Source organism: Lepisma saccharinum, chromosome 10, assembly GCF_977018435.1.
Source record: "Lepisma saccharinum chromosome 10, izLepSacc3.1, whole genome shotgun sequence".
Classification (NCBI taxonomy): domain Eukaryota; kingdom Metazoa; phylum Arthropoda; class Insecta; order Zygentoma; family Lepismatidae; genus Lepisma; species Lepisma saccharinum.
Window position 1 is genome coordinate 8,622,182 of NC_139238.1, and position 144,179 is coordinate 8,766,360.

Below are 144,179 nucleotides of genomic sequence, written 5' to 3' on the forward strand. Positions count from 1 at the left end.
TCACAGTGAATTATTGTAATAAAAATGGAAAATAAAGGATGAATCAAAGAAAAGCGGGGGAATCCGTAAAAATTCGCGGAACTGACGCCCTGGGTTCATTTTCAGGTACCAGGGCATAAGCGCATACCTCAGAAAGTAGTTTGACTACTTTTTTTTATCCATCCGTATACATAAAAATAATAATCTTTCTATGTAACCATATCTTGTATACTGTTTAGGAAAATAAAATTCTTGTCTCGTTGTTTCTTAAGCTTACGAAACTCATTTGATGTTTTGTTGAAATAACTGGAAGTATTAAATTTAAGAATTGATCATTTAGGTATTTTACCCTCCAACTTCCAAATGGAAATATACAATTAGCCTATATTTATTTGCTTAAAGAGAATGAATCGTAGGCCTATATTTTATCAAAATGTAATGCCCGCCCTGGATATGGGTGTTCTTTGTGAGGGCCCCTTCATCATTCCACCACTTATCCTCATATTCGCGATTAGCCAAAAGTGGCAGAAAAGCGAGGTAAAATAAACCGAATCAACCAATCAAAATGTAATGTGATAAATATGGTCAGGGATTTTAAGTAAATGAATATATTTTTCTATACATATATATAAGCTTCCAAAAAATGTATAAATTCTATCATGGTGACTAGAGCCTAAATTGCGATATTTATGTCACATGAAAACACATATTTTCCAGTTTTTTTTAAAAAATATAATTAAATCCATGTTTCATAATACTTACAAATGCATAAAACAGACTTTAATTTTATAATATTTTCATCATTTCTCTCAAGGTTTACAAGAATGGAACTGAATCATTGCAATTTTAATATCCTGACGTACACTCCTGTGCAGATAAAGTGGCACACATTTCAACTGTCCAATCTTATAAAATGTGCCACTTTATGCAAACGGGAGTGTACGCGTGTAAAGAAACTATCGCATCTGAAAAAATCAGATCAGTGAGAATAGCAAAAACTTGACTCTTATGAGTAAATTTGGACAGTTTTAGTTCATAAAAATATTTTCCTCAAAATCTGGTCCCTAATAATATATGAAAATACAAGTAGTGGTATTTTGAGAACACATATTTATTGAGCTACTTATCAGTAATAACATCTCCATTTGTTTTACTTTTGTTATTAATTTCCAATGATTTTCCGTTAGTTGTCGCCACTTGGGGTTCTTCCTTGACTGGAAATGAAAAGAAAAGTTTAAAATTTAACTTGGTAGTATGGTAGTAAGAACAAATTAAGAGATTGGATACAAAAAATACTTTCATGATTACGTTGTGTCAAGAAAACCGATGTTCTTCATAGAACGTCGTGTCAAGGGAGGCGATATTGTTTCTAGAACGTTGTGTCAAGTGAGACAATGGTTTTTCTAGAACGTTGTGTCAGGTTAGGTGAGATTGTTCCTAGAAAGTTGTGTCAAGGGTTCCGATGTTGTTCCTAGAACGTTGTGTCAAGAGAGCCGATGTTGTTCCTAGAATGTTGTGTCAAGGGAGCCGATGTTCTTCCTAGAGCGTTGTGTCAAAGGATCCGATGTTGTTTCTAGAATATTGCGTCAAGGGAGCCAATGTTGTTCCTAGAATGTTGTGTCAAGACAGGTCATGTTGTTCCTAGAATATTGTGTTAAGAGAGCCGATGTTGTTCATAGATTGTTGTCTCGAGAGAATCGGATGTTGTTTGTACAACGTTCGGTCTAGGGGGGATGTCGTTCCTAGAACGTTGTGTCAAGAGAGCCGATGATTTATCTAGAACTTTGTGTCTAGGGAGGTGATGTTGTTCCTGTAATGTTGTGTCAAGGGCGCCGATGTTGTTCCTAGTACGTTGTGTTAACAGAGCCGATGCTGTTCCTAGAATGTTGTGGCAACAGTGCCGATAGTGGTCCCAGATCATTGTCTCCACAGAGTCGATGTTGTTTCTACAACGTTGTTTCAAGTGGGGATGTCGTTCCTAGAATGTTGTGTCAAGAGAGCTGATGATTTCCCTAGAACGTTGTGTAAACAGAGCCGATAATTTCCATAGAACGTTGTGTCTTGGGATGGAATGTTGCTCCTATAACGTTGTGTCAACAGAGCCGATGTTCTTCCTAGAGCGTTGTGTCAACAGAGCCGATGTTGTTTCTAGATCATTGTCTCGAGAGAGTCGACGTTGTTCCTGGAACGTTGTGTCAAGAGAGCCGAGGTTGTTCCTAGAACATTGTGTCAAGGAGAGGGATGTTGTTTCCAGTTCGATATTTCGAGGAAGCCGATGTTGTTCCTAGAACGCTGTGTTAAGGGAGCCGATGTTTTTACTTGAACGTTGTGTCAAGAGAGCCGATGTTGTTCCTAGAACGTTGTGTTAAGGGAGCCTATGTTCTTCCTAGAGCGTTGTGTCAAGAGAGCCGATGTTGTTTCTAGATCATTGTCTCGAGAGAGTCGATGTTGTTCCTAGAACGTTATGTCAAGGGAGCCGAGATTGTTCCTAGAACATTGTGTCAAGGGACGGGATGTTGTTCCCAGTTCGATGTTTCCAGGAAGCCGATGTTGTTCCTAGAACGCTGAATGAAGAGAGCCGAGGTTTTCCTTCAACATTGTGTCAAGTGAGTCGAGGTTGTTCCTAGAACGCTGTGTGAAGGGAGCCGATGTTGTTCCTTGAACATTGTGTCAAGTGAGCCGAGGATGTTCCTAGAACGTTGTGTAGAGCCGATGTTGTTTCTAGATCATTGTCTCGAGAGAGTCGATATTGTTCCTGAAACGTTGTGTCTAGGGAGCCAAGGTTTTTCCTTGAACATTGTGTCAAGTGAGCCGAGGATGTTCCTAGAACATTGTGTAAAGGGAACCGAGGTTGTTCCTAGAACGTAGTGTCAAGGGAGTCGATGTTGTTCCTAAAACATTGTATCAGGTGAACCGATGTTGTTCCTAGAACGTTGTTTCAAGGGACGGGATGTTGTTCCTAGATCTTTGTCTCGAGGGAGTCGATGTTGTTCGTAGAGCGTTCACTTCGCAAATGAGATTGTCTCCCGCTCTTGCACACGCCCCTCGAAGACAATTGGCAGACATGCAAGGTCACCCTCAGAAGATCAGCTAGAAATGTGGCACTGAGGAAACAACAAACTTTTGTGTTAGTTCATGTAAGTAGAGCAGTTTTCAATATGCCCGGCGTCAGCGTGAGAGATCCTTGAGAAACATAAAACAGTTTAATCACAGAGCATTGTTGTTTACCGTGCACTAGACTCCCTGGATGTATGACTTGACGTCATATACGAGTACTCGCGATCCATTCTCCTTATGGAGAGCTGAGATTTACCTACAATATAGCGTCGTCCACAAATAGCTGATTCTTGTAGTGCAAGAAAAGAATTATTGTAAGTTTTCCTTATTTCCAAATAAGTATATTAATTATCGTCGCAAATTTAAAAGAATGGTAATTATGCGATATAGCCCGAACACCTCTCACTCGTTTATTTCGTCCATTTTAGCATTGATACTTACCTATTCTGCATTGCGGAAGATTCTTTGAGGTGAAGTTATGCCTTTTTTCATAAAATAGTGTCAACTTTTCATATTACGAGTCATTATTTGTCTTCCTTGCTCTGCTTGGGTAACAGACAATACATATGGCGTGCAGTCGTCATGGATCATTGCGCGTCGTGCTTGTGTTTTGTCGATTTGAAGTGGGTATGCAGTGTTTCAACCTTCTTAACCGAAAAATACCTACTTTCGTGTTCATTATGTCATCACAAACCATTGACGGATATCCCCAAAAAACCATTCACGATAGTCCCACAAACCATTGACGGATAGCCCCAAAAACCATTCACGATAGCCCCAAAAGTCATTCACGATAGCCCCAAAAACTATTCACGATAGCCCCAAAAACCATTCACGATAGCCCCACGGACCATTTCCGGCAAGGTTAGGTTAGGTAAGCATAGTTAAAAAAAAAATCTCGTAAAAGAGAAGGCACGTTTGGAAACACTGGCGAGACCGTGTGACTTTCGACGCTCGTGCCACCTGCAGGTACATAATGGAAACAACGGCAAAATGTTGTCGCTTTGCAGAAAATGCAAGTTCCTTACATAAAAAGTGATTATTTCTTGTTCTGCAGCATTCTATGGTGAAGTTTTCAGTTTCCGCGAAAGAATATACCTCGAAGAACAATGCTACAGAAACTAATTTCAGTAAGTAGTTTCTCTTGTAAATGTGAAGAAATCTGTTCGGGCTATATCGCATATTTACCAAAATAATTATGTTCTCATCAATTAAACATACATTTGTGCGTTTACTCAATTGCATATTAATACAAGATATGTTTGTATTCAACAAGCCCAAAGTACGACATTTAAGAATTTGTGAGCTTAATTGATTGGTAATGTTCATTACATATTAAACTTATAACTCCAATAATATTCCTGTATTTAACAAGAAAGAATGTTGACCGTGATTTGTGCGTCAATATTATTGTGTGAACGTAGTCGAAAACTGTATAGTTCGAGGTTTAAAGGTTACATATTTACTTTTTAGTCACAGTACAGACATTCAGTTATCACGAATATATTATGTTCCAGTTTAAAAGCATTATGTGCACGATGATAAACGTGACATCCATCAATGAAATTTACGACTTCGTTCTATTCTCAAACTATTTCACAAATATATTGGGATATTTTTGTATCTTTGCACTCAGCGTGAACAATGGATGTCATATTCTTCCTCTGTAAAATATTTCTGTCAAAACAGCAAGATCTCCATGATTATTGCGATGGAATTAATGAACTAAATAAAAAATAATATGTATTCGTGTCAAATATCATCATTTAACATGTCTGAAAATATAAAACAAAATAATAAACCAATTCCTAAAGTGAAAATTGACTATTTATGTCATTCACCCTTGTACAATCAGTGAATATGATTGCCATATAATCTATTGGCTACATTTTAATCTATAGCCCGCGTGGAAGTGTAGGAGAGCGGTATATTATCTAAACCTGTTCAAAATGTTACAAGTACAAAGGGAGACTTTAATTATTAACTTGCATGTTAATGAATGAAAAGTTATAATATTGGGTTGGTGCGAACGAAATGTCCGCTTTGACGTCTGGTGGGAAACTCACCTCAACAACACAACACAGGGATTGACTGAGGTCAGGCGTCTAACGTCATAAACTCTGTATACGTCCAGCAAACAAACTGGAGGACCCAGACAGTCAGCAGGAAGTGTGTTGCTGAACAGGGTCATCTGAAAGTGCACCATGGAGAACACACAATTGCGAGTGATATGTCTTTACGAATTCAAAGTGGGACATTCTGCTCGGCAAGCCGCCAAAAACACTAACAGTGCATTTGGGCCAGGAATGGTAAATGAACGCACCATTCGCCGCTGGTTTGTCAAATTTCGTTCCGGTGACACAGCATTACAAGATGACTCCCGTGGCCATCGACCAACATCATGTTTGGATGAGCTCCTCAGGAACGCCGTGCAAGCGGACCCTCGGAAAAGTGTTCGTGCCATTGCAGACGAGTTAGGCATACACCATACCACTATCGTTCGGCGGCTCCATGCGATCGGTAAAGTGAAAAAGTTCGACTCATGGGTACCACATGATTTGACACCGGTCAACAAGACTCGCCGACTGGAGGTGTGCAGTTCTCTGAGTGTAAGGAATAACCGGGATGGTTTCCTGCAGCGGATTGTCACTTCAGATAAAAAATGGATCTGCTATGACAATCATAAATGATCAGGACAATGGTTGGATCGTGATCAACGTCCTGGGCTGTTTCCAAAACCACCTCTCCACCCACGGAAGGTGTTGTTGCTGGTATGGTGGTCTATGGTGGGTGTGATCCATCATGTCTTTCTCAGGCGAGGTGAAACCATCAATGCAGATCGTTACAGTGCTGAACTCCATGAAATGCACCGCAAACTTCTCCGCAAGCATCCAGCAATGGTCAACAGACATGGTGTCCTCATGTTGCACGACAATGCTTGGCCACATGTCGCGCAAAGGATGGTGCAGGCTCTCCATGAGTTGGAATATGAAACCCTTCCTCATCCAGCATATTCTCCCGACCTCTCTCCCACTGACTACCATCTCTTCCGGCATCTCGATCACTTCCTGACAGGGAAGACCTTCGCTGATGATCGGGCGGTGCAACATGCCGTTGAGGAGTTCTTTGCAGACTCTAGACTTCTTTCGCCATGGAATCCAATTGTTGGCTGAGCGATGACAAAAGTGTGTGGCTGCAGACGGCGACTATTTTGATTAACCAGGTATTGTAGTTTTAATTTTTTTGGCCTTTGGCAATGAGGCACCTGGGCCGGACATTTCATTCGCACCAACCCAATATATGCTCAACGACTATCAATTTAAAAGCTTTCCATACTCTCGAATTCGTAATGTGGCTCAAGTTTAGATTGCAGGGTTTTATATTATACACACACCTATTTCACACGCCAGTTAACTGATACGATTTTGATACATGCCCTTGTACAGTTAGAATTAAATTGTCGTTTTTAGTAATTAATGTAACACACACTGATGTTATAACTTGGAATACATGAATTAGTAGGTTAGGTCATTTAAATTTAGAGTTCTTAGCATGTATGTGTTACGAGTTAGGTTAATTATGCTTGTTGCATTAGTATTTGTTCACTTTCACTTCTTTTGAATGTAGGTGAGTGACTAAAATAACACGAAAAATGTTTTTAAAAATCTGTAGCGTATGATCACGGTAACTTGTGCAGCCAAATATTTACAAGATTTCTGGAGAATTATAAATTAAAAAATTACACACGAGAATTGTGTTTCCAAAGTTTATTGAATACGAAATTCCAGTTTTACAAACACTTTCCTCATCACACTATAAGTAAAATTTCCAGAAAATTATCTTTCATACGGAACTCGGACTGGTAAGTTGTCATTACACAACATTTAAATAGAACTTTCATACGAAACCTGATATTTTTTTACGAATTCAGAGTATGTTTCATATGTAGGATACATTTTTTATCTAATCGATTTTTTTCATTTGGTAATTCGAAAAATAAAGGTAGATTATGTAGAACGGTAAAGATTGTATTTGCTTATTATCAATATTATTTACGTACTTTCTAATGTTACAAAAAATTGAAATGTTCCTGGAGGTGAAGGTAACATTCTGAATGAATAAGAAGAAACGATTTAGTCAAGAAACTAAATATTAAGCTTTTGCAGTTCGTTGCGTTAAATATTGTAAATGGATAATAAATGACTACCTTTGTGATGGCATGGAAGCTGGTGACACACACACACACACACACACAGATACACAGGTACAGCACATTAGGCCCAGTGGCGGCGATTGGGTTCCAAAACTAGGGGGGGGGGGGTAAGGTGCCAAAACTGAAGGTGGGGAGGGCAAGGACAGTTTATTGTCTCTTGGTAGATAAGGCAGGGTTGTTAAAGGTACAGGAACCGATAAATTATAATTGGTTATATTCGGTTCTGATGCAGAACGAGAACGTTTTTTTTTCGCACAATTTAAATTCGGTTCAAGTTACGTAACTATTGTTTCATTGAAAAAAGGTTCCTGGACCGTATTTAAATTGATTGATTTAAATTGATCCGGAAAAACATAACATTCAAGACAATTTTAAAAATTAAAGTTTCGTGATGTCCTGCGTTCCGTAAGAACCAATGCTGTTTGAAGCGCCAACCAAGGATTTTTACCTACAAAATGTCGGCCGCGAGTACTCGTATATAACGTCAACTTGACGTTCGCACTAATGATCATTTAGCACGATTACATATTACAACAAAACAAGCCTGCACATGTGGATAAGTTAATCAAGATGCCACACATCTCTTTTCACAATGTCCTAATTTCGACAGAGAACGAGATAAATTATGTAATGGTTTGCGTCGTCATGGAGTTCCATTCCCTCTCTAATTGCCTTACTCACGGATCCCATTCCTCCCACTATATGGCTTCTTTATGGATATGCAAGAAGATGTAATTTGACGATCTAACAAACAATATCAATATATATATATATATATATATATATATATATATATATATATATATACCGCGTGAGGCACCTAAAAGTACCACCTGAAATAGCGAAGAAACCAGAAACAGTAGCGATGTGAGGTTTGCGGGAAACAATAATATCAAATGGGGCTCGTAAATCGGAGGTATGGGGTGGGTCGAAAAATATCGACAAATGGGGCATCTGGAGCAAAGTCATATATTTTTTAATGGAATGATATACAATAACATGCATAATATAAAAGCGCACACGCAGAGAAACACAACGCCGTTGGTCTCATGCATCTACTGCACATAGGAACGAAGATATGGCCATGTGAAAATATGTAAACAAACTAACAAGTGGCCTACTTGACTGTCAGTACCACGGCATGTACAAGTATGAGATGTCGGAAGCCATTGAACAAGATGAAGACAGAACGTGTTAAAGGAAGAAAAAATACAGTAGACATCGTCAACACCATGTATTTGATAGTGTTACAGCATAATGAAAATGACCATGACAGTATGCCGAAGAACCACTGCGTAAGAAGCGAAAACCTGTCAAAGTGTGTGTTCAAAGTGGTGGCCGTCAGCTGCGATGCAGGCAACGAGGCGCCCACGCAAAGATCGTTGCACAGAATGTAGGATCTCGTAGGGAATGTCCCTACAGGCCGCAGTAATGCGGTGTTGCATATCCTCTGGAGTTGTTGGCACATCCCGGTAGACAATGTCCTTCAGCTTTCCCCACAGGAAAAAGTCTAACAGTGTCAAATCTTGGGAACGAGCCGGCCATTTGACAGGCCCTCCACGTCCAATCCAACGATTTGGAAATGTATTTTCCACACATGCTGTAGCGCGTCTTGCACTGTGAGCTGGGCACCCGTCATGTTGGTACCACATTTCCCTCCTTGTCTGAAGTGGTATGTCCTCCAATAGTACAGGCAGTTCATGTTGTAAAAACTGTATGTATCGGTCAGCATTCAGTGTCACTTGTATAAAAAAAGGGCCAATGATATGTTCACCCACTATACCACACCACACGTTCACACTCCATGGGCGCTGGCGTTCCACTTGGCGAAGCCAATGTGGATTTGTCACCGACCAATAGTGCATGTTCCTTAGGTTGACATTTCCATGATTGGTAAAAGTTGCCTCGTCAGTGAAGAGGATACGTGACAAATCGGGTATGTCGTGTCGTAGCATCCATGTGCAAAACCGAACACGGTCCACAAAATCATTCCCGTTAAGTTCCTGATGGAGGGAGATATGATATGGGTGAAACTTGTGTGTGTGCAGAATGCGCAATACACTTCGCTGACTCATCCCAGCATCCCTGGCAATTTCACGGGAGCTAACGTGCGGATTCACAGCAACAGCGGCGAGAACATTTGTTGCACCTGCCTCACCTGTAGTTGGCTTGTTCCGCACACGTGCTCGTGGTGTTACACTTCCGGTGTCTCTTAATTTAATAAATAACTTACCAAACAGACGTCGAGATGGCTGTCGTCTGTCCGGATATCTCTCTGCGTACACACGGTAGGCTTCTGAGGCATTCTTTCGGCATTCCCTATAAATCAGGATCATGTCCGCTTTTTTCTATGTTTGTGAACACCATAATCTTCGCTCTTACCACTACGACTGCTTGCTATGAACTAACACGATCTCGTGGACCTGCTATCAAAACTTGCTCTGCGTAAAGGCAGTTCTGTCAGGCACCTGAGAAGTCTTACATGCCGTGGTACTGACGGTCAAGTGGGCCACTTGTTAGTTTGTTTACATATTTTCACATGGCCATATCTTCGTTCCTATGTGCAGTAGATGCATGAGACCAACGGCGTTGTGTTTCTCTGCGTGTGCGCTTTTATATTATGCATGTTATTGTATATCGTTCCATTAAAAAATATATGACTTTGCTCCAGATGCCCCATTTGTCGATATTTTTCGACCCACCCCATACCTCCGATTTACGAGCCCCATTTGATATTATTGTTTCCCGCAAACCTCACATCGCTACTGTTTCTGGTTTCTTCGCTATTTCAGGTGGTACTTTTAGGTGCCTCACGCGGTATACATACATACATATATATATATATATATATATATATATATATATATATATATATATATATATATATAGGCCACGCATTTACTTTTTAGTCACAGTACAGTGGGATCCACTAGTATTACCCTGCAAATTGTCCATGACTATTTTCATTAATTATTCTCTTACACAGTATGCGTTTTTGAGCGATGGATTTTTATGTATGCTGGTACAGAAGTTGTCAACAGCTTGTTTTGAGTTTTCTTTAAATTCTTGAAGCTCTTATTGGGTCAAATAAAGTGCACGAACATGGTGATGGACAATTTGCAAGATAATACTAGTGGATCCCACTGTACAAGACATTCATTCACTACTTCAAGAATATGTTATGTTCTAGTTTAAAAGCATTATGTGCACAATGATGAACATGACGCGAAATACTTAAATATAACGTCCATCAATGGACTTTACGATTTCGTTCTATTCATGGACTATTTGACAAATATATTGTGGATAAATTTGTACCTTTGCACTCAGCGTGAACAATGAACGTTATATTCTTTCTCTGTAAATTATTTCTGTCAAAACACCAAGATCTCTATGATCATTGCAAGAGAATTAATGAACTAAATAAAAAAAAATGTACTCGTGTCAAGTATCAGCATTTAACATGTCTGGAAATGTAAAACAAACTCTAAACAAATTCCTAAAGTGAAAATGTGCTACTTAAATGTCGTGCATCCTTGCACAAGTCAGTGAAAATGATTCTCATGTAACCTATTGGCTTTATTTTAATCTATAATTAATGTAGGTGATCGATATATTATCTCAACCTATTCAAAATGTTCAAGGAGAGACTATAATTATTAACTTACATGTCAGTGACTGTAAAGTTAAATTTTAATATATGCTCAACGACTTTCACTTTAAAAGCTTTCTATACTCTCTAATTCGTAATCTGGTTCAAGTTTAGATTGATGGCTCATTATCTTTATATTATAAACACACCTATTCACACGTCAGTTAATTGATACGATTTCGATACATGTTCATGTACAGTTAGAAGTAAATTGTTGTTTTAGTGATTAACGAAACACACGCTGATGTTAAAACTTACGCCTTATACTGAAAAACAAGTTGCATCACATATTGCCCTTTGATGTTTGCCTTTACCTGGCCTGTCTACCGAAAAGGAATATAAATTGTATGAACTTTAGAACAAATAATTCCAGTGGTCAGTAACAATAGCAATATTTTCCTCATAGTACAGTGGGATCCATGAGTATTACCGTCCAAATTGTCCATGACTATTTTCATTAGTTTTTCTCTTACATCCTGTGTGTTTTTGAGCGATGGATTTTTATGTATGCTGGTGCAGAAGTTGTCGACAGCTTGCTTTGAGTTTTCTTTTAATTCTTGAAGCTCTTATTGGGTCAAATATAGTGAACGAACATGGTGATGGACAATTTGCATGGTAATACTCATGGATCCCACTGTACATGAGGTCTTGTGCGTTCTTTTGCTTTTTGCTTTGTATTTCTTAATGAAAGTAGCTTGCTTTCCCTATTATTCTTAATAAATTCCATTTTCCGGCTGAAGTAAATCCTTTTGAATATGTGAATTAGTGGGTTAGGTCATTCAAATTTAGTGTTCTTAGCATCTAGGTGTTTCGAGTAAGTTAGGCTAATTATGCTTGTTGCATTACTATTTGTACACTTTCACTTGTTTGCATGTACGTGTGTACCTCATCATCCTATACGTAAACTTTTCAGAACATTATCTTGAAACGGTGAACACTTAAGGGGAGTTGGGCGGAAAACACAAATCTTGCTGACACCGAGTTCGACGTCTTCAATCTTCTAATCCTCCTGTCGTTGGTTCATAATGAACATGTAGCCTCTCTTCTTTAGTAACATGTTCTGATAGAGATACTGCACAGACAGATAGTTCACTCACAGTTTATTCTATAGATACTATAGCTCTTTCCGGCTGAGATCATGGCCATTAATTCACTCACAGCTTGTTCTTTGCCGGCAAAACCAATAACCAACGTGATATGGGTCCTAACCGTATCAATGCTTGACTCGGCCTGTCTTCTCTGCAACGCACATCAAACGTTCCCTCGAAAAGACGTTAACGTCTCTTGCCGCCCTTTTTTCCTCAGCGATGGCGGGTCAACTTTTATAAGGGGTGCGTCAAGATCGGTTACAAGTTGATATTTTTTTAAGAATTGAGTATATTTCAAATGTAGCATAACATTTATATTTAATCGATTTTTTTCCTTTGGTTGATTATGCAGAACGGCAAAGAATGTATTTTATTACTATGAATATTATTTACGTACTTTCTAATGTTACATGAAAATTAAAATTTGAATGTTCCTGGAGGTGAAGGCAACATTCTGAATGAATAAGAAGGAACGATTAAGTGGTAGTTCGTTGTGTTAAATGTTGTAAATGGAAGACTCTAATTCTGTGATATCATGGAAGCTGGTGACATACACACACACGTGCGCGCGCTACCACCGTCAACATGTAATCAAGAGGTTTCGGTTCGATACCCGGTGGAAGCACATGGTGTATATCGGATCTCAATTTAAAATGTAGGTTAGGTCCCAATTAGCCTATTTGTGCATGAAGTGGACCTATACTTAAACACGCACGCAGGCATACACACACACACACACACACACAGACAGACAAGTACAGCACATTAGTCCCAGTGGCGGCGATTGGGTTCCAAAACTAAGGGGGCGAGATGCCGAAAATGTTCCTTGACTGTATTTAAATTGATCCGGAAAAGAGGTTCCTGAACCGAATTGAAATATTTTACAGACAAAAAGGTTCTTTACGGTCCAGAACCCATTTACGCTTGCTGATTTTCTCTCCTGGACCGGAATTAAATTCATTTAAAATTCCTGGACCTTTAACAACCCTGAGATATAGTTTAGCATAATGCTGAGGCAAAGGTGGCAAAAAGTGGGGGCAACTGCCCCCCATATTCTCCATAATCGCCGCCACTGATTACGCCTATGCCTTATTATAATATGTGTGAAACATCGAATTTCCAGGTTTCCGTACATGTAACTACGTGTAATGTGAATCAGAGAGCGAGTAGCTCCTTGCCTCACTTTACACATTTTTAACAAAGAATTTTGTAGGCATATTTTGTTAAATATTTACATGCTTATTAAGTTCGTTTCTTCATCTTTGAAGTAATACCTGAAATTGGGGCATTACATTCAAGACGATTTAAGAAAATAAAGTTTCGTGATGCTCTGCGTTCCATAAGAACCAATGCTATTTGAAGCGCCAACCAAGGATTTTCACCTACAAAATGTCGGTCGCGAGTATTCGTATATGACGTCAAGTCATACATCCAGGGACTCTACCGTGCACCGTATTTCAGCGCCAGATATCCACCTCGTGGTGAATATTTGAACTATTCTCTTTTCATCAACATTCGATTCCACATGGTCTCCATAACCTCTATATAAAGTTTCACCTTAATCCGATGATTCCTCGAACGGGCTCCAGAGGTCTCTGATAATATTGAGCTTCAATTGTGACCAGCAGGTATTACATTATATCTAATGTTAATTTGTCTTCAAATGTACAGGTATGGAAAATCCATTCTATGAGATGCCTACCTATACGTTTTCTGAAAAATCTCTTCTCCAATTCCATCACTGGAGACTCGATCATCACGTTCAGGATGAAAGCGAGTATCAAGGTGAGTATGAAGTCATTGATGGTCCATTTAAACTGAAAGCAGGAAAAGAAATACCCTATTATAATAGAGAAATGCGACTATTATAATTATTATATTTTCCATGTCAAGCCTTTCGAATGGAACAACAAAATACATAGAATTATGGACGATTTTATATATAGAGAACGAACGTTTAGCAAAATACTTTCCTCACCGGCTTGAGACATAACTAATATAAGAATCTCATCAAGTCGCTTCTAATTATAGTCACTGAACTAAGTAAAATATAAACACACGAAACATGGTAGCAATGTCTATCCCAGTAACACAAACGTTTCCATTTTTAACGCAGAATACTAGGATTAATATTCAATATCCAACTGATCAGAAAGTTCAGCCTTCTAATCAACACTTAGTTCAGCTACACAATCTTCTAATTAAAATTAAACATTACTTTTTAGAAACTGCAAAATACTTTACACATCAGTACAATAATACACATTTGTTAAATCAGGAATTATGCAGGAATAAAAGAAGAAGAAATGTACTTACTGCTCAATTGGCAGTTTCAGCGCACAATTGTGCTTCTTTTAACAACAGTCTTTCAGTTGAAAGAATAAACATATTAAATTATTTGATATAATTGGTTCGTCTCATGCTCTTTGAAACTATCAATATTTGTCTTAAAGCTTAATGCCTATGCTGCATAGAGTTATATTAAATTGTGCATTTAAGCAAAAATGATTACGAATGAATAATAAATGAACAACTATTAAATGTTTACTTTAATCATTACTTGTATACACAATTACTATCGTGAGAAACATTCTCAAGTCAAACCATTTAGAAGACTTGTATTTATATACACTAAGAGGACAAATAAAAGCAAGATTTGTAAATAACTTGTAATACTAAAAAGCGATTGATTGGGTTCAGTTATTATTTGTCATATTATATGACACTTGATCTGTTTGTTTTCACCCATTTAAAAGTACTTGATCTTCCATAGCCCAGTTTCATATAAAAGTATACAGTTTCCAAGACAACATTGCCATTTCACATAATTCGGAAGAAGTGGTCAGAACCAACCCTTCTGCCGGACCCTGTGGCTGAGTGATTAGCACATTGCGCTGCGACGGAAAAGGTCTCGGGTTTGAATCCCCCTCGAACATGGTTGTGTGTGAATGTCCATTTATCATTTTCATCATTTAATCACTCATCCCCATCTTCGTAAATTAGCCAAGAGGCACAAAACGCGAATTAAAATACAATAAATCAAATCCAAAAAAAATCCAAGAACCACACCTTCTACAAATGCCACCAATTCTAAAGTTTGTGTAATACGATATTGTGACAATGAAAAGAGGCGTTTTGGAGTTAGGAACAGCCCAATGTAAGTATTTTCCCCAAATTTTTCACTTTTAGTTGTGGTGGATTTGTTGTTTTAAGTCCACTTTATGCACAGTAAGGCTAATTGGGACTGGACCTACAGTTTAAAGTGGGATCTAAGCCACTTGTGCTTCCACCGGGTATCGAACCCGGGACCCCTTGATTACAAGGAGAAGACGCTACCACTGCGCCATCGGGGAGGCCCTATAACTTTTAGTGTTATTAGCTATATTATTAAATTTATTAACAGTATACCAACTGAAAAATTCACAGAAGCAATAACACCAAGGAAATAAAATACAACAACATCCTGTTCTATAGCCTGCATGTATAAATGAAATCATTAAAATACGATGTCATACTCTTTTCTTTTGAAAAATACCTCTCTGTTGTAATATGACTCTTTTATGCCAATTATGGTCAGATCATCATTATTCTAACATGAATGATATTTTTTGTGAAGTTAATTGATTACGCATACCTTGTGAAAATTTTACGACTACAGTACTGACGTAAAGTAGGGAACGGATTTTAAGGTGCAGCACATTTCCATAAATATAGCTGCTTTCATACCGATCATTTGAGATATGTATTTTAGGACATGAAATGAAGTAAAATGAAAATACTTTGTTGCACCTCATTGCACCTTTTCGTGATATTAGCACATGTATCCCCTTTTTTACCCCATCTTTGGGGTTTCAGTACATTTTCCCTTCCTTTTCTTTCATGTTTTGTTAAAAGATTAGACAGAAAAATAAACGATTTTCACTCTTCTTGAGCAGTTACATGAAACCCTATAGTCTCATTATGTAGAGCAGAACGAGAGCTATAGAATGGTACAATATAATCATTGCAGCCCTATTTGTTCCCAAGATAATGTAGCAAAACCCGTGAGAGAAAACACAAACTTCAACAAGACCTATTCGGCAGAAACATAGTTCTCTACGCGGTCCGCGCGCATTATATACACAGTTCTCTCTGCGGTCCGCGCGCATTATATACACAGTTCTCTCTGCGGTCCGCGCGCATTATAAACACAGTTCTCTCTGCGGTCCGCGCTCATTATATACAGAAGGCGCAGAAAAAGGGAGCATTGAGTAAACGCATTTTATCAGCACCTTTCTGAAAACATTTTCAGAACATTTTTTTTCCTTTCCCGACCATAATTTTGCACCTTAAAATCCTTTCCCTACTGATGTCACAAATGCTGTCTTTTACTCGTACGAAGAATTAGGAGGAGTTGTTAGAGGTAAAAAAAGTTCACTTACTATATTTAAACTCCTGTAATCTGCAATTGTCCTCTGACTCCCAAGCTCATGCGTAACATTTATGGTGTGTGTGAGGTAGATACAGTACGAGAGACGACTAAATGGTGTAAAAGCTTTCCAGGTAAGGATTCGGTATATGAACGCTAAGGAATGACAGAAAACAACAATTAAGAATCGACAACAATGAAAAATGATCTTTATAACTTGATTTCCCCCAGCAATTGTCAGACTTTATCGTAAAATTTACAATATTCTCATCCTTAAAATGTAACAGCCTGCAAATAGAAGTTGTGTACCATAAATCTATTCTTAAAAATAGATGCACTAAAATTACGTTCATTAGGTTGACTATTATGTAATGATTAATACAGGGTGTCCCTTAAAGTACTTTACAACTTTGATATAATGCAGCACAACTTGCAATTGACAAAACGAAACATACCATGCCCAATTGGATTTACCAACAAATGAAGTTTTATAGTGTATTAGTTCACTTCAACATGCACACCTCTTGTGGCGTGTACAACATCTATTCGAAATTCCCACTCTGTCTACACCCTCACTAGCATATTCCTGCCAACTGTGGCAGTCTTATTCTGGCCTTGAAATCATCAAAATCAATGACAGGAGTGCTGTCCACTGTGTCTTTGACATAGCCCCACAAAATGAGTCCAGGAGTGTAATTTCAGGCGATCTTAGAAGACCAGGCGATCTTAGAAGACCAGGCAATTGTACCATCTCTTCCAATCCAACGTGCTGCACACGTCTAAGGTCCAGTTTGGTGGGGGGGGATAAAGATAAAATAAAAACTTTACGCATTGGTGAATCACCTACAACAAAGAACAAAGTATATTCCTCTGTGTCAATTACAAGTTATGCGGTATGACACAAAAGTTGTAAAGTACCTTTTGGGACACGGTGTACTTTAAAACACGCTTGCTGCTTCGGGGTGAAATCTTCGTGTCGCTTGTGTCTGACAGGTACCTCAGATAGCTAGGCTGACAGGCGACAATCGACTCGGGGATTTTACACCAAAGCGACAAGCAACACGGGCCCCTTAAGCCTAAGGCGGTTTGTGGCGCCTTAGTGGGCGATATTCGTAGTAATGACGTCAGTAAATTATTTTATTTATTTATTGTTTTGGATGACGAATTTAAGGCATAAGCCTTTTCTTCCACTTACCCATTTCTACTTTAGATTTTACGAATTTATTATAATACATAAGAAAATTGAGATAAATATCAGAACTACTCGTAAAAATATAAAAAACTCAAGATAAAATTACACATATTATGTAGGAAAAGTAAAGAATATATGCAACCTGTCTTTCGTCTCACCCTGTATTCACATTTTTGACTGCACAGAGCGATGTTTGTCGCCTGAGTTCGTATCTAAAAATTCTCATTGTAGATACAGCACTATAGCATCATTTATATAAACAAAAAATTTAAAAAACACTTACGGAATTTATAGGCGTGCATTGTTAGCAACAAGGCAACAACTGGAATTGACAAACAAACGCGGAAAAGGGCTGCGTATGTTGCTCTAAGAAGTGTACTGCAAGGGTCATTCTCTTGAAAGAAAATGTACCCAGAAAGAAGGATGCCTATGATCATGACAAATGCTCCAGTCTGTATTAATGCCCCGGTCATCTGGAAAGTAAGGAATTTATTAAAAACGTGTTTTATATTGAAATTAAAATTGATGTTATATTTTCATTACACAGTGAACTCTTTTTAATTCGAACTCCAAGGTGACACGAAAAATCGAATTATCCAAAATTCTAATTAAGAATACATGCAAAAACACCTCTCTTAAAACCTGATAAAGCTCATAGTGTTCATGCTTTCATCATATTCCTCGGCTTTAGCACGAACCAATGGACCAATTATTGGTATGTTCCGCTCACGTGATTCCTTTTAACCACTTACAAACACATTCATTAAATAAAGAAACTAAAAGTATGTAAATTTACCACCAACTTAATTTTTTGTTAGAAGATAGATAGGAAATTAGTAAAGATTGTTCACAACAATACTGAACTAAGAAAAGTCCTACGTTCTAAAAATACTTGTATTTCATTTATCTTAAGTGAAGATCTCAGTTGAGTCTAATATGGTATCAAGTTTGCATACAAGAACTCAGTGTTGCCAACTTCCCAACATGTCAATACCGTACACAATGCCAAATGGACTTTTACTTTTGTCTTCTGGACCGTAGACTTGCAGTACAATTCGCTGTAGGAATTATATACCAGTCGCGTAGCCGTAGAGGGGGCTTGGGGGCTGAACCATTCCCCCCGAAGTCCCCAAAATTCAAATTTGAATATAGATTGATTTGGTTAAAACTCACCAAATCAATCAATCAAATTTGAATAGTGTATAGTGGTAATTAATTTTACCTTAGCAAGATTATAAACATCTTGTTTAATAAGCAGTCATGTACTGAGAAATTCATCTTCAAGGCTTCTAGCCCTCCCCTTTAGATTGGAGCTGCTTATAAGAAATGAGTTCCCAGAAATAAAATTCTGTCTAGGGGCCTGTTATATACCTGAAGTATATAGTGGCTGTTTTGCCTATTTTAGTGATGAGTGCCTATTTCGAAGGTAACCATTTCTTCAGTGCCTAAACCTGTAAAATGATGAAATGCCTGTTGAAGTTCGTCGCATTTAGTGCCTACTTTGCATTTTCGGTGCTTTTTTGCCTGCCTATTTTGAGTTTTTGTGTCTATCAATCCTCATCCTGGTTGTAAGTCCTTATCCTCACTTTTCTAATAACGATGTGACCACGGATAGTGCAAATAATATAGGACACTGAAAAGTAACATTGGAAATATAAAAAAAAATGAAATATTTTGATAAGCTAAATCGGTAATTAAGTTTTGAGAATACTTTAACAGGGTGTCTACAAGTCAAGAAAGTCATGAAAATCAAGAAAAAGTAAAGAAATCAACAGGTAGGTCATGAAATTCAAGAAAAAGTCAAGAAATCATACTTGGGGTCAAGACGTTTTGCTATCACAATGACTGGTTGATTGATTTAGTGTGTTTTGCTCAGTTCTTCTGCCAGTTTTGTCTAATCGCAAAGATGAGGATGATTGATGATTAAGATGAGATGGATAAATTGACGATCACAAACAAATGTGGACGATGCATGCCAGCAAAATGCAAAGTGATGATATTTTAAGCAGTTGACAGTGATAGCTTCTTTGCTTTACTATTTTTCAGGTCTACACCTATTCTGTCATATGCAAGCTTTCCCTGGCAGTTATTTTTGAATATTTGGAATTCAAAGATTGTATTGAGTTGTGGCTAAGATTTGTTTCTCTTAAGAATTACATTCGTGTATGTGTGATGATGCTTTGTAAAAATATTATGTGAAGTAATGTGGCCATTCCTCATCCGGGACGAAGTTTGAATTCTCTTGTAAAAGTATGGCTTCAGGTTTCATCTTAACCGGCCATTTGGTAGGAGTTCTTCATTAGCTTGTAATTTTCAACTTCATCTAACTAGGGGTCGATTAAATAAAGGTTAAGAAACACAAAAAGGGTGAAGAAAATGTCAAGAATTTTGGATCTCTGATATTGGTAGACACGCTGTTTAAGCGTACAATGAGGAAACATTTGTTTTGTTAAGCGTAGAGCCTTTATTCTAAAATAGAAAATAATAGGCAAATTATTGACTGGGCTTTGTTCGTGTTAGTGTTCATGTTAGGAGCATTATTTTTATTCGGTTTCGAAAACTTCGTGAATTACACGTACAGTCGGGGAAACAAATACTCCCCCATAAAACTACTTGTGTTAAGGCTTTGTGGGGGAAGTATTTTTTTTCATGACTGTACACACAACCCAAAACATGTCAATTGACAAATATATCTTGACTCCAATAACAGATTAACGTGCAAATGCACTTTTTGGTGTGTCAGAATACACATAGAAATGCATAAAAGGTTACTTTTGTGAGATTCTCTTCCGTGTGATGCACTAAAATGCATCAATTGAGAAGATCAGACAATATACAGAGTGAACCAAAAGTAGGTGGAGAGAAGGTGGAATAGGGTTTGTGTTAGGGTTATACTATAACAATGGTGTTCATTATAACTATTGGGTTGAAAGCTTATCGTCCACGCCTAATTCATGGCTTATTGGAGGGTGGCCCAGACAGGCGGATGCAATTTAGTGAGATCATGTTGAACGAAATTAGAGAAAATCCAATAATTTTGGATAACATTATGTGGACCGATGAAGCTTCTTTCAAATTATCCGGTCATATTAACATACATAATTGTGTTTACTAGTATAGTGAGAACATGCATTTAACGTTAAAGCAACAACTAAACCAGCCTGGTGTCACTGTTTGTATATTTCAAGTTCTGATGTTTCAGGACCAATTTTTTTTATGGAACATATCTCGAAATGCTAATGAATCAAGTTGTTCCACAGTTACAACAACTGGCTAATTCACATGGCCTGTACTTCCAACAAGATGGGGCCTCTCCACATTATATAAGAGCAGTCCGTGATATATATATATATATATATATAGTGTGTATATATATATAATATATATATATAATTGTATATGTAATCCTAAATACTTTTGGTTTACTCTGTAATTTCAAGGATAAGAAAATTTTACTTTTAATGCATCAATTGACACAACTAAATGTGTAATTTTGTTAGCTTTGAAATTATCTTGTCTGATCTTCCCAATTGATGCATTTTGAGTGCGTCACACGGAAGAGAATCTCATAAAAGAAACCTTTTATGCATTTTTGTGTTTATTTTGACACACCAAAAAGTACATCATTTCAGTTTATGCACGTTAATGTGTTATTGGAGTCAAAATTTGTGTAAATTGACACGTTTTGGGTTCTGTGTGTACTTACTATGAAAATCTACTACAATTGTCACATGGATTATATTATGTAGAAAATTTGTCTCCTACCTTGGAAATTTTAACTTTCTCCCAGTTTATAGATTGCGCAAGGTAACCACTTATAACTCCCACCAAAAAAGTGCTGGCCCTCGCATGAGTCTTTATGTACGAATCTTTCATTGTTGGATCTGACAATATCGCTTTCATATTTCTGTAAAGAAAGATCATAATTCAATTTAGAGCACTATATATTCAAGAGACGATTGAAATTTTGGACCGTGTTATAAATTTAGCATGTAATATCCTTAGTTTTGTAATTCATTGTGCAAAACAAAACGTTTTTGGACATGTTCAACAAGTGACCTTGAACTTATCTTGAAAATTTTGTAGATTTCCCACTCCGAAAGAATACACCATCTTGAAAAAAAAAAAAAAAAAGTCGTTCATGTTGAATTGCATGCATGGGTTTATTTTTTCGACCATATAGTCTGTCAGCATAGAGACTGTATCTCTTTTTAAAGGAAAATTAATTTCATGATGTCAAATACAACAGCACTTTCTCCACTCTTTACTCGTGCATCGATCTTATTCAGCATCTATGTGAGTTTCATCCAATTCACTCCATCATACTTTCTTCAGATCTACAAATAGTACTTCCTTTCTGTAGGTATCTATCGCCATATAACTTCTTAAATAAATTTCTGTATGTTTTAAAAAAATGATTGAGGTATACTTTGGCCGCGAACACCTGAAATTTCCAAGCGGAGGAAAAATTCCCTTCCTTCAAAATGTTCGGCGAATCAAAAATTTCCCTTTCCCCGAAAATTTTACTCACGTGGGAAATCTGATATAATGCGCCTTTGGGTGATTCTGCGAAACGGGAAGATACGGTGTATATGTATGCATATATATACACACAGGGTGCCCACAAATTAAGTTTACAACTTCAGAGTGTAATAAAAATAAAATAGTAATATATAGGAAAACATTTGTTATGGGAAAATAGTTGGTAACTATGGAATTTTCCTTGTAGACTGCAATATTGCGTTAGTTGAAGACTCTGGCGAGTGGCAGAGCTATTTGTATTGTCAACAGATACGATATATCCACAGTAAAGAGCAGTGTGTGTGTGTGTGGGTGTGGGTGTGTGTGTGTGTGTGTCGTGTGGTTTGCAAAGACAAAATCTTTAAGTCTAGTGCAGCGAAATTTAAAAAATTGCACAGCTTACAGCTCGCTGACTCAAAAGAGCATTAGTCAGTGGTTAAGATGTTCAAAGAGACAGGAATTATTTAAAGTGTACGACCAGTGGTAGACCTTTTTGGAAATGATATAGGGTAACTTCGGTGATTAACGCCACCAATTGGTCATTTTGTTCTAGAACTCATACATTTTTATTGTTAGGAACATGAAACTTACATGTATAGGAGAATGAACGTTCCTCTATTGTGTAATAATAAAATATTGATTGCACTTTTATAATGAAAGCAATAAAATACTAAATTCTGTGTTAATGCAAAATGGCGTTATTTCCAGACCTGTCGGGTAATAACGCCATGTTCTTAATTACAAGTAAAACATTCACATTATCTTAATTACAAGTAAAACATTCATATTTTCTTTACTAATCTGTACTAGGAAAAATAATTACTGTAGTAAGTTATTAGAAAAAGCATGTCGTTTTTTGTCTTTTCGCGATACCCAGTCCCTCAAAGTTCTGCGAGGAATTTGGAACAAACGTGCAGCTTATACTATCTTCATTCCTTGTTTGACGGCTGCCATAGCTTGCCTAAAGTCATCTACTGAACATTTGGCCTGTATATTTCTACATTTTCTCGCCATCTGAAAGAGGAAATTAACCGAGAATAAATATCTGTACGCCTCGAAAGTAACTGAGCAAGGATAAACCTATTTTCGAAATCAACATTTCCTTAAATTTGAGTTTAAATTGAGTGGCGTTATTCCCCGACACGATGATGGCGTTATTTCCCGAAACAACAGATTGCAGTTTAACCAACTGTTCTAAACTTACGACACCGACCATGAAAACCGTACACACATAATTCTCTTACGTAATAAACGTATTGTGTACGCACAGCATTGTTAACATTTAAAATCTAATCCTACAATAGAAAAACACTCACCATTGTCGGCGAGATGAAAATGTGGACCCTTTTTCCTCGAAACGCAACTCAAACGTCTACACTGTTCAAAGTGTTTCTCTTAAATTAAGGCTCGACAATGGCAACCGTTCTTATCAGCAATGCTACCAGGCACCATTGTTTATCTCAAAACTGTGAGTCACCCCTTAACTTTACATGCGTCCATGCTTTCAGAGTTGAAACTTTGAAATGGCGTTGTTTCCCGCCTGGCGTTATTCACCGAAGTTACCCTATCTAAACATGTTGCAACCAACAGAGCGCATGTGGAGGTCCATGTTATATAAAACGTTCTCAGTTGGTATGTATTGTATAAATATAATTTCTTGTGTCTTTTTTGTAGTTTTATATCTATGAGTATAACACTCCGAAATTGTATACTTTTTTGTGGACTTCCTGAATTTCGGTACATGTATTAAAAACTACTTTATTTGCTGTACTTACGAGAAATATGGCATTACAGTTACATCCAGGTCTCCTGCGTAAGTAACCACAAACGTTACGATGATTGAGGCCGCGAGAAGACATCCTGTGAATATTTTCCCATTCCTTGGCCATTTCCATAGGGACAACACGACCAGCGGTGAGATCAGATACAAGTGGAAATCACAGGCCAAGAACCAGGAATGTTCCAGACACTATAAAAGAACAGAATATTACGCATACTATTGCGATATGTCTTATTAAGTCACTAAATTAATTCAAATAATTCTACAGGGTGCCCCGTTAAAATCTCCTCCTTTTAAATTTATTACCAACTGAAAACTAGGGCGTTTTCAGTTAACCATTTCCGTCCCTATGTTTAGCAAAACAGGTAAATACTGAAACACATATTTTCTTTGAAGTTCATATATTTGTATATTATAGCTTTATTCTGTGTCTGTCTGCTCCTGTTCTCGTGCTGTTTTTATTGTAAAACGAAATGTACGAGGTCTGTCCGGGAAGTTCGCGACGCCGTGTGGTAATTGATTAAAACGCCGGATTTGTAGTAGAATGACGGGTCTGTCGTAGTTTCAATTCCCGTCACCTGCAAAATAAATTTCACCCGAAGACGAGAGATGAGGTGCTATCTTGAAACGTAGGATAAGTATACTTTAAAGCACTAGACAATGAATAATGTCCAATTAACATTACATGCTAATGTAGAACCATCGCCACTAACATTCAGAGAAGTGCTAATGATCTTCCTGAACGGGTATCATGTTCAAGAGAAGTACGGCCTTCCTTGTAACGTTTCCACCAGTTGTGCGTTGCAATCTTTCCAAAAGATAAATCTCAAAATGCTGTGTTCCCGTAAAACATTTTCCCAGTCTTACACAGAATTCACAAATCCACTGCTCCTCTGACTCGCTCATTTCTGCCCGAAAGAAAATCGCTAAATGCAGTCAACACGTGTTTACACAAATGAACGTAACACAACAACAAATGAGGATAGATCAAACTGCTTTCGGTAGTTAGTACACAAAGCATTCCGCTAGAGGGATGTCAAAGATGCATTCAGATTCAAGCAGTGGTTGGCGCGTAATTTTAAAAGTTCGCGAACATTCCGGACAGACCTCGTATATGAAAAATACAGGCTCAATCTGGCATACCGTGCTACAGTAAACCCTCGTTAACACAGACTCGCTTAAGACGAACACTCGGTTAACATGAACAAAATGTTGGTCTCGGCAGGGATATATTATATCTTATAGAAGTTTTATTGGTTAACGCGAATTTCGGTTACCAAGAATTACGAACTGTTTTTTAGTACATTGCGTCATTAGATCTCATTTAACACAAACTTTCAAAGTTTTCATAATTTTTTCTGTTGTTCCTCTCCTAGGTATGTAAGAAATCGCTCAACAATCTCTATCATCTTGTCAACAATCAACTTATACAGTATTGTAACCAACAGTTTCAGATCAACAATGTGTTCAAATGTGTTTTTCTATTCTTTAAAACATGGCCAGTACGAGTAACATCAAGATTAAAACTTGGGTGCAATTGCTCGATCAGCGCGTTAACAATGAGCTTATACGTATTTAACCAACAAATTCAGTTGTGTGTTCAGATGTCTTTTTCTATTCTTTAAAACGTAGCCAGTACGAGTAACATCAATTGCAAGCAGTAAGACGGAAGTACAGCGCCTTGAATAACGTAGTGTGGAAAACGGCACAGTTCTGCGCGTTCTGGCTGGTTCCACTCGAAAATGATCCGCTAGAGACGCTGGTGTTGAGCTCGGTGCTTGGTATTCGTCTGCTTATAATGGAACTAAATGGAGTTTTCGCTGCAACGTCTGATTCTTTTACATGAAGCATTTCTATGAATGTGATAATTGCTATGATATTTGGTACAGTGGTCGCGAAGATATTAACGAACATTCTAGACAGTCGACCACATCCTGTTATCGTCATACTTTCGTTAATAATACGGGAGAAAAAATACGCGTGGAATGCTCTTGGCAACTAAATTTTTGTGTATGAATTAGGTTCATTATTATTATCATCATCATCATTTCTTTGAAAGATATACACACTGAAGCATTTGTATTTTGGATATTTACTGTCTCTTTTCTTCCGGTTTAAACTAATCGCGGCGATGACGATAATGATGATTGCATGAAACGACAAGGGGAACCCCACAAAACTTTCTTAGTGCCATCGACATGAGTGTAAGAAAAACTTTCAAACCAATGGGACAAGCGACACGGGATGTTCACACTGTCACACTAGTGACACACACTTCCAGACTGTAAAATAGCATTCATTGCACATGAGGGTCCAAACAGCAAACGACACGTTCATATGGCGTATTCGCGTGCTACTTGTTACTTCGGTCGTAGTTGGTTGTTCGCGCATACGCGATGCAATGAGTGTCTTGCTTTAGTGAGATTGCGCACCAAAGCGACAAGCGGCACGCGACACTTATCGCTTGAGGATTTCACCAACCGAACGCTGGCCTGTGCTTCCCGTCATGCCGCTACGATGTGAAATGTTGCTCTTGATTGGCTCCTTTCCAAGCAACATGTGTCGCTTCGGTATGAAAGTTGCCTTGGACCGAATGACCCGTGTCGCTTTGGTGTAAAGTCCTCGTATCGTTTGTCGCGTGTCGCGTGGGTCTAAAATCTCCTTGAGGAAACGGTGCAGTCAGAGCTTGTGCCCCTACGGTTCGAAAGGCTGCATTGATTTCCGACTGCTCGCTTTCAAGCGACACTTGTGGTTTGTCGCCTCGGTATGAAATATCTGTCAGGATACTATTTATATTCTAATAACATAGAAAAATAAAACTCTAGTACACAATCCAACACCTGACGTCCGGAATCACATTGCGATGTTTCTTCTTGTGTTACGCATGCTATTTATTTATTAATTTTATTTTACTTTTCTTTCCAAATTAATGTCATTTCGTGACTGCAAATCACTCCACAAATATAACTGTTTCCATCAATTCAGTACCGCCTTTCAAGACAAACAAATCCACATAATATATTCCAAAAACTAACAAAGCCGCATTACTTTCATAAAAAAATTAGCACAGACATTGATCGCACTGCCATCTGTGTTTCTCATCCGTCTGGGGAACCAGTTTCTTGGGTCGTTTTCCACACTACGTTATTCAAGGCGCTGTAACGGAAGTCATGGCCAAGAGGAAGCAGACAGGTATAGATCTGCAAACAAAACTGATAATCCTAGAGGAAATAGACCATGGTGCATTGAACAAAACGACAATTGCTGGACAGTATGGAATTGCCAAATCTACATTATCTACAATACTTAAAGATCGTGAAAAAATTCTTAATCCTGCTGCATCAGGTTCCGCGAACAAATCTAAGCGACTTCGCAGTGCTAAGTACGAAGATGTCGAAACGTTACTTCTAGAATGGTTCAACCATACGCGCGCTTCAAATGTACCTTTAAGTAGACCTATAATTCAGTCAAAAGCAAGTGAGATTGCCAAAAATTTAGACATTCAAGGTTTTAGTTGTTCCGCTGGTTGGCTGTACTGGTCCCAAAAATGACACTCAATTTCATCATTAGTGATTTGTGGTGAAGCAAATAAAGTTGAAGAAGGTTAATTTGAGTCCTCGGTTAGCACGAATTTTTTTAACACGAACTCTTGATTCTTCGGTCCCTTGGGATTCGTGTTAACCGAGGGTTTACTGTATTACCCTGGTCCCCGGGTTCGAGTCTTCAATTATTAGATATTACCTATGTGTGACAAATAATGACTATTAATTAATTCTACCAATCGTGTATTTCCGGACCTTGGTGATTTACTGAACTAGTTGAACTAGGTCATAACGCTGTGAATAAAGTCTCTATTAGTTACTAGAAGAAACACGCAACACGCGACATGCAACATGCGACATGCAACACACGACACGAGTGTTTCACACCGAAGAAACAAGATGCACGCGGCAAGCGACACTTGGTTTCTTTGCTCAGTTTGCATGATGGTACTGATATAATTGCATTAATCAGTTTATTAGTCACCCGAAAATAACGTAACAAGAGACATTGTTACATGTAAACTTCGTTGTAAAATTTGTGCAAGTTATTGAAACTTGGGAGAGGCATGTTGTGCATGAGAAACTGAGAAATAATATGCACTGACCTCAAACTGTATACGCTAGACTCTTCAGCCTGAATAAAGCAAATACCTAAACACTAGAGAAATGGCTCTCAACCTTCGTGAAACCATGTCACGGTATTTTTGTTTAAGTCAATGACCTTAGCCGAAGAATTTTCCTCGTAAATCTTTACAATATTTAAGATTTTATGCATGAATTAACATGTACCTATGAAATTAAATATTGATAAATAAATTCTAGCATAATCATAAGAGTAATAATAGTTTGATTACGTGTGTAGGATTGTTGACAAATATAAACATATGGATGACAGAATGGTAACGTCGTCTTTTTGTAATTAAGTGATCCCGGGTTCGATAACAGGGGAGGCACCGGGCAGATCCAGTTCTGATTAGTCTATTTGTGCATAAAATGGACTTAAAAACGAAAACTCACAACTCAAATATGATATTGGGATTATGATAGTTGTCAACCAGTTTTAGCAGATCATTTCGGTGCTCAGTATAGTTGATATGAGGGCACGGTATCGGGTCGCGGCCTGGTGGTTGAGAAACAATGCACTAGAGTACTTTACCATGTTGACTAATATAGTTTGGACTAAAGTGCCTCCATAAGCTGACTTTTTCAAATAAAAGCAGTCAGGTAAATGGCCAAAACACGGCCTCTTTTCACGATGTTGAAGGCAAATTACAGCCGATAGATAACTGCATCAAAAAACTTGATAAAGTGAAATGAACGTTGTGTTTAAATCTTAAAACATTGTTAAAACATTGTACATATCGATATTTTATTATATCAACAAATTAGAGGTTCAAACATAAAGCCGGTTGGGCTCTCTTCTAGAGTCTAAATACAGCTCGTTGGAATGAAGCATTCGCTGCGCATGCGCGAACAACAAACTGAAGCAACACGATGCACGGTATTGAGAAAACGGCACAGTCCGAGAGGCAGGTAAGCGACACGCGACACGTGCATCTTGCCGTGTCTCTTCGGTTCGAAATGTTGCATTGATTACTGAGTGTTGGCTTCCAAGCGACACGTGTTGCGTGTCGCGTGTTTCTTCGGTGTGAATTCTCCCTAAGCGGAGTCGTCTGTTACAAATTGTAAGTGTTACATCTGCGTGATCTGTGGAATTTTCTAATTTATTCCACAATGTCTTTAAAAGTACAGGTTACATAGCATCAGGCTTGATAGTAAATAAATAAAAATACCTTGAATATAACCAACCAATTTCTGTCTAAGAATTCTAATTCTGCGTAGTAAAACAATATACGTATTTCCCATTATTTAGGGCTGTATGGAGTATGGTAGAACATTGAATAAAAAAACGTACTCACCATATTTTCAACGTCGAAATAATTATTTAGGAACAATGCATTTAGCCACCAATTTCTGGCACAAGTATTGGCCTTTTTTATTACTTTCTTATTCCAAAGTGGACCGTTATCAACACGAGTGAAGACAGTAGCATAAAATGCTATTGTAAATAAGTAGGTAGGCCACAATCTGGAAAATATAATATGTTATAAAATAATAAGGAAAGAAATGGAAAGGAAAATTTAAAGTAAAAACTTTGCAAATATGTGAAGGATATCAAATCTCATGATTTACATTTTAACCAAGTTTGCTTTGGAATTGCTGATAGATTTTATCACATTTTCACAAACCTTCCTCTCAAAATTCTCATCAACGCGTTCTCTAAAATTTTGTATATGTAATGTTACCACTGATATTGCGCGCTGTGTATTTCGAATGTCAAGAGTCCAGTGTATCTGAAATATTATATGTGTGTGTGTGTGTGTATGTATGTGTGTGTGACGTACAGCACACACACACAGGGTGTATCATTATTGACTAACCAACTTCTTTGGTTTTTACTTTTAAAAATCTCTGAAACACAACAATGAGGTTTGTTGCATAACAATGAGTCTTGCGCAAGACTTTCGTAAATACGGTCATTGTGGCGCTGGTGTAGTGTTACTTTCACAGGGACAGAGAAAGCAGACTGTGTCTTAAAGATCACAGACCTTACACCCCTAGACTTCTGCATTTGGGTCTTTGTGAAAGACAACGTCTATGTGCCACCTATGCCGCAGAATGTGCAACAGCTAAAGGACAGAATAAGAAACACCCTTGCTTTGTCGAACGAAGAGTTGGGAAAAGTGTGGCAAGAACTACAATTTCGATAGGATGTGTCGCATAACTGGTGGAAGCCACTTTGAACATTTATAGCCATTTGTAGACATTCGCAGAAAATTTAAGTGTTACTGATTGATACACAACAAATATCATTGTTGTATCCCATGTAGTTTAGTCGGAATAAATTCTTAAATATGTTTCCTCTATTATGATACACCCTGTACATATACAGGGTGTTTCCGGGCTGATGATACAAACTTTCAGGGATGATAGAGAAGGGCACATGTATCAATTTGAGATAAGGAACTCTTGTCCGGAAACGACTTAGTCGAAAGTTATAAGCGAAAATCTGTGTATGAAGATGTAATACTTTTATTACCTGCACAAGTTTCATAAGCTGCTACATTCACAACAGTGGTTCAAAGTGGCGTCCCCACTTGATTTCTTCTTGTGGGGTCATGTGAAAAGTCTTGTGTACGAGACACTTCTCGAGACTGAAGAGGATTTCCTGGCAAGAATTCTCGCTGCCTGTGACATTGTTCGAACGACCCCAGGGTTGTTCCAACCGGTACGCCAGAACTTTGGGCGACGATGTCGGGTCTGCAGCGAAGCTTGGGGACGCCACTTTGAACAACTGTTGTGAATGTAGAAGCTTGTGCAACTTGTGCTGGTAAAAAAGTATTTCATCTTCATACACCGATTTTCGCTTATAACTTTCGACTAAGTCGTTTCCGGAGCAGGGTTCCTTATCTGAAATTGATACATGAGCCCTTCTCCATCATCCCTGAAAGTTTGTATCATCAGCCTGGAAACACCCTGTATATCTTCGATTTACCCTTAAGAGAGACACCTAGAATGTTTAGGCAAATAATATTTTTCTGTATTTGGATATGAACTCACATTTATGGTATGATGTTATGATTATATATGATCTACAATACATAGGGTTTTAAATATTTTTAGATAAATATATATTTCTATATATTTTCTTGCAAATGCATAAACCTCCGACACGATGGTCGAGAGCGTTAAATTGTCGACTTCCGATCTCGCCAACGAAGTTCACGGGTTCAAATCCCAGCGTGGGAATTGAGTGTCGCTTCATCCTCATCGTCGCAAATAGCCAAAAGTGGAAGAAAAGCGACGGTAAATTTAGTAAATGGATAAAGCGTACTCCGGCAGTTTATTTCTTTATACAGCATATTTGCAGAAGATACAATTCAAAATTCAAGTGTGTCAATATACGCTGTATAAAACACAACTTATTACTAACTTCGTTGACCCTGTACAATCACAAACACACAGGTGCAGCACGCAACACAAGTCTCCCCTGGGGCTCTGGTTCGAATCTTGGCGAAGGCACATGGTGGTTCGGATCAAGGGTGCCCGCGGGGGGGTTTCATGACGCGCCTGCGTCATGAGAATTTTTGGAGGGGACAAAATTTTATACCAATTCCATATATCTTCACACAAAAATGGGGGGATCGTTTCTTTGACTGACTTGTTATTGTTATTTCGCTCACAGAATTTTCCTTTTGTTGCTAAAAAAAAATTTCTGTATTTTTCGTAAGTAAATTGGTCTCCTAAATGATATTATATATATTTTTTATACATTGTGTGTGTAACTATTGAAAAATCGGATGTTGGCAAATGACGTCACTGTGAGTCAAGGGAGCTCATCCTTTTGTAATCCTACTACATATGAATAACATTAATACACACTTCTGTTGCAATATTTGACACATTTATAATGTTTATTTAGTGCTTGTGGTACATTACATTATATAATAATATATAGGTAACAAATTATTAGAAATTGTATGAAGTACATTTTTTTGTAGATATTAGCAATGCATGATAAAATATATCAGCTCTACAGGAATACTGTTCTCCTGGTTTGGATGAACATAACATTCTATCTTCATTATTTCCCATGACAATCTCTAAAACAATTATTTTTCTTGTTAAAACATAGTCCATCACATTGTGAACATTGAATCCCGCATTACCATGAACAATCCCCCATTTTACAGTGTGCCTTTCAACCATGTGAATGTTTTGGCATATGTTGGAACTTATCGTAACGCACATATTTATTTTGCGTCACTTCAAATATATTATTCTTGGGAACTGTATTGTATGTATCTTTTATGTTGTTGCCCTCTTGAACTAAATCCTCATTTTCTGTATTTGATGACCTGGGCGTCCCATTCTCACAAGGGTACCCTGTTTTCTATTATCATTCCACATAATTAAAGCTTCTGAAATGCCTCGTCTGAAGTTCAACAGATCATTTATTTCTCTTGAAGATTATCTCCCACGTAGAATATCTCTCTCTCATATTCCAGCTAGGTTTTTTTATTATTTAGGTTCTTTTTTCCAACTGCAAATCACTAAGTCAACGAAATGAAATATTACTTCCAATGTTCACTTTCATGACTTGAAAAATATTCATTACAAAGAAAAAACGGAAGCCCATTATGTCAACACCTCCCGTTAAGGCGCTGTACTCCATTGTCATCCATGTTGTGTGGATAAATCACTGACTGTCATTCAGTTCTCGTGGCAATTTCATCACGTCAAAATTTAAAATCTTTAGAAGCTGAAATACAGGAGAAAATATATGTAATTCCTTACGTTCATAAATGATAAAAAAATAACATCTAATGAAAATTAGAAACAGATATGAATAGCACACACAAACGCCATGTTGTTCCCACTCGCACACATGCCATCCCCCCACACACCATGCCCCCCACACACGCCACGCCCCCTAACACACACGCCACGCCCCCTGATACACACGCCACGCTCCCTGATACACACCCCACGCTCCCTGACACACACGCCACGCTCCCTGACATACGCAATGGCCCCTGACACACACGCTATGCCCCCTGACACACACGCTATGTCCCCTGACACACACGCCAAGCCCCCTGACACACGCCACGCCCCCTGACACACACCATGCCCTCCTCACACACACCACGCCCTTACACACACACGCCTGTGTGGGCGCGCATGCACACAAACACATGCATAGAGCGACTTGCCAAAGAGTTCCATAGTTCGTCTTACGTTTTAGTTCCTATTAATATTGTTTTAAAGAAAATTTTGATTCAAAAGGGGAAGGGGGTATAAACCCTAGCACTAGTCCCTGTGAACGCCACTACATACATTTGGATAAAAAATAACTTAAAATACAGAAAAAATCCACTGAAAACCTTAGGTTGTGTACATTTACGTGTACCAAATAGCATCTTGTAACAACAATGGCTTACGAACACAATGGCTTATTTTAACACATAACTCAGGATGTTGGCAAGTTACGACAACAGATTTTTTAAAAATCTAGCTGCCCCAAAATACATGAATTTCACAAAATCATGCGTGGACACATTAAATTGAACATTAACAAGTATTAGTCACATCATCTATCTGAAAAAAAAAATCCTACTCCTAATAACAAATAAAAGCTTACTCACGTGAGTGGAGCAATGATCTGATCGTTCCACACACCTCATGAATGACGTCATCAAGCCTCCAATTCTGTTAGTTTTACAACGCCACCAGCGGCAATATCGAGAAACAACATGTCAACTGCCCGATTCGTGATTGAAAGGAGTCGACTCAACGGAAGACTTCTGAGCACATTCTAACATTGCCTTTGCAAATGACAACGTGGTGTGCGAAAGGGTTAAGTATAGTTTTTCTACCTCCCTGTGGGTGATCGCAGCGATGGGGTTGAAATGAAACACCACCTCTTATACCTTTAAAATCGGTTTGGAAGGAATGGGGGTGTTCTGTTCGCATTAATACAAGGTTACTCAAGCAGACGAACTGTTAAGAATAAGCAGAGATAAAATTGCAGTGAGCCGGAGCAGTTTTGTACGTTTTTATATTGCTTAAATATGTCTGTATTATATTGTTCCGCAAATTTTGTCTGGCCAAAATAATTTGAGTAAATAATTCAGCATAAGGGGGGGAGGAGCGAGGAAAATAATCTACCATTTTGGGTGGAGTGCGTCATAGGCCTTGGGGGGGGATGAGCACCTCTGGTTCGGATGCCACCTTAAACTGTAGGCCCAGTCTCGATTAGCCTATCTGTGCATAAAGTGGACTTTACACAAAAACTAAAAAACACCAACACGAGTCCCATGGAGGATTATACTGGTTGTGATTCCAGACGCCAGAGCCTCGCTAGTCTTCAAAATGCTGTCCACGGTGTACTACAGATCGTTCGAAAAGTTCCCGTACTCAAAGTTTGATAATCTTATGCTTGTAAAGTATTGAACTTGTCAACGTAATGCATACATACATTTGTTAATTATATCTTGAAATACACACACAAAGAAAAGATTTGTAAACTACAGTCCAGCAGAATTAACTTGAGAGAAATGGCCGCTCTGTGCGTGATGCAACTGCGCTCGAATTGGCTAGAGCGGGGGACTTCCCGGTGTAACGGGCCAATGGAAACTCTACTCTAGAGTTTCCATTGGCCCGTTACAGCGGGAAGTCCCCCGCTCTAGCCAATTCGAGCGCAGTTGCATCACTCACAGAGCGGCCGTTTCTCTCAAGTTAATTCTGCTGGACTGTAAATGTGAGTAACGCTGCAATCTCTGAGGTCAGTAACACACTGACAAGACGGCAAAGCACTTCATCGCGTTGAAATACACAGAAAGACTACTGAAACAAAATTTGAAAAAAATCATACACTGAGCTTTTACCTGGTGCCGGATCATCAGACTTCTCCATTTCTCCACACATGTTTCACATGACAAACTCAAAATATGCTTCCAACAAAGCGATTCGCTGTTCGCGCGTGTAACGCATTGTTGAAAAACTGTTATTGTACATCTCGCACCGAGGACTGTAAAACGGCACTGCTCTAAACATATAAACTCGTTCTTCAAGGTCATACCAATCCCTACTGACAGGGTTGTCAACTCATCCACATGAATGTCTTAGTAGCTCTTTTTAAAAGTATGAATGCGAAGACTTTTCGAACGCTCTGTACGTGGGAAGATCTAAAAAAACAAACATATGCGTTAAGTTCTTTATTGGCAGTTGACACATGTAGCAAACAACATTCCCTTTTCCTTTCTAGATCGCTTGAAAACTTTCTGCTCATTGTGATGATTTGTGCAAAGCGTTTGTTAAATAATTTTACATTTTTTAATGCCTAAATTCATTCCTAATGTTATTATATGAACGACAGACTTACCTAACGAGTCGATGTACCACGTACCGAAAGAAGTTGAAATTTTTCCCTTCCTTCAGCGACGACAAGATAAGGTACCCTGTTAGAAATCCACTCATGACAAAGAAAATTTCCACAACAGTTGATCCATTGAGAAGAATTTGAGTAGCGACCTTTTTGTATAACTGAAAAACATCAGTAACTCGTGAGAAGGTTCATATTAAAGATCAGGTTTTTTTTAGGCAATTCGTACCATGTGTTTTGAGAGAGAGATTAGTATAGTGGGATGCATAAGTATTACCAAGCAAATTCCTCATGGCCGTGCTTATTATCTTTGTTTTAGGCTTCAAGAATCTTTGTGTAAAGAAGACCCTGTTAGGTGATGACAACGTTACGTATAGAGTCTTATTTTACAATAAATTTGCCTTGGTCTTATGAAACATGTAAACATGGCTTAATAGCGTTGCCATCAAGGGCGCCGCAGGATTTTCTGAGGGGGGCAGAGCCATAGAAACTTTTCTTATTATTATTGCTATTATTACTATTATTGTTATTTTTATTATTATTTACTATTACTACTACTACTTGTTTCTTTAATTACATGCGTTTGCAATATCTATATTCTGTATATCTATATACAATTTGCATAACTGTATACTTAACATATTAATTCATGTATGACAAAAGCTGTTTTTTATGTTAGTAATCGGCGTAAGATAGACTATAACCCTACTTATTATTATAATAATGATAGTGTAACCGATCTTGACGCACCCCTTATAAAAGTTGACCCGTCCTCGCTGGGGAAAAAAGGGCGGCAAGAGACGTTAACGTCTTTTCTGGGGAACGGTTGATGTGCGTTGCAGAGAAGACAGTCCGAGTCAAGCATTGATACGGTTAGGATCCGTGTTACGTTGGTTATTGGTTTCGCGGGCTGTGAAAAACTGTAATTGAACTAACGGCCATGATCTCTGCCTGTAAGAGAGATAGTGTTTAAAGAATAAACTGTGAGTGAACTATCGGCCTGTGCAGTATCTCTACCAGAACCTGAGAAAAGGTAACTAAAGAAGAGAGGCTACATGTTTATTATGAACCAACGACAGGAGGATTAGAAGATTGAAGACGTCGAACTCGGTATCAGCAAGATTTGTGCTCTCCCCTAAACTCCCCCTTAGTGTTCAACGTTAGTGTTTTTCAGCATGTTTATCGCCAAGTGAAGTAAATACCTAAGAAGTTACATCGAAGACGTAAGTACTCTGTGAAATAACCTCTAAGAACTAAGTTTGGTCTATCTCAACAAATTCACACCGGAAGCTGACTAATCTGTGTATTCCGGAATCGTTTGTAAACCACAGACGCCAGGTGCCTGGGCCTGTAATAAATATTAATACTGTATTTTGTGGTGTATGAATACTCAGATACTTAAATGTAAAAATTCACTGCTAGTCTCCTTTTGTGTTATTGACGTTCTTCGACGGCAGAATAAAAAAATTGCACTAGCAAAACCAGAGAAAAAACGATATAATAGTAAGTGTAACTTACGGCCTGTAAGTGACAGAAACAATACATTTTGTTATAAAATATCACTATAATTTCACCATTCGAATTACATTAACTCTTTCCAGAAATCTCAGGGGGGCAAGTGCTCCCACTGGCCCCCTCCTGCGGGCGCCCTTGTTTACCATGAAACAAAAAGTAAAAGAAGCTGCTTGAAACCTCTACACCAGCATGCGACAATATTTTTACACAGATTAGCCCACAAGTGGAACATTGTACATTTAAATTAGTAATGGATAGCCAATAGAATAAGGAAGCTCAACATATCAGATACTTAAAAATTGATGGTAACACTGTTAAGCCTTGTTTCCATGTTAATAAAATATTTTAATGTTTTATTAAAAATTGAGCTTATGTTTGAGACAAAATAGCGCAAAAACTGATTGGGGTTGCATATTGCCTCCCTGTCCTCTTTTTTTTAACGCGGATATTATTCATTATTTTAATAACAGTTTCTACATTTTTTAAATTTTGAGGACACATTACGAGGTGCCCAGGCGCACAGCCTCCGTGCGCACGCCTATCCGTATAACCAGGGTTAGCAAAATTTGTGTTTTTTTTAAAGAAACAAAACAAACAGTTTTTTAAAACATGTTTTAAGTGTTTTAAACAGTGTTTAAACAGTGTTTTAAACAAGAACAAAAAACATGTTTTAAACAAATAAAACGTTTAAAACAAAATGATAAGAATTATTTTCTAAGAATAATTATTAATAAAAAATCTGTTAATCATCCAAGGATGTACTGTGTTCCTATTATAAAGTAAATACTTGACAAACTTCTTAAAATACACATTTGTGTTAGTCTTAAATCTCGCATGTAGGCTGTTCGAGACGCTTCAACTAGTCCTCAGTTGCCAGACCCCATTGAGTCCAAGTGGTAGCCACTCTGTTTTGTTTTTGTAATACATTTTATCATGAATGCAACTAAATATTGACATTAACAACTATGTGCACATTTTGCAGAGTGTTAAGTGAGGAACAAGACTGTTTCATTCATAGTATTAAATTTTTAAAATATTTTAAACACCTGTAAAAATAACAGCCAGGTGTTTTAAACGTGACCCACGGGTATTCATCACGATATGTTTCTTTGTTAAGTCAATATAACACAATTAAGCATTGTTTCCATGATATGAAAAACTCAATATGCTGACCAAGGCAGAAATTTATTTTATTATAAAACATAAACTAAACGTAACGTTTCAACCTTCTAGCAAGGTCTTCTTCAGACTGCACCAAGTACAAATGTAACAAGGTACAAAACAGGAGGTTTTAAGTGAGGGAGAAGCATCTTAAGAATAGCGAAGAATGCAAACAAGAAAAAGGAAAACAGAGAAGAGGAAGAGGAAGGGATTATCTACAAAGTGAAATGTAAAGAATGTCAGAGTGTGTACATAGGAGAAACGAAAAAGAGGCTGAAAGACAGGTTGAAACAACATAGGGATGATGTACGATTTAAGAGAGAGAAAAATGCGATATTTAAACACACGAGAGAGACAGGACATGACATAGAGTGGGATGAGGCTAAGCAGATAGGAAGGGAGAAGAGAATACTAGGGAGAAAATGGAAGGAGGCCAAGTAAATAGAGAAGAAAGGTGAAGAAGACACAATGAACTGCAATGGGGGACTGAAGATAAACAAAGAATGGAAGAAGGTGTTAAAAAGAGTGGAAAGAACAAATGAGAAAAAGGAGAGAAGAAGGAAGAAGAAGGAATGAAAAAGAGCGTGAGATAAAGAGTTCAACCACATTCCAGATGGAAGAAAATGTTTAGCCTTTCAGGTGAAAGTACAGTTGACAAGGGAAAGTCACCTGCTAGAATGTTCCAGAACAACTTTCTAATAGTCTGGTGTGGAGTAATTTTTGTGTATATATATATCGTCCTGTCTTGTACCTTGTTACAGTTGTACTTGGTGCAGAGTGAAGACCTTGCTAGAAGGTTGAAACGTTACGTTTAGTTTATGTTTTATAATAAAATAAATTTCTGCCTTGGTCAGCATATTGAGTTTTTAATTCAATATATACAGTTAGGTTATTTCAGTCGTTTACCGCCAGAGCGTCGGCCGCTCAGCGGCCCCTTCATGCAACAGGTCCCAGAAATTGCGTTGCAAGAAGTCCGTAACAGAAACAGCCTGTTTTGTAGTGTTTCCACTTTTTACAATTACAGTTACAATTACAATTGAAATAAGCACGTATCTTGTGGCAAGGATGCTAGAAAAGGTGTCCTCCCAAATACAAATATTTTTTGGCACCTTATTTCTGACATCTAATCTTAGATTAGACATCGCTACTTTATCCTCAGTCGTCGCGAGAGCGCCGGCAGCTTATCGGGGGAGTTGTCAGCCGCGAGAGGGCGCTTCATACTGCACGAATGCGACACCGTACGCGTAGGGACTTTTCACGCCCGCGTAGGGACGTAGGGACAGATTTTGCCAAATGAGGGAAAACGTAGGGACTTTTTCAATCTTGGAAAATAACATTTTATTGTGCAAAGGTGCAAAGCTTACTCGCCAGTCAGTTGCACTTTCTTCGTGCTCGGTTTGGAATGAATGGATTAGTTTATCTGGATACCTTTAGCGAGGAGGAGAAAAAAGAACTAACTAACAAATCTCCATCAGAATTTTGGAACATTTTATCTGTTACCAAAAACTTTCAAGGCAAGTTCTTTTTTAAAAACATTTCCACTCTCGCGAAAATAGTGCTAACATTCCCAGATTCTAACGTGGAAACGGATAGAATATTTTCAATGTTAAGTGATACAAAAACAAAAAAGAGAAATAAAATGGGACCAGAATTGTTCAAGACTGCAGAAAATACAGCATATATCACCAACCAACATCTATCTCTTCACAGCAGCAGCAGCATGTATGACTTCAAATAACATAATCAACAGTAAATGACTCAACGTTATTCATTAGGGGTGTGAGGATCCAGAAAAGTCGGGACCGGGATCGGGAGAAAAATTTCCCGTCCCGATCCCGATTTCGGGAAATGACTTCCCGACTTTTCGGGATCCCGAGCAGTCGGGAAATACCGAATGTTCACTTTAAAAAGTCGTTAATTCTCGACGTTTTCGGCATTGTAAGTTTCTAGAACATATCGGAAATTGTAAGTTTTTATTCTAGAAATGCAAAAACAATCACTTAAAGTGAAAATGAAGTATAGAATTCAAGATTTCCAGATCTTCGGGAAATTTCGAACATTTCCCGTCTCGAAAATTTCCCGACTTGGTCGGGAAATTGCAAATTTTTCCCGTCCCGAATGTCGGGATTTAAAAAAATTCTCGTCCCAACCCAAAAAATTCTGTCCCGCACACCCCTATTATTCATTAAGGCAAGAACTTACAATACCGGACCCTTCTGTAATTTCTATGCTACGTCTTATACTCACGAAATAATTAGTCGTGATGATTTATCTCAAGTTAACATGTTGGGGTGAGGTGAAAAAATTGTTCATTAACGTGTAGAAGTTGTAAAATAAGCTTTTCAATTCTCGCAATGATTCTCCGTATACAAGTATGGTAGCCATATTTGTTGATATGAACAATTGACGTTCGCAATTAGTTACGCTGTCTACAGCGTTGCCACACTGTTGATTTCATACTTGGAGAGCATGGATCGTGTAAGAATGGCGGAACAGAACAGTCAAAAAGTTGTTATGTTGTACAGATTATTAGGTGGAGTGTGCAGGAGGATGGCTGTGGGTTAATTAATAAACTTATGGATTTCGGCATATTGCCCAAAGAAGGTGCTTACATGTGACAGTGACAATCACGATGTAGAAGAAGAAGAACATGTGGAATGTGGGCTGATTTGATTACAGGTAAGTTTGGCAACAGTGTATCGATCGTAAAATTGCAGGATACGAAAATGGCATCTTCGATGATGAACGTTCGCCGTTAAAGTGCTACGAAAAGAAGATTTTTTATCGGTTCGTAATCTCAATTAGCGCAAAACCATTCACGGATAGCCCCACTGACCATTCTCGGAAAGGTTAGGTTAACTTAGGTTAGGCAAGGCAAGGCAAACATAGTTAAAATTTGGGATTGAAAAACCATGCACGGGTAGCCCCACAAACCATTGACGGATAGCCCCACAAACCATTCAGGTAAGGTTAGGTTAGGTTAGGATAGGCAAACATAGTTAAAATTTGGAGTCGTAGTAATACCAGGAATGTGTATTACGTTTTAAAGTATTGGAAACACAAAATCTTCCGGTAAATAATGAGGAATCGTGCCGACCGTGGACCACTCAATTTCACTTATTTTACAATTTCTACATGTGACCCCCAAATTTTAACTTCAAATTCGTGATTAGGAGGCCTCAATTAGTGAGTATGCGAAATATTACAAAAATCGGTGAGGGGTCCTGTATTGTAAATTCGCTCCTTCATTAATTGTGGAAGCACCGAGCATAAAGATTTGGTAAGTAAATGTATATATTTTATCTTCTGTTTTGCATGCTCATGAGGTGTTGTTTTTTTTAGTCCCTTTACTTGGCGTAGAGACATTTGGTCAGTTGTTGGGACATTTTGACTACCTCTGCAAGGAGATTGCCGAAAAATGGGTAGCAACACTGTCGGCTATAATACGTAGCGAGTGTACGCTCATGTTCACTTCTGTTTGCATTTATCAGTACGCGTGTTGTTTATACTGTGTTATTGAGTTCGTGTGCTATTCAGTGCTAGTGCTTTATTGTGTTTTAATTGTTATTCATTCATTAGTTATGCCTCTAAACAAATATAGTCTTGAACAAAGAGTTTTTATGTGCGATAATTACGTGAAAACGAATTCTTGCAGAAAAGTGGTCAGGCAATTACGAGAGACAGGATCTCTTGAACCTAAGAAACGTGTTGTATTGCTGTTGAAGGAGGTCATTTTCAACATCTCTTATAACACAGGAGGTTAGTGATCATCATTATTATCATTACTTTTAAATATCATTTCACGCTTTCGGTTGCTTTATGCGCTAGGATTCTGTCTTCCCTTTCCGTCAACTAGGATAAAGTACCGATTTCTAACCTAAGATTAGATGTCAGAAATAAGGCGCCAGAAATATTTGTATTTGGGAGGATACCTTTTCCAGCATCCTTGCGACAAGGTACTTGCTTATTTCAATTGTAATTGTAACTGTAATTGTGAAAAGTGGAAACGTTACAAAACAAGCTGTTTCTGTTACGGACTTCCTGTAACGCAATTTGCCGGGACCTGTTGCATGAAGGGGCCGCTGAGCGGCCGACGCTCTGGCGGTAAATGACTGAAATAACCTCCCGTTATATTTTCAGTCACTGAACAGATTTCCATGGACAATAGACAGAATAACACGCATTGAATGAAAGGCATAGTTACGAAACATGAAATAACCACAAACTATCAAACATCAAGTATAAAAATGTGTTTTAAACAAGTCTAAGACATGTTTAAAACACTTTGTTTTAAACATTTGCGAAAAAAAAACAAAGCCATGTGTTTTACACTTTTGTTTTAAACATGCCAACCCTGCGTCATTCCACATAAAATCAACACAGCCCACAACCTGACCATCTCCGATTTTCATGAAATTTGGGGAGTTGATACTATGCATGTAACTTAGTAACTCTGAAAATTTGGAGTCTGTAACACCGCCCTTATTTTGCCTAAGAAGCTCAAATAAAGCTTGACGAGTCAAATGTCCCTTACAACCCCAGCTGAAGTGGTATGGACATGTAAATAGAATGAATGAAGATAGGAAAGCCAAGCAAGTGATGGAGATGAGGGTTGAGGGTAGAGTAGGAAGAGGCAGGCCAAGAAATACATGGGAAGATAGAATAGAAAAGATAGGATTAAAATATGGAAAAACTAAGAACGAAATGAGAAGAATGAGTCGAGACCGGACGGAGTGGATGAGATGGACAGAACGAGGTACCCGACGCTTAACGGCATAAGGGAATGGAAGAGAAGAAGAAGAGTCAAATGTCCCTTAAAACCCCCTACAAAATGTATTGGAGTTATGCTGGGTATAATTGGTCATGAAAGAAATAGGTTAGGCACAGGTAGATCCCTAGCTGTGTCTGTCAGGCACAGGTCCGGCATATTGTTGACCGCCATATTGAATTCAACGCAACATTTTCAAAGGAAAGGGGGTGTTGGGATATATCAAATCAGGTTAGAATTTCACGAGAAATGAAGCGGCGAAGGGTTTCCCAACGTATCTTTAGTCAGCAAAAAGTTATACGCATATCTTTCACTTACGATATATGCACATTATAATATTGTCAATGTTCCTGTGAGCACACTTTTTGACGTCTCTCACACTCACATAGAACATTTGGCAATGTAGCAGGTGCAATATCATCGCAAGCAGCAACTATGACTTCTCTCAGATAGTCAATATCACAGACTTTTAGTGCATGCACCATTATCTTCAAATGTTTCTGAAGGTAAAAGTCCTCCTAAGATGTTAGATCTTCGGAATGTGCAGGCCTTTTAATAGATCCCTGTCTGCCCATCAATCTACCTAGAAATTTACCATGAAGAAATTGCCACAATGTCCACATAGTGTGGTCACACTCTGTCCTGTTTCAAAACTCTTGAAAAGTTCCATATCACGTAAGCAAGGATGAAAAACCTGTTCACTTAACAAATCCAAGAAGCACTCACCAATTAAGGTTCCCTTGTTGAATATGGACCAACCATTCCCGTTCTCCATACACTATACCACATCATTAGCTTACCAGCAACAACCATTCGGTTGGGATCTGTCTACTGTAGATTATCAAATCACAGGTATTGCATATTCTTCTTATTAACTTCACCGTAAACATAAAAATTAGCCTCGTCACTGAAGATTTTTTCATTCCAAAGGAAGTGTCACGTAATTGTTTGAGATACTTTTCCCAATATTCTTCACTTTTCAACTCTTTGGTGAATGTCGCTGATTAAAATCATATGCAATGGTGCGCTTACTTCATTCTCTTCCTAGATGTCAGCGTGATCTCGATGAGTTCTTTACACGTTAGGAGCATTCTAATGCTTTGTTTTTAACTCCTCGAAAAGGAGGAAATACTTACAAGCGTGCAGTAATAACCATTTGCTAGCTAAACCTTGGAAAACCTTCACCGCTTCATTTCTCGTGAAATTCTAGCCTGATTTGATGTTGTATCACTTCACCCCCTTCCCTTTGAAATTCTTGCGTTGAATTCAATATGGCAGTCAACAATATGTCGGACCTGCGCTTGACACACACACAGCTAGGGATCTCCCTGTGCCTAACCTATTTCTTTCATGACCAATTATACTCAGCATAACCCCTTTACATTTTGTAGGGGGTTTTAAGGAACATTTGATTCGTCATAGTTCATGTAATGGGGCTTTTTATCAGTCATATAGTTACACATATTATATTGTATCTTCTGATTCCATTGTTGTCCCAGAATGAATTTTTGATATGTTTTAGGGTATGGCATGAGGGACTAAATAAATTTTTTCCACGATTTTTGGTGATGGTATGTTTTGAGATATTCAAGGTTAGAAGCTAAGGTCACGTGACAAAATTTTATTTTTATCCAAAAGTAGGATTGTTATATACGTATCACCGGAAAGCTCGTTTAATTCCCTGTACAATAAGTTTTATTTGATCTTTCTAGGTGAAATAGGGGCGGAGTTACAGCACATTTAGTACAGCTAAGCGGGCTCAAAAATGGCAATTTATGCAAACTTTGACCTTGAATAATTTAACAATTACAAGACAAATGAAACTAAAAATTTTCATAGTTACTAAGTTCCATGCATAGTTTCAACTCCCCAAATTTCATGAAAATCGGAGATGGTCAGGTTGGAAATTGCACATATCTGTGTTGATTTGGCATGGAATGAGTCATCGTATAACAGAACCAAGAACAGTATTGAGGCAGTGGTCTTTGTCGGAACAGGATGGGACAGGGTTGTTTAAAAATAAAAATAAAACACTTACTTCTTCTGTGTGTTGGACGTCATACTTCGGTGCATTAAACCCAAACACAAGCCTGTGCCCTAAAACGACGCAGACTATGGTGATAAATCGCAGTCCGTGCATTACATCCAACGGACCTTCTTCGGAATTCTTTGAAGTCAACTTTGAAATGTTTCTACTTGCCGAAAAGGATATCAAAATTTTGTGGGCCACACCTGAAACGATTGGAAAAATAATAATATCTGAAAATTTGACCCGGTTTATCGCAACAATCCTTATTTATTGTATATTATAATACACCTCATCGTAGGTGGAAATAGAATGTGTGTTTTTTTTCTGGGAGGGGCACAAATATATTACGTATAAGCATATATAAGATGTAACACTGGAAAATAAATTCAGATTTTACGACAGGTTGCGATATACGGTATATATACAGGGTGGCTCAATGAGTCACTTAACACCCTCGGTACAAGGCCACTGCGGCATGAAATGTGAAAATGGCGATGACCAATCATTGCCTGGCCAAGGGGGAACCACATTGACGCCACCCGCACGGTCGGCGGCCATCTTGAATTCAACTTCAGAATTTTAAATGGGAAGGGGGTCGTGCGACATATCAAAATGGGCTAGAATTTCACGAGAAATGCAATGGTGAAGGTTTTTTCGACGTGTCTTTAACCAGTAAAAAGTTATGACTGAATTCTTGTACCAATTTGCTCCTTTTCGAGGTGTTAGAAAAATGCCTTAAAATTTGTTTAGCGCATCGGTAATGCATCGAGATCAAAGTGACGTCTAGGGAGATAAGTTCGCATGCCATTGCACACGATTTTAATCGGATACATCCATGAAGAGCTGCGCATTATAAATGGTTGTCCCGAACAATTCAGTGTGACGCTTCCATTGAATTAAAAGTCCTTCACAGTGACAAGGCTAATGTTTATGTTCATAAGGAAGTTCATAAACAGAATATTCGATGCTTTTTATCTGATAACCCATTTTCGACAGATCAAAGCTGAATGGTTAGTGTTGGTAAGTTAATGGTGTGGCGTGCTGTGTGGAACACGATTGGTTAGTCAATTTTCCATCAACGGAACCTTAAATGCTTAGGGATACTTGGATTTGTTAAATAAACAGTTTTTTTCATCCTTGCTTATGGAAGAAGGTACTTTTTACAGAGTTTTTTCAATAGGGAAGAACACCAGAACACTTATGGGAACGTTATGAACGTGTTTTTGTCCAAAGTTAGTTATCAGATGACAAGGGACGCATATTCTGTTTATGAACTTCCTTCTGAACATAAACATTAGCCTTGTCACTGTGAAGGACTTTTAATTCAATGGAAGCATCACACTGTAAATTTTTCGCGACAACCATTCATAATGCACAGCTCTTCATGGATGTATCCGATTAAAATCGTGTGCAATGGCATGCGAACTTCTCTCCCTACACGTCACTTTGATCTCGATGCATTACCGATACGCTAAACAAATTTTAAGTCATTTTTCTAATACCTCGAAAAGGAGCTAATTGGTACAAGAATTCAGTCATAACTTTTTACTGGTTAAAGATACGTCGAAAAAACCTTCACCATTGCATTTCTCGTGAAATTCTAGCCCATTTTGATATGTCGCACGACCCCGTTCCCATTTAAAATTCTGAAGTTGAATTCAAGATGGGCGCCGACCGTGCGGGTGGCGTCAATGTGGTTCCCCCTTGGCCAGGCAATGATTGGTCATCGCCATTTTCACATTCCATGCCACAGTGGCCTTGTACTGAGGGTGTTAAGTGACTTATTGAGCCACCCTGTGTGTATATATATATATATCAAGTCGTATAAAGTGGGTACCTGGAGGAAACTCTGGGGGGTAAAGGCGACCAGGGGCGTGGTGCTGATCACATCACCCCCACCTTCGGCCGTGATCAAGAAAGTGTGGGGCCCTAACTCCACACCTCGTATACGCCTTCATGGCGTGGTGCAAAGCACAGGGGAGCACTTTACCTTTTTTAACCTTTACGATATATATATATATATATATATATATATATATATATATATATATATATCGTAAAGGTTAAAAAAGGTAAAGTGTTACAGTCGCGACATGTAACTGTTAATCGGAGCCGGGATACTTTTCACGGGGACACCCTGTGTATATATATATATATATATATATATATATATATATATACACAGGGTGTCCCCGTGAAAAGTATCCCGGCTCCGATTAACAGTTACATGTCGCGACTGTGCGACGCCAGTGTCTGATTGTGTACCGATGATCTTGAGTAACTACCACGGTTCACGTTACAATAAACTATTTCGTTTTATTGGTGTACATGAAATTTGAGTTTGGCTGAGTGATAACAAATTGTCATGAATTTGACAACGGTACAGCAATGTGGCTAGACGAGGAGCGTATGTGAAGAAGCTATGGATCTATAAAGTTAAGTCAAAGAACAAGAAAAATAGAAGAATAAAAAATTCAGCTTTGGTTTGAAACGCCATATGAGCAGTAAAACTAGCATTCCTCGAAACTAGAAAATATTTGTTTTTCGAGACTTTCTTTTTTTAAATTTCAAATTTAACATATTTCACAAGTCTAAATTACACATTTGTTTTGATGTAGATGTAGTTTCATACACATAAGCGTTTTGTAGAGTTTTAGATATTTATATTGCGTTAAAATCATAACCAGTTAATCCCAAATACTCACACACACACTCTCATGGGCGTATATCTAGTTCACGTAAGGAAGGGGTTCAACTTTTGGTACTATTAAGTTTCCTATATTTCATAAGTGAAAATCCAGGACACTGCTGACCGGAAGCTTGTTGGGGAGCGGGCGGTGGGGGGGGGGGGATGCTGGACGTGATAAAGTTGTATGTATGAACAAAATAATTATTATTTCCATTTGTACAGTCACATTAACATACTATTTACACTTCTTAATGAAAAGAACAGAAATTCACTTCGAAGTCAGTAACCTTGCATTCCTTTTCGGTGCCTTGATGAACTAAGCTGCTTTCTCACAATGTGGGAATTTTATTTGAAAACTTTTTACAGTAAGCAGGATACAATACAATGGAAAAGAATCGTAACTGAAATTCAGCCCTGCTAGCAGGAGTCAAATATATTTGCAGCATCTTCTTGTAACTCGATAACTCTTGTATATATTATTTAGAGGAAGCGGTTTAATGTACAATTAGATTGTTTTCTAAAATGAGCATTTTAAAATTACGTCCACGCATTTAAATATAAATGCAGTTCAGGAAAGTATAGTCTTAATAATTTCTTCTTTCCCACCCGATTGCAGGACATTTGTGCATCCCGAAGAAACTATTCGGGACACGTGATACCATTCTGGGATTGTTCCGGAAAATCCGGGACATATAGCACCCCTAAGTATGATCTGGCTATCAAAATCCAATCTGACACCATTTACGAACTTCTAACTTCTCTACATAAAATGATCAGAAAATGCTTTTAAAAAAGCTATTCCCACCCTCGCTTTCGAAGTGAATTACAATATTAGAATTAGTGTTTTCCTCCTTGCTACAAAATTGAAAATAACATCATCGGTGATATTTTATTATTCCTACGTACACTTAACAGTGCATGGTCCATAAGTCGAGAATCACACGTTGAATTGCGCAGACATTATTTCGACCTCTTTAATGTTGAAAACACCCTCTCGGGTGTTGCAGTTGAGACTGGCAGTGTAGTCAAGGTCACCAACAATTTGTGCATATTTGGGTAAAAGAGATTGTCACTGAAAATCATAATTTTGGAACAGGCTTTTTCATAAATAATAGAATTATCTCGGCTCTTAAAACAATAGAATTTATTAATGATAGGATATCATATGCAGTTTTACAGGGTAGGTGGTGTAAAATTATTTTAATAAACATACATGCACCAACGGAAGATAAAGATGATAATACTAAAGATGATTTTTATACAGAGTTAGAACAGGTCTTTGATAAATTTTCTCAGTATGATATGAAAATTCTGTTAGGTGACTGTAATGCACAGATTGGGAAAGAAGAGACATTTAAACCCACGATTGGTAAAGAAAGTCTTCATGAATTAAGTAATGATAATGGTATAAGATTGATTACTTTTGCAACCTCAAAGAATTTAATTGTGAAAAGTACCACTTTTAAACATAAAGATATCCATAAATATACCTGGTCTTCTCCAGATGGTAAAACTCATAATCAGATAGATCATATTCTCATTGATAAGAGAAGGCATACTAGTATAATTGACGTTCGTACACATAGAGGTGCTGACTGTGCCAGTGACCATTATTTAGTAATTGCTAAATTAAGAGAAAGACTCTCAGTGATAAATCATAAGCAACAAAATCTAAAAGTTCTAAAATTTGATACAGGAAAGTTTACTGATGAAAGAATTAAGAAAGATTACCAAATTAAACTGTCAAATAGATTTGATGTTTTGCAGGATTTAAATGATGATGAAAATATAAATGAAACAGACGTAAATAAGAATTGGGAGCACATACGTAATGCAATAGAATCAGCAGCTAAAGAAAGTATAGGATACCATAAACCGAGAAAAAGTAAGCCATGGTTTGATAATGAATGTCATAATCTAATAGAAATAAGAAATCAGGCTAGACTTAGGTGGTTAAATAACTCTGATGATACAAATCTAAACAATTATAATAGAATAAAGCGAGAAGTTAACCGCACGTTTAGAAGTAAAAAAAGAGATTACTTGAAAAGCAAAATTAACGAAATTGAAACAAACAGCAAAAATAAAAATATCAGAGATTTATATAAAGGTGTAAATGAGTTTAGAAAGGGGTGGCAACCTAAAGTAAACTTGATAAAAGATAAAGACGGTGATTTTCTAGCTGACCCAAGCGATATTCTAAATAGATGGAAGAACTACTTTAATGACCTTTTAAATGTCCATGTAGGAGATAAATCAGAAGTGAATGAAGTGCACACAGCAGAACCTTTAGTTCCAGAACCTAACTTGACTGAAGTTAAAGATGCTATTAAAAGGCTAAAGAATAACAAAGCACCTGGCATTGATTTAATACCAGCTGAGTTAATTAAATATGGTGGAAATTCATTAATTTGTCAAATTCATAAATTAATTTGTTTAATATGGAATAAAGAAGAAATCCCTCAACAGTGGAAAGAATCCATAATTGTTCCTGTGTTTAAAAAAGGTGATAAAATGAACTGCAATAATTACCGTGGAATTTCTCTACTCTCAACAACATATAAAATATTATCTAACATTCTTTTAACAAGACTAACCCCATATGCTAATGAAATTATAGGTGATTATCAATGTGGATTTAAACGCAACAGATCAACTACAGATCAAATTTTTCACATCAGACAGACACTTGAAAAAAAGTGGGAATATAATCAAAATGTCCATCAGCTATTCATTGATTTCAAAAAAGCATATGATTCGGTCAAAAGAGATAAATTATATAATATATTAGTAGAGTTTGGAATACCTAAGAAGCTTGTTAGTATGATAAAAATATGCACCAGTGAAACAGAAAGTAAAATTCGTGTGGGTATTAATATGTCTGACAAATTTACAATTCATGATGGGTTAAAACAAGGAGATGCATTATCTCCATTGCTCTTTAATTTTGCCTTAGAATATGCTGTTAGGAAGGTAAACGAAACTAAAGAAGGACTAAAATTAAATGGTGTGACTCAGTTGTTAGCATATGCAGATGATGTAGACTTACTCGGGGATGATGTGAATACAATTAAGAATAATGCTAAAATATTTTTGAAAACTGCTAAAGAGATAGGTTTGGAAGTTAACAAAGAGAAAACTAAATATATGCTTACAGGCCGAAACCAAGTGTTAGGTAATAATCAAAATCTAATTATTGATAACAACTCGTTTGAAACAGTTTCCAAATTCAAATACTTAGGAGTAATATTAACAAATGAAAATTATATTAAAGAGGAAATAAAAAGTAGGCTTAATTCAGGAAATGCATGTTACTTCTCTCTTCATAAACTTTTGTCTTCTCGTTTAATATCTAAGAATCTAAAAGTTAAAATATACAAAACCGTAATTTTGCCTGTAGTATTATATGGGTGCGAAACTTGGTCCCTTACATTGAAAGAGGAACATAAATTGAGAGTATTTGAAAATAGGATCCTTAGGAAAATATTTGGACCTAAAAGGGATGAGGAGACAGGTGAGTGGAGAAGGTTACATAATTTAGAACTACATAATTTGTATTCATGTCCAGACATTATTAGAATAATTAAATCAAGAAGACTTAGGTGGGCAGGCCATGTGGCACGAATGGGAGAGGAAAGAGGAGTTTTCAGGATTCTTGTTGGGAAACCTGATGGTAAGAGACCAGTAGGAAGGCCAAGACGAAGATGGAGGGACAACGTCGAGATGGACCTAAGGGAAATCGGTAGGGATGGAAAAGAGTATATAGATCTTGCTCAAGATAGGGACAGATGGAAGGCCTGTGTTGCTGCAGCCATGAACCTTCGGGTTTAAGAAGGCTAGAGAGTTAGTTAGTTAGTTAGTTAGTTAGAGATTGTCACAATTTTCTACTGCCTACAGTGCAGACCCTGGACGTGTCTTTCCAATTACTGTTTGCCACTTTTTTTTCCCACACTTGTCATTGAGATTTGAAAATATAAAAAATATCAACTAGGCCATCCAACATTTTAACCCACTGTTCCAATGAATGTGGAATAGTTATTTCACATGTTGGAATTTTGCAATGCGTTTACTGTGTTGTTCAGAAAAAAATGTGAGTTCGTTTCTACTACAAAAGGATCTAAAAATGGACGACAAAGCAGAGGGTTACCCTGCAATATTCTTTTGTTCTCTCAGCTGGTGCATTGTTCCCTCCGATTTGACGGCTGGGTGTTCTAGGTCTCTTAATTTCTTCATCATGCATTTGGTTAAAAATTTCACTAAGGTTCTCAGAACTTTATCATAGTTTTTTTTAATTGCAACGTCCACCCCGGTTGTGCAGAAGTCGTCACAAAGTTATTCCGCTACTCCTTTAGTCGGGAACATGAGAATCTTTGCAAATCATCAGGGCTTGCTGGGTAGAAAAGAAACACAACACTGTTTTCAAAGTTAAAACGCAGTTTTATAATCGCGTATATTTCATAATCACTTACCAATAAAACACTAGAACATTCAGTACTAACGTTGGGCAATTCCCTCACATATAGCGAAAGTCAAAGTACATAATTAATTGCTTACTTTCAACTTATCGGCAAGAAGAAAACTCGAAAACCCAAAATCTGTACTTCAATTCTCTCAGTTTCCAAGTTCTTATTATTCTTCACCTTCACCTGTTTTCCAACTCAGTCTGTCGTCGGGTGAGAAACATTCAGGTGGGTTCACTTCCTCTGCTGAGATGAGAAAGTGACGTCAACACGAACAGATTTTGACGTATTTATAAACATATAGCTATACAAGTTCCAACCACAACTGTATCAATCTAACTATAATTGTCTGTGACACTTGCACATTATTTGAAGCAACAAACATTTTAAAAATCTTAACTTCTTACAAATATAAAACATTAAACTCTCAGGTTCGTTACATAATATATCTAGAATACTGACATGTTCACAATACTGAACAGTCCATCTTTTGAGGTGCCCAAAATAATGTTGTACTGCACGTAAACAATTTGGTTAGAACAAGTGGAGATATTTCAAACTCCACACAGGTTACACAGTGAAGAAACTGAAGAGCTTGCTGAAATGTTTCTCTTAGAACTGGTAACCTGTAAAATCTGTAAAGTTTCTACAATTAGTGAATACAATTCCACAAGTCACGCTACTTAGTATTGATACTTTTCTGTCCATGTTGTGTCAAAACAACTTGAGAATGTTACCGTGTTTCCCTGGTTTTCTTGCACTGTGTTTTTAAAACCAAATTCCTTTGAGAAGACTCGAGGGGGAAAAAACAACTTCTAACTGATTTGACAGTCTAAATACAGTTTCTTATCGCAGGAATTTCACATGAATGGGCAACAGCTGGAGTTCAAATATGTGCTGAACAATGTACAAAAATTGCTTTTGGACACTTCTCTGAAATTATCGATCTCACCCCTTAATTCTCCCACCAATAACATCAGCACCATCATATCCTTCACCAACCATTTTCTGTCTAAATCCACACCCACCCCGGAGAGAGTAGATGTATTGGCTGTAGCTAACTCATAGGGACAAATTGGAAAGAAAATTTCCCATTCCGATCTAGACTTTGGGAAATGATTTATCGACTTTCGGGATTATCAAACATTTGGGACATTTCAAATTGTCAAAAAAATGGAACCTGAGGAATGTTTAGTTCTTGAATGGTAGCACACCATATCAGGAACTTATAATGAAATGGTAATTTTCGCGCTATTAGTTCATAAGCAGCTGCTTCGGGCAGAAATTACAGTAACATTCTAGGATTTGCGAAATGTTAGGAACTTTCTGAGCATTTTCCAGAGAAATAAGGAAATTTGTGACATATGGTCTGCAATCCCATCTGAGTGAAATTAATTTTTTCCCCATTAGTATCCCGTCCTATACGTTTCTAATTTAGGAGAACAAAATAAATCCGAAGAAATTTTTACGAACAAGTCACTGCTCATAGTGGATAGAACAGGTAATCTGGTAACTTTACTGAGCCAAAGGGGGGGGGGGGGGTTGGACCCGTTCATCCTCCCCTTAAATACGCCCATGCACACTCTACATGCTTCACACCAGTGATATATCCACACCCAACCCCCACCACCCCCTCTAACAACCACCGACAAACTTTCCTAGACAAAGCCTAAAAATTCTTTGCAAAGGTCAAATATATGTCATTTTGACTCTAAATTTAAACATGCACCCCCTAAATACGAGTTTGCACTCCCTTCAGATGGAAAACTCTAGAAGATACATACCTTTTTCACACGAATTCACAATATTTCTGTGAGAAGAATACATATATCAATACCTACAAGTACATGTGCAAAGGAGTGAAAATAACAAAGATGTACAATATTGGGAAATAAATTTGCTTACCTTTACTATTTTCCTCTGCAGTGTTCTCCTTTGCGGTCACGTCATAAATAGTCCCTGCCAACACTATGGCAATGAGCGCGCCTAGAAGGTACCTGAAATATTAATAAATACAAGGTTCATATATTCCATTATACACAGTGTTTCACTCGACTCTCGGCCCCTGTTTTTCTCTTATAAAAATGAAACTATTGGTCATAAAGTAATGAAATTTTCTAACGACATACCTTGGTGTATGAGAAGCATGGTGACGTCACAGCGAGTGTTGAAAGCTGTTACCAGGTGCGCCATAACAGCAGGGCTCAGACTGAGCGCACACGTCCGTACGATTGACATTTAACGGCAGAATCGCCCAGACACAAGCGCATGCCCACGCAAGAAATAGAGAGACTATGGCGCCATCTCCAATGATGTCACCATGTTTCTCACACACCGAGGTATGTCCGTAGCAAATTTAATTACATTATGACCAATAATTTGATTTTTATAAGCGAAAATCAGGGACTGAGAGGGAGTGAAACACCCTATATGTACATAAGTATTGTATTGTATGCTTGTATTTATTCATTATCGTATTTTGCACAGCGAACAACACTTATAGCGTTATAAGCTAGAGAATTTGGGAAATTGGTTTCCTAGTAATTCAGAAAAAAATCTTATGATACAGAGAGGGCTTACACGAGATACTGGAGTAGGTATGGTACGTGCTATGTTATGGAATGTTATTTTTTTTTTAATATACATGCTGGAGGGAATTATATTTTAATGCATCTCAGGTATATATTTTCTTCGTTGTGGATATCCTTTAGTGTTATATTAATACTATGACTTTTACATTATTTGTTTTATTTGACCACTTTTCTGCCACTTTTGGTTAATTGCGTTGCGAATATGAGGATGAATGGTAATAAGATGAGATGGATGAACGGACACTCACAAACATATATTGACGAAACAACACGAGCCCCACAGAGAATTATACTGGCTGTGAGTCCAGACGCCAGAGCCTCGCTAGCCTACTAAAATGCCGTCCAGGATGTACTACCTGGAAGGGAGGTTTGTCATTTGGTTGTCTTCAGATAGTGACCCCTGACACCCCAAACAATATTTGAATATCAATATTGTAACGGATGGATTTTCAACCATTCCTTACAACAAACCAGATTGATATAAAATACAGTTTATATATATCATAAAATATCTGAACTCATGGTATTTGACTTGGTGCTAGTCTTAACAATACTGGAAGTCTAGCTTATTATGCGCAAATCAGAATGCCACCACGAAAGCATACAGTCTCTGTCTCTTGGCAAATCAACGGCATGGGAAGAGGATAAGTCCAATCCATTGGCCAAAGGCCATGGTTGGAATAAGGGGGAGTGGCTAACCCATAAAAGGGTGAACTATTAGTAAACAACTTCAAGGTTCTCTGAAACAAGGAAAACCGTGATCTCATGATTTCCAAATACGGATATGCTCGTAGAGCGGCCGCCGACGAGTTTATCTTATCTAACTTCCTGTTTATCAACTCCAGTTTTCAGCCTAATACACGCTTCTATCTCCACAAAATAATTACTATGGGAAAAAATCTTTTAACTTCGTAATGTATAATGGAATTATGTCTCTCCTTACAAGTCATATCCCTATTACCACCCTTGCATACTTGGAACAGGACATGCGTGTAACATAACACGGCAAGTTGTCTCATGATTTAAATTTTGCCTCAGCTTTACACAGCTTTTGATAATGGATATACTGACTCAGTCACTCCAAATCGCAGCGCTGTAGATAACTGGATCAGCCTTTGCATTTTATATATTTTTTCCTAGTTATACATCATTTTGGTTATTCCTCACTACCAGTGACGTTAATATATATATAGAAGAGCATAATCCAGAGTTGTTACTAACATTTTGTTCCTTCTACATGTGTATTTTAATTCCAATTACTTGTCCTAAATGTCCAAGGGTACAGTAGTTGTAGACGCAATTTCACTTGTGATTACAAAGGACGGTCCGCAATTTCAGTCAGTGGTAGACGAAATAGCGTCCTATTTGAACGTTCCCCAAGATAAAGTATTGGAAATTTCATAAAATTTGTGAACGCTTGTGACGCACCCCTACAAACAAAAGAGGATTTTTTGTTTGCGTCATTCGTCCAATTACATGACTTTATCCTAAAGTGCTACAACAAGTATCTACTCAATTGGAAGTTCGACTGTGAATTTCAGGTGACCAACCAGAAATTGAAATTCTACGCCTACTAATATGGATGTCAACATGGAACCTATGGATGGCGTTTTTGATGATATCAGTATCTCTAGTTTTTCTACAATCCTATTTCTTCGTTCACCAAGTCTTAGTCCTACTTCGGATATATCTACTTTTTGGGATGACGAAATATTGCACATTGCGTCCACTTGGGAATTTGAATCTGACCAGCTCCCTGAGGTCTTCCCTACCTCCCTAGCCGTTCAAATGACCGATGCGGTCGATATTCAACTTGCTACTCTACCAGCTGATTATGACGGTGAAATTGAAGCACTTATTTACAATTTTCTTGTGTTTGACCTATCGTCAGCTTTTATAGCACCCGATAATTTCTATATAAATGAAGGCCTCAATGTTATGGAACTAGTATTACCTAAAGGTCAACCCCTTTATTTTTTTGTACTCCTAGATCTTATTCATTTCCTACGAATTAGTTTTGGACGTCTTCGTACGCTCCAAACCAGAGAGGCATGGCTTCATTCCATGGACTTTTCGAACCTTGAAATGACTACCCCAAGGGAACTCTCATGATAGTAAGCCTTACAGTGTACATATTACTTTAATATTATATTTTTTTAAACTTAGTTTATACCTTAATTATTTTTATCTCAAGTTGAGAGACATTAGTTCTTATCATCTACTATTTAAAAACATGGATGGATTACAGGTTTATATTCCATTTGTGATGTAATGTCGATTCACTTTTCTTGCAATTTATTGCTATCTGTTTGTAGATATCCTGCATACGTATGAAACAGTGCTTCCTATTGTAGAGCCTCCTACGTTTAGTTTTATTATTTGTTTTATTCCTATTTTCATTATTATTATTATTTTAATATTTTATGGTTATTTACACATGTGTTCTTACGATTCAGCAACGTTGCAACTTTGCTTCGGGACGAAGCAACATCAGGTGAGGCGAATGTATCTGAACTCTTTCACTCAGACATTTTTCAGTTACAGAGGTAAAATGAAAATGTTCCTCATCCTACTACTGTTTGGATTGATTTCATCCACTCCTACAATCAAGCTTATGCCAGGGGCATATTGGAAACAACTCCCCAAAGTAACACTCTACGAAGGAAGCGTTCCACTTACCTATACAGAGGCATTACCACCCCCTGTGGCAGTGGATCAGGCTTTTCTAAAACCAGTACGAGATGATCTTACAAACAAAGTGGATGGATATCATGTACACCAGGTATTTAACAAACTGATGAATCTGGTAAGTAACTATCAACTTACATTTATGAAACATTTAAATAATAGTCAACTTGATTTTCCCCTTCCTGCAGAACATCTTAACAAGGGAAAAAGAAGTTTAGGATTACATTTCATCGGAGATTTCGCGAATTGGTGTTGCGAACAACAATTTCAGAAGTTACTCGTAAATGAACAGACTCTAAATGGAGAAATATATAAAATCACCACGAGTCTGAAAAATGAGCACCAACAAGTTCATCTACTAAGGTCTCAGGTTCAAGAAACAATTTCTCAAACAAATGAATCCTTAATCGCAACCCAGACTCAATTAATTTCTTTAAAGAGCAAAATTAAAGACATATCTCACGAACTGATACAAACTGAGAATGCCACAATATATAATCAATACTTGCTGGCGTTAAAAACATTGATTCTACATCAATTAATATTAAGAAACAACAGAGATATGGAACTGAGGGAATTAAGAACGAACTGTTTTTCACTTAAAATTCCTATAAGCTTAATTGGGCCTTAGATTTTGAAACGAGACTTAAAACAAATGCAATTCACACTGAACAAAAATGGTTATCAACTTGCGATTCCTATTTCTCATCTCATGCGATACTACACAATGCCTTTAGCTCATTGTTTATTCACTTCAAATCAAATTTCAGTAACACTCAAAATTCCAATAATTAGATCAGGCGATATGCCTATTTTAGAAGAATTTCTAACGGTACCATTCAAATGGGGAAACAGTACTTGCAATATTATCCATCCCCCCTTATTCTCAGCTACAAATCAAAAGTCTATCAGATTACTATCTGGTACATTTTTATCTACATGCGATCCTCACAACTCACCTATGTGTTATATTCCGAGATATGGACATGACGCCACCCTGGGAAGCTCGTGTGCCCAGAAGATACGACAGGGAGCCACAATACAAGAACTGGCGGGACACTGCATGTTTCAGTGCTATGCAGGAAACAATGTAATTATCACGGAAGTAGCTCCGGATCATTACGTCATCACAAACCTACCGTCCCAGATAACAGGCGAATGTTCTAAGGAACCTTTCCAACTTGAAACTCTAGAAAACGGACCTGGTGCTTTCGAAATAATATTACCTTGCCACTGTTCTTTATCTATCACTAAAGATACCTTCATACCCAGAACTTTCCCATGTTCAAGTAAGACCAGTGACCAACTAAAGTTTTATCACATTTTGCCAGCATCTTGGGGGAAAATACCCACTATGAAAATTGACGTGTTATTCAAAGGAGCCAAATCAGCAGAATTCAAACATTTCAACGACTGTTTAGATACATCTTGGCCTAAAAAGATCCCATTTTTAAAGATATCTACACAAACAGAAGACTTCCCCGACGAAGATGACAAATTAATTAATCTCAATGATTTACCTTTTCCTTCATACCCCGAGAATAATCGATTACTAACAACTATTATATTCTTCTGGAATATAGGTCTCACCTCGCTTATTACTTGGATGATCATATATAAATACCGGTTGTTAACCACTCAAGTCATAGCACTAACTCAAATTAAGAATGTAGAAGCTCTCAACTCAAATTCTAGTACTCTTGACGACGTACTTATTTATATAATCATTGTCCTAGTAATGTTGTTAACTTTATTAATACTTTACTGGATAACCAAGCACTTCAAATTGCGTTGTTGCAATACGACCACCCCTAATGAACAAACATGTCATGTCAGAAATAATCCAGTGTTCTTTATAAACGACGAAGTTCCAAGACTATCTCAACCTCCTATTAAACCACCTAGACCCTTACCCCGAAGACATACTTTAGGACGAAATCCTGTCCGACTTAATATGACCGCATGACTAGCCGTCATACTGATACTCTCCATGACTAACATTATCAATTCCAACGGATTATCCATGCAAACATTTATCTCCTCTGGTCTATATATAAACCAAATAGATCCTCCTATCTTATACGAAACTTCGATTCCCTTAATATATAAACTATATACACCCCTAACTTCAATTCACTTAGATTGGGAAAAATTACCCACGTCTCTTGGAAACACTTCCATATCTACAAATCAGCTCTTCAAGGGTGGAGTTATTATAGAGCTACGAAAACACACATCAGAACATTGTTGTTACAGGATAGTGACATAGATGAGATTGATCACAGAATTCAAGAATTCCCAGCAAAAAATTGGATAAATATCAATACCTTACCAATAAGAGATTCACTGCACTTATTCCCACTTATCGTATCTTCCTGCCAAACAAAAATTCCCCATCCTGCTCAACTTCCCTTCCCGTTATTACATCAACAACTAATGGAACTAAAACGTAAGATTAATGTTTACAATTATACCTTATCTGTTCCCTTAAATAACCTTGGTCAGTACTATAACTTGGCAATAATGGAATGCACCATTAGTTCTACTACTACCCTAATGGCTCTTAAGATTCCCCTAGTACGAAAATCTGCACACTTCACAACTTACCAAGTTAAAACCCTGCCATTTCAAAATTATGACCAAACTTGTAACCTACTCGTAACCTCTTCTAACGTCATATTTAATGCCAATGAAAACATGTTCTATAAAACTTCCTGCTCCCTTTCTCAGGATACTCTCTGTTTTATAACCCCTCAACGTAATATGTATTCCCCTGAAAATATATGCCTACTGGCCATATTCGAAAATAACGTCATGAGACTGGTGAAACATTGCCCTCTACAATGTAAGGAAACCCCAAAGACGGTTTATCCTATTCTTTTAAACGTCTCCACACACCTCTTGATAACCCCTCTTTACGAAGAAATGAAAGTAAAATGCGAAATCATCTTATTTAGTTTCCAACGCCAATCATCTTTTGGCACCCTCATAATTCAACTGGGTTGTCAATGTAATTTATGTGTACGAAAATCCTGTTTTCAAGCCCAATTTCCTTGTATCCTACCCAATCCAACGAAAGCACAAATATCTTTAATTCTGCCCATACATTGGATAGATTATACACGGGCGAATCGCTCAAACTTTCTATGCAACTCTGAACTTCATGAAGATTCCACATGCAAAATTAACCTTCACTCAGTTGATACAGAAATAAAGGATAGCACTTCCAACATTTATCTCATCATCTGGCTTTTATTCCTCTCGGGAATCACAACTACCTTTATATCATGGATCCTATACCGCATCTATTTCAGAAAACAACCTTCTCGACGCTCAGTAAATAAACCGGTTGCCATGAGGCAAACTCAACTAGAACCCCCTACATATGAAGCCCCGAAGGCACCGCACATATATGAATGTATCCTAGGCTAGGATTGACATATCGATGAACTCTAATAGATTTTTTTTGTTCCAGATCCCAAATATTTCTCTACAGGGAATCACTCATTCCTTCAGAAATCCAGTTCAAGGGATGAAGAAGATGATAACCTAAGATTGTTCACTCACCAATCCTCTGGTCCAAGTCAATCGGGACCAGATCCCAATCTATCTCTAATTTGAACTTCAACACACCTGTTTGATAACGTCCGGATAAATCACCTCAACTTTTGGAACCTCTCAACAAGTGCTTGGAACTTCCCCAAGCGAAACACCATAGATGTGCGACGTTAAAATTGTAAAGCAAGAACCTCCTCAATTGCTGTATAGAAATAACGATTTGTCTTGTGACAACAGAACTAACACCTATGTTTAGGTTGAATCATGTTTAACCAATGAATTGTAATTTACACCTTTGAAACAAATATTATATACAACATTTAGTTAGGAGTAGGAATTTATTTTTATTTTTTTTTATTTCAAATTTTTTGCTTTGAATTTTTCTAAATGTTTTACTTTTGTAATTTTAATTTACCCTCAACCTTTGTACAGGGAACACCCATGTCTATGTATAACAGTCACATACGCATATTATGGTGTACCATGTGCTTGTTCCCATTTTATTATTTTCATATTTTAATCTACTTTCATATATACGAGGGTACCTCATTTAAACATTAGCTTATATAGATGGAGACCATCTAAGATCAGGTGAGGCGAGTTGTAACGGATGGATTTTCAACCATTCCTTACAACAAACCAGATTGATATAAAATACAGTTTATATATATCATAAAATATCTGAACTCATGGTATTTACTTGGTGCTAGTCTTAACAATACTGGAAGTCTAGCTTATTATGCTCAAATCAGAATGCCACCACGAAAGCATACAGTCTCTGTCTCTTGGCAAATCAACGGCATGGGAAGAGGATAAGTCCAATTCATTGGCCAAAGGCCATGGTTGGAATAAGGGGGAGTGGCTAACCCATAAAAGGGTGAACTATTAGTAAACAACTTCAAAGTTCTCTGAAACAAGGAAAACCGTGATCTCATGATTTCCAAATATGGATAATTGCTCTAGGACTAAATATGGGAATCTGGTGATTACCCATCATGAGCTATTGAGGAAATGGACTTATGTACAAAGAGCCACTGAGATCGAAATGACTTTGAAAGGGTCATTGGTAAGCCAACGGACAGGAAGACACTTTGCTATAACCCCCCCCCCCCCAAATAAGGAACAGGAGGCCAGTCCAGAGAAGTTGCTGCTCGACGACAGACTGCACCAGAAATTACGTCTGAGTAAGGTAAATGGACTTCACTTTATTTTGAGTTAGCCTAAATCTTGGATAGTCTCCAGCAGAGATATTAGGGACTTAGCTAGTTTAGGATAGAAACATAGTAATACTCTAACAAATGTAAGAACTCTGTCTAATAAACCATAGGATACATGATAGTGTTTTATATTTTAAAGTCCTTAAGTGTTGTAGCTACATACCCCATGTAACGACCCTCACGCCCCAAGGGACCGTTACAATATATACAGGGTGAGGCAAAAAGATGTTAACAATAAATGGGTCTTTAATCACTTTCAATTACAAGCAGGGATTTGGTTACAGGGTTTCAATTTGGCACCCATCCCTATCAATGCACTCATTGAGTCTGTTCATTGTTGTTTGTAAGGTCCTCTGGGCCATTTGGGCAGGAATTCCAGCGATGACGTGAGTGATGCGGTGTTTCAGGTCGTCTAGGTTGCGAGGTTTGCTGGCGTAGACCCGATCCTTGACCATGCTCCACAGCCAAAATTCGCATGGCGTCAGGTCGGGTGAACGTGCTGGCCATGGGAGAGGACCACCTCTACCAATCCAGCGTTTACCGAACGTGCCGTTCAGGTAATCCCGAACCAGCAGACTGTAATGGGCAGGGGCGCCGTCTTGCTGAAAGTACCCTCGCTGGAGAATGGCAAGTCGTACGTCCTCCTCCATGAACGTGCTGAGCATGGCAAGGTAATTCTCTCCCCTGACGGTCTGTTCTTCAAAAAAGAACGGTCCAATCACTCCAAATTTGCTCAGGACACACCAAACGTTCACCTTAGGGGAATCCCGCACGTGCTCTCGAACTTCCTTCGGGTGCTCAGTTGCCCATATGATACAGTTGTGCTTGGTCACACGACCGATGATGTGGAATGTTGCTTCGTTAGAAAACATGAACAGAATGTCAGGCTCAATGTTCATCATTTCCAAGAGAATTTCTGCAGCCTTCACACGTGCTTGCTTGTCCGCGTTTGTGAGCTGCTGCACAATCTGCAAGTGGTATGGCTTCATTCCTAAGTCACGATGCAAAATTCTAATCAGTGACCTTTGCGAAATGTTAGTTTCTAGAGAGAGTCTGCGCGTGGACTTGGTTGGACTGGCTAACATTGCTTCCTGGACGCAGATGATATTCTCTTCCGTTCGGACAGATCTCTCTCTACCGCTGTTTCCCTTGCAATCGTCTTGAACGGACCCCTTCCGGACAAACTTCTCGTAGATCCTACCAATTGTCAGGCGCGATGATGCATCCTGTCCGGTCCAGGCCTTGAATTTTTCTTGTACGATGCGTGGGGACTGGAAGACCTCCATCCAGGCAGCTATCTTTCTTCGTTCCTCAATGGAATATCGGGCCGCCATGGTTTAATCTGCAAAAAACAAAAAAAATATTTAGTCTCTCATACAGTGTTAACATCTTTTTGCCTCACCCTGTATAATTATATCATTATTACTAGAGTCCGGATTTATAAGCACAATCTAACAGTAAAATAAGCACCAAAATAAGCATAAACAAATACAGGAAAATCTGAAAAAATATTTGTTTATTAGAACTCTTACCTTATTCAAAGCTGTTACAGTATGTAAAGAAGGTCATCCTGAGATTTTATTGTGTGAAGCTCCTGCGTCTGTCAGTAAAGAATGATTTGTACAGTGAAAATGTTCTTTCCACGTAGCATGACATCACAGGCGCATGTGAAAAACACCACAGTTCTTCGGTGAATTCCTCTTCAATGACTGATCTTCACCAGAAATCTTCTTATAAATTTGACACAGTGTTTTGTGACCGGGATTTTTCAGTAATACCTGACTGATCTTGTCGGACACAATTTTAGCAATACTGAGTTTCTGAAGACAATGTTATTGAAATTTCATCAATCAGAGAAAGTGTATGTTGCAATGCATTATTTGGATTTCAACTGTGTTATAATATCAGGTAATTTGGAAAAAATGATTATGGATGTACTGTATCTTTTATTGGATGCGGTTTCTCCCGTGCGGCTATTTAGAAGCATTGATCTCGTCGTCCCGATGCCATCGTGTGATTGAAATAGGATTGAAATATGACAGTTTGGGTAAAATATGCTATTTTAAACCAAAATCATAAAATAAGCAAACATAACAGTTTCCTGCAGAAATAAGCATTTATAGGCACTTTCAACTTTAGTTAAATAGCTCATCAAGGTATGTAATATGAAGTATAACCTTTCTTCTTACCATTAGAAGTCTGGAAAAGAATATGCATTTCGCTTATAAATCTAATTATTACCATATGTAACTTTAGGGTTTCTGGTGATTTTTTTACAGGATGTTACTTTGCTAAGTCCTGTCCTGATATTTCTTATAAAAAGCAATCTGCAGTCAATCTTCAGGACACATAGGTGATGATGATTATTCTCCATTTGTCTCTCTGGTCTTCCTTGTTACTCACGTAAAATTTTTCTGACTTCTCTACTTCTGACCTCTTCCGTTAAAAAAACGACATTTTTCTAAAAGATGCGCGTATAATTTTGAAATCCTAGCCAATTCGTATGATGTTAAGTTGCACCTATTATTTTTATTTCTTCTTATCTGTAGTCTAAGAGATGGGGAGCTGTAAACTGACAACTCTATGGGAACTTCATATTTTATATTTGGAGATGGTAATATGGCGTATGCTCAACATTTGGAAACCCCTTTAGCACTATGCGAATATAGCGTTTTGCTTTTGGGGCGATGCTCACTCAGTGGTATCTGAAAGAGGGCAAATTTCTTTACACAAACTATCTCGTCCCTTAACCGATAAAAATAATTCAAAGCTTCCGACACCAGTATGACAGTACTTACATGAAAGCAATTTCACCCTTGGTCCAAGGGGCTACAGAGTTGGTGGTACACATTTCCTCCCCCACCTCTACTTCGATATTGACTCCATACTTCGTCCCCAAAGAGTCCAGACCTTCCTGTAGAGACGTCTGGAAGTCCTCATGTGTGCATGAAGACGGGATGCAGAACGCCCAGAACAGGGTGTCTCTTCTTTCCCTGGACTTCTCTCCCCTGTACTGCGAATACATGAACATATGTGTATGATTTGGATGTCTTAATATATGCACATCAAAGCATCTGGACTTCTCTTCTTTGTACTGTGAATACACACGCACGCACACGCGAGAACAATTATAACGCTCTTGATCTTATTGACAATTGTTATTATCAGAAATTCGTGTTGTGGTTACTAAAGAACATGACCACAATTGCGCCACGGGTTGTTATTATTATTATATTATGAAAAATACTTAATCGCGTCTGTTCAGTTTCTTTGACCGCAACGACGGGATATCAGAGAAGTTTCAAATTGCCGAACAGTTAGTTTAAGTAAGGTTGGATTAGGGAGTTGTTACACGCGCCTCTCTCTCTCTCTCTCTCTCTCTCTCTCTCTCTCTCTCTTTCTTTCTTTTGTTACTTCTTTCTCTTTTACTACCTATCCTTGTCTCTCTTCCTCTCTATCTTCTCCACCTTTCTTGCTCTTCTTCTACCCGTTTTTCTTTGCTAATTCTTCCCTCTCTTTGTTATGTATGCATTTCAATCTCTCTCGCTCCCATTTTTTTTTTAAAAAATACAGTAAACCCTCGTTAACACGAATAGCACGGGACCGAAAAATCAAGAGTTCGTGTTAAAAAAATTCGTGCTAGCCGGGGAGGGGACTCAATTTTATTGTTGCAATACAGTTCTTTCTACACATTAACCATTTACAATACGTATTATGTATGTCATCATAGAAAACACTACTACAGTACTACAACACTCACATATCATTTTCTGTAAAAAATTCCTGTATATTGCGCTTGCAGACGGGAACGCAAATGCATGCTAACTTCACGGCCAACTGTACTCATAGCTTCCGTAAAACTAGCCGTCAATTCGGATGTTTCAGCAAGACGTTCTAAAGTGTCCAATACAATAGAAAAACACATCTGAACACACAAATGAATTTATTGGTTAAATACGAATAAGCTCATTGTTGACGAGATGATCGCGATTGTCGAGCAATTGCACCCAAGTTTTAATCTTGATGTTACTCGTACTGGCCATGTTTTAAAGATTAGAAAAACACATTTGAACACATTGTTGATCTGAAACTGTTGGTTACAATACTGTATAAGTTGATTGTTGACAAGATGATAGAGATTGTTGAGCGATTTCTTACATACCTAGCAAAGGAACAACAGGAAAAAAAATGAAAGACTTTGAAAGTTCGTGTTGAATGAGATATAATGACGCAACGGACTAAAAAACAGTTCGTAATTCCTGGTAACCGATAAAACTTTCTATAAAATATAATACAATCCCTGCCGGGACCAACATTTTGTTCATGTTAACCGAGTGTTCGTCTTAAGCGAGTTTGTGTTAACGAGGGTTTACTGTAGAACGGTATTTACGAGTAGAATTGTTCAGTTTTGGCCAACGACTTTTAGAAGAATAATATTTACCAGGCCGCAGTTTCACGAAGGTTGAGAACCACTGCCTTATCCTTAGCCAAACAAACCTTACCTTTATTTTATCCCACGCTGATCCTTTGGGGTCGTAGTCCAGCTGTAGAATCTGCGCCTCCTTCCTGTAGTACCTCGGGTAGGCGTCCCTCGTGGGCTTGTATCTGATCTGGGCCAAGCAGTACTGGCCTCGGATTCTGTCGTCGCCGTCCATGTCGACGGCCACCTGCAGGCACTCGTCGAAGTGGCCCAGCTGGTAGACGTGGCCGTTGAGGACCCCCTGGGGGGCCTTGGCCCACGAATCGTACACTGCAACAGACCGAACGTTGTTTATTCCATTTGAATTGTTTCAATCGCAAAAGATTCATAAAATTGTATTTACAAAAGAGCATTTTCGTGTTTATATATTCTGTTCCGGGAATCTTTGGAGCAACACAGCGCGTAACGGCAGAGAAGGGGAGAAACGTAGTAGGTGGAGCGAAGCAGTGCGCGCTGCTGGTAGCTGCAGTCGCGGTTTCCTCTCAAAGCCATCTCTCTCCCTCTTGCGCGTTGACTCGTCGAACCCCCTCGAGGCGGTTGTGGAATAACCGCGAAAGAGATAAAGCGCGAAAGGAATAACCGCGAAATGGATTAACCGCGAGTGGAATTAGAGCAAAGTGTATTAAGCGCGAAAGGAATAACCACGAGAGGAATTACAGCGAGACAGATTGCGCGAAAGGAATAACCACGAGAGGAATTAGAGCGTGACAGATTAAGCGCGAAAGGAATAACCGCAAACGGATTAAGCTCGAGAGGAATTAGAGCGAAATGGATTAAGCGCGAATGGAATAACCGCGAAATGAATTACGCGCGAAAGGAATAACCGCGAAACGGGTTAAGCTCGAAACGAATTAGAGCTAACCGATTTAAACGCGAGAGGAATTAGAGCGAAGTGGATTAAGCACGAAAGGATTGACCGCGATAGGTCTCGGGTTCGATACCCGGTGGAGGCACATGGTGCTTCGAATCCACTTTAAACTGTAGGTCCAGTCGCGATTAGCGTTAGTGTGCATAAAGCGGACTTAAAGCACAAACTCAATCAATCAATCAATAACCGCGAGAGAAATTAGAGCGAGACAGATTAAGCGAGTTACGGATTAAGCGTGAAAGGGATTTAGGACGAAATGGATTAAGCGCGAAAGGAATTTACGCGAAACGGATTAACCACGAAAATTGCACTTACGCACTTAATCTCTTTCGAGGTTGCTCTGGTGGCGCCTCTCGAGGCCTGCTATCGCAGAGGACTTGTTTTGGTTGGCGTACCCCAGAGATTATCGGGACAGAGTGTAGTGTTTGTGCAGTCTGTACATGCGTTGCAAACACCTCCACTATGTCACCGATACATCCAGTTACATAAGAAATAAATACCACCTTCTCGTTGCTTAGAATTTCCATCGCCCTGAAAATTCTTCATCTTTTTTTAAGAGAATGGCGATAGGTTCCCTCTGCACTATATATCTAAGAAAAAATATCGGGGGACAGCTGTCCCCTTGCTCATTCTTGCGCATGTCACAGAACACAAACACCAGGGAAGATTATATTGGTAGAAGGTATACTTCACGAACATATGCGTGCGCACGGGGAGGGGGCAAAAGGGGGTAGTTGTCCCCCAATACTCTAAGGAATTAAGTGTAGACAAATTTTATCGCCGTTATTAAACAATATTAAAATAATAATAATAAGTATTTTCAAGCCCATAAAGTTCCAAGCAACTACGGAGGGGGTAGATTTTATCCTTTGCGATTGAACTATCCAAATTCCTTCTCTAGCAAATTTCTTGTTATTAACACTCCTACACACTTTATTAATTATGTCACTTGTATTCCATGTATTTCCGGAATAAATTACCTATATTTGGAATCAGGTCTGCAATTGGGTGCCAAAAACTGAGGGGGGGTGGGGGGTAAGCTGTAATGTCAGTTTACTTTTCTTGCTAGATAAGGGCTTAGCATTAAGTGGCAAAAAGTAAGGGGTTAACCGCCGCCTTCCTAACGGCCGTCACTGTTGAAAATGAATAAATTACTTGTAGTTGTTTTGAATCTTCTGTATGAAACCATGTTTTAGTCTCTGAACCACAGAGAAGGAGGGGAGGAAGGAACGTTAGTCCCACGAAAGTTTGAATTCTTCTAATACAGTGATTTTCGACGCGTCCTGCCACATCCTATGTATGTCCTTGTTCCATGCCTATCAATCCTATCAATACAATTAACCAGTGAGATGAAATGAGATTTTTCTTTCTCGGATTGAACTTTCATCCCCAATGAGAGGATCCGCGAACGCCTATGTTCACGAAGGGTCACACCTTTCAGGAATAAATATGCCCGAAAGTAAGTAGTACAGTGGGATCCATGAGTATTACAAAATTCACCATGTCCATCAATTGTCCATCACCATGTTGATGCACTTTATTTGACCCAAAAAAGAGCTTGAAGAATTAAAAGAAAACTTAAAACAAGCTGTTGACAACTTCTGCACCAGCATACATAAAAATCCATCGCTTAAAAACACACAGGATGTAAGAGAAACATTATTGATAATAGTCATGGACAATTTGCACGGTAATACTCATGGATCCCACTGTGCCAGTAACCTTGACTCACTTTGAACTGCCCACAGGGTGAATTCCTGCAGCTCCTGCAGGAATATACGGCTGTGGTTCCTGCAGAGGCCATTGCTGACCGCGTCCGATGATGGAACGAACGCTGACGCTGATAGACTGAAGTTTATGGCTTCTTCTAGAACTTCCAGTCTCCCTGCCTTGGAGTCTGATGGTTCAGGAGAGACTTCACAGTAGAGATCAGCAGAGTTGCTTGAAAGCTGAGGATGGGTACAAGAGTCTGCTAATACCGTTCCGACGGCTACCATAAGATAGGCTATGGTAGTACCCGTCCACATCCACCGACCCTTGGCAGATCCTGAGGACACCGGCATATCCAACACTATCGAGCCAAGACAAACGACTCGATTCTCTCAGAATAAGCTTTTATATTAATTACATTCCGCGTCGTAGTTGGTTGTAATTTCACGTATGTAATCCATGAGTAATTATTTTTTTAATATCCGTACACATTGCGTGGGAAACTTATGGGACGTTTTCCTCTAATGTCACATCCTTGGGCCTTTGGCTAATTATCTGTTATCCTACACAGCCTATTCAAGCAGTTTCTCATGACGTTTAGAATTAAAACTTAGAAGTAAATGTCGTGGGTTCTTTTGTTCAATGCTATCACCTTTGTGGGAAGTATAAGTATGTTGAGATAAGGAAGAGACAAGTCCTGCTCACCCTTGTTATATAGGTGTGCCTCAATGACGTCAATGACGTAATATTATGGGATGGAGCCGCCATGTTTGCCAGTCTGTAAACAGCGACATAGCTTTGCAGTGGCGGAGATTTAAGCGGAATGGTCCATGTTGGTCAAATTAAGCTTCCACGTGTCGTTTAATGGCACTGTTCACTGCCAAACTTTTCCGGTGGCGGCGCCACCTTCGTTGTGTCCTTAGAGAATTTCGTTTCTCATTTGTTTAATCTTTACACCGGAGCGCTATGCAGTGTGCTATTCAAACGTTATTCATCGATGTACAGAAAAATATACAGGGTGTCTGAATTGAAACGACCTAATGGCAACTGTGTATCTTCACATGTATCCAAATGAATTATACATCAATGAATATACATAATTATAAAGTTTCTGTGGGCAAGGTAATAATTAGTACATTTAGTATACTTCTACCTGCGCCCCACGAGTCCCACGGAGGATGTCCAGCCGTCGATTTCCCGCCAGGTTGCCTGTAGCATGTGTGGTGTGACTATCCCATTGGCATCTGTAATCCTTTCACGAAGCAGTTCCATAGTTGTCACCAGTGTGCGAAATCCTGGGGGAGACGGTGGGAATTTTCCCCCACCAACAATCTTCGCCTCAAAAATCCCCCCTCACCAAAAGATTCCCTGGGGAGAGTTCTTTTATAACTAACAAAAGATAAGCAATTACTTTTAATTTCAAATATACTGTACTAAGAATAATATCGAAAAACGCACAAATTAGTTTATTTTGATTATTCAAGAGATCGTTAACAAATCAATACGCACATTAAAGTAAAGCAAGAATGTAAAACAATAATAACTATGAAATCTAATTGATTTAGGCCCCAAAGCACAAACTAAACAAAAACTTACACATAATAAAACCACTTGAACTATTTCATAATTTATTTAATACCTTTAACCAGTTTAGTAAAGAAATTAGCTTCTTTGCAAAATATGATATAAAAGTAAAAAATTAATTTCCTTTATGTAATTAATAATAATAGTATTATTATTATTAATATATTTTAAATGAGTAATTAATTTTTACTTTTAATAACATTACAAATATGTATACCGTACAATATACTCATATGTTTATGGGGGAGGGGGTTTGAAGATGAAGAACTTTCTCCCCCCACCAGTTTTCAATGATTTCGCACCCTGGTTGTCATTTAGTTGAATATATACTGCAATACTATACTAATATACTGTACTAAGTACTACTTTACTCACAGCAATTATGACTATGTGCATTAATTGATGTATAATTCATTTGGATACATGTGGAGTTACAGAGATTTGCCATTAGGACGTTTCAATTCGGACACACTGTGTTTTGTAAACCTCTCAGATAATGTAGCAAATCATGTGTTTCCGAAACCGACACCAAGAGACGGTGGCGGCGATGTGGTAAAAAGTGATAAAAAGTGGGGAAGAACTGTCCCCCAAGCCCCCCCCCCCAATCGCCGCCACTACCAAGAGACCACGGGAATCCTGATGGTTGTGTGTATAACACACACTTAAGTTACCAGACTGTTTCTCGCCATGCGATTTTGACTCACCTACGTCACTTAGCTCTATAGAGAGGCCCAACGTAAGAAAGACTTACCACCACGGTTGTTCAAGGTCCAGGAATCCATAAATTTTAAAGGGTTCTATATCTAATGGGTTCCGTAACTCGCATAATTTTCATTCGTTCCAAGTTGCATATTGTTTCATTTCAACACCTAACTTTGACTACATTTAAATTAATCCGGAGAAATTGTTTCAGGAACGGATTTGTAGTAAAATAATAGTTCTGTCGTAGGTTCTAATTGTGGCCAATTAACATTGAAAGCTAATAAAAAAAACATTGTTACTAATATTCGAAGAATTAAATAACTTGTGTCTACTTCCTACAAAAATGTTTGTTTTGCGAGCAGGGCAAGCGAGAGAATTTGCTAAATTTCTTAGCAAACCATGGATTTAATATAAACATTAGAACAAGACCCAGACATTTTAGACTGATTTATTAGTTCAAAATTAATTTGAAATTAAAAGGAATTATTATTAGAATTCTTCATTATAGAAGGCGGGAAAATTCTATCCCTGCTTCAGAATTAGATTGAGAGAGGAAACGTATAGAGGAGGGACCTCATTCGTTCAAACCGCTGGTATATTGTACAGTGGGATCCATGAGTATTAACGTGAAAATTGTCCATGACTATTATCATTACTTTTTCTTTTACATCCTGTGTGTTTTAAAGCAATGGATTGTTATATATACTGGTGCAGAAGTTGTCAACAGCTTGTTTTGAGTTTTCTTTTACTTCTTGAAGCTCTTATGGGGTCAAATAGAGTGCATGAACATGGTGATGGACAATTTGCACGGTAATACTCATGGATCTCACTGTACAGTGGGATCCATGAGTATTACCGTGCAAATTGTCCATCACCATGTTCGTGCACTTTATTTGACCAATGTTTTGACCCAAAACGGGACGTCTCAAGGAAATCAGTTTAACCCCTCCTGAAAATCGGTAATCATAAAATTATTATTATTAGTTAAAGAATGGATCACATAACTAACATTAAAAACAAACAAATAAAATGTAATCTTCCGTTATCACAAACATAATATAAATTCAGTATACTGTCATATATGACTTATATTTGATGTTAGGCCTACGCTGAACTCTAGTGGATGTAACATAATTTTCACCGCTTTCAGAAGGAAGTAATATCATAATGTGGTTCACTTAAAATCTGTACCCATTTATCCAACAAATATACCTTATTTTCTTTCCAGTTTTCTTTTTCTGGAGTTGTGTCACGATTTCTCTTACAAATTACCACTGATAGAACAAATTTGTTTCGTCTTCTGAAGTAGAAAATACATTAGCATTCACCAATTTATTAGGATTTGTCTTTCGAGTTTGTGTCAAGACGCAGGCATTTAAATGATTGTTGCAGACCTCCATTGAAATACAAGTACGCTTCTTGGCCGTGCTCATTCGATGTTCCAGAAATAGAGGAATCTGCATGAAACAATAAAAGACGCTACGCGAGCTAACTTAAAACAGTAAACTGCTGCCTTCTCGAATCTTCTTGACGATTTGTAGCATTTTGATTTTGATGAAGTACTTGAAATAGGGTTAGTTTAAAAATTTAATCGTCATTTTGTGTAGCATGAAATGTCTCAAATTTTGATTTGGTTTTAAAGCTAACTTTTAGACTTTTATACAACGGAACATATTGAGGATTTTTTAAATATGGACTATCCCGGTCAAAGCGGGACGTATGGTCACCCTACCCAATAAAATATTCAAGAATTAAAAGAAAACTCAAACATTGACAACTTCTGCACCAGTATACATAAAAATCCATCGCTTAAAAACATGGACAATGTGCACGGTAATACTCATGGAGCCCACCGCACGCCAGCAACCATCGAATTCTGTGTAAAGTTTTTAAATTTAAAATTTGGGGGAAATTTTAGTGAGATAGTTTCTAATTATAATCCAATTTAATACATTTTATATAATAATAAAAACCTCTCTTTATAATTTAAATTACATTAAAATGCTGACCGGGGCAAACTTTTATAGTATAAAAAATATACATAAAAACGTTTTTATGTATATTTTTTATACTATAAAAGTTTGTCTTGCTCAGCATTTTAATGTTTTATTAACATGGAAACAAGGCTTAACAGTGTTGTAAAGTTTTGTCTGACCACAAGGCGAGGGTCTCACAGTTAGGATTTAATTGATAGCAACTGCCGTGTCTTATGTTCATTTAGTAAGTCGGGGAGAGAATTGTTTTCTTCTTTCAAACCGAAATTTCACACACATGACGTCACTTACTCAGTTATGTAACAGAGATGGCTCTTAGATGTAAGATACATGCGTTCGTGACTTCTATCCGCATAGATAACAGGAAACCAGCACTAATTGCACATGACGTAAATTAACGTCGAGTCTTGAATATACGACTTAATGAAAGGTAATTGTTTTAATCCATTGTGCAACTTCAGTAGAACAAACAGTGGATATCTATAGCCCACCGTTTCCATTAGCAGAGATCACAGGCGCAACCACGAATTTTTGTCTGGGGGGGGGCAAGTACCAGGATAAACGTACCAACAATAATAATAATAATAATAATAATAGTTTATTTTAAGTGTTGAGCACAGTATGAAACCTAATGCAGAACTAAGTCAAATACAAAAGTACAAAGTTACACGAATAAAATACATAAGCTGTAGAATAACATAACATAACAAGTTAGCATATTTACACTTCAAGTTACAGTTTTCAACGAGATCTATTATATCTCTGATACTAATAATTGTTTATTGTTATATAATATTGTGCAATTAACTGTGTATTGTTCTAATAATAATAATAATCATATTTATTGAAGTGATGATAACGATTAAACAACCAGGTATATCGCTGTCAAAATTGGTTATACAAGATTAAAAAATTGAATACATAATTATAAAATAAAACAGTGGATCCTACAATCTTATACATCAACATAAATTCAAATTGTAGGTTTCAACAAGATCAGCTACTAAACCTCTGGCCTTGTTTTGGCATGTGAGAATTGAGATATACCTATGGGAATATCTGGAAATTTTATAAGCTATATTATTCAAAAAGTATTCACTGTCAACTTGGAAAGTTAAGATCTTCTCTACAAAATTTATCCTTTTCATTTTTCTTCTTTCTTCTAAGGAAAACATATTCAACTGTGATAACCATTCAGAGTAATGTTGGTCATAGTATTTTTTTTTTTTAACTTTGTGCGTAATAACCTGATAAAAAGTTTTTGAACTGATTCAACTTTTCGAAGGTGACTGGTTGCAGTCAGAAACCATAATTCATTTGCATATTCAAGAATAGGACGAACTATCGTTTTATACAGGAATATTAAGGTATTTTCTTTATTAAAAACTTTCCATGAGAAAATTATATAACCAAGCATTCTCTTTGCTCTTTTGCAAATTTCTGAAATGTGCTCATCAAATATGAGAGAGGGGTCTATTAATATTCCTAAGTCTTTATGACTGTCGCACACTTGGATTTTACGTATTTTGATAAATAAAATAGTTGGAGACTATGTAATGAACTTTCTTAGTACATCTTAAAACTTTCCACTTTTTCAAGTTAATTTCCATTTAATTAATCTTGCACCAATATGTCATTCTATCGAGATCAGCCTGAAGTTGAGCAACATCATGATTTGTTAAAACACTCTTAATTTTTTTTATATCATCTGCATATAGTAAACAAGTGCTAGATTTAAAACATAAGGTAACATCATTGATAAAAGCAGTGAACAGAATTGGGCCAAGTGGCGACCCTTTAGGTACTCCACAAATTATTTCTTTTTTTGAAGAAGTTGTTTCACCAATCTTAACAGAGAAACTTCTATTTACTAAAAAGTTGGAAAACCATTTCAGAAATCGTGGTGATAATCCCATTTGGTCGAGTTTGTAAATTAATAGCTGATGGCTGACACTATCAAAGGCTTTAGCCAAGTCAATAAATAAAATATCGGTCTGGATTGCTTCCTAATGTTAGATTTAAGAGAGTCTATTAAAACCAATAAATTTGTAATAGTAGACCTTTTTCTAAAAAAAACATGCTGATTTCCATCAATATATTGTTTAAAAGAAAATTAGGTATGCCATCAGGACCTATTGAAGACCTGCCTTTTAGTTTGTTAATTGTATCACTTACATTCTTTTCCAAGATAACAGGTACATCAATTAAGTTGGTGTATGAATAAAGATTAATATTTTTAAAATTTGCATGACTTCTTATTTAGAAAGATTTGTGAAAAAGCTCACTAAAAGCATTAGCAATATCATATTCATTGAACAGTACATCATTATCATAAATCATTTCAGTCATAGTATTTTCTCTCTTCTTTCTATTAACGTGAAACCAAAAAGTATTCTTGTCACCATTAACATTGTTTTCTAAGGAGGAGTAGTAATGCTCCTTTACATGAGAATATTCCTTTTTAACATCTTTCCTTAATTGGGAATAAGTACTGTAATATTCACACTTATTTGTAAGTTTAAATTTATCATGATACCTTCTCTTTTTATTGATCATTCTCTTTAGTTTAATTGTCATCCAAGGCAGTTCATTATTTGTTCTTTTAACTTTTGAAGGAATATTGTTCTTTAATATTGCATACACATTTCTGGTCAGTTCCATAACAGATTGTTGTACATTATTAGATATTTCAACCATATGTGGTAAATGCAACAATTCATTATAAACATTCACATAATCACCTCTGGCGAAATTAAGACATCTATAAATATTATTTTCCCTTGTATCTGTATTGTCTTCTTTAGACCTATCCAATTCAAAATAAAATGAGAACGGTGGATGAAACTTATCATTTTTTAGATAAAGGATATTCATTAAAACTAATGTTACAAGTGCAAATGTTAGTGAGTAGAAGATCTAAAACATTAAAAGGCAGTGAAGAGTCATACGATACATTGTGCTGAATTAGATTTGAAAGTGTTGCAATTTCAACCATTTTTTCAGCCTTCCTTTTAACATAATAATTAGAGCAATACAAATTTCCAGTAGCCCAGTCAATTCCACCAGCGTTAAAATCTCCAACTAAAATTATTTTATTGTGTTTCATTAACATCTCTTGAACTACCCAATCAAAGTTGTTTGCAAACAAGTCACAGTTTAAATCAGGTGGCAAGTAATGCAATCCTATTATGGTTGGATCAGAATTATTAGACAGTAATTTTACCCAAATTACATCCAATTCTGTAAAAGGTGATTCCAAGATCATAAACTGAACCTTGTTTTTAATAAATAAAAGACAACCACCACCACCAGATTTCTGTTTGTTTAAATCCAGATTTCTATCTTTTCTTATCACCCTGTACATTGGATCTAAATCTATAAAATAATCTCTATCTTGTTTACACCAACTTTCTGTAAGAAAAATTATATCATAATTTTCAATATTTGTATTGTTTACTAATGTTTCAAATTTGGTGTTAATTCCTCTAACATTCTGATAAAAACATTTAATCATATTATTACCAACGGAAGAACCACTTAGTTTTTTGAAGTTGAGTTTTCTCCAGACTTACTGTTACTATTTGTATCAGAAACACTTTTGTCTTTGTTGGCAACTATATTGACATTTGTCAATTCGCCAAAAAACCTTGTTACTAATACCCCTTTAGGCCATATATTTTCATCGAATAGTACATCATAGTCATCCTGGGAAACAGCTACATGAAAAGAAGAGTAAGAATCGTATTTAGTTTTCTTTACGGAAGAAGTTTCAGCAATATATTGCTGAAGGTCAGTATTTGAAACTTCAGGATGAAGTCGAGTCACAAATAGAGCTCTCTGAGAAAATGGATTGCGTTGCACTGCTAACCTAGTAGATGGATTCTGACCTTGCACTGATTTCTTCACGTCGTTCACCTGTTTGTTTACATGTTGCAAGGTCGAAACTTGACGAGTGTTTTTGGAACCAGATGTATTTAAAACCTGCTTGTTTTTTATCGACTGTACTGATTGACCTAGAAACTTATCAGATCCCTTATTTTCTGCACTGTCGAGATCAATGTTGACATAATGTCTTTAACATGGCAGCAACTGAAACAGTTTACATTACCTGGCTTTTGTCCTCCAAGTTGATGTTCTTGATCAATATAATCTTCATCACTATTATCACTATGTATTGCCATTTATTTATTATTTTCGGTACTATTTATGTCCATGTTTTCATTGGCACTATCGCGAGCAGCTACACGATTCACCGGAACGGGTCGTGGCGTCACTGGAGTCTCATCGCTACGCTGTTGTAAACATTTCGTACATTTACAGGTAGATATGTCGTTCACCATAAAAATTCAACTTCATGTTTAGAAAGCTTCAAACATGGTTTAACGTGAAACCTCGTATTACACAGACAGCATGCCAATACCTGTTGCTTTCCATAAATTCCTTTGGAGCAAATTCCACAGTGATCAGAGGCAGGCGCCGTGTTGAAAATAATAATAACAATAATGGCATTATTATTATTATTATTAGTGGTGGTAGTAGTAGTAGTAGTAGTATCAAAAACGTGATTGTCCTCTTAAATTACGCAAAGAGGGGGTAGAAGTCGGTACTAAAGCATTTGTTTAGAACAAACGATTTGAAATATTTTTTCAACACGTTCAATTTCACATTAGCTAATAATAGAAAACAAGCACACAAACTGTATTCTTGAATGGCAGAAAATGAATGATAATGCATTCCGAAGATAATTATTTTTGTACGTATAACATGTATAACTTTCATTTACAACATATGTTTTGCAATATGCAACATGGAGCGACATAAAATAAGAAAATACATATGTAACATGCTAACATTAATTGTGTACGTATTCAAAGTTTATTTAATACATATATACAACACACATTATTAAAATACATTACTTTACAGAAAACAAGGAAATTGCGAGCGAAGCGATCAAGAAAATTTTTAGATCCAATTTTTACAATTCAAAACAATATTGATTTAATTGGGAACAATTAATTTCACTGGACGGCATGGCATTCTCTCTTTTTCAACTATTTTCATTTAGATTATTCGACATCCATGGCCGACTAGCACCGCCACCTAGCTACGGCTCTGAACTTCACGAAACTGAGAAAAGCAGGTCTCGCGAGCGAAGCGAGGAACAAAATTTTACGAAATGTATCCCTTCTTTTATTTGCATAAAATTTGAAATCGAAGGGGGCAATTCTCCTCTGTGCCCCCCTGCAGGTGCCCTTGGCCGTCAATGTTTGCCCCTAAAATTGACTTCCGTCAAAGGTTGGGGGGCAATGTCCCCATGACCCCCCCCCCCTGTGGTTGAGTTACTTGCAGAGACCAGGTGTGCCAACTTTTGAAGAACATTGGGTGGGCTCAAATCACTTGACTTATAAGTTCACAAAAGAATATCATAATCCCCCCTTTCATGTATCAGGATATTAATTTTCATAATATTGATATGACTACGGATAATACACACACTCCTCACAAAAAGTTATATTAGACATTGGGTGATAGGCACAGCCTTGCAATACAACAACACATGGTATCTGTCTGTCTGCTGGACGTTCTCATGTTTTCGCCGTGCCTATTACCTACTGCCTAATATAACAATATACCAAAATTTTTGTGAGAAGTGCATATAATATAGCACAGGGACGTCGTTAGGGGGCGGCCGAGGGTGCACTGGCCCCCGCAAACGTCCACGTGTCCCCGGCAAATGTTTCTGTATTTTACTTGAAATTTTACTTTGATGGCAAATATTGCAAAATTGTTTTTCAGTAAATTTTTCTTGCAGTTTGAAACACTGCTCTTAAATTTTCCCGGCATGAACGCCAAAACAAGACTCCTTTTTCTAATCCTCATTTTCCTATTCGCTACTGCTTGCCTGTCGAAAACAAACATATGTAACGCAGGAGCTGCCTTTAATGACGTATTTTGAAACTGCACTTTTCCTCTCTGCCAGGTCAAAATTCGGGCGGATTGATAAGCGGTAACATATGTCCCTCGGGACAGAAATCACTCTTTCTGGAGCTCTTTGGAAACTATTTTCATTTCTGTCTCAAATTACGGAGACAGTCATAGTGTGGTGCGTTTGTTAGAAGTTGCAAGATAATACTTTATGGGGAGGGGGATTGCCGCTAACATATGGCTATAAGCCGGCCCTCATTTAAGGAAGAAAACGGGGTATGTAGTAAATTATTAACAATAATCTACACGCTTTAGATACATTAGCTTTTCAAATTCTGCACGACTTTCTTTCGCTTTCTTCATTTCCAGAGGCAAATGTGGTAGTTTCAGTTGGAGCATAGGTGGCAAAGTTGCAATTACTATTTAGACATACAAATATAATTAATCCTAAGTTATGTAGCGAATAATAGTTTCATAAGATATAGAGAGACAAATTACTTGTGAAGCGCTTTCTGTTATCATTTGTATAATTAGTCAAGGAAGATGGCGTAGTGGTTATCACATCGCGCTACGACGCCAGGGGTCCTGGGTTCGAATCCCGGCCTGGGCATGTATATTTGCGAGTGTCCATTCATCAATTTCATCATATCATCACTCATCCTCATCTTTGCAAATTAGCCAAAAGTGACACAAAAAGCGAGATAAAATAAAGCAAATCAATCAATCAGTACTCGCGGAAGCGGATATCTTCTTCCCGTGGGGCAGTGTATTCAACTTGTGCAATTTCGAGAGAACGTTTTCTAATTCCATTTCTAGGTTCGTTATTTTTCGTTGTTTTTCTATCTCATGCTTTAATCGCGGCGGTGGTGATGGGACAAGTATATATGATACACCCATGCCTGACCAGAGTTAGAGCCTGGGGCCTCTGGTTTCATAGCGTATTACGCTTACACATCCGTTGTAAAAACTGTAAAAGTGGGCTGAAGGAAAGTACCATCCCAGGGTGCATAAAAAGCCACGTTCCGCTCACGAATAAAAATAAAATTAGCCACTAGCTGTGCGAAATCTATTACATCCAGTGCCATCAGATATTTAGTTCTGCACTCTCAAACAATATTATTTTTTAAGAAATTGGGCGATAAATGTATGTAAAATTTGTTATCCAACGTATAACCCCTCGATCACATAATCTTGTTTTTTGATTTGTGTAAGTGTGCGATTATGAAGAAAAGGCTTGGCAACAGTGAATGTACGTCAACAGTGATGTCATTGAAGGGCGCTGATTGGTGGAAGAGTGGAGGAGTACGTGCAGGACGATAACTGCTCTTGTCTATCGGCAGCCATGGGAGAGAGAGAGTCGCCTTGTCTTCAATCCCCAGTCTAGTTTTCAGTTAAGTATTATTGGTTTGATCTTTATTTCCTTGTGCGTGCATAAGTGTATAAATTGGTAACTAACTGATTAAGTGATCATTCCAAAAGAAGTTTAATTTGATTTAACTTTCATATTACCATTTTGAAGAAAGGAACTACTGTCTCTCTCTCATGCACGCTCCCACTGAATGTGTGACCATGTGAAATAGTATATTCAGTAACTAAACCAACAATATGTAACTAAGCCACCGATTAATTTGAATAAATGTGTAGTTATCTTGAATTGTGTGTTACTCAAATTTTGACTACTGCAAATCTGGTTACTGTTCGACCGAGTATTGGGGACCTCTTATGGGCCCAGTTCTGGTAGGAGTTCAGCCCCGAAAGGCGGTTGTAAACGTCATCACATTCTTGAAGTCCACAACCAGTTGGTAAAACAGACAGGGATCTTCACGAAGGGTAGTAGGTAACACGATCGCCTCGAAATAAAAGGTGCTAGGTTCGATTCTGGTATAAACTATATACATGAGATGCCCAGCAGAGGATTTATTGGAGTTATATTCCCATATTACAGATACATCGCCGCATTTGAAACCCTAGCATGGACACGTCAGGGTGAAAGAAAGAGGAAGAGAAGTCTGTAGTTCCGATGTTTCAGTTATCTTGGCGCAAGTATACACCGCTCAAGGCTTATGTCGGCGTCTATGCTGCATTATGAATCCTGAAATAACAGGCAAGATCCATTTCTAGTTAAATTCTACTCTCCAAACCAACATGGTTGTAAATAATGCGTAACAATTACTTATTGTCACACACACACACACACACACACACACGTGCGCTTGCTGTATCACAGTAAACCACCAATATTATTTAAAATAGGGAGTTGTGTTTACGGAGGGCGCTCAAGTACCAACCTTTCTTCCACGTAGTTCATACCGCGGACTGCATTGCTGCAGATCAATGAGGTTCCGATATGTGGACCCACAGCCAGTGTAATCCTATGACGGGTTCTGTTTTGTTTAGTCCACGTTCCTTCGTGATTGTTCTTTCATTTTATCACCATCCGTCCTCAACGCCGCGATTAAAGCCAGAGTTTTGGAGAACTAGGAATAAAAGGGGAGGATAACAATGAAGCAAAGCAGTAAATGTATCCACAATTTGCAAGTTCTTCCCTGCAATATGCATAAATTCACATGTATTAATATTATTTCATTGAATAAAGCATTTTCCCTTTAATCAATTTCATCTAGCTGCTATTCATCATATTCGTTGCGATTAACCGAATGTAAATAAAGTGACGCAAAAATAAGAAAAAATCAATAAAATGCCAAAACAATGAAGTCAATACTTGTGCCATCAAGTGTCTACGTGTATTTTCATCATGTTGAGTGCATATTTGGCTTTCGTTTTAAACGTTTTTAGCGTCTATAAATCTGCACCCCTGCTCGTTACTCTAAGAAACAACAGCACTATGTGCTTTGTAGTACTGAACTATGACAGCTCGTTTCATCTTGAAGTCAGAGAAACCCTACCGCGGTTGTAAACACAAGAGGGTGAAAAAGAGCCCAGTGGACCTTCCTGATACCGACGGTCTGTCCGTTTCTTTTCATCTTTCCTCACGTCGGCTAAATCCTAAATGCAAGTGCGTGGGGCGGTAAACCCTCAAATTTGTCTCTGTCAGCCTCAACAAAAGAATCATGAATGTACTTTCTCCAGAAATAGTTTATGACAGGAAATCGGTAGAAAAGTTGTTTCACGAATACAATAAATATGCCTCTGTTCGGTGTCGGACTGTTCGGCGAATGTGAACTGGTAGCCTACGAAAGAAACAAAATTAGCAAATTTCGAATCCCGGTCTGAGCATGTGTGTTTGTGAGTGTCCATTCATCAATTTCATCATATCATCACTCATCCTCATCTTCGCAATTAGCCAAAACCCAAAAGTGGCAGAAAAGCAAAGTAAAATAAATCAAATCAATCAATCAATCAAGCAACCCCCGATCACTGGCCTCCCCGATGGCGCAGTGGTAGCGTCGTCGCTTGTAATCAAGAGTTCTTGGGTTCGATATCTGGCGGAGGCACAAGTGGTTCGGATCCCACTTTAAACTGTAGGTCCAGTCCCGATTAGCCTTACTGTGCATAAAGTTGACTTAAAACACCAACTCAACTCTTAATGATTTGATAGAGAAATTTCTGACAGGTGCCCCCCCCCCCCCCCACACTGATCAACCTAGCTACGTCCCTGATATAGCATAAAAATAATAAAATAACGATTTTGGATTGTACCGAGTGGCCAGAATTAAAGTTACCCAACTCAGAGCCCTCTGCAGCCTGTTTGAGGCATCGTAGAACTCTGAAATTTGGTGAATCCACTATGCAGACCATGGCGAAAAGGATGGCGATATATAAAAATAGTTCAATTTTCCGCCACCAGGTGGAAATGTGGCGCTGTACTTCCATGATGGGTTGTAATAATGACGTAATCTGCTCCAAATGGTTATGGATTTGCCTTTACCTTGCAATAAACGAGATATTATTTTCTTGCAAATTTCAGCCACTAACAAATGTCTCTCTAAAATAACTCAGCTAAATCACTTTAAGTGTACATGGTACAGCGCCACATTTCAACCTGATGGCGGAAAATTGAACTTTTTTATCGCCATCCTCTTCCCCATGGTCCGCACAGTGGATTCACCAAATTTCAGAGTTATACGATGCCTCAAACAGGCTACAAAGGGCTCTGAGTTGGATAACTTTAATTCTGGCTACCCGGTACGTGGTTAGTTCAAGATTCAGGGTCTATGTTCAAACTTACTTGTAGGTAACTTTCATTTGTACTTTTTTGTGAATACCATTTGTAACCGCCAAATAAAAACTTCTTCCCCATGCTATTAAGACATTCTAATACCTAGATATAAAAAAATATGTACTCCTCCCTCAGCTAGGGTTAACACACCAGATCCCTATAAGGAAAAAGTAGGAGAAGCTGTCCCAATATGTAGGACCCTTTATCAAAATGTAGGACACTAATTATTCTCAGTAAAGAATACCCAGTGCTGGAACAAGTCGGCGAGTAATATAAAATTGACACATTTTCACTTTTTTTTTTAAAAAAAAATAATGTCTTAAATATTAATTTCCCAAAATTCTTATCAATACTAAACAATAGTGACGGAGTGGTTAGCACATCGCACTACGAAGTCAGGGGTCCCATTTCGAATCCTGTCCTGGGCATGGATGTTTGTGAGTGTCCATTTATCAATTTCATCATATCATCACTCATCCCCATCTTCGCAAATTAGCCAATAGTGACACAAAAAGCGAAGTAAAATAAAGCAAATCAATAAATCAATACAAAGCATTATACTTCTTACTACACTTGTTTTAAGTCGTATTTCTCAAAGGACTAAACTTTTCTCAAAATTTCAGGTTTAGTCAAAATATACTTATGAAATTATGAAGAGCCAAACTCTTTAAAGCATGCTGAAACCAGTTCAAAACCTTGTACAGTGAGATCAATGAGTATTACCGTGCAAATTGACCATCACCTTGTTCGTGCACTTTATTTGACCGAATAATAGCTTCAAGAATTAAGAGAAAACTCAAAACAAGCTGTTGACAAGTTTTGCACCACAAACATAACATAACATAAAAATCCATTGCTTAAAAACACACAAGATGTAAGAGAAAAATTAATGGAAATTGTCATGGACAATTTGCCGAGCAATACTCATGGATCTCACTGCACAGACTCGATGATAAATGCATATCTTCGATCAGTTCATTGTGCTGATATTAATGAAAGTACTCTCAACATTTGTATTATGTCCTGAAATGGCCACAAAACTTTGTTGATTATGCTTCGGACTAGCACATCATGCTTGTTTTTGCAATCCCTGAATCAAAATAAATTTCACTATTGAGTTCGGTAGTGCAGCCCTGTAACGTTCATGGCTTCTCTTTGTTCCACTGAAACGCCAATTTCCTTAATTCAAATTATGTGAAGGTTAAAATGTAGAACATTTATGTTGTTTGTTTTTCAAATTCCTCCGGACGCCGGACATAAGGGCTCAAAGGGATTGAAAGGTGTAGTAAAGTTAATGTAAATTCTGGTGTGAAGAATAATAGATACTTGTATTTTTTAAACCTAATAGTTCCGGATTATTATACGATTTATGCAGCGGTGTTTCTCAGATTATTGCCTTGTGTTTACATGCATTTAGATTGTAAATAGAGAACGCGTGTATACATAAATAGGACATTCAGTTGAACTGAACAGGACTAAAAACGCATCTCCTGCGAGTTCCTCACTTCACCACAAGATGTCTCTGCAGCAAAGTAGCATTTTGCGTCACGTAGTGGCGAAATCTTGAACTACGTGCTGAAATTGTCGTTTGAGGTTTTGTCCTGATTGGGAAACGCTCCGTCCCGTTCTCTCCCGTTGCTTTCGTCGAAGCACGTCGAAGTTGACCGTATCTACATGTCCCCTTGCAGTCCGGTTGTCACTTCTATCGCCAGGTGTCAGCCCGAACGTTACCCACCGCGCTCTCGGGCGCAGGAGCACCGTACGGAAGCAGAAAGTAGACGCCAAACAAACATCACAATGATTTCCACCTATTTACTACTCATATTAAAAATGTAACATGGGATTTCTTCACTTACAATTTTTCTTCATTTCTACAAGTGCAGGGCTACAGCGAGTTCAAGCGTGCATCTGTCGCGACTTGGAGCTCTCCCCTCCGATTCCACATCTGCCGCCCACTCCGACAACGGAGGTTGGCTAAGTCCCCGGATGGAACGGTGCTCTAGGTGACATCTGTGCCGATTCGGACGAGGCCTGAGTAAGTAAGTTCTCAGAACAAGGCAATTCGCTATCATCGTTGGCCATTTCGTGATTGACAGGAGACAGTATTCAACTAACACTGGATTGTCATTTCCTGCTTGTGAATTGCAGCCGGCAGAAAAAAAAAAAATTTAAAGCTATAGCAGTATGGAGACACCAGTGCTGTCATGCACTGGCGTACGCAAGGGGGGGGGGGCTGAAGGAGCTACATTCTGTTCTGTAAAGGTTAGATTCATGGGACTGAACACGCGTAAAAATTCAGCTGTAGATATTGGTACAATTTGAATTGAATTCACATAATCCTTGAGTGAGGTGAAAAATGTGGTTTGCATTTCATTTCTAGATGTGAAAATCTTTAACTACTTACGCACACATGCTTTCGCTTACATTAGAGTTCACCTAACATGTCACTATAAAACACGCGTTCTTAATCATCTAAATGCCATGTTATGTGCATTTAATAGGACTACATTCGAAAAGATACAAGTCTTCTTCAAATCGGCTATTTATACTGTCCACCAAAGATTGGAAAAGTTGCTTCCGAGCGTATGGTTTAATCTAACTTCTGTCCTCCTACACGGTGAATTAATCGTTTTCAATGTTTCAAGAGTAACCATGTCAATAGCATTTGCATTGCTATAAGAACCGAAGGATTTGGTGTTGCGTATACAATGATAGTACATTCAGTACTTGTACACTAAAAAAAAGTATGGAAACTCACATTTTCGGGTGAGTTTAGCTTGTCACAAATAGACGTCCCTAAAGGTGAGTTTCCACATAGGGGTGAGTTTTTCTCACCCTACTATAGAGTGTGTTTTTCCTCCCATAGAGTAAGTTTTTCTCACCCTAATATAGTGTGTGTTTTTCCTCCCATAGGGTGAGTTTTTCTCACCCTAGTATAGTGTGTGTTTTTTGTCACCCTAATATAGTGTGTGTTTTTCCTCCCATAGGGTGAGTTTTTCTCACCCTAGTATAGTGTTTGTTTTTCCTTCCATAGGGTGAGTTTTTCTCACCCCTGTATAGAGTGTGTTTTTCCTTCCATAGGGTGAGTTTTTCTCACCCTAGGATAGTGAGTGTTTATCCGTCCATAGGGTGAGTTTTTCTCACCTTAGTATAGTGTGTGTTTTTCCTCCCATAGGGTGAGTTTTTCTCACCCTAGTACAGTGTGTGTTTTTCCTCCCACGCGGTGAGTTTTTCTCAGCCTAATATAGAGTGTGTTTTTCCTCCCATAGGTTGAGTTTTTCTCACCCTAGTATAGTGTGTGTTCTTCCTCCCATAGAGTGAGTTTTTCTCACCCTACTATAGTGTGTGTTTTCCTCCCATAGGGTGAGTTTTTGTCACCCTAATATAGAGTGTGTTTTTCCTCCCACACGCTGAGTTTTTCTCACATCTAGTATAGTGTGTGTTTTTCCTCCCATAGGGTGAGTTTTTCTCACCCTAGTATAGAGTGTGTTTTTCCTCCCATAGGGTGAGTTTTTCTCACCCTAGTACAGTGTGTGTTTTTCCTCCCACACGGTGAGTTTTTCTCACCCTGGTATAGAGTGTGTTTTTCCTCAAATAGGGTGAGTTTTTCTCACCCTAGTATAGAGTGTTTTTTTCCTCCCATAGGGTGAGTTTTTCTCACCCTAGTACAGTGTGTATTTTTCCTCCCGTAGGGTGAGTTTTTCTCACCCTAATATAGAGTGTGCTTTTCCTCCCATAGCCTGAGTTTTTCTCACCCTAGTAGAGAGTTTGTTTTTCCTCCCATAGGGTGAGTTATTCTCACCCTACTATAGAGTGTGTTTTTCCTCCCACACGGTGAGTTTTTCTCACACCTAGTATAGTGTGTGTTTTTCCTCCCATAGGGTGAGTATTTCTCACCTGAGTTTTTCTCACCCTAGTATAGAGTGTGTTTTTCCTCCATAGGGTGAGTTTTTCTCACCCGTATATAGTGTGTTTTTCCTTCCATAGGGTGATTTTTCTCACCCTAATATAGAGTGTGTTTTCCCTCCCATAGGGTGAGTTTTTCTCACCCTAGTATAGTGTGTGTTTTTCCTTCCATAGGGTGAGTTTTTCTCAATTTAATATAGTGTGTGTTTTTCCTCCCATAGGGTGAGCTTTTCTCACCCTAGTATAGAGTGTGTTTTTCCTCCTATAGGGTGAGTTTTTCTCACCCTAGTATAGAATGTGTTTTTCCTCCAATAGGGTGAGTTTTTGTCACCCTAGGATAGCGTGTGTATTTCCTCCCATAGGGTGAGTTTTTCTCACACCTAGTATAGAGTTTAATCTAACTTCTGACCTCCTGCACGGTGAATTAATCGTTTTGAATGTTTCAAGAGTAACCATGTCAATGCATTTGCTTTGCTATAAGAACGGAAGGTTTTGGTGTTGCGTATACAATAATAGTACATTCAGTACTTGTACACTGAGAAAAAAAGTGTTGAAACTCACATTTTCAGGTGAGTTTGGCTTGCCACAAATAGACGTCCCCAAAAGGTGAGTTTTCACATTGGGGTGAGTTTTTCTCACACTAGTATAGAGGGTGTATTTCCTCCCATAGGGTGAGTTTTTCTCACCCCAGTATAGAGTGTGTTTTTCCTCCCACACGGTGAGTTTTCCTCACCCTGGTATAGAGTGTGTTTTACCTCCCATAGGGTGAGTTTTTCTCACCCTAGTATAGTGTGTGTTCTTCCTCCCATAGGGTGAGTTTTTTCTCACCCTACTATAGAGTGTGTGTTTTCCTCCCATAGAGTCAGTTTTTCTCACCCTAGTATAGAGTGTGTTTTTCCTCCCATACGGTGAGTTTTTCTCACCCTAGTATAGAGTGTGTTTTTCCTCCCATAGGGTGAGTTTGAGGGGTTCGTGAGGAAGAGGTAAATGATCTTCGACTAGTATAATAATGCTTATCTTTAACTTTGAAGAATCAGTCAATGTTTTACAAATCCATCAAACCTGAACCTCCCACGAGCCGATCAGGGCCCATCTCGACTTGTTTAAGAAAACAAAACACTGCAGATCTCAACAAGCGCTCTAACAAGATTAAAAGCAGAAGCTACGCAACATACAGCATATGTCAAAAACACAGTCAATCGATAGAAAGTACTTGTGAAACCCCACAAGTCTGAAAAACACTGAGATACAGCCAGGGGCGACAACTTTTCAAAAACATTGGGTAGGCTTAAACACTTGAATTACAAGTTCACAAAAAATCACATAAATTATTGGATGTAATAAATGAAGACACGTGGCGTGATTTTTAAAAAAAACGAACGTTTATTGCAGGAAACAATGCACATGATGCTTGATTGATCTACTTATCCTTAATAAGTTCTCCATTTGTGTTGCTTTGGTTATTACTTTGCAACATATGTCCGTTGGTGGACTCCTCCTTGGGTTTGTCTTCATCTGAAAATAAGTTGTTAAAAAAATGATATTAACATTAGCTATTGCAAGTTTCGTAGTAAAGAAAAATTAAAACATACTGTTTGTTACTAAAAGTGAGTGAGTGGTTTTATTCTGTGTATATTAATACTGTGCATAATCTCAATTATGCATAGCTGTCTACAAATCACTTTTATTAATTATTACCCCATATAGAAAGGCAGATGGCGTAAGGAATATTAAAACAAAAACAAAATAGAAAAGGAAGTAGAGAGAAAGAGAAAAATTGAAAAAAGAGAGTAAATAGAAAATAAAAACAAATAGAAAAAGGAGGAGAAAATAAAACTAAAGAGTAGAAATGGAAAAGAAAAATAGGAAAAAGAAAGTAATAGCATGAAGAGCAAAAACAAAAATGAAAATAGAGAAGAGAGAGAAAGTCATGGACAAACAAATAGAAAAATAAAGAAGACAGGAAGAGAAATACGAAACGTGAAGCAAATAGAAAAAGGACAAAATAAGATAGAAAATAGAAATAGTAAAAGATAATATAGACAACAGAGAAAAAGAGGATACAGATGAAGAAATAGTATAATAGAAAAGGATAGAAAATAGAACAAAACATGCCTATGAAACTAGAGTTCACCTTTAAATATTTCTTTAACCCTTGAACCGACATCTAAAATTTACTTCTAGCGTCACTGACACGAACAAGGACGTATTTGGGGGGGGGCGAATTCAGGGGTCCTGACCCCCCTGAATGGCTTTCCAATTACAAGAATTTAATAATGAAAATGTACCTTTTTAGCATTAGTTGTAATCAATGGTTATTTCCGTGGATTGGAAGCCAACTATTATATTGGAATAATATGACCTTGAATGACAATGTCAAGCCACATTTATGCAGACTATTTACTAACGATAATATGTACAAAATATTAATCAAGAACTTTACTTTTCGATAACAGGATCTGTTTTTTATCTTTTTGGAATTAATTCCCTTGCCATGACAGTTGTTTTTATACATATTTTGGCGATCTTAACTACATGTAAGCTAAATAATGAATACCTTCTTAAATTCTTATTATTCTCACTATTATTACGCAGTCATTTTACCTATTCATATAATAATAAATATAAATTAATTTACACATATTAATATGTTAATTCGAACATTTATATTATTATTTCTGAGACACTTGGTTCGAACCCCCCCAGAAATACATTCCTAGATACGTGCCTGGACATAAACTAAAAATTATTTAGCACACAAGATACTTTACCCATATGCTTTCTTAAAAAAATCTTCTCCAGTTCCATCGCTGGAGCCTCGACGATCAAATTCAGGAGCAAAGCTAGAACCAGGGCGATTAAAACGTCATTCAAAGTCATCTTGATCTGCAAACAGAAAGAGAAATCGTGTTATTAAAAGTTGGACAATCTAGCCATTGCTCTACCAAGAAAAGAAAAACCATGTGACACTGTCCATCAAATTTTCAATCCTAAGAGAGAGCCTTGGTGATGCAATCGGCTGCTTGTTTGTAATCCTGTCCCTGCGTTGCCAAAATGTGCGACACATCGTCACCACTAGGGTTTTCCCATGGCCTTGAAGACAACGCTATAACCTGATGTTAGTTCATTTCCATTCAGTTAGAACAAGAAAAAATTGTTATGGTTTATATTTTGAATTTGATGGCCTTTTATTTTCTTACTTTCAGCGTCATTTTTTTGGTATTTTTTTCCGTATTTGTTGCATTTTTTAAACATTTTTCAGGGTTTTTTCCTCGCTCCTTCCCAGTTTCTGGAATTTTAAATTCATTTTCTACCAGTACTTCCTTACTAAAATTTGAAACTGAAATATTTGGCAACGGTTTAAATTATTATTTGTGGTAAATTTATTATTCCTCCAGGAAGCGTAAAATATTTGGGGTGTAGCCCACTTTGATTATTGATTGCTGATTTGATTTGCTTTATTTTACTTCGCTTCTTGTGCCACTTTTGGCTAATTTGCGAAGATGGGGATGAGTGATGATATGATTAATTTTAATTTGATAAATGGACACTCACAAACATCCATACTCAGGCAGGGATTCGAACCCGGGACCCCTGGCGTCGTAGCGCGATGTGCTAACCACTCTGCCACGGGGGGCGGCTAGCCTACTTTGAGGTCCCCCTTGCTGGCAAGTATTATCGTTTTAATCTCATGTAAGATAAAATTAGTTATGATATAAAAGAATTGTGATTTGATACACACGAAACACAATTGTTCAAATGCTGAGAGACTACTGTATCGTTCAAGGCCTTTCTGAAAGTGACATACAGAAAAACTTTTGGGTGTAATCTTGAAGTAAGAAATAAAACTACTTTAGCATTTAATTGCTATTTCTCCATTTGCTTTGGTAGTTTAAACGACATAAGAAAAGAAACAGATTTTATCGAACTATTCAAGTACTCTCTTGTAATTCATGAAAAATCAAGCTTTCATTTCAAGAGCGAAAATTATTTTTAGGTATTTTTAAGGAATATATAGAATGTGAGTTTATGTCGGTACAGCAGTGTTCAGTATGCGCCTTGTCAACAAGACTGACTGACCCCTTAGAAGCGTAAGACATTGGTCGCACGAAGCATTTCCCTGGATGCTGTGCACCAGATTTCAGCGCCACATTTTCACCCAGTGACGAAAATCGGAACTATTTTTTTCGTCAGCATTCGCTTCCACATGGTCTCCATAGTCTCTGTATCACGTTTCAGCGCATTCTTGAAAGAAGAGACAGCCAGCGCTCGTAGTGGCGTAAACGGAAACTAAACACACCAGCATCGAAACTCTATGACTGTACACAAGCAGTTGCAGTAGAAAAACTGAAGAAAGCACTGTGCGTTTTGGACCAACTCAGTGGCTTATGCAAATGTTACCAGTAAAAAGACTAGGGGGCGTTTCAAAAGTATTAACGAAACGAACGAAAGTAACTGGCCTCATTAACCTGGTGAAACCAGTTATTTTACAGACTTCTGGGACTCTCTAGACGAAAGCGTAGGCGCAGCGTATTGTTTATAGAAATAAACTCTGCTTCGAACACTGTTACTCACTTTAATCACGTTGTAGGACGAGTAAAAGCACCCTCATCTTGTGCATGTTGCTTCATATCGCTCTCTGGTAAAAATATAATACATTTTCCGATCAAGAGCAGTTTGAAGCCTTCATACACTCGCGTTGGCTGCGAGCAGCAGACGATTCTCACCGAACAAACCAGCCTCCTGGCCGGTGCGTTTGGTGAATCTCGTTCTTTCACGAGTCGCACGGAATGCGTTGGACAGCATAGTGAACCTCACGAAACGCACGGAAGCACTTATGGGACTTGGGACAGCCAGTTACCATAACGCGTTAAACTCGTGCGACTTTCGGAACGGGCCTCTGGTAACGTAATTGGTTCTAACCTACATCATATGATAACATTTACACGTAATTTAGAAACACTTTATTTAGATTCTAAGAAAACCCTAACTCATACACAAAACGAGCTGCCGATCTGTGGAACACCGAAAATTTGAACGAATTTCTATTTCCACGTTCAAACTGAATGCCCATCCTAACCTACCTACAAAATTCTTGTGAATACTTTAATACATGTAAAATCTGAGCGCACTTTAATCCACAAGGCTGCATACTTTTCGGCATGGAAATCTTTGGTGCCTGGTCCATCAATGGACATGAATGATTTTTCAATTGCGTTTGTTACATAGATTAGAAATGGTACACTACATGCTTTCAATATCATTTTCTTTGAGGGAGATAAAAACATCTCTGGCAGAAATAAAGAAAATTCCTTTGGCCGGGGATAATTTTTTGTGGGGGGGGAATCCCCGGTATCCCTCCCTCGTTAATTCACACAATGGAAGAAAGTGTCATACTTTAAAAAAAATAATAATAAAGTGTATTTCACGCTAAGTTTATTTACTTACACTACGTGGTAATTTGAAAAGTTGTTAAGAGAGAAATCCACTTACCCCATTTAATACTCTGTAATCTGTAACTGTCCTCCGACTTCCAACCCCATGGATGATCGGGATTAAGTGTACGATATAGATGCTGTACGTTAGTCGACTCAGCGGAATAAATTTTTTCCAGGTAAGGAATTTGTAGATGCTTGCTAAAGGATAGCAGGGAAAAGGAAATAAGTAGCGACATAAAAAATCATGACAAACATTTCGTCCATTGAGAATGTAAATGTTCTATCTTCAGATTGTAAACAAATCGAGATATTTTGACTGTCGTCTATTCGGGATGCAATTGTTTCATTTATGCTACATACAACCAATATTGGTATACTGAATGTGTTTTTGGTACATCTACAAAATTTGGCACCAGCCACGACAATGAACACATCAACAGCTAGTGAAACCTTAAGACAATTTCCCTCAACCAACCACAAGCATGTGGAGGTACATAGACTTTCGGATCCCACTTTAATCTGTAGGCTCAGTCCCGATTAGCCATACTGTGCATAAAGTGGACTTAGAAACAAAAATAAAATCAATTCAATTCAACCAGTTATCCTATATGTACATAAAACTGGGCTTAAAACACAAAACTAACTTTCATTCTAACCTGAGTTACTTGCGGTAGCTGCTTAGAAGTAACAGTTCTGATGCACTTCGGTTGTTACTTTTACTTTCACAGACAAAAAATTGGATAATAGTGGAATCAAAGTAGTTGATTAATTGAATTTATTTATTATTCTGTGCTACCGAATGACAAAGTTACAATGAAATGGTTTGATCTTCATTACAGAACAACTATCTAATCTCATATGGTAGACAGAACACTGACACTCTCAAATCAAAGTCAGTGTTGCGTGCAGTTGTCCTCACTTTCCCCCCTTCGAATGTCCATGATAACAACTTCTCTTTAAAAACCTCAAACCTACAGGAATGATAAATATACAATTAGATTATTAAAATCTACGTAAGAATTAACATTCGTGGGGTTCAAATTATGAAATAATTAAAGTTTAAAGTTTACAGTCTACAAATGTACTAGTTATTATGTAGAGAATTGTTGCAATATCTATGTATAATATTATATATTGCTAATATTACCGATAAGTTCCTTGTTTTGGAAAATCAAAGTATCATTTAGAAAGATTGTCAACACTGATACTATATTTAGTTCAATTTTCAAAATTATTGTTGGCTGCGTCTGATTTCGCCTGAGTTCAGATCTGAAATTCCCACTCTAGAAAAAATACTCTATATTATCACCTAAATAACTTCAGTTGTAAAAAAATAAGAAACAACACTTACGAAATTTGTAGACGTGCATTGTTAGTAACAAGACAACAATCGGAATTGACCAACAAAACCGATAAAAAGCGCCGTACGTTGCTTTGAGAAGTGCACTGCAGGGTTCGTTTTCTTGGAAGAAAACGTAACCACTTAAAAATAAAGTAAACATGGAAACAATTGCTGCAATGTTCATCCAAATCACAGACGTCTGAAAACAGAGAGAATGTTAATATGAATAATTTATGGACTTATGTCCAAATTTAAATTACTATTAAAGTTGTATGTTGCTTATATTTGTTGTATTTTAAGATTGAAACGGTATTTTTTATAGTTTCGTTAATGTTTAAGGTAAAAAAGTACTAAATTAAAGTATCGTCCATTTTTCACAACAGTCAATCCAGAATTTCACCGTACTAAGGACATTTCTGTGATGCAATGATAACTTCTCTAACATATTGTTCCGCCATTTGTAATATTCCCTTCAAAGTATCCTACAGTGGCAAAAACATTATTAACTGTTCATTCATACTTTATTGGTTTTAGCTGTTATACCAGCTCTACACCAAGTGTCCTGAAAATAAGGCATGCATGTAACATGATACTGTTACATCAAATTACAAATTTTGAATATGTGTGAGAGAGAGAGAGAGAGAATGGGGAAATAAATGAAGGGAGAGAGAACGGAGAGAAATAAAAAAGTGGGAAAGAGAAACAAAGTGAGACAGAGAGGGAGAGAGAGGTAAGAAAAATAACAAAATGAGGCAGAAAGGGAAGAGAGATTAAGTGAGACAGAAAGAGAGAGAAAGGAAATAAATAACGAATGGAGAGAGAAGGAAGAGAAATAAAGAAGTGAGGAGAGAGAAACAAAGTGAGACAGAGAGGGAGAGAGAGGTAAGAGAAATAACAAAGTGAGAGAGAGAGAGGATAGAAAGGGAAGAGAGGCTAAGTGAGACAAAGAGAGAGAGAAAGAAAATAAATAACGAATGGAGAGAGAAGGAAGGGAAATAAAGAAGTGGGGAAAGAGAAACTAGTGAGACATAGAGGGAGACAGAGGTAAGAAAAATAACAAAGTGACATAAAAAGGGAAGAGAGACTAAGTGAGACACAGAAAGAGAGAGAAAGGAAATAAATAACGAATGGAGAGAGAAGGAAGGGAAAAAAAGAAGTGAGAAAGAGAAACAGATTTAGGCAGAGAGGGAGAGAGAGGTTAGAGAAATAACGAAGTGAGGCAGAGAGGGGTAGAAAGGGAAGAGAGACTAAGTGAGACAGAGAAAGAGAGAAAAAGGGAAAAGAAATAACCAAGTGAGATAGAGAGGAGAGAGAAGGAAGAGAAATAACGAAATGAGACAGACAGAGGGAATAGTGGTAAAGAAGCTAGGCAGAGATTGAGAGAAAAGGAAGTGGGAAAACAGAAGATCGAAAGAGAGATTAAAGAGAAGAAATTAAGGCAGAAGATGGGAAGAGATAACACACACATGAAAATTATTGAAACCAAATGAAAAGATTAAAAAGTAAAGAGAAAATAAGAAAATTGAAAAATAGTTACAATCAAAAATGAGTGAGAAAAAATAGGTAGACAATTTGTCTCTATTCCCTTTGATTCTCTCTTGAATATGTCATATACTGTGTATATTATTGCAGACACAAAATGTGTTTCTTACCTTGGAAATTTTAACTTTCTCCCAGTTTATAGTTTGAGCAATGTAGCCACTTATAATTCCCATCAAAAATGGGCTGCCTCTCGTGTGAGTCTTTATGTACGTCGCTTGTACTGTTGGATCCAATAACGGTTCTTTCACTATGCTGCAAGGAGAACGTGTGGGTTCAGTAGATGATACAATACATTCCAAAGAATTTTAACACAATAAACATGTATCTGAGAAGACAGGCACAATGTGTTTGTATATTATTGTTTGGAAGTAGCTAGTTACAAGTAACAGTTACTTTTTCCTACAGAAGTAACGTTTCAACAGTTAATTTAGGACACTTAAATTACAAATATGGTTATTTGTGACGTAGGAGATGTGAAGACTTAATTAAGCCTAATTAAGACTTTCGAACTAACCAGTATCTTAATTCTACACATATCATTTTTAGTTAATGATCATCAGTTATACATACAATGTAATTGCTTGCAAGAAAATTTTCAGTAAGAAGTAACTGTAAAAGTAACTTAGTTACTTTTCAAACGAGTAACTGTAACTCAGTTACTTTTTGAGACAACTAGGTACTTTTAAAAAAATAACTTTCCGAACACTTTTGTATAAACATGGAACAAACAAATGTCAATGTTTACCCTGAATCTGTGTCAGTATACAGGATGAGTCTTTAAGTTTACCAACTAACTAGGTTTATAGTTTCGAAATACAGGGTGGCTCAATAAGTCACTTAACACCCCCAGTACAAGGCCACTGCGGCATGGGACGTGAAAATGGCGATGACCAATCGTTATCAGGCCAAGGGGGAACCACTTTGACGTCACCTGCATGGTCGGCAGCCATCTTGATGCCCGCCATCTTGAATTCTACTTCAGAAATTTAAATGGGAAGGGGGTCGTCCGACATATCAAAATGGGCTAAAATTTCGCCAGGAAAACAACTGTGACATTTGTTTTCACCTAACTTTAATTGTTGCAGAGTTAACAATACCACAAAGTTATAACACATGCTCAATATGACGTCCCTCTTGCGCAACACACACGTGTAATCGTCTCTCCCATGACCTTACCACATTCTGAAGAACCTCAGGAGTTATTGCAGTACAGGCATCCACAATGCGTGTGCGCAAGTGGGCTAGATCCCTGATTTTCGTAGCATACACCATGGCTTTCAGGTGTCCCCAGAGGTAAAAGTCCCATGGTGTCAGGTCAGGTGAGCGTGCAGGCCATTCCACAGTCCCTCGGCGACCAATCCAGTGGTGAGGGAATTGTTGATCCAGGTACTGACGGACTATCATCCCATAGTGCGGTGGAGCACCATCTTGCTGGAACCATTCAGGATAGCTCCCATCCTCGGACAGTAAGGATGGTAAGATCTGCTCCCGTAGCAGAAGCAAGTAGCCCTCTGCATTTAAGTTGCCCTCAATGAAAAATGGACCAACGAGTCGGGAACCACAAGTACCACACCACACCATTAGCTTCCCGTCACCTTGCTGGGATCTGTCCAATGTGGATTTTCGGGTGACCAGTACCGCAGATTTTGCTATTTCACCTCTCCCGACACATAAAAATTAGCCTCATCACTGAACAGAATCTTGCTACCTACGGCAGGGTCACGTTGCAGTTGTGCTATAGCCCACTCACAAAACTGCAAACGCCTGTCTGGATCGTCCTCACTAAGGTGCTGCTGCAGCTGTATCTTATACGGATGCCAGTGGTGGTCACGTACAATCCTTTGAATTGAACCCCTGCTGACACCGCTTTCCAGCGCCAGTCTCCGTGTGCTATGGGTTGGGGACTTTGCAAATGATGCCAACACCGCTACAGCAGTACCCTCATCCGTGGCTGTTTTCGGACGTCCATGTCGCGGCTTGTCATCCACAGATCCAGTATCTTGGAACTTTGCCAGCAACTGGCTGACGGCCACATGTGACACCGGTTGTCTTGCAGGATTGCGGTTATTGAAGTCTGCGGCAATGTCACGCGTACTTCTCTCCCCTGACATCAATATGATGGCAATCCGTTCCTCACGTGTTAGTGGCATTTTCGTTCAGATCAGTGAAAAAGGAAATATGCTACTCTTGACACGATCAATTCACATCATCACTCTTTTAAACTTTTATGTAAAGACAAAACACAATCGTAATTCCCATGCCAACCAATACTACAAGATATGTACATACCGATAAGTCAATATCCGGACATTTTCAGTGATTGGTCTAACAATAAATACCACATAATCACATACTAACGGTTATTTGAACAATAAACATTTAAGCAAAAAGGAAAGGACGTGTCACTCTCCCATGCGGAAATCGCCCTTAAATTTAAAGTTAGGTGAAAACAAATGTCACAGTTGTTTTCCTGGTGAAATTCTAGCCCATTTTGATATGTCGCACGATCCCCTTCCCATTTAAATTTCTGAAGTTGAATTCAAGATGGCGGCCATCAAGATGGCTGCCGACCATGCGGGTGACGTCAATGTGGTTCCCCCTTGGCCTGATAACGATTGGTCATCGCCATTTTCACGTTCCATGCTGCAGTGCCCTTGTACTGAGGGTGTTAAGTGACTTATTGAGCCACCCTGTAGTTAATAACTGAACAAACTCTCAAAATCATGGAGCGAGACAAGAAGTGCAATTTTTAACGTAACAACCTCGCTAGAAGTTCGAGTCAGTATTTTTCAGCCTCGGATTTTAGGTAATTTTTTAGTAATTTTCTTGTCGCTTTTGTTGCATTTCTCTTCATTTTTAAGGTTTATTTTCCTCCTCCCCTATTGTTTCGTGATTTTTAAATGCATTTGCTAGCACGACTTACAAATTTGAATTTCCTGGCTTGGTCTCTTTAGCAAATTTGCTATTCATCGAAAACACGTTCAATGTAAAAACACAATATTACTTTTAACTTAAATGTTTGGCAATGCATTAAATAATTATTTGTGGTACATTTATTTTTCCTACACCAAATTTAAAACAATTTTCTGTGGTTTTGAAGTAAAATTAGTCACGATATAAGAACATTATAATCTGGTGCACGCGATACGCAAGTGCTAACGACTCTCTTGTAATTTATGAAAAATCAAGCTTTCACTTTAAGAGCGAAAATTATTTTGAGATCACATTTTTCCATTTTAAATTATCTTTTAATAGTTGTAAGGTCATTCTACAGGTCATTTTTTGAGATTTTTTAGGTCAACTTTTGAGCCCAAATAACAAATCCATAGAGCGTTCCACGTACGCGTGAAGACGCGCAAGGACAAGTTGAATGGCGATTCGAAAGGATTTCGAAATTCATGATGTCTCCATAAACGGGTGCATGAAGGGGGAAGCAGAGGGACTTTGCCACTGTCACGGGTTGGACGTACAGACTACATTTTTTACCATTAAAGCAACTATTCTACTGATAGTGAAGCAACGTTTTTCGTACAGTTTCTGTGCAATGAAATATGAAACTAAACACTGTTGATTAAACACAACTACCCTTAAAATACTTTCCCAGTTTTGGAGCTACAGGTGAACAATTTTGTGGCACGGGTGGAACACTTCCTCTTTACCTAATAAGAAATTAATTTTAATTGCTGTGAATTTCTAAGTAATGAAAAATAAATCACTTAAGACAAAGATAGGAAGTAATTGACCTGTGAATATTCTAATGCAGTTGGAGGGGAAATGGAACAGTTAAAGAAGAAATTTAATCATTTTATGCATGAAAATACCGTAACGCAATGTTAAAACTGCGTTGGGATCGAACCAAGAACCTTGAATCTTCGATTGGGTGATTTAGTTATTAATCATTCATCTTTCAGATGGTTATCACTCGCTTGGCCTAAATGTGATATATGCGAAAGGTTACATTCAAAGGAAGAATTCACATGTGCAATAATTGGATTCCGTCCCCTCCCTGACTTAACCGATATGGATATTGATAAGAAGAGGATAATACTTGCCTCACAAATAGGTGAAGGATATTTCCACACTTGTCCTCTCAATTGTCACTTGTCTGATCTTCCTGTCAGAATTCAGTCTGTTCACGCCCCATTGTCCAATAATCGCTTCCCACATCCCTTCTCTCTCTCACACACAATCCGCAGCCCTTGCTCTCTCTCGTATTCTCGCTACTGATCTCGCTCCCTCACGATTCCAACGCTCATTCCATAGCCGGCTCTCAAGTCACTAACCTAACGTTTGCCTAATTGCTTATTCCGCAATTCTTTCTCTGCTTCCTGATATGTTTAGAATGACAGTAGTATAAAAGTATATACAACCAGGACCGGAAAGTATGAACCCCTCTCATGCAGATTTGCTACACTTAAAACTTGCTCAACATGCCCATATGAGATTTTTGCTCAAGTGTGGAACCCTGCCTAATCAAAGATTTTTGTAAAAATGCCCTCGGGAATTTCTCGGAAAGTATGAACCCCCTCAGATTGATTTGTCTACACTTACAAAAGGCACTTCTGTGAGATTGTTGTCCATAAACCTGTCAAAAATATGCCCCTCTTGATATTTTTTTAGCCATACTTAAAACTAGGCCAAGCTGCTTATAAGAGCCACCTACACACACACCCATACATATTTACTTCTGGTTTAAGTTCAATTGGATACCAGCTTCAATTTGTTTATTAAAAAAAATGCAATATGCAGAGACCCTCTAGAATTGCTCCCTGACTCTCTCATTTCTTACATCATAAACATATGATTTTTCACCTATGAGAATAACACTACATATAGTGTCATCAGGTAATGCCTCATGGAATTCACAGATAATTTTAATGTTTGTCCTGTCATTAACCACAACTTGTTTCCTTTTTGAAGTGTTGATTACAAACATGGGTCTCTGTGTTTTGAATTCATCTGGTGTGTAATACATGTCAGTATTGCCAGTAGTGACCCTTTTGAATGCCGAAAATGCCTCATATAATTTGAGGAAATCATCCTTGGACATGTCTAAATTGTAATTTTCTCTAGGAAATACCTCATTTCTGCCATTTTTAAGATATATGTTCTTGATGTTGCAGTTATCAAATTTACTTGAATTTTTTTCCTGATTGTTGTGTCTCCCAGTCTGAAACAGTACCACCACAAAATCAGGCATGTCATATTGAATACTGGAGAATGAATTTGTAGCATCAAACTCATAATAAGAACCAGTTGCGGGCTTCTGTACACATTGATATGTATAAAATTGCAGAGGAATCTGTGGATTTTTTATTATATCAGCTTTGTATTTAAGAGCATAACTGGCCTCATATTCAACAACAGGGATTCTTAGCTCCATAGTCTGAATAATGCATTTGCCTGCATCTGGTAAGGTATTAGGCAGAGCTTCTCCTGTAGGGTTTAATGTGCTGTACCTCATCAAAGCATTATTATCATTGGCAGCTCTTCTAAATGTAATTCTTAAACCACCCTTCCACATAATATCTTTGTAATCTGAGAAGAATCCTGGCAACAGGCGCATCGGGAACAGCACTGTGTGGTTTTTAGATAATATTTTATCACCAGCCTCAAATCCACCTATTTTGTAGTAAGAAGCCTCGGTTTTGGATAATTTTAGTGTGGCCAAAGCTGTGGAGGTAATGCCGGGATAATCCACTCTGTTTATAACAACGCCATGCTTTCTGATCTCAATTTCAGAGAACAGATGCGGCACAAAATTATCTACCAATCTTATATTTGAATTTGCCGGATAATCTGTTCCATCGAGCTTTACAACATCAAATTTGATGTATAGATCTGCTCTGTGGGGGTGTATAAAGCCATCCCCTACATCAAGATCAACCTCAATTTCTGTGTTGGGTTGATTTAAATTTGCAAATGTCCTCCTGTTTGGAGGGAATGATTGTAGCTCATAACTCTCAATATTTTCCATTGTATGTATTTTTATTTAAATGTTAATCTCTATGATAGCAGTTGTTGTGGCTCCAGCAAAATCAACTAATTATTCTTTTTCATTAGTGACCATCAATTCAATATAATCTATTCTATTATGGCACACAGGAAAATATAATGTTGGGGATGGAGTGTAGATGATTGGCTCCATAAATTCGGAATTAGGTTTGAATGTTGCAATGATGCCAGTTTGCTTGTGAGTGCCTATACCATTTGATTTGGTGATCATACCCTCAGCCACATTACAGTGAATATTCAGAGTCTCTATGGCTAAGAATTTGGGTATATTAATAGCAGTGTGTTTGATGGCCGGTTCAAGTTTTGTGTTGTTCTCAAATCCTAACAGCTCTCCTATAGTACCCAGATCTACTGTTTCTGTAGCAGATACAATCTCTACTCTGTGAGTGACAGAATTTTGACTTAACACTACACCTCTGGGTAATTGAGCATTTAGAGTGGACAGATTATATTGCCCTGGAGTGATGACAATTTTTTGATCCCCAACTGCAATTTTGTTGTTGTGGTGTGTAATATTAGGGATCAAGTACATGCCATAAAATGCTCTGAGAGCTATTGTTTTGGGATACACTATGTCATCATGTAATTTGTGTTTCAATATTGAATTTTGGCTGGTGAGATGGAATACTCCCATGATGTTTTAAATACCACAGGGCCTTTTGAAAATTTTCAATTGATGGTTTATTTATTTGAGACATATATCTAAGAACAGATAAACACAAATGTCCGCAATTAACATCTTTGAAGTTTTGAACACGGGCATTATTGTAATAAAGATTAGGTGATTTTAAATATTTTATTAAATTTTCAGGTGGAACACCTCCAAATGAATCAAACACAAATGCCTCATCTTTTAAATATTTAAGATAACAGATCCAGTGAGTGCCCTGATTTTTGTACTTATCCAAATTAACAATGCCACACTCTTTGTTGAGTGGTTGTTCTGGTAAAGAATCAGACATGTACACACCTCTAAAATTTTTGATGCCCAGTGGCTTGATTAAAGCTTCAATATCTTGGTTTGTAAGCGGCTCTTGTTTTTTTTAAACTTATTTATGGCTCTCTTAACACCTTTGCCTTTTTTCTCCATGGCCAGGTTATGGCGCCTCAGCTCATCTAATTCTGCCCTATTTTTCTTGGCATCTATTACTGTTTTTGCTATGGCAGCTGATCCCCCAGCCAAGCTCCCCACAGCCCCGAGAGCAGCTAAGATGGCCGGGATAGTAAATATGAAACCCCCTGTATGCAATTTTTTCCTGGATTGTTGTAATTTTTTTAATTGGGGGGTACTAAGCAACAATTTCATACCATGGCCCTTTGCAAGACAAGAGCTTTTTTTCTTGCGCTGCTTTTTGGTTAAAAGACTATCAATAGTTTTAAGAGATTTGAGACCTGCATAAGGTATTTGATACATAACACCCTTGGCCTTCATCCTAGGTTTATTATATACATATTCACAACCCCCACCCCAGTTTTTGTTTGGTGCTCATAGCTATGGTGGTTCCCAATGCTGCTATTTTTTCACTTAAAGAAGCATCTTTGCTTACAAATCTACCAAATGCAGCCTCTTCTAATTTCTTGTCTGCAACATGTCTCTTGTCAAGATCAGAATGTGTGTTGTATGCTATGTCATGGTCTCTACAAGCAGCATCTAGGGGATTTACACCAGGATCCCCTCTGTTTAATCTATGATCCAATTTTGTGCCTGGACCACAATACTGATAGCCTGGAATGTGTAGTTCAAATGGCAGCTTGTTTATAATGTCATTAACCAGGCCCCGACCCTCAGAAATATTCCAAAATTTAGGTGGTAGAGTATTAATAATTTTTATAAGATATCCAATCCCCTTAGTGTCATTCACTATAAAATTAGACAATTTGGTGCTTATCATGTCCATAATTCCAACCTTTTCATTGTAAAAATTGTGGTTCCCAGATTTTCCTCCCCAGCTATCACCAATAACCTATCTACAAGTTTCCTGACATCATCAACCCACACAAATTCTTTAGGCAGGGTGTTGTATTGTTTGATTCCACTGCCAGTCTTGATCTGTGACCATATGGGCTTGATTAAATTGTTGTATTTTGCCCCACTGCTAGACTTGACTTTTTTTGTGTGGGATCATTGTTCTGGTATAGAGCATCTGATTTTATTAATATTTCTTTGTAATATTCATAATCTTGATCTGTATAGCTGCCAGGCCTTTTCCTAGTCATCAGTTCCCACAACCCAGGTGTTCCGGGGTACTTAACAAAAGCACCTTTTTCTCCGAGACGAGATTCTGAATAAACAATCAGATCATCCTCCATAAATGTTACTCTGAAATTGCCAATTCTATGTATGATGCTACCATCAAGCTCTGTGTCAGCATATAAGCCAAAAACCTCATCTTTATTGTCTTTAGGTGTGGTTAAATATTTTTGAGCAAGAAGACCCAATTCAATAGGATCCTGAGTAGCTTCAATTCTTCTAGGAGCAATAGGACTAGGTGTATGAATACTGGAAAGTGGAGTGAATGGATAATCTAATATGTTTCTTGCAGCTACAGGTACAAGCTCTGTGATCAAATTTTGATTTTGCTCTGTAACAGTTTTGATATTCTTACCTAATTCACCAATAGCATCAATGATGGGCTGTTCTGTTTGTTTGTGTTTTTCATAAATTCCCCGGTTCTCTGATTTCCATCCTTTAAATCTTTTTACAAGATAATCTCTTAACTTAAGATCACCAATAATTGGCCTTTTCATGTTTATTTATTTATATTTCAATGTCTAGAAAATTGTTGATTTTATTTCTGTATTTGCCACTATTGGGTTTTCTTGTCATATCAATTGTGACAAACCCATAACTGTTTTGATTCCAGCACCTACTGCAAAATTTAGAAAAATCATTGTAGCTCAAGTCCCCGCCTACATATTCATCATGTATGTGTTTGAGGTTGGTATGATCTTGATGAAACACACATATAAAATTGCTGTTGTCTCGGATCAGCTGCTTCGGTATTTTAGAAAAAGTCTGTGCCAGTTGAAGCAATCAATGTTTTTGTGTCGGCCCTGTGTAAAGAAATTTCTAACCTTGTTTTGATTATCCAGTATAATGTCATCAAACACAACAACAGAATTATCGAGACATTCATGAAGTGGCTTAACATCTGGTTCAAAAGTGGCAATATCCAATCCATCATATAGCTTCATCAGCTGCTGATATTTTAATTGTTCCAAGCTCTTAGAGAAGATATACAAGTGCCTGTTTTTCCAGTCTAACCAGTTGGGTGCCAATAAAAAATTATCAACCATTAGTGTAGTTTTACCATAAGCAGATGGCCCAACAATAAGACACCTAATATTTTCAGGCAGCAATTTTCCATTTCTCTTATTTTGTTGTTCAGGTTCTGGCAGCCTTTTTATAACATCCCAGGTGTTCATATTATTATTTTGTTTGCATCGATCCAGCTGTGTTCTGGAAGTCCTAGCCATTTGACAAGTAACTTGTTGCCTTTTCTGCGGATGATTTTTTCTATGAGATATGTGTCAGGCTGTTTAGTTTTGCTGAGTTCTTGTTCATAGAATCTGCCTTTGAGAATTTCTCCTCGGTGATCTTTTATTATATATGTGTTAAGGGTCCCAGGTTTAACTTGAACCACTGTAAATAATTCAGTGCTCCAGTTTCTTGTAAAGCCTCTTTTGAATAAGTGCTTATATTTGCTGATTCTTACTTGATCACCCACCTTGTATTTGGCCTTTCCTGTTGTTGGCTGGTATCTAGGATAATAAACAGTCCTGATCAATTTTTGCTCATCAGATGAAGTTACTTCAGAGGGTTTCATGTTGATTGTGGAATGGACCGAGTTGTTATATTTATGTAGAAGTTCTGGAAGAATATTAATCCATTTATAATTACCTTGAAGTGTAAATTGTTTATACATAAGATTTTTTAGGGTTTTGTTGAATCTCTCTACAATTGAGGCTTTGAGATCACTGTAACTCGAGTAATGTTTTATTGCCTGGCTTTTAATAAATTGTTGAAACACTGAATTATAAAATTCTTTGCCATTATCTGTTTGCAAATAGCGCGGTGATCTTCCACTCTGATTGATGATTGTTCTGATGGCTTCTGTAACACATGTTCCAGTCTTGGATTTGAGTGGCACAGCCCATGCAAATTTTGAAAATGTGTCTATCACAGTGAGTAGATACTTGTAGCCCTTGTTGATTTTGTCTAAGTTTTTCAACTGTCCACTTGACATTTCAATCAAGTCGCTCTGCCATAAATCATCTATGCCTTTTGTGACTACTGGCAGTCTCTTAAAATTATGTCTGGCTTGTCTGTGTAGTTCATCAACAATAATTTGTCTAGACATAATATGAAAACAAGAATATTGCAACTATGGGGTGTTCAGCAGCTGATACTGCAGGATTTTCTAAATATAATTTGTCCCCTATTTGTATTTTAAATTCCAGAGAGCCATCATCTTCAGCATAGGCTGTTTCTAATGTATTGGGATCTGTAAAATCCTCTAATTCTACACTGGTGATTTTTACTTTGTTATCAGCATTTGTTATTGATAAGGTGGGGTAGTGGTGTGCCTGTGGTTGAAGCCAATATTTGATCTTGATTGGTCTCAATGTGCCCCCAACAAAAAATTGGTAATAAAATTGTGCAGGGGACAGCATATATATTTTGCCACCTGGTGTAAATGGTGAATCATATTCTTTGTTGAGGATGCTGTACAATTCAAGAATTACTGTATGTTTTGGATTCTCGATTATGCCTGTTATTTCTTTTTCTGCTGTAAGCAATCTGCTTGTTACAGATTCAAGGTGCTCATTGATGGTCCTAACAACATCATCATGGCCTGGCTTGATTTTTATGTCCACAACAAGTTTCTTGTATTGTTGCACAATCTCTTGAAGCTGGGTGGCAAAAACAGACAGAGCATTTGCTTGATTGGATTCCATGGTCCCTAGCTGTTGCTTGATATTGGCTACAATTTGTTGCAAATTTTCAATAACTGCCAATTTTGAATTTTGAGCAGTAAGATCATGGACCTGTCTTCTGATATCCTCAAACAGGGCATGCAGTTCATTAATATGTTGATTGGTTGGTAGAGTGGCCACTGTCTGAGTGAGATGTTTGATCTCTGCTTGGATATTCTTGATATCTTCTGATTTCAATATGCGATTCACTGCCCTCTTAATATTTTTAAGTTCCTGTGATGTCGGGAGATTTGATACTGTATTTTGCAAAGATTCAAGTGCCAATTTCACATTATTTAATTCAGAAGCATCAGCCACATTTTGCATAGCATTTTGGAGCAGGGCTATATCTGCCTGAGTGGGTGTGGATTGTTGTAAAATTTCAAGTTTTGTTTGAATATCATCAATCAAATGATGAAAATGAGATAGTTCAGATTCAGTGTTGAGGTTTTCAAGCTTTGTGATCTGTTCCTGGACACTGACAAGTGTGTCTACAATACCAGGCAGGCGGGATTCTAGAGATTCTTGTACATTTGTCAAATCACTTTGCACTGCTGCTATTGTACCCTCAAGATGGGTTATGGTACTTTGAATTTTTCCAAAATCTTCATATGTTTCAAGTTGCAGCTTAATATTTGCTACACTCCGAGTTATTGCACTCAAAGCATCAGAAGATGGCAATTTGTTCATAAAATTTTCAAGTGTCTCAATTTTTTCTTTAACCTCGGCTATGGCATTGTGTAGAGGATCCAGGTTAGGTATTTGGAGTGATTGAATCTGTTCTTTTAGAGTGGAAATCACTAGATCAAAATCTTCTTGTGATTTTATGCTTTTGACAATTGTTTGGAGCTGTGTCTGGACATTATTTATTTGCTCTTCCAATTGTTGTTTCAATTGCTCAGAATTGGTGGCCTGGGTCTTAAATTTGGCTTGAAGAGCTGCTACAGCTTCTTCTAAACTTTGAAAATTATCTAATGTTGCCAGATCAGTATATTTTTGAAGCAACAATTTGAGTTCAGAATCAATTTTAAGAAGAGGGTCCATGCATTGTGATTGCAAATTTGTAATTTCTAATTGAAGACTGGCATTGAGTGTGGTTTGTAAAGCTTGTAAATCACTTCTTAATTTCTTGACTCTGACATCAAGCATCAGAATCTCATCACTGTGATCTTCATGCCTTGTATGGCCAAATATATCATTAGGCATTTTTGTTTTAGTGGTTATTTATTATAGAGTATCTGATTCTTAATTCTATAAAAAAGGGTATAAGCTTGTCATAAGATCCAGGGACCTCAATATATAAGCAGTCACCAGCAGAAACAGTATAAACAGTGCCAGAAACCATGTTTGAGTGCTTAATTCTATAAATATTTCTCCCTATTGAAATTTTAACATCACCCTCAGGGGTTGTAATAAATTGCAATTGACCACCTACAGGTAATTGGTAATGATTTAAATTATTGTTAAATATGTACAATATTTTGCCTGTTTTATCATCAACATCTGTAAATATGCTGTTCAGATGAATAATTAACAAGCCACTCAGTTTAGACAGCATATCAGAAGAGGGTTGTGGTGTTGGCACCTCCATAATAGCCTGTTTTTTGAACCCAAATAAGTTCATAGGCATGTTTATTTATTTCAAATCATGCTCTGTAATTGGGCATTGATTGCCATTTTTCAAATCACAATGCCCCCATGGTAGAGTATGTATGCCACATGATAAAATGCATCTCTTATCATCATGTGGGTCCAGGGCCACTTTTCTTACAATATTTGAAGTCAATAAGTGATCCACACTCTGAATTCTGGATTCTGATGTTTTGATTAAATTCTGGGATTTGAGGCAATTTTTATAATCTTCAAATTCAAGCTTTTTTTCAACAGTTACTTTGCCAATACCCTTGGCCTTTTTGGCAGCAACACCACTACATGTTTTAAAAGTGTACATCTTGGCACTTAACCCAGCAAATTCCACAATAACATCACCAAGTGTCTCATCTTTTAACTTGCCAGGCACCTTTTTGTTGTGGGGTTGAATCTTTGTATGTTCACTGGTATCAAAATATTTAAACAATTCAGGCTGTGACATATCTTGATAAACATCTTCTGTTTGAATATCAAGAATAAAACTATCCGTGTCCATGTACATCAATTTTATATTATCACCATAAAAAGGTTTCAACACATCATAATACAATTTTAACATATGTAATTTGGCCAATTCCAATATCACAGCCCCTACATAAATAGGTTTATCAAACTTAATTTTTGTTTTTTTCATGTTGAAAAGTGCCATATTTTCATCATAAATTCTTCTGTAATTGAAATTAGGCTTTGCAACCAATTTTTTGCTCAGGCTGGGGTCAGTAATTATTTTAACATCGGTATGTTTTCTGACATTTTCAATAGTTTTGCCATATACAGAATTAACCATCAATTTAAACAAGCCCTTATCAAATTGGCTCTTTGCAGATGTTCGAAGCTCTGTATTTGTATCAATGTATGGTTTCAACCATTCTGAGTGCCTGAACCTCAAAACTTTTCCAATTTTGGTCACTTGGACACCATGTTTCATCAGGAACTGGAGGTTTTTGTAATATATGACATAGCCTTGTTTCGGCTCCAGAGTCATCATGAGCTTCTTCTGTTTAGAGCCAGGTGAGCACTGAACCTCGGGAATTGGGGGCAGATCAGAAAATTTATTGTGCAAATCATCAGGAATTGTCAGATCAACCTCTAAGAAGAGGCCATAGTCACTGTCATCAAAATCCTTAAGATCCTCAATATTGAAATCTTCAACCCATTCAAGCCCTGCATATGGCAGTTTTTGCATCATGACATGACCATAGAGGCTGTTTGCATCTACATACACTATATAATTTGATGGCCGTGCTGGATCATAATTGGGAATATGCTTGTTATTTGCTCTGGCATATCTCTGGGAACATTGCACCATCCCTCCTCTTATACATTTCTCCATAAACAGATACGTATCTTGATCTTGGATCAGATCCAATGGCTTTTTGGTGTTCAAAAACATTGCGGGCCATGCTAGACCTGGGGCACTGAAAAAATATATTGGATCCAGTTTATAATTTTGCATAGAAGATTTTCTGAATGCCTGCAATATATCAGCTAAGAGGGTCACATCAAGTTTCAAATATGCCATGTGATAATCACCAAATGTCTGGCAATTTAAATTGTTCCACATCAATTGGGCATGGTGATAATCTTCATCAGTGATTCCAGATCCTCTGATTTTGCTGTAAAACTCTTCTTGTGGTGGCAGAGAACACTTATCAAATTTAGAAAAATCTGTAACATAGTCATATGGATATACACCCTTCCGCCTAATTAATTTCAGGTCCTGATTTGGAAACAAGGCACGTGTGATTTTGAATTGATCATCAGATAATTGATTTGCCAGTGTAGCCAGGCTAGCAGATAAAATTCTGTAAGAATCAAGAAATCTTATGTGAATAGGAACACCATTAACTTTAATTATCTTGCTAATAGATATATATTTCTCATCATTTTCAGCTAAAATATTTAAATTCTGCTTGTCAAACCCCTCGTATCTGACCAGATGATGGAAATCATAATTGGATGCACCATGGCAAAATATGGGGACAAATCTTGGTCTCTTGATCTTAATATTACAGCTATTACACAGGGCCATTTTGTATTTACCATCTGTATGAGAATGGTGTTTCACCTTGATATTTGTATCTGAAAATTCAGAATCACATACCGGGCATTTTTCTGCATTGTTGAAATCTTCAATCTGTTTCTCTGTTAAAGGCAACATAGGCTTTGATTTTAATAAAATATTAGATGCTATGTCACGGCACTCATTTTCTATTCTATCTGCAAATTCTTTGATGGCATTTGGTCCCATGTATAAGTGTGGCTCACTAGCTACACCATCCCGTATAACTATATAACAAAAACTGGAAGGTTCATGTAGCTGGTATGGTGTAATTGAAGATTCTTCAGGATCTGGATTGCAGAATGCAAGAGGTTTGAGGTTTGATTCAAAATCACAGACAATATATGCTGGGTGTTCCAACAAGGCTTCAAACTTTTTGAATTTGCAATTTTCACTTGGATTGGGCATCACCATATGAACAGGTTTATGGTTGCCACAGTATTTCAGATGCTCAATTAACTTGTTTTTGGCAATTTCTGCATTCACTTTACAAACCCCTTTTATTATTTTTTTACCATCAAATACACATAAACATCTTCTGCACAACTTGAATATTGTATTGGATTTGTCTAGTTGTGTTCTCACCAAAGCTTCAAGACTGTGTATCAGAGTGTAATGATATGTGCCATCCCCTTCAATTAAGAGCAGATCAATCGGAACAGCAGAATCATCATCAATTATACTAATTCTGAGAGGTTCTATCAAGCAATTGCCACGGCCAGTGGAACAAATAAATACATTAATAGATAATTGTTTGCCATTGATATGCCTGGCCCTTTTTTCAAATTTATCAATATTCTGAACAGACATTGGATATTCTAAACCCTCCATTGCCTCATCAAAATCATGTTCATGTTGTTTATAATAAGTTATTCTCTCAGGATGCCTTGAAACTGGATACAAAGCAGCTAAAATACACCACAAAAAGCATTTCTCATCATTATTTTTTATATTAACCACGGCTTGTTTGTTTTTAATATTGGCAGGTAATGGCAAATATGTAGATCCTTGCAATGGGCTGAATTCAGAAATATTAACATATAACTTGTGTGATGAGCCGCATAGGCTCCATCCTGACTCTTTTGCTGCAAATTCAGAGTGTTTAATGTTCAATTGATCCATCAACCTGCTTATTATTTTGTCTGAATTTGCATTTGAATATACAGGTACAGTTTCTGTTATGTGGGGCTGTGTAAATTTTGTGCCATTTGGCTTCTTATATTGTGCAAACAATTTGAAGGACAGCTTATAAGAGCCATTTTGTGCATTTAGAATTGCCTGCACATCAGGATTTACACTGTTCAAAAAATTCTTAATACCACATCTTGGCTCTGATACAAACCGGTGATCTCTTAATTGGCCATTAAAACTGCTATGGATGGGTGCATAGCATGGCTGCTTTGCAGCTCCAGCATTAACAGGTGCTTCATGCTTCCTTTTCAGACCAGATGTAGATGGTTGTGTTGATGACTGTACAGAGCAAGTATCTTTATGTGTATATGTGAAGTATTGCATGCTGTATTTTCTATGGCATTTAGGGCATATTTTTGTGGGAGTTCTGTATTTGTCCGGGTTACAAATCTTTTGGTGCTTGGCCCAATTAGGGCTGGATATATTTTTATTGCATTGGTCACAATATTTTTGACTTGGCATTTTTGTTGTTGTTTATTATATACAATTTCCTGGGTTTCAAATCAAAACTCTATGCTGGATAAAAATATCAGTTGGGTTCAGCACTGTGCTTTGTGTGTGTGTATGTATATATGTGTGTGTGTGTGTATGTGTGTATGTGTGTGAATATTTTTGGCTTTGGTATTTATATAAAATTTCTTGGGAATCAAATCAAAATTCTATGCTTAATAAAAAATATCAGTTGGGTTCAGTGCAGACAAAAAAAACTGCATAGCTCTATGTCAATTAGTTCTTGAGATTTTGTATTTAGGAACCACTTTGGCCCCCCTGCCAAAAATTGGCTTTTATTGCATCAGTGTATATTGTCTCTATGACCTTACTTGGGTTATTCCGCCAAATTATATGCTTCAAGTCTCCTATACTTTGGTGGAGCCTGTTCAGGTTCTGCCCCCCACTTGTGGGTTCCACTGCCGATCCAGCAATGGTGAAGAATCTGCACTGTGCCCTGGCTTATATAGATTTACAGAGCCAATAGAAACACTGCTTATTTAAACCAATCAGAAAACACCACATCATCACATTATGTCATAACCATTTAATCAATTAATATTGCACAACATGATGCAATAGAAGTGGACCGGGAAGTAAATATGTATGGATGTAAGTGGGTGGGTTTGGGGGTGGGTAGGGGTGGGTGGGGGTATGTTGGGGGTGGGTAGGGGTGGGTTGGGGGTGCATTCAGAAACATGAGCTCTTCTCTAATATTTTTTGCTGAAGTATTTTCTTCTGGGCGTACATCCCGTTTTTCTGCTGAGCGTACACGCAATCCATACCGCAGCGCCATGTCCGCGGGACTCTCTGGAACTAATCGATCAGTCAATAAGACTGCTAATAAAACTGCAGGAGCCTTGCTAATAAGAATTGCTGAAGGCAATAGAACTGCTTCAAGTATTGATCCCACCGCCCCATCCTACAGCGCCGCGCTGCGGGAATCTGAGGAACTAATCGATCAGTCAATAAGACTGCTAATAAAACTGCAGGAGCTTTGCTAATAAGAATTGCTGAAGGCAATAGAACTGCTTCAAGTATTGATCCCACCGCCCCATCCTACAGCGCCGCGCTGCGGGAATCTGAGGAACTTGCTCAAGTATTAATCCCACCTCGGTGCTGCCAGCGCCGCGCCGCGGGAATCTGAGGAACTGCTCCAACAACTATTGATCCGGCAATAAAACTGCTAATAAGAATGCCGGAGTTGCTAATAAGAATTGCTGAAGGTAATAAAACTGTTTGTTTTCCCCCAGCAAGGTGGGAGTTGAGAATCAATATATTGATTTCCTAGGAGCTGTTGAGAACTTGGGTCATGATTCCCCCGGGCAGGCAGTTCTCAACGGGGGTACCTTGTAAGAATATGAGCTCTGGGACATCATATACACGACCTACCGGGTCCCCTGAACAACATACTGAAATTTTGGGATAATTTTATTTCTCTTATATCTTGAGAACCATAAATCCTAGAGACATGGGGTTTGTTGCTTTGGACTCAACATGGCAAGTTGGTCTCTATAATTTTTTCAAAATATCTTGTTGTTCTCTAGATCTTGAATAACTTACCTATTTTTCAAGGTAGAGGCATGGGAGTTGTTTATTTCAATTCTGGATGAGATTTAGAAGTTTTTGAAAAAATCGATAATTTCTTTAAATTTGAGATTTTTCAAAAACTATCACTACTGGAAACTTGAAATTTTGTATACATATTCTACTCGAGATTCTCTATATTTTATATCTCTATAATTTTTCTGATATATGCAATACTTAAGCTGTAAATGCATAATTTTTATAAATAGAATTTTCTGAAAAGTGCAATATTAACAAAATTGTTAATATTTTGAAATCTATACATGCTAGGGCACTATAACAGTTACTATACTTAAGATATCATACAATATCAAGAGGGGCATATTTTTGACAGGTTTATGGACAACAATCTCACAGAAGTGAGTAGTTGTATTGATACTACGGACAGTGCCACTTACAAGTGTAGAAAAGGCGAGGCTATTTGATTGAACAATCAGATTTGCTTATACTTAAAACAAAGCCAAGAGAGGCCTATACCCCAATTTTTCAGGTGTGATATGCTCTGATTTTTAAGAAATTCTGAATTTCTAGTGTAGAAAAGGCGAGGGCTCAACAGATAGATTTACCCGTACTTAAGACAAAGCCAAGAGGGGCCTATACCCCTATTCTTCCAGTGTGATATGCTCTTAATTTTAAGAATTTTGAATTCTAGTGTAGAAAGGGTGAAAGCCTCTCAGACAGATTTGCTTATACTTAAAATTATGCCAAGTTCCCGTATGATCTTATTGCTTATAGTGTGTTTTTCTGTCAAAATCCCAGGAATTGAATTCTAGTGTAGCTCAGATTGATTCTGCCATGTATATTAATATAAAGCTTATAGTTACTGGGTTCTGAGGCCCAGTGGAGTGTGGTGCATGGTTTTTATTGCCTTGCAATCAGGAGGCCTCTGGGTTTGAGTCCTGATAAAATGTGAAGCCTCTCCTGATGGCAAAATGTTAATATTGTTGCTTTGTAAGCAAAAGGCTCGGGTTTGAGTCCTGATAAAATGCAAAGCCTCTCCTGATGGCAAAATGTTAATATTGTTGTCTTGTAAACAAGGGGCTTTGGGTTCGAGTCCTGATAAATTGAAATATATACAACTGCCCACACATAAGATATTCACTGCTAGCTGATAATACAGTTGAGGTTTGTATGTTGTACAACAGGATAATAGAACAAATATCTTCTAGAATTGCTCCGTGACTCTCTCATTTCTTACATCATAAACATATGATTTTTCACCTATGAGAATAACACTACAAATGGTGTCATCTGGTAATGCCTCATGGAATTCACAGATAATTTTAATGTTTGTCCTGTCATTAACCACAACCTGTTTTCTTTTTGAAGTGTTGATTACAAACATGGGTCTCTGTGTCTTGAATTCATCTGGTGAATAATACATGTCAGTACTGCCTGTAGTGACTCTCTTGAAAGCCGAAAATGCCTCATATAATTTAAGAAAATCATCCTTGGACATGTCTAAATTATAATTTTCTCTAGGAAATACCTCATTTCTGCCATTTTTAAGATATATGTTCTTGATGTTGCAGTTATCAAATCTACTTGAATTTTTTTCCTGATTATTGTGTCTCCCGGTCTGAAACAGTACCACCACGAAATCGGGCATGTCGTATTGAATACTGGAGAATGAATTTGTAGCATCAAATTCATAATATGTACCAGATGCGGGCTTCTGTACACATTGATATGTGTAAAATTGCAGAGGAATCTGTGGATTTTTTACTATATCTGCTTTGTGTTTAAGAGCGTAACTGGCCTCATATTCAACAACAGGAATTCTTAGCTCCATAGTCTGAATAATGCATTTTCCTGCATCTGGTAAGGTATTAGGCAGAGCTTCCCCTGTAGGGTTTAATGTGCTGTACCTCATCAAAGCATTGTTATCATTTGCAGCTCTTCTAAATGTAATTCTTAACCCGCCCTTCCACATAATTTCTTTGTAATCCGAGAAGAATCCTGGCAACAGGCGCATGGGGAACAGCACAGTATGATTTTTAGATAATATCTTATCACCAGCTTCAAATCCCCCTATTTTGTAGTATGGAGCCTCGGTCTTGGATAATTTTAGAGTGGCCAAAGCTGTGGAGGTAATGCCGGGATAATCTATTCTGTTTATAACAACGCCATGTTTTCTGATCTCAATTTCAGAGAACAGATGCGGCACAAAATTATCAACCAGTCTTATATTTGAATTTGCCGGATAATCTGTTCCATCGAGCTTTACAACATCAAATTTGATGTATAGATCTGCTCTGTGGGGGTGTATAAAGCCATCCCCTACATCAAGATCAACCTCAATCTCTGTGTTGGGTTGATTTAAATTTGCAAATGTCCTCCTGTTTGGGGGGAATGATTGTAGCTCATAACTCTCAATATTTTCCATTGTATGTATTTTTATTTAAATGTTAATCTCTATGATAGCAGTTGTTGTGGCTCCAGCAAAATCAACTAATTCTTCTTTTTCATTAGTGACCATCAATTCAATGTAATCTATTCTATTATGACACACAGGAAAATATAATGTTGGGGATGGATTGTAGATGATTGGCTCCATGAATTCGGAATTAGGTTTGAATGTTGCAATGATGCCAGTTTGTTTGTGAGTGCCTATGCCATTTGATTTGGTAATCATACCCTCGGCCACATTACAGTGAATATTCAGAGTCTCTATGGCTAAGAATTTGGGTATATTCATAGCAGTGTGTTTGATGGCCGGTTCAAGTTTTGTGTTGTTCTCAAAGCCTAACAGTTCTCCTATAGTACCCAGATGCACCGTTTCTGTAGCAGATACAATCTCTACTCTGTGAGTGACAGAATTTTGAGTTAATACTATACCTCTGGGTAATTGAGCATTTAGAGTGGACAGATTATACTGCCCTGGAGTGATGACAATTTTTTGATCCCCTACTGCAATTGTGTTGTTGTGGTGTGTAATATTAGGTATCAAGTACATGCCATAAAATGCTCTGAGAGCTATTGTTTTGGGATACACTATGTCATCATGCAATTTGAGTTTCAATATTGAATTTTGGCTGGTGAGATGGAATACCCCCATGATGTTTCAGATACCACAAGGCTTTTTGAAAATTTTCAATTGATGGTTTATTTATTTGAGACATATATCTAAGAACAGATAAACACAAATGTCCGCAATTAACATCTTTGAAGTTCTGAACACGGGCATTATTGTAATAAAGATTAGCTGATTTTAGATATTTTATTAAATTTTCAGGTGGAACACCTCCAAATGAATCAAACACAAATGCCTCATTTTTTAAATATTTAAGATAACAGATCCAGTGAGTGCCCTGATTTTTGTACTCATCCAAATTAACAATGCCACACTCTTTGTTGAGTGGTTGCTCTGGTAAAGAATCAGACATGTACACACCTCTAAAATGTTTGATGCCCAGTGGCTTGATCAAAGCTTCAATATCTTGGTTTGTAAGCGGCTCTTGTTTTTTTTAAACTTATTCATGGCTCTCTTAACACCTTTGCCTTTTTTCTCCATTGCCAGGTTATGGCGCTTCTGCTCATCTAATTCTGCCCTATTTTTCTTGGCATCTATTACTGTTTTTGCTATGGCAGCTGATCCCCCAGCCAAGCTCCCAACAGCCCCGAGAGCAGCTAAGATGGCAGGGATGGTAAATATGAAACCCCCCACATGTGATTTTTTTCTTGATTGCTGTAATTTTTTTAATTGGGGGGTACTAAGCAACAATTTCATACCATGGCCCTTTGCAATACAAGATTTTTTTTTCTTGCGCTGCTTTTTGGTTAAAAGACTGTCAATAGTTTTAAGAGATTTGAGACCTGCATAAGGTATTTGATACATAACACCCTTGGCCTTCATTGTAGGTTTATTATATATATATTCACAGCCCCCACCCCAGTTTTTGTTTGGTGCTCATAGCTATGGTGGTTCCCAATGCTGATATTCTCTCACTTAAAGAAGCATCTTTGCTTACAAATCTACCAAATGCAGCCTCTTCTAATTTCTTGTCTGCAACATGTCTCTTGTCAAGATCAGAATGTGTGTTGTATGCTATGTCATGGTCTCTACAAGCAGCATCTAGGGGATTTACACCAGGATCACCTCTGTTTAATCTATGATCCAATTTTGTGCCTGGACCACAATACTGATAGCCTGGAATATGAAGTTCAAATGGCAGCTTGTTTATAATGTCATTAACCAAGCCCCGACCCTCAGAAATATTCCAAAATTTAGGGGGTAGAGTATTAATAATTTTTATGAGATATCCAATCCCCTTAGGGTCATTCACTATAAAATTAGACAATTTTGTGCTTATCATGTCCATAATTCCAACCTTTTCATTGTAAAAATTGTGGTTGCCAGCATTTTCCTCCCCAGCTATCACCAGCAACCTATCTACAAGTTTCCTGACATCATCAACCCACACAAATTCTTTAGGCAGGGTGTTGTATTGTTTGATTCCACTCCCTGTCTTGATCTGTGACCATATGGGCTTGATTAAATTATTGTATTTTGCTCCACTGCTCGACTTGACTCTTTTTTGTGTGGGATCATTGTTCTGGTATAGAGCATCTGATTTTATTAATATTTCTTTGTAATACTCATAATCTTGATCTGTATAGCTGCCAGGCCTTTTCCTAGTCATCAGTTCCCACAATCCAGGTGTGCCGGGATACTTAACAAAACCACCTTTTTCTCCGAGACGAGATTCTGAATAAACAATCAGATCATCTCCCATAAAAGTTACTCTGAAATTGCCAATTCTATGTATGATGCTCCCATCAAGCTCTGTGTCAGCATATAAGCCAAAGACCTCATCTTTGTTGTCTTTAGGTGTGGTTAAATATTTTTGAGCAAGAAGACCCAATTCAATTGGATCCTGTGTAGCTTCAATTCTTCTAGGAGCAACAGGACTAGGTGTATGAATACTGGAAAGTGGGGTGAATGGATAATCTAATATGTTCCTAGCAGCTACAGGTACAAGCTCCGTGATCAAATCTTGATTTTGCTCTGTAACAGTTTTGATATTCTTACCTAAATTATTAATAGCATCAATTACAGGCTGTTCTGTTTGTTTGTGTTTTTCATAAATTCCTCGGTTCTCTGATTTCCATCCCTTGAATCTTTTTACAAGATAATCTCTTAACTTAAGATCATCAATGACTGGTCGTTTCATGGTTATTTATATATGTCTCAACGTCTAGAAAATCGTTGATTTTATTCCTGTATTTTCCAGTATTAGGTGTTCTTGTCATATCAATTGTGACAAACCCATAACTGTCCTGGTTCCAGCACCTGCTGCAAAACTTGGAAAAATCATTGTAGCTCAAGTCCCCACCTACATATTCACCATGTATGTGTTTGAGGTTGGTATGATCTTGATGAAACACACATATAAAATTGCTGTTGTCTCGGATCAGTTGCTTCGGTATTTTAGAAAAAGTCTGTGCCAGGTAGAAGCAATCAATGTTTTTGTGCCGCCCCTGTGTAAAGAAATTTCTAACCTTGTTTTGATTATCCAGTATAACATCATCAAACACAACAACAGAATTATCGAGACATTCATCAAGTGGCTTAACATCTGGTTCAAAAGTGGCTATATCCAATCCATCATATAGCTTCATCAACTGCTGATATTTTAATTGTTCCAAGCTCTTAGAGAAAACATACAAGTGCCTGTTTTTCCAGTCTAACCAGTTGGGTGCCAATAAAAAATTATCAACCATTAGTGTAGTTTTGCCACAAGCAGATGGCCCAACAATAAGACACCTAATATTATCAGGCAGCAAGTTGCCATTTCTCTTATTCTGCTGTTCAGGTTCTGGCAGCCTTTTTATAACATCCCAGGTGCTCATATTATTATTTTGTCTGCATCGATCCAGCTGTTTTCTGGATGACCCAGCCATTTGACAAGTAACTTGTTGCCTTTTCTGCGGATAATTTTTTCTATGAGATATGTGTCAGGCTGTTTAGTTTTGCTGAGCTCTTGTTCATAAAACCTGCCTTTGAGAATTTCTCCTCGGTGATCTTTTATTATATATGTGTTAAGGGTCCCGGGTTTAACTTGAACCACTGTAAATAATTCGGTGCTCCAGTTTCTTGTAAAGCCTCTTTTGAATAAGTGCTTATATTTGCTGATTCTTACTTGATCACCCACCCTGTATTTGGCCTTTCTTGTTGTTGCCTGGTATCTAGGATAATAAACAGTGCTGATCAATTTTTGCTCATCAGATGAAGTTACTTCAGAGGGTTTCATGTTGATTGTGGAATGGACCGAGTTGTTATATTTATGTAGAAGTTCTGGAAGAATATTAAGCCATTTATAATTACCCTGCAGTGTAAATTGTTTATACATAAGATTTTTTAAGGTTCTGTTGAATCTCTCTACAATTGAGGCTTTGAGGTCACTGTAACTCGAATAATGTTTTATTGCCTGGCTTTTAATAAATTGTTGAAACACTGAATTATAAAATTCTTTGCCATTATCTGTTTGCAAATAGCGCGGGGATCTTCCTGAATGATTGATGATTGTCCTGAAGGCTTCTGTAACGCATTTTCCAGTCTTGGATTTGAGTGGCACAGCCCAGGCAAATTTTGAAAATGTGTCTATTACAGTGAGTAGATACTTGTAACCCTTGTTGATTTTGTCTAAGTTTTTCAACTGTCCAGTTGCCATTTCAATCAAGTCGCTCTGCCATAAATCATCTATACCCTTTGTGACTACTGGGAGTCTCTTAAAATTATGTCTGGCCTGTCTGTGTAATTCATCAACAATAATTTGTCTAGACATAATATGTAAACAAGAATATTGCAACTATGGGGTGTTCAGCAGCTGAGACTACAGGATTTTCTAAATATAATTTGTCCCCTATTTGTATTTTAAATTCCAAAGTGCCATCATCTTCAGTATAGGCTGTTTCTAATGTATTGGGATCTGTAAAATCCTCCAATTCTACACTGGTGATTTTCACTTTGTTGTCAGCATTTGTTATTGATAAAGTGGGGTAGTGGTGTGCCTGTGGCTGATGCCAATATTTGATCTTGATTGGTCTCAATGTGCCCCCAACAAAAAACTGGTAATAAAATTGTGCAGGGGACAGCATATATATTTTGCCACCTGGTGTAAATGGTGAATCATATTCTTTGTTGGGGATGCTGTACAATTCAAGAATTACTGTATGTTTTGGATTCTCGATTATGCCTGTTATTTCCTTTTCTGCTGTAAGCAATCTGCTTGTTACAGATTCAAGATGCTCATTGATGGTCCTAACAACATCATCGTGGCCTGGCTTGATCTTTATGTCCACAACAAGTTTCTTGTATTGTTGCACAATCTCTTGAAGCTGGGTGGCAAAAACAGACAGAGCATTTGCTTGATTGGATTCCATGGTCCCTAGCTGTTGCTTGATATTAGCTACAATTTGTTGCAAATTTTCAACAACTGCCAATTTTGAATTTTGAGCAGTAAGATCATGGACTTGTCTTCTGATATCCTCAAACAGGGCATGCAGTTCATTAATATGTTGATTGGTTGGTAGAGTGGCCACTGTCTGAGTGAGTTGTTTGATCTCTGTCTGGATATTCTTGATATCTTCTGATTTCAATATGCGATTCACTGCTCTCTTAATATTTTTAAGTTCCTGTGATGTAGGAAGATTTGATACTGTATTTTGCAAAGATTCAAGTGCCAATTTCACATTGTTTAATTCAGAAGCATCAGCCACATTTTGCATAGCATTTTGGAGCAGGGCTATATCTGCCTGAGTGGGTGTGGATTGTTGTAAAATTTCAAGTTTTGTTTGGATATCATCTATCAAGTGATGAAAATGTGACAGCTCAGATTCAGTGTTGAGGTTTTCAAGCTTTGTGATTTGTTGCTGGACACTGACAAGTGTATCTACAATCCCAGGCAGGCGAGTTTCTTGTACATTTGTCAAATCACTTTGCACTGCTGCTATTGTACCTTCAAGATGGGTTATGGTACTTTGAATTTTTCCAAAATCTTTATATGTTTCAAGTTGCAGCTTAATATTTGCTACACTCCGAGTTATTGAATTCAAAGTATCAGAAGATGGCAAATTGTTCATAAAATTTTCAAGTGTCTCAATTTTTTCTTTAACCTCGGCTATGGCATTGTGCAGAGGATCCAGATTAGGTATCTGGAGTGACTGAATCTGTTCTTTTAGAGTGGAAATGACTAGATCAAAATCTTCTTGTGATTTTATGCTTTTGACAATTGTTTGGAGCTGTGTCTGGACATTATTTATCTGCTCTTCCAATTGCTGTTTCAATTGCTCGGAATTGGTGGCCTGGGTCTTAAATTTGGCTTGAAGAGCTGCTACAGCTTCTTCTAAACTTTGAAAATTATCTAATGTTGCCAAATCAGTATATTTCTGAAGCAGCACTTTGAGTTCAGAATCAATTTTAAGAAGAGGGTCCATGCATTGTGATTGTAAATTTGTAATTTCTAATTGAAGACTGGCATTGAGTGTGGTTTGTAAAGCTTGTAAATCACTTCTTAATTTCTTGACTCTGACATCAAGCATCAGAATCTCATCACTGTGATCTTCATGTCTTGTATGGCCAAATATATCATTAGGCATTTTCTTTTAGTGGTTATTTATTATAGAGTATCTGATTCTTAATTCTATAAAAAAGGGTATAAGCTTGTCATAGGATCCAGGGACCTCAATATATAAGCAGTCACCAGCAGAAACAGTATATACAGTGCCAGAAACCATGTTTGAGTGCTTAATTCTATAAATATTTCTCCCTACTGAAATCTTGACATCACCCTCGGGAGTTGTAATAAATTGCAATTGCCCACCTACAGGTAATTGGTAATGATTTAAATTATTGTTAAATATGTACAATGTTTTGCCTGTTTCTTCATCAACATCTGTAAGTATGCTGTTCAGATGAATAATTAACAAGCCACTCAGTTTAGACATTACAGATTGTAAATCAGGAGAGGGTTGTGGTGTGGGCAGGTCCATAATAGCCTGTTTTTTGAACCCAAATAAGTTCATAGGCATGTTTATTTATTTCAAATCATGCTCTGGAATTGGGCATTGATTTCCACTTTTCAAATCACAATGCCCCCAAGGCAAAGTATGTGTGCCACATGATAAAATGCATCTCTTATCATCATGTGGGTCCAGGGCCACTTTTGTTACAATATTTGAAGTCAGCAAGTGATTCTCACTCTGAATTCTATTTTCTGATGTTCTAATTGAATTCTGTGATTTGATGCAATTTTTATAATCTTCAAATACAAGCTCTTTTTCCACAGTAACTCTGCCAATGCCCTTGGCCTTTTTGACAACAGCACTACATGTTTTAAAACTGTACATCTTGGCACTTAACCCAGCAAATTCCACAATAACATCGCCAAGTGTCTCATCTTTTAACTTGCCAGGCACCTTTTTGTTGTGGTGTTGTTGAATCTTTGTATGTTCAGTGGTATCAAAATATTTAAACAATTCAGGCTGTGACATATCTTGATAAACATCTTCTGTTTGAATTTCAAGAATAAAACTATCCGTGTCCATGTACAATAATTTTACACGATCACCGTAAAAAGGTTTCAGCACATCATAATACAATATTAACATATGTAATTTGGACAATTCCAATATCACAGCCCCTACATAAATAGGTTTATCAAACTTAATCTTTGTTTTCATCATGTTGAAAAGTGCCATGTGCTCATCATAAATTTTTCTGTAATTGAAGTTGGGCTTTGCAACCAATTTTTTGCTCCGGCTGGGGTCAGTAATTATTTTAACATCGGTATGTTTTCTGACATTTTCAATAGTTTTGCCATAGACAGAATTCACCATCAATTTAAACAAGCTCTTATCAAATTGGCTCTTTGCAGATGTTCGAAGCTCCGTGTTTGTATCAATGTATGGTTTCAACCATTCTGAGTGCCTGAACCTCAAGACTTTGCCAACTTTGGTTACTTGAACACCATGTTTCATCAGGAACTGGAGGGTTTTGTAATATATGACATAGCCTTGTTTCGGCTCCAGGGTCATCATGAGCTTCTTCTGTTTAGAACCAGGTGGGCACTGAACCTCGGGAATTGGGGGCAGATCAGAAAATTTGTTGTGCAAATGATCAGGAATTTTCTGATTAGTTTCTAAGAATAGGCCATATTCACTGTCATCAAAATTCTGAAGATCTTCAATTTTGAAATTATCAACCCACTCAAGCTCTGCATATGGCAGTTTTTGCATCATGGCGTGACCATAGAGGTTGTTTGCATCCACATAAAGTATATAATTTGATGGCCGTGCTGGATCATAATCAGGCATATGCTTGTTATTTGCTCTGGCATATCTCTGGGAACATTGCACCATCCCTCCTCTTATACCTTTCTCCATAAACAGATACTTATCTTGATCGTGGATTAGATCCAATTGCATTTTAGTTTTGAAAAACATTGCAGACCATGCTAGGCCCGGAGCACTGAAAAAATACACTGGGTCCAGTCCATAATTTTGCATGGAAGATTTTCTGAATGTCTGGATTATATCAGCTAAGAGGGTCACATCAAGTTTCAAATAAGCCATGTGATAATCACCAAATGTCTTGCATTTTAAACTCTTCCACATCAATTTGGCATGGTGATAATCTTCATCAGTGATTCCAGATCCTCTGATTTTGCTGTAAAATGCTTCTTGTGGTGGCAGGGAACACTCATCAAATTTAGAAAAACCTGTAACATAGTCATATGGATATACACCCTTCCGCCTAATTAATTTCAGGTCCTGATTTGGAAACAATGCACGTGTGATTTTCAAGTCATCATCAGATAATTGAGAGGCCAGTGTGGCCAGGCTAGCAGATAAAAATCTGTAAGAATCAAGAAATCTTATGTGAATAGGAACACCATCAACTTTAATTATCTTGCTAATAGATATATATTTCTCATCATTTTCAGCTAAAATATTTAAATTCTGCTTCTCAAACCCCTCGTACCTGATCAAATGATGGAAATCATAATTGGATGCTCCATGGCAAAATATGGGGACAAATCTTGGTCTCTTGATCTGAATATTACAGCTATTACACAGGGCCTGTTTATATCGACCATCTGTATGAGAATGGTGATGAACCTTGATATTTGTATCTGAAAATTCACAATCACATACCGGGCATTTTTCTGCATTGTTGAAATCCTCAATCTGTTCCTCTGTTAAAGGCAACATAGGCTTTGATATTATTAAGATGTTAGATGCTATGTCACGGCACTCATTTTCTATTCTATGTGCAAATTCTTTGATGGCATCTGGTCCCATGTATGAATATTCTTTAGTAACAACACCATCCTGTACAACCATATAACAAAAACTGGAAGGTTCATGTAGCTGGTATGGTGTACTTGAAGATTCTTCTGGATCTGGGCTACAGAATGCAAGAGATTTGAGGTTCGATTCGAAATCACAGACAATATATACAGGGTGTTCCAATAAGGCCTCATATTTTTTGAATTTGCAATTTTCACTTGGATTGGGCATCACCATATGAACAGGTTTATGGTTGCCACAATATTTCAGATGCTCAATTAACTTGTTTTTTGCAATTTCTGCATTTTTTTCACGAATCCCATTTACCATTTTTTGACCATCAAATACAGTTAAACATCTTCTGCACAACTTGAATATTGTATTGGATTTGTCTAGTTGTGTTCTCACTAAAGCTTGAAGATTATGTATTAGAGTGTAATGGTATGTATCATCCTCTTCAATTAAGAGCAGATCAATCGGAATTGCAGCTTCATCATCAATTGTACTGATTCTGAGAGGTGCTATCGGGCAATTGCCAGTGGAACAAATAAATACATTAATAGATAATTGTTTGCCGTTGATGTGCCTGGCCCTTTTTTCAAATTTATCAATATTCGGAATAGACATTGGATATTCCAAACCCTCCATTACATCATCAAAATCGTGCTCATGCTGTTTGTAATAAGTTATTCTCTCAGGATTCCTTGAAACTGGATACAAGGCAGCTAATATACACCACAAAAAGCATTTCTGGTCGGTGTTTTTTATATTGACCACGGCTCTTTTGTTTTTGATATTGGCAGGTAATGGCAAATATGTAGATCCTTGTAATGGGCTGAATTCAGAAATATGAACATATAACTTGTGTGATGAACCGCATAGGCTCCATCCTGACTCTTTTGCCGCAAATTCAGAGTGTTTGATATTTAATTGATCTATCAAATTGCCTATTATTGTGTCTGAATTTGAATTTGAATATACAGGTACAGTTTCTGTTATGTGGGGCTGTGTAAATTTTGTGCCGTTTGGTTTCTTATATTGTACAAACAATTTGAGAGAGAGCTTATAAGATCCATTTTGTGCATTAAGAATTGCCTGCAGATCAGAATTTATACTGTTCAAGAAATTCTCAATGCCACATCTTGGCTCTGATACAAACCGGTAATCCCTAAGTTGGGCATTAAAACTGCTATGTATGGGTGCATAGCGTGGCTGCTTTGCAGGTGAAGCATTAACAGGTGCTTCGTGTTTTCTTTTCAGACCAGAAGTAGATGGTTGCGGGGGCAATGCTGATGACTGTACATAAGAATTACACTTATGCCATTTGTAATATGCCTTGCTTAATATTTTATGGCATCTTGGACATATTTTCATGGCCTTTCTGCATTTCCTAGAGTTACAAATACGGCAATGCCTAGCCCAATGAGAACTAGATATATTTTTATTACACTGATTGCAATATTTTTGTTTTGGCATTTTTTTCTTGTTGTTTATTATATAAGATTTTCTGGGCTTCAATTCCAAACTTTATACTTAATAAAAATATCAGTTGGGTTCAGCAGTTAATGGCTGAGCTGGTGCTTTTATACCCAAACAACAGCAGTAACTAGGTTTTGGTGATAGTTTTGCTGATGTACAACACACTTCACCAGGTTTAAAACCTCATCTCTATATCAACTAAATACAATTCAAAATTGGATTTTGAACTGTGCAATAAATATTCTGTAAGTCTCACTTGTGTTTATATTAACAGAACAAGACAAAACCAGAATTGTATTCAGGATTGCATGTTTTCATACAAAAAAGCCATATTTTTGACAAGTTTATAAACAACAATCATACAGATATAACTTTTACACACATGGCCGAATCTGTCTGAGCAGAGGAGAAAGAAGTGTTATTCTCATAGGTGAAAAATCGTATGTTTATGATGTGAGAAATGAGAGGGTCACGGAGCAGTTCTAGAGACCCGATTCAAACACAGAAACCCCTTTGATTACAAAGCAATAATACCAACACTTTGCTGTCAGAGAGGTCCCAGACACTCTACCAGCTTTGAAACCTCAACTGTATTATCAGCTAACAGTGAATATCTCATGTGTGGACAGTTGTACATATTTCAATCTTTTATCAGGACTCGAACCCAAAGCCCCTTACAATGCAACAATATTAACACTTCTCAATATGGAATATGCCCACATTTTACTGGGTTCTGAGACCCTTATGCAGACAAAATTGGATTTTGAACTGCCATAATATTTTCTAAGTCTTTGCCTAGGCTCATATTATCAGAATAGAATTGCTTTTAGCACGAGGGGGGTACAGTTCATTGCCACTGTGTGAAAATATGTTTTTATCGATTTTATCTTTGTTACATTTTCCTTGTTACGGACATGTTACACGCACAGAAAGATTAATGACCTCTTCAGTGAATCACACAGAAAAATCATTATTATTCCCTTCTAGCGTGTCTCTTGCGTGCCGGCAAAGCATGCAAACAATTAACTATGCTTACCCGCTCTTCTCCTATTGTATGGTTGAGCGAGTGGTTATAAAACATGAAAAAATAGGAAAACTGAGAAATTCAGTTTTTATACAATATATTATTGTAAAACATTTTTACCAAGATTTCAGATTTGGGGGCTATCAACTAACAATAATTATTCAAAATCTCACTTGTGGACATATTATTTTGCCACATGTTTTCAATCTTTTATCAGGACTCGAACCCAAAGCCCCTTGTTTACAAGACAACAATATTAACATTTTGCCATCAGGAGAGGCTTTGCATTTTATCAGGACTCAAACCCGAGCCTTTTGCTTACAAAGCAACAATATTAACATTTTGCCATCAGGAGAGGCTTCACATTTTATCAGGACTCAAACCCAGAGGCCTCCTGATTGCAAGGCAATAAAAACCATGCACCACACTCCACTGGGCCTCAGAACCCAGTAACTATAAGCTTTATATTAATATACATGGCAGAATCAATCTGAGCTACACTAGAATTCAATTCCTGGGATTTTGACAGAAAAACACACTATAAGCAATAAGATCATACGGGAACTTGGCATAATTTTAAGTATAAGCAAATCTGTCTGAGAGGCTTTCACCCTTTCTACACTAGAATTCAAAATTCTTAAAATTAAGAGCATATCACACTGGAAGAATAGGGGTATAGGCCCCTCTTGGCTTTGTCTTAAGTACGGGTAAATCTATCTGTTGAGCCCTCGCCTTTTCTACACTAGAAATTCAGAATTTCTTAAAAATCAGAGCATATCACACCTGAAAAATTGGGGTATAGGCCTCTCTTGGCTTTGTTTTAAGTATAAGCAAATCTGATTGTTCAATCAAATAGCCTCGCCTTTTCTACACTTGTAAGTGGCACTGTCCGTAGTATCAATACAACTACTGAAGTGCCTTTTGTAAGTGTAGACAAATCAATCTGAGGGGGTTCATACTTTCCGAGAAATTCCCGAGGGCATTTTTACAAAAATCTTTGATTAGGCAGGGTTCCACACTTGAGCAAAAAGCTCATATGGGCATGTTGAGCAAGTTTTAAGTGTAGCAAATCTGCATGAGAGGGGTTCATACTTTCCGGTCCTGGTTGTATATACGTTTATACTACTAATGACATAAGACTTGTAACTTACTCAATACCTTGGGTACGATACGATACGTATATTCAAATTTATATTAAAAAAATGTTGCTTCTCCCGTTTTTGTAAATGAACAGGCAAACCGTTAAATTTTAACGGTAGAATATTGTATTTCTGCGGTAATTCCTAAGAGTGTAGTTAGGGAGATACTTGATCAAGTTTCGGGATAAGTGGCGAGTGCTTGAATCTATTAATATGGAGACAGTGCAGTAGGTGGGGAGGGGGATGTTTTATTACAATTTTAATAACTGGGAGCACTGATTGAATATATTTAAACAATTACGTTCTTCCCTGTACTTACGGGAAATATGGCATTGCAGTCATATCCAGGTCTCCTGCGTAAGTGATCATAAACGGTGCAATGATTGAGACCACGAAAAGAAACCCCGTCAATATCTTCCCTTTCTTTGGATATTTCCACAGGGACAACACGACAAGGGGTGAGATCAGGTAGTAGTGGAAATCAGAGGCCACGTACCATGTTTGCATCATGCACTGTGAAGAAAGAATACAACATAAAATTTATTGCACATTAACAAACAATTTAACAGCGTTTTCCACAGAACGCTATCATATTCTAAGTTGCTACTGTGGATATTAGTGTGTTGCATAGAGAGGATTTCGCTCCAGGGCCAAATAGTTCGCAAGGATGACGCTAGATAGCGTACGGTATGCGTATTTACAAACCCTAGAGTGCTGTAGAACCAGAGGAATAGTCCCTTATTGGCTGCGCTCCGGAAGTGTTTATGTTCTGCTTCCATTGTTCCTTGTTTGTTTGTTGTCAGGAAAAAAAAAAGAATGGAAACATCAGTATTATATTTATTTAGTAATAAAGTTTGTGATGAAGTTGTTGAAATTATGTGAACATATATATATATATTTGTGTGGGAAAATGCTATTCAACCTTTTTCTTGTGATAAAAATCAACATGAAGCCATCGAAAAATAACAATGTTGAATATTTCTGAAAGCGCTTGAAATATATGTGAAGTGATTAATTAGCCTACTGTATTATATGAGAAAAATTTTCATATCTTCAAATGCTAAAAACGTCATTTCTGTATAACTAACCATGTACGTGAGATAGTAAATATACAATAGGTGCGTAATGGCAACGGATGTTTATTCCTATGATAATATTTCTGAAATTTTACATTTAATTCTCGCAAATGGGACAGTTGGATTTATAATGCAGCTAATATATAACAGAGAATATGTTGAACGAACCCAAATGTACGGCAAATTTTGCAAAGCAAAGAATAAATCAAAAACTCAATATGCTGAGCAAGCCAGAATTTATATTATTTATTTTAAAACATAAAACTAAACAGCATATTGAGTTTTTGACTATAATGGAAACAAGGCTTAATGGTGTTATAAAAGAATAAATATCACAAAAATGCTGAATAATGTTGAAAATTGGAACATCATTCCTTTTCAAGAAGAGTTTTGCTGTTCTGTCTTTCAAAACATTAATTTTAAAAATGTGCTAAAATTTAACTTAATTTTAAAGGGTTTCTTAACTTGTTGTGATGGATCTATGAAATCTTCACTGAAAAATTTGAACCCTACCCTCTTAACATTTTCTCTATTTTCTTTGAAGGAACAATACATAATGAAAAGTTTCCGGAATGAAAGCCAATCAGAAGCCAGATATCGCTGGAGGTTCTGCAGCACTATAGGGTTTGTAAATACGCGTACGGTATTGACAGCTTCTTCGCCCAACCGAATATCGCACTAACAGGCAAAACGAGCGGTATACACTCGAAGCCCAGTAGTACACGTACAGAAGGTTGTTCGCTTTATATCCGACCATTTTTGACGGGTACTCACCTTAAGAGATACCGCGCCGCCACCACCGATCATGTTCTATTGGACCCCCAGCATTGTGGACTATCGCCCGGCATCGCAGTTTCCATTGCAGCAAGCTCCGGCGCAGGACAGTCATGGGAATTCTGTCCCACTCCTCCCTGCAAGCTTTCCATAGACCATCCAGGGTGCGCGGGCGGCGATGTTGAAGACGTCGATCCAACAGTCCATTGGACTGGCATCTGGACTTTTCACAGGAATGTCTTCAAACGGAATGACACGAATTCCTAATTCCTCTGCCATTTCCTGATAAAAACGTAGTGATGTTCTGGCGGTATTATTCGAACCCTTGTCCATATGGATCATCACCTGATTCGCGTCCATTCCATACAATTTTGGGATGTCTCTCCGATAGATAAGTGTCAGAATGGAGTCTTGGAAGTATCTGGCATTCACCTTGTCCACCTTGCGTATCATCAACTTACCCTCATATCCGAATCCCGTCACAACCATAAAGCCACGAGGGAAACTTTCCCTGCACTGACGAACAAAGTTGCTGCGCCCCTTGCCGTCAATGTCACGGTATGTGATCGCCTGAATGTGTGACCACCAGCAGTGAGATGGACATATGATTCATCCATTGTGACAACTTTCTTCCATTTGGAACCCGCCAGGTACTTTTCATACAGTTTCACAATGCGTACGTATGAAAACTTAGCATGGAAAACGGCCATTACGTAACCCTCCCAATACCGGTTGATTTTCGGCGCCATTTGATAACATTCACTACCAGCACTCACTCACCTACAAGGTCAGACACAACACTGCTCCCGACAGCAGACCCATAGTTCCAGCATGATACGCCAGGTGGCAGCACCGAATCGACAATGGTCTGATATAAAGCGAACAACCTCTGTATAACCGTAACTTGTCTGTAATAGTGGGCACTCAAATATGGATCGTGAAGTGAAAGACACAGTGAAATTAAAACTTAAGTGAATATAGGTATCATCTCCATGTTTAAAATGTAGTTTAGTCTATCTTATCAATACATAGTGCTATATGAAAATGAAACAGATGATTGTGGGCTGAAACTATCAATTCCATTGTATACGCCTGATAGTGAGACTTGCGAGCGAGTAGGAGCGAGCGAGATTGAATCCATATCCAATCTAATGGCGACAGTAGTGGCAGAAAATGGAAGTAAAACAAACCAAATCAATCAATCTATCTTACTTCTCTTTCTCTCCCTCTGCTTTACTTCTCCCTTCCTGTATTTTCTATATTTATTACCCTATAGGTCTCTTCCCCCTCTATCTTTTTCCTCTTTACTTTTGCCCTCTCGATGCCCCTCTCCCCTCTCTGTCTCTTTTTCTCTCACTCTGTCAGTGTTTCCAATCCCTCCATCTCTCTTTTTCTCATTCAATTTCGTTTTCTCTTTCTTTTTCACTCTCCCTCTCTTATCCTTTTCGTTTTCACTCTTTCCTTTGTCTCTTCCCCCTCTCTCCTCTCTTTTTAAATATGCATTCCTTCTCTCGCTTCCTCTTCCTTTGTTCTCTGTTTCTGCCTGCCCCCCCCCTTTGTTGTCGCCTTGAAATCAAGGAGTCCCGGGTTCTATACCTGGTGGAAGCACATAGTGGTTCGGATACCAGTTTAAACTGTAGATCCAGTCACGATTAGCCTTACTGTGCATAAAGTGAACTTAAACATCAATCAATCTCTTTCTCTGCCCGTTTCTCCCTCTCCCTCTCTCTCTTTCTTCCTACTCTGTCTCTCGGTCTTTTCCCATTTTTCTTATTCTTGCTCTCTCGCTACCTCCCCGCTTTTCTCCCTTACTTTTCCTATTTCCCCTCCCTGCCTTATCTCTTTCTCTCTTGTTCTATCAGTCTCTATCTCTGTCGTTCATTTTCTCTCGCTCGCTCTCTCTCCGTCTCTCTCGAATTCTTTCTGATTCCATCTCTGCCTATTATAAAATTTCATTAAATAGAATTCGAAGATTTTCCCACATAACCATAACACATTTTACCAACATATATAACACATATAATTATCCACAGTATCATGAAAATTAATAAAAATAAACTTTACTCGCCATGTTTTCTACGTCGAGGTAATTTTGCAAATAAAACACATTTATCCACCAATTCTTGACGCAAGCGTCAGTCATTTTTACGAATTCCCTATTCCAAAGTGGGCCATTATCGATACAAGGCAATATAGTAGCATATAGGGCTATCGTGAATAAGTATACGGGCCACAATCTGAAACAATATACAAATTAATAACACAAAAAAAGTGTAACAAAATTCAAAAATTTTAAAATTTTTAAAAATTTTAAAGTTCATGCTACAACGTCCCCCGGTTGTACACCTGTCGTCAGAAAGTTAGTCCGCTACTCATTTAGTCGAGAATATGAGAATCTTTGCATATCATCAGGGCTTGCTGGGTAGAAAAGAAACACAACACAGTATTCGAAGTTAGACGCAGTTTTATAATCACTTATATTTCCTATCGTATGTGGACTTACAAGCAAGGTACAGATTTGCTTACGTTTCTGCCTGAAGAGGAACAATTCTGTAGCATATTAAATCACATCACAATCACTAAACACACTTGCATATAGAATTAACGTTGGACAAGACAAACGTATATACACGAAAGTTTCTGTACTTAATTATTATTACCGAGTATAGCCAGAATGAAACGAAAATAATTACAAATTAAACTTTTCGGGCATTCCATTAACCGTTACCACGTTTCTGTTGATTTTTCACCTCCACCTGTTTTCTAACTGAGTCTGTCGTCAGGTGAAAAACTTTCAGGTGGGTTCACTTCCTCTGCTGAGATGAGAAAGTGACGTCAACACGAACAGATTATGACCTATTTCTAAACATACACACAAGTTCCAACCACAACTGTATCAATCTAACTATAGTTGTATGTTACAACTTGCACATTATTTGAAGTAACAAACCTTTTTAAAATCTTAATTCCTTACAAATATAAAACCTTAAACTCTCAGGTTCGTTACAATGCTCTGTTGATAACATATTCAAAACGTTTCATAGTAATGAGAGTATAAATGTTGTGCATGTAATCTGGAGTTGGTTGCATGTTATTTTATTCAGTGAAATTATTTCCAGTACAGCAGATTTTAAACCGGAACGAAACAATAGTAAAACCACAGATAAACGCCCAGAAGTGAAATCAGGCGCATCCTAGCGGACGATTCCATAACTCCTTGCAGACAGTAATGCATAGTGCAAAAGGTTTGCTGCCTGAGTTCAATATCTGCCTATAATACTTTCATTTGTTGTAAAACTGTAGACTAATGTTAACAAAGAAAACTAAACAAATGTATGCAAAGATTGAACAGTACTCAGTTTCACAATAGCATTACGTATGTACAGTGTTTTGTAAGTTGGTGATAAAAAGACGATTCAGAGCTGAAGATATGTATTTGGTTTGAGATGATGTTGAACTGATTAGGTAGTCTATGGAATAATGAACGTTGTATGAGAGTCAGGGAGTTGCAGTGTGGAAAGTTTCCTTGTTCTGTGTTTTATATCCAGGCACTTTGAGGGAAATTCGTTTAGTGGGATGCTAAACATTAACTTTCAACTAATGAGCTCTTGTAATAATTTGATATCTCTAATGTATCTACGAGATTCTGGGATATTGATGTGTAAGTTATCAAGCACATCTATCTTGGATAGGTGTGTCACGACCGGTACTCTATATCGAACGATGGAGAGGAAAAAGCTAGAACACTGTCGATCCGAGGTATGAGAATGGACAGCCATGTTGCAGATGTTTTCCGAGTATTGCAGAATGGGGGATACAAAAGTTTTGAAGTAATGGAAAATGTTTTCGGGTTATTGATTTCGATAGCATACGCATTGCCTTTTTAGTGCCGATTGAGATGTGAGTTTCGAAAGTGAGCTTTGAATCTATAAGGATACCAAGATCTTGATGATGTGCTTCTTTCCATTTAGGACAGTCATTAAATGTACGAGGATAAGTAAATAAGTAGGTCACAAACGTTTATTAAATAAATACTAAGTGAGATACTGACTTGAAAACCGTTTTTATTTTTCAACATAATCTCCACCCACATTGATAAACTTATCCCATTGCATTGTCAGTCCCCCAAAACGGTCTTTGGGCTGCTGTCCCAACCACAGTCGTACCTCACATTCAATATTTTTACCACCCACGAAACGTTTGCCACCATCGTGCGCACACTTTTCGGAAATTCAAACTATCATGCATTATGCTGTATCGCAAGAACACCCTATGGTAATTGCCATGCTGTTTATAGTTCCTGTAAGCTCGTCATAGGCGTGCGCAGACCCTCTGATAGGGGGAAGGGGGAGGTGACACTGTATATATATATATATATATATATATATACACACACACACACAGTATATAATGCAGCAACATAGAGGCACCATAACGAATTAATAAATTGTCTCTGAAATGTGCCGCGCTCCTTTCTCTACAAACAATTGTGTTCATGCATTTAAGACAAAACAGTTTATCAACAAGTGTCTGAATTACTTAGTAGCTATAAATTCTCTCTCTGGTAATTTAGAACGCATTACAGAAAACAATGAAATTGCAAGCGAAGCGAGAAAGAAAATTTTTAGATCCAAATTTTTGCACAAGATATTTCATGGGGCGCCATGGCATTCTGTTTTACAATTTCTTTCATTTAGATCGTTCGGCTCCCAGGGCCAACTACCACCGCCCCTTAGCTAAGGCTCTGAACTTGTAAGACTGTAAGAAAAGCAGAAACTGCGAGTGAAGCGAGCGTAAAAGTTTTACGAAATGTATTTTTATTTGTATAAAATTTGATATCGAGGGGGCAATTTCCCTTTGTGCCGCCCTGCAGGTGCTCTTGGCCGTCTGGAAGAAATAATGTAAGAGAGACGTGAAAAATAAATCCATCTTGAGTACCCTTTTGTCCTGCTATTCTTAGATTCTACTAGTCTTGCTTTCATTTACTTCAATGTTTGCCCCCCTTGCAACCCTAGAATTGATTTCCGTCCAAGGTTGGGGAGGGGAAATGCCGATTGCCCTCCCTGTGATTGCGCCATTACACCTCTTTCCCCTGTTGTTGCTTTGAACTTTAATCGGCTTGAAAATACTTTATATTCTTTAAGAGTATAATATCGTTTTATAACGGCTATAAGATTCCTCTACACTAAATTTATAGGTGAAAGTATAATAATGTAGGGACATGGACAGCTCGAAGAGGGAGCAAGGATGACCACACCTTGCAACGTGCCACCACTCGTAACTACAGGATATGGAGATCCGAATAGGCAACACACCGCTTCTTGCTCCAGCTGGTCAGTTGGGAGCACCAGTTCTCACCCAGGGATCGGGATTAAGACGATCCACCCTTCCTCCAGGAAGGAAATCACCGAATTGCCACACGTGACAGTAAATAAAATTCAAATACTTTATAATTAAAATGGCCAAAATCTATAATCACGAATCGCGCGCGTACATACTGATTCGCACAAGTTAAAAGTTAAAATTTGTTGGGTCATGCACGCTTTCAGGCAGTGATAAGCAATTTATTTAACACGAGAGTCCGCTCACCGCCTTCACAGTTAATAGCAAGTCCTCAACTGCTACCTCAAGCGCGAGGCGCAGCATAACAGATTGTTCTAACTTACAATACAAACTCATAACATAAAATAATACAAGAAAAACTGATAATTTATATAACATATTAATGTTAATTAGCGATAGTAAGTTAAAATTCAGGTTGGCAACAATTAAAAATGCCAACGTGGAAGTTTTTACATCGCCAGAAACACGAAGCGTGGTTCTCCCACTCCTAACATAAACAACCAATAGGAAAACGTTATTTTATTGAAAACGAGGGAGAAATACTTTGCTATAATATTACAAAATTAAACTATATAGAAATAACTAAACTGATTTTATCAAATAAATCATATTTGCCCTTGCACATAAAAATGATTAAATAAAGATTTAGTTAATAACGAAGATAAATTACTTCAATCTTGTACATTGTTGAACAAAAATCGACATTAAGAAGAAATGTATTTAACTTGTGCTTAAACAACAAAATTTGAGTGAAAGCTAGAAATAATCCTAGCCATTTTGGATTTCAAAAACAATGAAAACGTTGCATGTTTTATTGGGGATAATTATTAGCCTATAAATTCTGAATAAATGTTGCAAAAATACGCGAATAATATTATAACATAAGATAAAATTTAAATATATACATGAATTATGAAAACAATTAAGTATAAATAATTTATTCCAAGTTCATAACTTGAAAGTATACGAATAAAATAAATGCCACTATACACCTTAAATCTGCCTAACATGGCGGTCGTTACAACCTCCCCCTTAGAAATCGAGTGTCAACCTAAAAGTATATATTTCACACGTACAATTTGATTTCAGTCATAGTAATTTACATTAATGCTACAATTTCAAATTCAAGTGGTGTCTTTTGGAGGTGGCACCATATTATCAGGGTGATATAATACCCCTAGGAAAAATACCTTGTTTGTCCCTCCTTGGAAAAAATCTGAGGACGTCCATGATTAGAGGAGCAATTGCCCTTCCTTGCCCCCCCGCCATTACCCCCCCCCCCCCCCGGTGCGTACGCCTATGGCTCGAATCATCTCCACGCGTACCATCCCCACGTACATACAGTCCTCGAGCACGGTCGCCATTTTTAAACTGAGTTGCCCATGCGTGCATCTGCTATCTAGCGACTGCTAACTGCATCAAGCTGAATTGTGCTGCCACCTAATGACGCCTTTAGAAACTACTCACTCCTATCAGCCATCCCACATCAGTTTGTGACCTATTTACTGACTCCCCTCGTATATTTACCTTGAAGAATGTTTTCACGAGTAAGAAAAAACGAAATTATACTATCATATTTACACTTGTTGAAAAAATATATATAAAATATTACCAAATATTATCTCACTATTACTTCATAACTTGACTGTGTTTAGCACAGACTCTAAAACAGTTTAAACATTTTAGAACTATGTATTTGTGCCATGTTCATGTAAAAGTGAAACGTACCTGATGAGGCGATGTGCCACGAACAAGAAGAACTTGAATTTCTTCCCATTCTTCAAAGCTTCCATGATGTAGTATCCACATAGAAATCCACTCATCACAAAAAAAGTGTCCAAAATACACGTTGCATTCAAACCAAGTTGAGAAATGGGATACTGGTATACCTGAAAACATCCAGCCGAGGCTTAAGAATGGAGTTAAATGTTTTTCGAATGTTCTTGTTTGAATTCAATTTGTAAAGTTTGCTGTGTTCATAGAAGTTCGCAAGTATATCGTTATTGGTTTTGTTAAGTTGTTTACAAGTCGTCTGTGGCAACCTTGTCACGAGCCCCTGAAAGTTATGCAAGTTTTTCTATTCATTATTTGTTATGTTGGATTGCATATGTACAGGATATAATTTGGAGTAATGTTTATCAGGAAGAGTCACTCGTTTTCATATCTACCAGCACCCTTCTACTGTAGTTTTTGAACTACCTGTGTACATATATGTGTGTGTGTGTGTGGGGGGGTGTACATTACAACACATATATGTGCAAAACGTTCTAGTGACAAGCATAGGCGTAGCTACGGGGTGTGCCGGGTGTGCCTAGGCACACCCTAATGGGCTTCTTTATCAAAGAGAATTAAAGACAGATATTTCAACGAGAGAAAATAAGCGGCAGTTTGTAAGAAGTTGAAAATGTCATTACTTGGTACAAACATGTGCATTATCGCTGATGAAACGAGTGTCTATAGATTTTCGATTTTTTGATGTCATTGGAGAAAGATGATATTTACTGAATTATACTCTGTACTACAGCGCTTTTCTTCTATACCTGTCACAAGCTGCACGTGTGAGAGAGAGCTTTCTCCAAGCTTACCCAAGTTAAAACTAAATTAAGAGCAACTCAGAAGCAGGATAGATTGGAAGCCCTGCTCTTGCTATTTGTGGAACAGGAAAAAGCTGTCTATTGATGTAAATGAAGTTATTGATGAGTTTAAGAACATTGTACATTTTGACAGACGTCTCTTGTTATAGATGACGTGTATTTTGATGTATTTGTTTGCATTTATGAACATTTTGTGTGTGTGTAATTTCTATGGAATTTGATTTTTTCTACTACATATATTCAGAAATTTTCAACACTGTCAATTAGTGAATTTATATTCCTTTACAAACATCAGTGCAGTTAAAGAGCCAAGTGATTGTGTTGCAAAATATGCTATTAAAAATACTTCATTTATTTTCTTTGTGCACACCCAAATATAAAGTTCTAGCTACGCCTATGGTGACAAGTGTGTTGACCTATAAAGAGAGGCACTTAAAATTGTGATCGAGTAGACAGGTAGAAACAGTAACAGAAGACTTTATTGCTCAATGTAAGTAGTGCGGACTTCAAAGTACTTCTTATTCAAGCGATTCATTTTTAGTGTTCTTAACAGTATTATTAAAGTAACTAACAGTATACAAACTGACAAATCATAAAACAATATCTTCAAGAAAAGAAAATACAATAACAAGCTGTACTGTAGCCTTTACGTTCAAATCCAATCTTTAAAATAAGCTTTTCAAATTTGTTATTTTAAAAATATCTTGTGTATTGTAACATGTCATGTTAATGCCAAATAATTAGTATATCATTATCATCAGCATTCTACTTTCATTCTTTTCTTTTGCAAAAGTTAAATGATTTCATCCATAGATTTAATAGTAAAATAATCATAAGTTAATAGAAACATGGTCTTCATTTAACGTTCACGAAACTCCGCATGTACCATTGTTTTTTACTGCAATACTGTACCCCACTAGAGACGTTTGAGGCCTTCAGGGGATTGACCCCTCACTTCCTCCTAGAAATGAAATGAACTTTAACTTACGTTTTCTACATGAGATATTTAATGGTTTAAATTTAGGATAAGTCAAAATGATGTTCCCGATTTCAATAATTTTGAAATTTATATTGTTTGCATGAGAAGTAATCAGATTTGTATTTTCGAAAAGAAAGGTTTATCAAGTTTCTTGCAGTAAAACTATAAATTTACAGCATTCATAGAAAAGTTGCAAAATTACGAACTCTAGAAATGTTGAGTGTTCGCTCCGGGCGTACCTAAACACCCTTATATTACAAGTGTAGTTCAAGGTTGACAGAGACTTTTATTTCTAGGAAAAAAATGGAAAGTCCAACGAGCACCAAACTATGCAAGTTCTTCAAAGGACACCACCTGAGCTAGAAAACTAGATGTTTCTAATTTTGTTGGTGCGAGGACTGTAACTTTGTAATTTTGCTAGAAGAAACTTGTTGAGTTTTTCTTTTCAAAAGAATTTTAAAAAATACTGAAATCGGGAACATGTTTTTGACTTACCCTGTACATATACTTTGGATAAAACATCTTGTCTTACATACGTGTTCAGCGTTTTGAACGTCATAGTTCGGTTCCATGAACATCATAAGATATCTGTGGCCAGCAAGTACGCAGCACATGGAGATGCATCTCATTCCGTGAATAATATCCAAAGGGTGTTCCTCTGATTTCTTGGTAGTCAGCTTGGAAATATTTCTTCTTGCCGAAAAGGATACCAAAATTTTGTGGACCACACCTGCAACGTATGGAAATCGATAATGTACAGATCTCATCAACAAGTGCATAAATTATAGAGCGACCACAAGGAAAGTAACCTTCGGCGAAAAGTGTCCGCGCAGCTTTCTTTTCCTCCGTTCAGCTCGGGCCATAAGGAACCATGCTCCACTCTCGCTCTCCCCTCCACAAGGGCGTTTACAATCTAGAAGGATTGCCTTCCTTGAATTACTACAGTCTGTCCGATTTTTTACTACTACAAAAGTAATACTGTAAGTGCCAAATGTAAATTTGTGGTGAGTGATTGCATGCATACAAAACAGAAATATCTTTCTCTTTTGAATTCTGTCATTCTGTCCTGATCAAAATGATGATACTGGACAGCAGGCGAAACAATTTGCTTACCTTTCTCATCTTCATCTTCCTGGGTTTCCGCTTCTGCAGATCTATCATAAATAGATCCTGCCAAAAACAGCGCGATTAACGCGGCAAAAACACACCTGGTGAGGAAAAAAAGAAATACATTCATTATCCCCAGCAAATAGATATGTTTTTTCTGTGTCAAGATAAATGTATATATTTGTCTGCACCCACACAGCTACAACCCCTCCAGAAATTTTGAGAAAAATCAAAATGTTCAATTGAAAGCAGTGAAAAGCTCTGGAAAAACGAGAGGTAAATGCAAATCCCCCTTAAAATGGTCCCAATTACAATTTTTATCTTTGAACATTTTTTAAAGTAAAGGTTAAAAACGTAAATGTCTGTTATATCGGAGACACATTTCTTCATTTTTGCAGAAGAAACTACTTACGGAAATGAGTTTCTGTAGTATTTTGGAAGTTCTTGGAAGTACTTTCTTACCGTAGAATGCTGCACAACAAGGTATAAACACTTTTGATATAATAAACTTGCAGTTTGTGCAAAGCGACAACATTATGCCGTTGTTTCCATTATGTACCTGCAGATGGCGCGAGCGTCGAAAGTCATGCGGTCTCACCAGTCTTTCCAACCGTGCCTCTTTTTTTTTACCAGAATTGTATTTATTTTATTTTTTTAACTATGCTTACCTAACCTAACCTTGCCGGAAATGGTTTTTGGGGCTATCATAAATGGTTTTTGGGGCTATCCGTCAATTGTTTGTGATGACATAATGAACAAGGAAGTAGGTATTTTTCGGTTAAGGAGGTTGAAACACTGCATACCCCACTCCAAATGACAAAACACAAGCACAACGCTCGATGATCCACAGCTGTGCGCACCATATTGTATGTTCCGCAACGGAAGAAAGGACCCAAAAGAATTACTCGTAATGAGAGAAATCGAATTTATTTTCGTGTAAAAAGCATAATGGCACCTTCAACTATGTTCCGCAATACACAATTGGTAAGTACGAACCATTTAAAAGTGAAAATATCCGATAGAAATGTGTCTCCGATATAACAGACAATTACCGGTTAAAAATTGTAGTTACGAAATGTTTTGTAGTGTATAACGCCATCCCCTTAGAATGCAGCTATGAAATATCCACCTTTACCATTTGAGCTCCCTCCGGAAAAAAAAATCCTGTTTAAGTTATTGCGGCCCACTATATGTATTATACATTTTGATTGACTGAAAGATTTGTTTTATTTTACTTCGCTTTTTGTGCCACTTTTGGCTAATTTGCGAAGATGAGAATGAGTGATGATATCCGGGATTCGAATCCGGAACGCCTTGCGTCGTAGAGCGATGTGCTAACCACTCCGCCACGGGGGCCGACTGTATTATACATTTTGAAACCTCGTAATAATCGAAGGTGGAATTGTGAGTCATCAGGGCCGGATTAACCTATGGGCAACTGGGGTAATTGCCCCGGGGCCCCACCAGAAGGAAGCTGTGAAGGACCTCCACCAAAAAAAAATATTTTAACCAGCTGGCTATGCTTGTGAAAAATTACATAAGAAGTTGTATTTTGAAAATGAAATGTGTAGGTATATCATTCTCATCCGCCATTGTAATACACTCTGCAGTTCAACTTTTATACCGAGCAAACAAACAACAGCTGCGTCAGTCCCGTAACTAGAACTGACCTCCAGGGGGGCTCACAGGTTATCAGGGGGGGACTTTGTAAACCAAGCCCATTTTTAAAAAAAATAATAGTATTAAATGAAGGTAAATTATGAGTGTCGGGGGTCATTAAGTTAATTTAAAATATAAAATTTAGAAATATCATACAAAATACTACAGTTTTTTTCTATATCTTCTAAAACACCTCTTGAAGTGTTAATTGACTTCTACTGACACCATCCCTTAATACACACTCCATACTATTTTTGATGATACAGATATTTATATCATACATGTAGAAATGTACAATGTTAACTTCAATCATAGTGCCTACCATACATTCCAGTCCGGCCAAAGCAATAAAACTTGGGATCTGTTGACATTTGACATAGATGCGGAAGGAATGTGGATAATGACATCAAAATCACAGATTTCTGTCAAACGAAAGGCTGCAACAGGGGCAGTGAAGGTACAGATAAACAAGACTCCCTATGAAGGAACTTTCTAAAGTCTAGAGAATTCTCTAAACACTTGCCGCTGCTTAGACTTCTACTCATAAACAAGATGAACAACTTCTCTTCACCTCAAACAAATTAGAATACAAAATAGTTTTACCTAATGTCAAGGGGGCTGGCGGCAGTGCCAGGGGGGGCTGAGCCCTCCCTGGCCCCTGCCTGGCTACGGGCCTGAGCTGCTTGTTGGTTCACTCGTACATTAACAAAACACACCACGGGCTATCTTCACGTGCAACAATGGGCGCCTCCAGGACCACTCAGCAACCCAACATTGTTGAGTAGCAAGAACCCTGGAGGCGCTTGCTACCTGGTTGTTGAGAAGGAGCGACCGCGGCTTCACTCAACATAAAATTCTCTCGCTACCTGCGGTCAACTGTCGTGCTGTCGTCTGCAAGCCTGTTGTCTTCTGTTAGTTGCAACATGGCGAGGCGGAACTAAAAGATGCGTGGAGTAAAAAGTATTTGCAAGTTTGATTATGTAGCCCAAGCGCACCTTTAGGTCGCGCATCCAATAGCCTTAAATAGTAATAACTTTTTCGCCACTATATTCTCGGAGAATGAGTGATCTGTCAACGGATAATTATGCACTGGCTTCAACTGAAGTATATTTAAAAATACCAACAAAATAACGCAGTTAAAAAAAGTAATGAACCCAAATACTGTTCACAACATTTTTTTTTTTTGGCTAATACGGATGAGCATGCTCTTGCAAACATGTGTTCAGCTTGAGGTGGAGACCACTGTTTATCTCGCTACGTAAGTTTCGGGTTCGAGTTCCGGTATAGGCATGGATGTTATTTGATTGATTTAATTTATTTTACTTTTCATTTTTGCCACTTTTGGCTAATCGCGAAGATGAGGATGAGTGATGATATGGTGAAGGAAAACTCACAAGGAACAGCATGCCCAGGCCGGGATTCGAACTCGGGACCCGAAGTCGTAGCGCAATGTGTTAACCACTCCGGGATATTATTTGTGAATGTCCCTTCTTCAAGTACGTGTCCAGCTTCTTTTTGCAAGAAAAATTGGCATCAAGTATCGAGGCCATTTCTTGGGTGAAATACATATTTTTCAAGGGAGCGTGATATCAAGAAATGCACCGTGTGATATTTGAAAATCCATTGGAAGGAGGATTACAATAACTTAAACGATGATCATGCAGAGTTAATCATAAAGACAACTAAAAAATGTGGTATATTCATGTATAAACGCCAATTCGTACGTGTTTATTTATGTTGCTTTAAGTTACATTTTTTCGCAGCTACGAAAGCACAATCAGCAATTGATAATTTAAACTATATCAAACATTATTACGTGAAAACAACGTGAGAACACCGTTATACAATCTTGCACACTGTTTAACATTTCTGTTCGTAAGCTAACCTCCGTGGCTACGACGCCAGGGTCACGGGTTTGAATCCCAGCCTGGGCGTTCTTTGTTAGTGTCCTTTCGTCATATCATCAATCATCCTCATCTTCGCGATTAGCCAAAAGTGGCAGAAAAGCGATG

General features: G+C 37.7%; 2 protein-coding genes across 2 annotated transcripts in view; both read right to left on the reverse strand.

Moving 5' to 3' along the window:
* Nucleotides 1-793: 793 nt before the first annotated feature.
* LOC145993745 (nose resistant to fluoxetine protein 6-like) lies at nt 794-69,483 on the reverse strand. Its single transcript, XM_083129497.1, has 13 exons — nt 69,137-69,483; nt 66,559-66,806; nt 64,855-65,069; nt 53,908-53,999; nt 44,863-45,056; nt 35,381-35,541; nt 29,352-29,520; nt 23,886-24,079; nt 21,355-21,496; nt 17,873-18,062; nt 16,411-16,553; nt 13,692-13,806; nt 794-1,193 (listed from the first exon to the last, which is right to left on the reverse strand). The coding sequence occupies exons 1-13, from the start codon at nt 69,465-69,467 to the stop codon at nt 1,099-1,101; spliced, it is 2,289 nt and encodes a 762-aa protein (XP_082985623.1). The 5' UTR covers nt 69,468-69,483; the 3' UTR covers nt 794-1,098.
* A 19,312-nt stretch (nt 69,484-88,795) lies between these two features.
* Nucleotides 88,796-144,179, reverse strand: part of LOC145993744 (nose resistant to fluoxetine protein 6-like) — a 64,691-nt gene continuing 9,307 nt past the window's right edge. The window contains exons 4-13 of the mRNA XM_083129496.1: nt 140,515-140,609; nt 139,938-140,131; nt 137,557-137,717; nt 132,554-132,722; nt 128,955-129,148; nt 95,841-95,982; nt 94,198-94,387; nt 92,902-93,044; nt 90,180-90,294; nt 88,796-88,923 (exon numbers count right to left, since the gene is read on the reverse strand). Coding sequence (XP_082985622.1) covers nt 88,829-88,923; nt 90,180-90,294; nt 92,902-93,044; nt 94,198-94,387; nt 95,841-95,982; nt 128,955-129,148; nt 132,554-132,722; nt 137,557-137,717; nt 139,938-140,131; nt 140,515-140,609 — 1,498 coding nt within the window. The 3' untranslated portion in view covers nt 88,796-88,828. The remainder of the gene's footprint in view (nt 88,924-90,179; nt 90,295-92,901; nt 93,045-94,197; nt 94,388-95,840; nt 95,983-128,954; nt 129,149-132,553; nt 132,723-137,556; nt 137,718-139,937; nt 140,132-140,514; nt 140,610-144,179) is intronic.

Bases quoted from the DNA above. Each gene is read 5' to 3' on its own strand.
- LOC145993745 (XM_083129497.1), bottom strand. From the start codon at position 69,467: ATGCCGGTGTCCTCAGGATCTGCCAAGGGTCGGTGGATGTGGACGGGT. The intron at 45,057-53,907 runs GTAAGCAAATTT...CAATCGTTTCAG, and splicing joins TGCAGAGGAAAATAGTAAAG to GTGTGGCCCACAAAATTTTG. The intron at 24,080-29,351 runs GTGAGTACGTTT...GTTCTTTTATAG, and splicing joins ATTTCGACGTTGAAAATATG to TGTCTGGAACATTCCTGGTT.